Raw genomic sequence first — 137,261 nt, forward strand, 5'->3', positions numbered from 1 at the left:
TGAGAGGAACTTCTTTCTGCTGGCCTCCCTTACAGATATTAGCAATAAGGAATTTCCTAGCTACTTTATGAACGGGAGAAATCAGCAACGTGAGGAAAGATAGAACTCACTAGAGTGTCCAGTGAGAGGTTAATGGCAGACTCAGGAGTATCTGTCAGAGCTGGGGAGGGGCTTCGGGAGAGCCTCCCGCTCCACCACTGGTTTTACAGGCCAGGAGTCCCGAGGCCCAGGAGCTTTTGTGACCTCCCCAAGGTCACACAGCTTGATAACAATGTTCTTGGCTTCAGCCTCTTAACTTCCGGTCCCAGGTTTTCCCAGCACACCAGGAGGAAAAGAATGCAAAGAATAAAAACTCTGTGAAACTCTGTGTTAAAATTTGATTGGCATTGGGGTCCCTGGGTGGGTCATTTAGTTAAGTGTCAGACTCTTGGTCTGAAAGACCTCTTTCAGCTCAGGTCATGATCCCTGGGTCGTGAGATTGAGCCCGTCACTGGGCTCTGTACTCAGCGCAGAGTCTGCTTGTCCCTCTCCCTCCCACTCTGTTCCTCCCCCTGCTCCTGCTCTCCGTCTCTCTTTCTCTCTCAAATAAATAATTAAATCTTTAAAAAAAAAATTTTTATTGGTGAGACAAGATTTCACTTATATGTGGAATCTAAAAAAACAAAACTTTTTTTTTTGAGAGAGACAACATGAGCGGCAGATGAGGGACAGAGGGAGAGGGAGAGAAAGAATCCCAAGCAGGCTCCGTGCTCAGCTCAGAGCCTGACATGGGGCTCTACCTCATGACCCTGAGACCATGATCTGAGCCCAAATCAAGAGTCAGACACTTAACCGAATGAACCACCCAGGCGCCCCCCAAACAAATACAGAGAACAGATGGTTGCCGGAGGGGAGGTGCATGGGGGTGAAATAAAGGGGATTAGGAGGCATAAACTTCCAGTTACAAAATAAATAAGTCACGAGATGAAAAGAATAGCATAGGGAATATAGTCAATAATATTGTAATAATGTTGTTTGGTGACAGATGGTGACTACACATATGGTGAGCACTGAGTACTTTATAGAATTGTCGAATCACGATGTTGTATACCTACAACTAATATAACATTGTATGTCAATTATACTTCAATAATTAAGGGGGAAAAAAGAAAAACTGATGGGGAGGAAGGACACTGTCCTTTGAGAGCTCACTAAGACCTGCAAAAGAGAAGTCCCACAGAACATCTAGAATTGGTTGAGAAGCTCATAATTGCCAGAAAAATAAGGAGCGCTAGACCCAGTGTATTACTTTGTTAGGGCTGCTGTAACCAATACCACAGACTAGGTGTCTTAAACAACAGAAATTTAATTCCTCATGGTTCTAGAGGCTAGAAGTCTGAGACCAAAGTCCATGTGTGGAAAACAAATCATACGGATGGAAAATGTGGTCTTCTCATTTGTTAGTACTTAGCAGATGTACAACGAAAAGTGAGTGAATGAATGCTCCTGACTAGCTTGTCCCACCCCTCCCACTCCTCAGTGGGAAGGAGAAATGTCCATGGGGCCTTCGTTCCCTTGCAGCGGGGTTCCCAGTGGCCACTCCACAGACTGCCCAGGAAAGTGCAGGAAGTAAACACCCTATTTCTTGAATGTGTGTTTTTTCTGCTAGAAATAATTAATATCCACATTAGTTTAATGAAAAGGGTTTGGGGCGCCAAGGTGGCTCAGTCAGTTGAGCATCTGACTCTTGATTCCAGCTCAGGTCATGATCTCAGGGTTGTGAGATGGAGCCCTGCACTGGGCTTCACGCACATCGGGAGTCTGCTTGTCCCTCTCCCTCCGTTCCTCCCCTGCACTCACGCTCACTCACTCTCTCTCTTTCTCTCAAATAAACTTAAAATAAATAAATAAAGTAAAAAAGGGTTAGTTTTCCCCCATATAATCACAATAAAAGTTGATACCAAAGTAAAGAGAATCAAAAGTGCTCCAGTGTGTAAATGCAATTAGACATCCCCATGACACTCATGGCTTTCCTGGCAACAGAATGTTAATTATTCTGCAAAAAGAGAACAAGGCAGATAAGCACTCGTTTGTGGTGACAACACAGTTCATTTTCTTTATTCACTAAGGAAAGGCTGCCACGAGCCAAACCCTGATGTTGTTATTCTGATCAGGGAAAAAGTCCAGCCCTGACATACTACAGCCTTGAGGAAAGAGCAGGGCAGGATGAATCAACCCACCCACTAGGATAACAAATCGAAAAAGAGATCTGGGTGTAGGAGAGGTTTAAATGTAGCCTCCAGAGCCTGGATGAGATGGGAAGTCCCAGCCCTATAACTGGCTGGAGGCGGGTGAGGAGAACCTTCTACCAGGCCCCCACCTCCTGCTGTGCCCAGTGCCAGCCCAAACCTGCAGGGCATGCAGATGAGGTAGACAGCACAGCCCTGCCCTACCCTTGTGGAAATGACAGTCCTTCTGGGAAGAGGAGACTAATGCCCACAGAACTATCAGAAAACAATCCAGACCAGGTGTGAGGAAGTGCTGGGTTAGAGGCTCCAACCACACGGAAAAGGGAGAGATGGGTGGCCTGTGTTAGCCAGAGTAGGTTCTCAAAGGAGAAGGACTTAAACTGGTGTTTAGGGAGACAAATGAGGGAAAGCATCTGGAATGGGGGGGGAGAAAAAAAGAGGGGAGAAAGAGATTTCTTTATAAGATGGAGTTACATCTAAAGAGTTGGTGGGAGTTTTCTATGTAATGGGTTATTAAATATGGAAAACTCTTGAGAGCCTGGTTCATTCTCTCTCTCTCTCTCTCTCCTTTTCTCCCTCTCTCTCCCTATCTATTAGTGTGCATTTTGTCCAGTTATGAAACCAGAGGACATCATTCTGTAATCAGCACTTTCAGGAGAGTAGAGGCAGACCTCTGAGGTCTCAGAGTCATTTAAAATGGCTCAGAGTCATTTAAAAATTATCATTAGCAAATAAGGGTGACTCTCCACAACCCCCTGTAGGCAGGTAGATCAGGTAGGAGTGGGTTGTGATTCATTCTTCCTCACACCAGAAACCAGGCTCCCTGGTGGGGTAGGACACAGCCCCTTCCTTCTCCACAGCCATTGACAGAGACTTTCAGGTGGGTTGGATGAGCTTGCTCATGCCACCCTCTTCTGAAGGCTGCTGGGACTTACTGTTAAGGGCGCAGCTCAGGAAGGGAACACCTCATCAAATCTGGGGAACTCAAGAATGAGGCTTCAGAGCTGGAAGTCACTGCACACTTCACCCCCCTTCCACAGAACTTCTTTCTGTAAGTATCCCATAGGTTCAAAACATAGGTCCCAGAAGTTTGGCCACATGGATGGGCCTTACTGTACATCATTTACTTGTTTCACAAGCAAGGACATAAATCCTGAGGAGTCGGGTGATCTGCCCGAAGTCACAGAGCTAATGCTTATCAGACTGGAGGCCAGGCTTCCTGGCTCTGAGTCAGGACTCCTTCAACTGCACTTGGTAATATTAACAGGAGCAGGAATCAGCAAACTATTTCTATGAAGGACCAGAAACTGTTTTAAGCTAGGCAGCTATTGCAACTACTCAACTCCTCCTCAGCGCCCCTTGCAGGGGCTGAGCAGACACGGGCTGGCACGCCCTGGCCGCGCACCAGCAAGGCCCTGCTCTCCCTTGGGAGGCAGGACGCCTGGGCTTCCCACGGAGAGGGGCTGATAAGCCTTTATAGCTTGAAAGGAGTCATAGATGATGCGTGAACACAGGGATGTGGCTCCAGTAAAACTTTATTTATAATAACAGGAGACTGATTGGATTTGGCCCACTGTCTTCAGTTTGCTGACCTCTGAACAAGAATATTGATTATTTATCGATCCCTTATGACGTTCCAGATCCTGTGCCGAGCACTTTGCAGGCATTCTCTCAATTAATTCTCAACAGTCCTATGAAATCAGTGTTATTCCTACCCTTCCACAGATGTGAAAAGTGAGACTCAGAATGACAGATAACTGGCCCAAACCCTGGAAACTGTAACTGGCAGAGCTGAAAGGCTATCCTAGTTCTTAACCTCAGAGTCTTAACTAATCATTAATAGATGATAGTTCCTCCCAGATGCGTTAAAACCTTTGATTTCCGATGTTGAATGAAACGCCTTTGAAGATTGCTCCTGTCTAGACATACTGAGAGAGTGATTAACCATTCCAGTTTGCCTCGGACTGAGGGGCTTCCCAGGATGCAGGACTTTCCATGGTAAAACTGGGATACTCTCAAGCAAACCAGCATGGTTGGCCACCCTAAAATCAGGCATTTTGATGGTACATTTGTGGCCTATTCAACTGAACAAAATAAAGTAGACATTTGTGGCTACCTAAGGCAGGATTTGAACTGAGGCCCCTTGCCCTGAGTAGAGCAGAATGCCAGAGAACAAAGTCATATTACAGGCCAAGGGAAGAGGGTTGCTGGGAAGAGAATGATAACAGGATGAGTAATTTCTCTCAAGAAGTCAAGAGGAAGTCATATTTATGCTTCCTGGTTGATCTCAACCATTCTTTCTATTTCTCCTTTCTTAGACTTACTCAGCCCTCCAGGGTCCTCGTAGGACTCCCACTGGGGGTCTACACACTCCTATTTGCACACTAATCAAATAGGGAAGGAGAAATCACTGGATAATTGGCCCTGGTGGAGGGCCAGTTGGGGTTTTGTGTATCTGAAACACACTTGGGCCCCTTGCCTACTTTTCAAGATGTCCCAATCCAATCTGCTTTCATTGAGAATCTTTTTCCCTTTCCCCTTTCCTATGCTCCCATATCACTCTGTACATCCCTCCCATAAACTGTGTTGTTCTCATGAGGGTATAATTATCAGTTTGGCTTGTCTAGCTCCCTGGTTAGACTTTGAGCTAGGTGTTGGCCACTCCTGTTCAGCATCATATCCTGGATACCTAGAAAATATGTCAAAAAGAAGTTCTCAATAAGTGTCCACTGAAAAGGAAACATGTTAGCCCAAGAGGAGAAGAATGAAAAGAACACTCCCATTAGACTTTTAGGGCACCATGAATACTCCACATATGTTTTATTTTGTTTTCAATAAATAGATACAAATATGATCACCAAGTAGGATGCTGAGCATACAGTGGGTACACTTTCGAGTTTCTCTCCAGAGATTGGTCCAGTACGTTTTAGTCTTTCTGAACCCTTAAGACCATTCCTTAGGACAAAGGGTAAGAAAAAGGAATAAAAAGTATCCAGACTGAAAGGAAGAAGTAAAACTCTCTATTCACAGATGATATGATCTTGTATATTAAAAACCCTAAGAAATCCACTAAAAAATACTATTAGAACTAATAAACTAGGTCAGCAAGATTGCAGGATACAAGATCAAAATACAAAAAAATCAATTGTATTTCTCCACACTTGCAATGAATAATCCAAAAATCAAATTAAGGAAACAGATCAGGGACAGAATGGCCAATGGCCTGCAGAGCAACATGCCTAAGTTTTATTGTGATTACTGCGACACGTACCTCACCCATGACTCTCCATCTGTGAGAAAGCCACACTGCAGTGGTAGGAAGCACAAAGAGAATATGAAAGACTACTATCAGAAATGGACAGAAGAGGGGCGCCTGAGTGGCTCAGTCGTTAAGCGTCTGCCTTCGGCTCAGGTCATGATCCCAGGGTCCTGGGATCGAGCCCCGCAACGGGCTCCCTGCTCTGCGGGAAGCCTGCTTCTCCCTCTCCCACTCCCTCTGCTTATGTTCCCTCTTTCGCTGTGTCTCTCTCTGTCAAATAAATAAATAAAATCTTAAAAAAAAAAAAAAAGAAATGGACAGAAGAGCAGGCTCAGAGCCTGATCGACAAAATAACCACTGCATTTCAACAAGGAAAGATACCTCCTACTCCATTCTTTGATCCTTCTCCTGAAGGGGTAATGATCCCACCTCCCCCCCAGTCTCCCAGGTCCTTATTGCCCTGGTATGATGCCAGCACCCCATATGGAGGGGCCCTCCCATGATGCCTGTGTTGGGCCCTCCTCCTCCTGGGATGATGCCAGTGGGACCTGCTCCTGGCATGAGGCCACCTATGGGAGGCCACATGCCAATGATGCTTGCACCCCCTGTGATGAGACCTCCCGCCTGTCCCATGATGGTGGCCACTCAGCCAGGAATGTCTCAACCAGACAGATAAGGAGAGAGGGAACCTCTTGATATCCATTTTACATTACTTGTACTTCGCCAGGATATCATGGTGCTGTGAGCCTAGGTGTTTTCTAACAGGATAACCAGAAAGACTTGCTCCCCCTTCCTATCAAAGCAAGAATAGTTTTTGCAGGGGAGTAGTGGGACCAAAAAAAAAAAAAAAAAAGCAATTTTCATTTGTATTGTGAAAGGTGAAAATAAAATAGCCATCTGTTTTAGTTAACAAAAAAAAAAAGAAAGAATGAAATGAAAAATCCATTCACAATAGTATCAAAGAATAAAATATTTAGGAATAAACTTAATAAAAGAAGCGCAAAATTTATACTCTATTCTAAAAACTACAAAATGGTCTTGAAAGAAATTAAAGAATGTAAATAAGTGGAAAAACATCCCATGTTCATGGATCAGTAGACTTAACATTGGTAAGATGGCAAAACTCCCCAAACTGATCTAAAAACTCGACAAAAAACCTATCAGAATTCAGCTAACTACTGTATAGGAATGGATCAGACAATTGTAAAATTCATATGGAATTTCAAGGGACCAAAATAGCCAAAACAATCCTGAAAAAGAACAAAGTAAGGTTCACACCTCCCGATTTCAAAATTTACTACAAAACAAAAGTAATCGGGGCGCCTGGGTGGCTCAGTCGTTAAGCATCTGCCTTCGGCTCAGGTCATGATCCCAGGGTCCTGGGATCGAGCCCCACATTGGGCTCCCTGCTCAGCGGGGAGTCTGCTTCTCCCTCTCCCACTCCCCCTGCTTGTGTTCCTGCTCTCGCTATCTCTCTCTCTCTGTCAAATAAATAAATAAAATCTTAAAAAACAACAACAACAACAGTAATCAATACAGTGTGATACTGGCACAAGGATAGACCTATAAATCAATGGAGTAAAAATAAGAGTCCATAAATAAACCCATACATATATGGTCAAAAAGAACAACAGGGGTGCCCAAAGCATTCAATGGGGAAAAACACTGTTTTCAACAAATGATGCTGGATAGCCACTTGCAAAAGAACCAAGTGGGAACCTTATCCCATACCATATGCAAAAATTAGCTCAAAACTGGTCATTAAGGAAATGCAAATCAAAATCACAATGAGATACCACTTAATAACCACAAGAATAGCTACTACAATATTTTTTTTTTAAATAATAATAAGTTTTTGCAAGGACGTGGAGAAATTGGAATTCTTTTGCATTGCTGGTAATGCAAAAGGTAGAAACAACCCAAATGTCCATAAACTGATGAATGTATAAACAAAAAGCAGCATAACCATACAATAGAATATTATTCAACAATTAAAAGGAATGAAATATTGACACATGCTACAACATGGATGAACTTGGAAAACATAATGCCGATTGAAAGAAGCCAATTATAAAAGACCACATATTACAGGATTCCATTCATATGAAAGTCCAGAATAGGGGAATCTATAGCGGCAAAAAGTACGGCAAAAAGTACGTGGTTGTTTAGGCCTAGGGGTAGGGCGGGAAGTTGGGGGTGGGAGGGTTGCTAAAGGGCACAGGGTTTCTTTTGAAGTGATAAATATTCTAAAATGGACTTTAGTGATGGTTGCACAAATCTGTGTGTATACTACAGACCAGTGAATTGTACACCTTAAATGGGTAAATTGTATGGTATGGGAATTATATCTCAATCAAGCCGTTTTTTAAAAAAATGAAACTCTATTCCTGCCCCACACTTCCATACACCCACACAAAGCCATGCTGTTTCCAGATCTATGCCTGGAACTTTTTAAAAGTGGGTCAGCTCATTCCCTGACTTTAGGAAACTGATCCTTATTTGGGACTTCTGGGCCCTTTTGACAGTTTGAGATAATTGGCCATTTACGCACAGGGGCAAAGTGGTGCTTGGATAATTACTAAAGCCACAATCCTGAATCACGGGAGTTTGGAGTTTGGAAAAACACATCAACCAACCCAACAGCCAGGTTTCCATGAAAGGAGGCCTCAGCTCCTGATAACTCTCAAGTACGTTCCTTGCTCACTCCACCCTTCTCTAGCTCCTCCTTTCCCATTTTGGCAAATTTCCCTCTCCCTCCCCACTTCTCCCACCCCAACAAACTCTTGACTGAGGAAAAGCAAGAACATTCCTAACATCCCCTTTCCAACCGAACTCAACTGCCTCCAGCCCCCGGCTCACAGGCTCACACATAAAGGCCAACTGAACTCTCTGATCTGAGTTAAAAGCTTTGTGTTGTGTGTGCTAACAAGCTGGGGGGTTTTGCCTTTTTCCTCTAGCTTGGATTACCTAGTTTCCAAGTGGGCCAACTCTGGGAGAAACCCTCCCAATCAATGCCTTCAGTTGAGATCTAAATGTCCATGCCTCTTACTCCAGAGGAATAAGAAACAGACCAGAGGAAAAACACGTTGCAACACAATTACTGCATTATTTCTTTATAACCACCCGTCTCCAGGTGGGGGGTGGGGTGGGGGATGAAAGGTTTTCATACTTAATGAATAAATGCCTTGTAGTCCACTTGGCTTTTCTTTAAAGAACTCTGAATACATTGCAAATGCTCTCTCAGTCCTCTATATGCCACCACCTCATCAAGGAGGGAGCTGGAGAAATAAAACCCATTTCACAGATCCAGAAATGAAGGCAGCAAGTATCCTGATAACTTTACTGATCCCCAAACAAGTTCTCAGGCTACAACTTTCACCCTCAAATTTATTTCCCACCTTTCTTCAAATGTTCCTCCTAGATTCCCACTACTTGCTTTTCCAGTCCAAACCCCCTTCATCCATGATGTCCCTACCAAAACCCAATCCATGTTGATCCTTGCTTTTCTGGAACATGCAAAATAAAGTCACTAGTTATATTGTATCGCATTCTCTAGTCTTTCGCATATGTATGGACTGCCCTAGCAGAGTGGTGCCCTGTCAGAGATTAAATTCATCCGGGGAGAGGGGAGGGGGGCTTGGGTTGTTTGTTTGTTTCATCATTTTCTTTTTCATAAATGGAGAATTCCCTGCTTTTTAAAGGCATTGGCCATGACAGGAGGTAAAATAGCCTAGAAAATTTTTATATAAAAGAAACAAATATATAAGATTTTTAAGACATGACAAAGGAAGAACATCTGTTGAGCTAAAACAAAAGGAACTGAAACCCAATTCAATAGAAATGGAAAGGAATAACCAATATAGAGTGTTGGGATGGTTGGTTGGTTATTAATAAAATAAATCAATTTAGATCCTTACCTTACACCATATATCAAAATCAAGTCCAGAGCTAAATGGAAAAAAATCAAATCATACCTGGTGTGATGGTTAGTTTTATGTGTCACCTTGACTGGGGCACAGGATGCCCAGATATTTGGTCAAACATCATTCTGGTTGTTTCCGTGAGGATGTTTTTGGATGAGATTCGCATTTAAATTGATAGATTGAGTAAAGCAGATTGCCTTCATAACATATCTAGGCCCCAGAAAATGACTTCTTAAATGTTCCCGTATCAAGAAAGGAAAATGAGGGGTGCCTGGGTGGCTCAGTCATTAAGCATCTGCCTTCGGCTCTGGTCATGATCCCGGGGTCCTGGGATCAAGCCCCCTATCGGGCTCCTTGCTCAGCGGGAAGCCTGCTTCTCCCTCTCCCTCTGTCTGCTGCTCCCCCTGCTTGTGCTTTCTCTCTCTCTCTCTCTGTGTCAAATAAATAAATAAAATCTTAAAAAAAAAGAAAAAGAAAAGAAAGGAAAATAAGTCTCGCTTTGATCATAGGATAAAGTACTAAAAACCTCAGAGCCCCTCCATGATTTAACCCTGCAGCACCCCTCACCCCGGGGACCCTCACAGACTCCAACACTAGCCAGGCAGAGATCCTCTCGGCTCGTCCCACATGCCAAGCTCTCCCCTGTCTCCCCTCCTTCATCAGTTCTTCTCTGTCCCTGGAACCATCTCTCCACCCCCGGCTCCTACTTGTTCAAAATGGACCAGAAGCAAAGACACATCGCTACCTCTGTGGTAGAACGTAGAGAAAGTTTAAGCAGTGGTTCTTAGAAAACAGAACTTTGCGTGTCTAACTTCTACACATCTTTCAGCTCTCAGCCACTGGGAAGCTTACTCTGTCCTCTCTCCCTTACCCCTCAGAGCACCTTCTCTGAGGTATCACCCAGCGACTTCTCCGCACGCAAGGAAAGGAGCTCCTCCTACTACACCTGAAGTTTCCTGGGGGAAGTTGCATAGGCTCTTGTTTTCCTCTCAGTTATGAATACCTATATACTCTAACGTACATGTCAGGAGAGCCACGGAGGATGGTGGGGAAAGGCTGGGGCAGATGGAGGGAGCCACCTCACAGCCTTCTGGACGCTGCAGCAGAAACAGTGGTAAAGGCCCAGAGAAACCGATTGCCCATCCCACTGGTTCTCATGGATGCAGAGAAGTCGTTCCAAGGATGGAAGTGGCCCTGTGAAGGAAGAAGGAAGGACCTTTGGGTATCTGGTTACTGCCAGCCTCACTATGAAGCCCTTGGGTTCAGTGAGACAAAAAGCAACAGAAAGTAAGCGACAAGCTCTGATCACTAAAGGGACTCAAGACTCCATCAAGAATATTGTCTTCACTTTTTCTTTTTTTGACAATTTAGTTTTCTAAATTTTTCAAAAAATATTACTTTGGGGGAGGCTATTTATCTATCTTTGTTGTGGTAAAATACACATGACTTATAATTTACCATTTTAACCATTTCACATCATCCATCTCAGTGGCATTTAGTAAGTTCACAGTATTGTGCAACCATCACCACTATCTAGTTCCAAAACATTTTCATCACCCTGAAAGGAGACCTCGTACTTACTCAGCAGTCATTTCTCATTCACCCTTCCTACCAGCGCCCTGGCAGGCATTCATCTATTTTCTATCTCTGTGATTTTGCCTATTCTGTATTTGAATTTTGTATACATGGAATCACACAATATTTTTCCTTTTGTGTCCAGCTTCTCTCACTTGGCGTGTTTTCTAGGTTCATGGTGTAGCATGTATCAGTACTTCATTCCTTTTTATGGTCCAATAATATTCATCTTCATTTTATTTATCCAATTCATCAGGTGAGTTTCTTCTAACAAGTATGACTTTTGCAATCAGGAAAAAAAATAATACAGTTTCGGATTGGTGTTTGTTTTGTTCTATTTGGGTTACCAAATCCCTTCTATACATGAGGCAGGAGGAGGTTCATGTTCTAGTTCTTTCTCCAGCCACTGACCAAAGGCACATACGGTATTTTCTTAATTCTAAGGCTCCTGGTTTTGTTTGTTTCTTGGTTTCGATTTTTTTTTTAATGTTTCTGAAATGTGAATGCATCTTGTAACCTTTTTTTTTTAAGATTTTTTAAAATTTATTTATTTGACAGAGAGAGACACAGCGAGAGAGGGAACACAAGCAGGGGGAGTGGGAGAGGGAGAAGCAGGCTTCCTGCGGAGCAGGGAGCCCGATGTGGGGCTTGATCCCAGGACTCTAGGATCATGACCTGAGCCGAAGGCAGACGCTTAACAACTGAGCCACCCAGGTGCCCCTGCATCTTGTAATCAACTTACTTTTTCAGTGGTGTTTCTTTCTCCTGTCTGTAAAGCTATTACTCATTTCCTCAATTTGAAAACACCATGAGGGGCACCTGGGTGGCTCCGTCAGTTGAGTCGGTCTGCCTTCGGCTGGGGTCAGGGTCTATGATCCCAGAGTCCCTGGATCAAGCCCTAGGTCGGGCTTCCTGCTCAGTAGGGAATCTGCTTCTCCCTCTGCCTCTGCTCCTCCCTCCCTGTCCCTCCCCGCAGTGTGCTCTCTGTCTGTCTCTCTCTCAGATAAATAAATAATCTTTTAAAAATAAATAAATAAAAAATAAAAACACCATCAATGGTAAAAAGCACCATTATCTTATGTACTATGAAGAAAGCAAAAAGAATGGCAATTCTTTGCTACTCTGATAATGTATCCGAACTTATTAAAAGAGGGGTTCTTTTAAAGACTAACTGAAGTGGGTTTTTGTCTCATTTCATCGTTGGGCTTACATTTGAAAGGAAAAATAAGTGAAAACCATCAATTAAGATTTTCCTAAACTTTCTCCACATTCAGAGTCCAACCCTTCAGAATTGCTTTTCAGCTCTGAGTCCTCAATGTCCATACTGTCACGTACATATTCTCTTCTACGGTCCCTAGACTGTTGGTGATGCAATACTCCTTAAAAGAGAGTTTCATTATCTTCCAAGCCATTGCCACCCATTCTGCAAGGTTTAAGGCTGACCTTCCCGGAAGTTAACATAAGGTTTTCAGACAATAACCAAAGGTTCTTCTTCCTTCCTTAAGTGATTATCTAACTGAAAATCAAAGTAGAAGCTGTCCAGTCACACGCACATGCACAGTCCTTGAAGAGGAAAAAATAAAACATATTCTATACTCAAAACAAGACCTGAGACACTGAGAAACAGGTAGAACAGGGATTAGGAAACGAACAGCACCTGCAAGACAGTGAATGACCCAATGCTGCCATAGGGGGAATGGAGCTGGCACTTGGCCAAGAACCTGAAGGGCCTCTTGCATTTCGTGGATATTTTATTTTCCTTTTTTACAATGGAAATATGCATGGCACCATGTTTGCTCCTAAGAAAACAACTTCTAGACTAATCAGTATAAAATAAATAAAGATTTAAATTTAAATTATATGTATGGCCTGGAAAAACACCTACCCAACCTTTAATCTCCACCAAGATGCTCATTAGGCAGGTTAGTGAATGCTTATTACCTGTCCCTCTCAGAGACAGTACCAGGCCTTTTTACCTTTTTTTCTTTTTCCATTGGGATACTTACCAGAACCACATTCTGGACCCTTCCAGAATTACCTAAACCAGAAAAACGTTCCAAAACTTCGTGCTTCGCAAATGTCAGTCACTGGTACAAACAACACATGCCACGTAAAGATGAAGTTGAATGCTCAAATAAGGTAATGAGTTTGTTTAGACCCATTTTTAATAACAGTATTTCAGGTGCTTTTCTTAGGCCAAAGCTCAGCTCCCTCCCACTTCCCCACTTTCCCTAGGTCTGGTCTGGTCCCAGTTGTCACCACATGGAGAGAGAAGGAGAGAAGGCAACGGTAAAGGTGACCCTGTGAATTCACTGGTAGCTCAAGCACTCCATTTGCCCCCAGTCCCTCTGCCTCTAGGAAGGGAGAGGAGGTCAGCAATGGAATCCACTGTGATCCATCTGTGGACAATGAAAGTGACTCCTCCCCACTCTTGCCTGAGTAAAAATTAATTCACAGAGTGAAGGAGAGGATTCGAGGTGGGGAGTGCAGTAAGGAGGCTTGGGGAGCAAGGGATTTGCAAGAATGGGCAGCACAGAGTAATGCCCCTGGTTGCTGAGAGAAAGGGTTCATCCTATTTCCCATTTGGGGCTACGCTTGGGATATTCATGTTTATTATCTGCACCACCTGCTATGGACTAAATTGTGTCCCCCCAAAATTCATTATGTTGAAGCCCTAAGTGTGACTGTATGTAGAGATGGGGCCTTTAGGAGATAATTAAGGTTGAATGAGGTCATAAGAGTGGGGCCCTGATTCTACAGGATTGGTGTTCTTGTAGGAAAAGACACTGGAGATTGCACTTTCTCTCTCCTTGTAGTACTCAGAGGGAAGGCCTAGGAAGAAGAGAGCAGCCATCTACCAGCTGGGAAGAGAGGCCCCATCAGAAGCCCACCATGCTAGACCTTGATCTTGGAATTCTCAACCTCCAGAGCAGTGAGAAAATTAATTTCTGTTGTTTAAGTCATACCGTCTGTAGCATTTTGTTATGGCAGCCAGAGTAGACTAAGACCACCACCCCTCGTATTCTTAAAGAACCTGTAACTTTTACTTTAAAAATTGTACATCTATCCTTATTTCATTTAAAAACATTATATAGGTCCTTTAAAGAGAAAGAGTTTTGAATTATTTTATTTTACAAAATCAAATAAACTAAGACACTTTATTAAACACTTACCATGTGCCAGATACGTTATGCTAAGCTCTGAAGACGTAAAGATAAAGAAGACACAGCCTTTGGCCCAGGGAGCTTATTGTCTGGTGCTGGGAGGACCTGTTTTCTTTTTCCTCTTGCAAATTGAAGCTAAATTTATTTAAATAAGTTGCCCAACTACATTCTGCTAGTCTAAATCCAAATTTCTTAGACAAAATTTCCATGGTGTTTCTACTACCCTATACAGATTATCATCTAAAGACAGGGTTTATATGGCTTCTGGATCAAAACACATGATCAAATACAGATATTTCTTAACTTTTTTTTTTAAACAGTTTTAGGCATTTTCTTTTTCTTTCTTTTTTTTTTATTATGTTATGTTAGTCACCATACAGTACATCATTAGTTTTTGATATAGCGTTCCATGATTCATTGTTTGTGTATAACACCCAGTGCTCCATGCAATACGTGCCCTCCTTAATACCCATCACCAAGTTCACCCATCCCCCCACACCCCTCCCCTCTAAAACACTGTTTGGTTCCTGGAGTCCATAGTCTCTCATGGTTCATCTCCCCCTCTGATTTTCCCCCCTTCATTTTTCCCTTCCTTCTCCTAATGTCCTCCGTGCTATTCCTTATGTTCCACAAATAAGTGAAGCCATATGATAATTGACTTTCTCTGCTTGACTTATTTTACTTAGCATAATCTCCTCCAGTTCCGTCCATGTTGATGCAAAAGTTGAGTATTCATCCTTTCTGATGGCTGAGTAAAGTCCATTGTATATATGGACCGCATCTTCTTTATCCATTCATCTGTTGAAGGGCATCTCAGCTCTTTCCACAGTTTGGCTATTGCGGACACTGCTGCTATGAACATTGGGGTGCATGTGGCCCTTCTTTTCACTACATCTGTATCTTTGGGGTAAATACCCAGTAGCGTAATTGCTGAGGACCCATTTTCTTAAACAGGAGCTAATGCCTGAGCTAAGTCCTAGGCTGACCCAGCCAAAGTCTGGGGAGCTGCAGCTCAGCGAAGTGAGTCTTGATTTAGAATAGTTTGGGAACTCAGTTCCTGAGGATTCTGCCCCTAGCAATGTCACAGCAGCTCTGTGAGCCTCCATTGGTAGGTTTGGAAGATGTGGAGCCCAGGAACGGAGGAGAGGGCAATCGTGGCCATCAAAGATTTAGAAAACCTTTCTGCTTCTTACACATTCATCCACCCTGTGCAGGTGAGCAGGCCTGCCCACACTCTCACCCACCCAGCGCCTTCCTCCAGCTTCCTCCCTTCAACCCCCCCCAAGAAATCAGCTGTGCCCAGCAGCACCACACCATGGGATTTTTAAACCCAGTTTGCATTTCAAGAGGAAGTTAAGTTGCATTCCTCGATTGACTTTATATTTACCTCTTCCACTGGCTGGTACCAAGCTGCTGAAGCCCTCTGGACAATAAGCCTCTTCTCTTTGAAACAGGAAGTATCACTTGGCCCAGCCTAAAAGAGTGGTGCTTCTTGTAGCCTCCTGGAGGAGTGCCTCCCAGGATTGGCTCCTGTGCTTCCTTCTGCCCCCTCCTTGGGCTGAGGGGGCTGTAGGATGGGATCAAGCAGCCTCTGAGGAAGCAGGAGATGGGGTCCCAGGAGTGACCCTTACTTAAAGCTTCCCTGTAGCTAGAACTGGAAGAACTGGGTCATATTTGCTGGGGAAAGATCGGTGTCCTGGTCTCTACCACTTTTAATTGAAAATAAAGTGAATGATAAAATTACTGTAATATAATTCTAGATTGTCTGTTTCCCAAGCTGTGAGTTTTTCAAGGGTAGCAAGCAGGTCTTATCCATCTTTGAATCTCTGAGGACTTCTGAGTGCCCTGGAGAATGAATGTAGGAAGGCAGGAAGGAAAGATGGAAGGAAGGGAGGAAGGGAGGGAGGAAAGATTCAGTAGGGCAAGAACCCTCCATTATCTTCACTTCTATCCACGTCTCTAAATAATTTTAAGTTCTGATAGGTTAAGAATTTAGACATTCTTCTATCTGATCCTGGCTACACTATACCCTAGGACATACATGCAAAGTAACTTGGCTAAAGCACAGAATATTTGGGGGGCACCTGGGTGGCTCAGTCAGTTGAGCATCCGACTCTTAATTCTTGTTGTAGTGGTAAATGTTTAATAACCAGCTTGGGTAGGATGGCCTTTGGCATGTAAATTTTACTTATATAAGGAATGTCCAGTACATAATTTACAAACAATAATAAAATATACAATACTCTTTATTGTAAATACCATAGATCCAATTAATCAATAAGCCAAAGGCTTTCGCTGATTTTTGCCACCCTCTTGTATGGATAGACAACCTAAGGTCGCAATTGGCAAATGAGTATGGTTCTGACATGAATGTGGGTTGGTATTTCATTTATAGTAACAAGTGACTTGCTCATGATAATACTGGAAGAATATTTCCTCACTTTTGTGCTATTCCCAATATAACAGCTACAGATACAACACACTCATAAATTCAGTCTTCATTATTAATATTTTCTCCATCACCTCAAGCAAGTTCCAGTCATTGATTGTACTTGTATCTTCACTGAGAATCTGAGCTTTCCTCAGATATTCACATGGCCAGCTCCCTCACTTCCTTTACATCTTTACTCAAAAGTCACTTTTTGAAGGCACCTGGGTGGCTCAGTTAAGCGTCTGCCTTCAGCTCAGGTCATGATCCTGGGGTGCTGGGATCGAGCCCCACATCAGGCTCACTGCTCAGCAGGGAATCTGCTTCTCCCTCTCCCTCTGCCCTGCTCATGCTCTCTCTCACTCTCCCTCTCTCTCAAAGAAATAAATAAAATATATTTTTTTTAAAAGTCACTTTTTTAATATGGCTTTCACTGACCACCCTACTAAGATTGCAACATCCACACTCATGCCCACACATTCAATCCTCCTCCTACGCCTTATTGTTCTTCTTAGCATGTATCTTAGCATGTATCGTTTTCTAACATTCTGTGTATTTCACTTGCAATATTTGTTATTCTGTCTCCCTTCCTATAATATAAGCTCCCCAAGGGTAAGGATTTTTGTCTATTTTGTTCACTGTTGAATCCTCAGTGCCTTGAACAGTGCCCGGTACATAATAGGTCTCAGTAAATGTTTGCCGAGCAAATGGAGGAATTTATGAACTCCCACAGCTAATCAGTCTAATGAATCATCTGGCCCCACTGGTTCTGTCTTCTCATAGCATTCCTATTCATCCTCTGGTCTCTCTCTCGGTGCCCCCACACTCCTCCAGCAAGCTAGACGTGGAGATGCACCATGCACACCCCTCTCCAGGAAAGAACTTCTCTGGCTATCCGCTCCCATATTAACTGCAGAGAACCACTGTCCTATGGCAGCCCAAACCCAAAAGCTGATCGAGACACGGGTATAAATGCCTGGCCTTTCAGTGCTAATGAAGGATATCTGTCAGACCAAATACACTGCGGAGCGTCCAGTGGAGCTGGCCATGGCTTTGTCATGCCCGTAGAGGGGAGGAAAACTTTTCCCTTCTTCCCTTCTTCTGTCTTTGGCTGGTCTAATAATTAAATTGACAGAAGATTAACAGAAGAAAAAGAAATTTAATTTCCTAGGAACAGGAACCCCAGCGATATGAGGTTCAAAGATAGTGAGGCAGCGAGGCTTATATGCTATCCTGAGCTAAGGAGAAGGGGGTAGGGGTCTGGAACTTCAAAAAGGGTGGAAGGCAATTCACAGGAAGTTGGGAAGAACAAATGTTTGGTAAATAAATATTTGCCATACCAGGGCGATAAGTCTTTCTGATATAAAAAGTTATCTCTGGTATTAGCTCTCTTCCTGGTACAGGCCCCCTCCATCTAAATTCTTTTAGGCAATTAAGGGAGAGGTAAAAAAAAAAATTAAAAAACTCTTCCTGAGTCTGCTGGGCCTTGATAACCTTCAGCTCAAAATACCCACGTGCCACAGAGGCATATTTTGGGTCACGTATTTGCTCCCCTTCACCTGCATTGCAATTTGGCTTCTCTCCCTGCCCACTCCTGCTTTCCCCCCTCCCTTCCATAGGAAAGAATAAATGTCCTGCCCACCCAACTCCATCCCAGAGTTTGCTCCTGGGAACCCAAAAGGCAACAAGCAATTATCTCTCACCAGCGTTAGGCCATTAATTGCCTCTCTGGTCTCCCCAGTATTAATCCTCCCCTCCAACCTATCCCCCCAGTGCAGCCAAAGAGATCTTTCCTAAACCAAACTCAACCCCATGCTTAAAACCTTCAATAGTTTCCTGTCGCTCTCAGCACACAGAAACAAAACCTTCGACGTAACCCAGAGGGCCTAGTGTGGCCCAGCCCCTGCCTACCTTGTCTGCTGCAAGCCCCACCACTGCCCTGGCAGTTGGCGGTCCATCCAGAGAAGCCAATCTCTGATGTATCACAGCACTTCCCATTTCTGGGTTGTTGTTGTTGTTTGTTTTTGTTTGTTTGTTTTTGTTTTTTAAGATTTTATTTATCTGTCAGAGAGAGAGAGAGAGTGCACAAGCAAGGGGAGCCAGCAGGCAGAGGGAGAAGCAGGCTCCCAGCTGAGCAAGGAGCCTGATGAAGGACTCCATCCCAGGACCCTGGGATCATGACCTGATCCAAAGGCGGACGCTTAACCGACTGAGCCACCCAGGCGCCCCTCACTTCTGGGTTTTACTCACGTTATGAACCCTGCCCAGACCAAGGGTTTTCAACTCTGACTGCACATTAAATCCCTCGGGGAGTTTTGTCTGTCTTTAAATCTCAATGCCCAGGCCACATCCAAGACCAAGCAAATCAGAGTCTCTGGAAGTGGCATCCAGGCATCAGTATTTTTCAAACCTCCCAGATGATTTAAGAAAGCAGCCGTACCTGAGAACCACTGGCCTAGATCCTTGCTGTTCAAAGGCTGTCTGAGTTCCCTAGTAGAAGGTGAGTTTCATTAAGGCAGGCATCAGTTCCACTCTGTCCATTACTGTGCCCCCAGCATCAAGAAAGATGCCTGGGGCGCCTGGGTGGCTCAGTCGTTAAGCGTCTGCCTTCGGCTCAGGTCAAGATCCCAGCGTCCTGGGATCAAGCCCCGCATCGGGCTCCCTGCTCCGCGGGAAGCCTGATTCTCCCTCTCCCGCTCCCCCTGCTTGTGTTCCCTCTCTCGCTGTGTCTCTCTGTCAAATAAATAAAATCTTAAAAAAAAAAAAAAAAGAAAGAAAGAAAGATGCCTGACACATAGTAACTCTTTAGTAAATATTTGTTAAATCCTGGGGCTCAGTCGGTTAAGCATCTACCTTCGGCTCAGGTCATGATCTCAGGATCCTGGGATCGAGCCCCGCATCGGGCTCCCTGCTCAGCGGGGAGTCTGCGTCTCTCTCTCCAGTGCCCCCTGCTTGTGTTCTCTCTCTCTCTCTCTCTCTCTGTTAAATAAATAAATAAAATCTTTAAAAAATATATTTGTTAAACTTGAAGGGATTCCAAGTGGCCTGGAAACCTCCCAAGTATTGCCCACTGCGGAAGGAGCAGGTGAAGAGGTGGCAGGGATGAAAGCTTTGCTATGAATAGAGGTGTGCTGAGAGTGTGTGAGAAGCTACTAGGCAGCCCCTGGAGACTGAGAATCTCAATTATAAATAGGTTGGTGCCAGAGCCTGAAGGACACAGGAGCTGTAAAGGATGTAACGTGTCATCTGCATGAGGCAGAATAGAACTGGGTAAAAGAAGGGACACCTGGGTGGCTCAGTCAGGTTAAGCATCTGCTTCGACTCAGGTCATGATCCCCGGGTCCTGGGATCAAGCCCTGAGTAGTCATCATCCTTGGGCTCCCTGCTCAGCGGGGAGTCATCTTCTCCCTCTCCCTCTACCCCTCCCCCTACTCATGGGCTATCTTTCACTCGCTCTCTCTCTCAAATAAATAAATAAAATCTAAAAAAAAAAAAATGGGTAAAAGAGGAAAGAGATGAAATCTAGAATGGTGGAGGATCAAGGGTGTTCAGTGACTAAAAGTAGATGCAGCACAAATACTGGTAGATGTTAGACACACCAGACGACTCCTTCTCGGTAGATCTGGTGATCTCAGAGTTTGATTCCCAGACACACACACACACATCCTCTTGCACTGATAGCGTTCATCATCCTCATCTCTCTCGGGGTAGAAAGCTCTGGTTTTAGCAAAACTTCAGTCCAACTGCAGAAATGCCCCGAGCTGAGACAGGGAAGACCCTGTGTCATAGTGAAGAACTGTCATGGGGCATGCGCTGGTCTCAGGCATAGATGGAGGACTGAGCTCCCCAGCCTGGAGTCCCCAGCTCCTTGGATGTCAGCAGAGTGGTGGGTACAGGGAGTGAGCCAAAGGGGTCCCCTAGGCTATCAGTGGTGACCTTGAGAAGGTGATAATGGGCTCCAAATGAGCTTCTCTTCTCCAGTGAGGATTATTAGTTTGGAAAAGCTGAGATGTTGGCAGCATAGTTGGCTATATCAAGCAGGGCTTCCCAAAACCATGTCCAATGATCAGTTCATCTCACTCAAACTTCTAGGCAAGAGGCTGGAATCCCACAGCATAGTGGCCGCTGACTTCATCTCCCCCCTCCCAGTCACCCTCAGTTTAAAGATTCATTCATGATTCATTCACTTACTCAGCAAATATTTGCTCAGTGTCTATTATGCATACTATACTAAACTTTGATGGTACAGTGGTGAAATAAAGGATATTCCCCATTGTCTCAGAACTCAGAGTCTAAGGGAGATGGTTTTCAGACATTACTGAGAAGAGTCATCAACCACATCACTCATATATATATATATTCATATATTCATTCACATTATATATATATATATATAATGTTGGTTTGTTTTTATTTATATAGCTGTGATCATATGTACATATTGCCATATATACAAATATGCTTTTACACTTACTATTATTATATATTATAATATGCATATCCTTTGTTATTTTAAATTTTTATGAATGTCACTTTTATGACGCAATTTGCATACAATGGACATTTTATTTAGCCATCCTCTGAGTACAAGACATTGTGTCCATTTCAATTTATCAATATTATATATAACACCTATAAAATATCTTTGTGCATAAAACTTCACTTAAATGTCCAGATTTGGGTTGGGGGGGGCGTCAAAGGAGGTGGAAGAAAAAAGGGAACATTTGGGGGGAGCTCACGTTATTCTTACTTCTGCTTACATACTTTAGAAGACAGCACAATTCCTCAGATTTTAGAAGACCGCACCTTTGTAGGAGACACATTCCAATCCCTGACCTGCCCCTGGAGTTTCTGGAAGAATTGCCACACCCAAGGCGTGCCTGGGTGGCTCAGTCGGTTAAGTGTCTGCCTTTGGTTCAGGTCATGATCCCAGTGTCCTGGAATGGAGCCCCACATCGGGTTCCCGCTCAGCGGGGAGCCTGCTTCTCGGGGGCCCTCTCCCCCCCCCCCCCCCCCCCCCCCCCCCCCCCCCCCCCCGTGCACGCACACACTCTCCCACTCTCTGTCACGAAGGAAGGAAAGAAGGAATAAGAATTGCCACACCCATAGACACTGGAAGGGGCAGGTCTGTCCTTTACCTCAGGCAGTCTGATTGGATCAGGTTTGAACACATCACTCAAAATCAGCCAGTCCATTGGCTGGCCAGAAACCAATCATATTTTTTTCATTTTATTTTTTATTTTTTATTTATTTATTTGAGAGAGAGAGAAACAGCATGAGAGGGGATAGGGCCAGAGGAAGAAGCAGGCTCCCCGCTGAGCCGGGAGCCCGATGTGGGACTCGATCCCAGGACTCCGGGATCATGACCTGAGGCGAAGACAGTCGCTTAACCAACTGAGCCACCCAGGCGCCCAGAAACCAATCATATTTTTATCCTCATAAAAATTGAACTAGGAAACCCAGACCTCATGGGAAATAGATGGTGGATACTTAGAGAGAAAAGACATTAAATCAAAGTGAAGATGGCCAGCCTAGGCCATATGCAAGATATATGAGCAGAAGCACTTGGTCAGAATGAAAAGGGAAAAAAAGAGGGAGACGTGCCTAGGAAAACAGAGAGGATGAGAGAGAGAATGACCTTTGTTTCTGCCAGCATTCCAGTTATCCCATCCCAGCTCTATTTTCCACCTTGCATTCTGGAAGATACCCCCTGCTTTCCCCCTCCACCCCCAAATAAATCCCGCTTATCACTTGATCTAGCTTGAGTAGGTCTCTGTTCTTTTCAACCAAAAGATCATTGATTAAGCAAACAATGTCAGTACTTCTTGCAGTCAGAGAGTATCAGAACTGGAAAGGGTCATTGCACAATGAACAAAGCCCTCCTCTACTGAGCAGTAGTCATGAGGACTGTGGGATTGACCTAGTCCCCAGCTCCAGGAGCAGTCAGGAAGCCAGTCAGGGGAAGCCCACTTACCTTCTGGCAGTGGTAGATTCTTCTGTCTCCTAGCAGTGATGGGCTCAGAAATGGGCATTTGACTTCGGGTGATCCAACTAGAGCCAATAGTCCTCATCTATGTGCTTGGGGTTTCTTTAACAACGACAAGGAGGAGGAAGACTAAGAGAAGAAGAGAACTTCTTTCATATTACGAAAGTAGCAATGTTTCCTGAGGAAAAAATTAAACGCAGGAAAGGATGAAGAAATAAATAAAAATAGCCTCACTGGTAATCGGGGAAATGCCAAAAAAAACCAATGAGACATCACTTTTCATTCATCAGACCGGCAATTTTTTCCTTATGATCAAGTGTTGACAAAGTTGAGGGAAATGGATACTTTAATAGTGTAATGGGAATATCAATTATTACAGCTCCTATGAAGGGCAAGTTGCCCGTATCTATTGAAACTGAAATTCTTAGGACCCACTGTTCTTCATATCTGCCTTGAGGAGACCCTTGTACTGTGCCCAAGGAGTTGTGTTTAAGGATGTTGACCGAAGCATTGCTTACAAAAGTGAAAAGATTGGAAACAACCTACATGTCCATGAAAATGGGAATAGCTAAATCAATATAATAAAGCCATACTATTGACTAGCATGTGGGTAATTAAGAGGCAAGCAGATCAATGTGTCATAATACCCAAGACATGTTGACTGAAAAATACAAGTTGAGGAAAGAAATGTGCAGTCCGATGTCACTTACATTTTTAAATAAGCCACCCACACAAAACAATCTGATTCTCATCTGTGTGTTTCTATATATGTGTATGAATGCATAGAAAAAGTCCCAAAAGGAGCAATGACCAAAGGGGACTTAGTTTCCTCTTACCATAAAGTAGTAATTTTGTTCAAGAATGCAATAACATGTTAATTGTGTGATTTTACATTAATAAAATTAAGGTTTTAAAAATATATATGCATATATATATACATATATATATGTGTATATATATACACACACACACACACACACAAAAGAAAATCTGGAAAACACACAATGAACAAAGAAGCAAATAAAATCATCTCTAATCCCACTTGAACTGCTAACCCTCTGGAGCCCCTTTGGAAAGCGTCAGGCTCAGGGCCACTCAAAGCATGCCCAGCAGGCCATCAGCTGCCCTTCTGCCCACAAGGGAGTCTGGCACCCTTCAATCCAGACCTCCTAATCCAAATAGCATCCTAGCCTCTGCAAAGGTCACGGTGCCCACCCACCATTTGTGATTCAAATACATAACACTAAACAAAATTCTGAATTTTCTCATGACTACTTCAATGCTTTTCTTTTAAAGCAGTGAATATCAAGATCTCTCCTACCCCATGCTCTCCCCTCCCTTTCTTTGTTTGGCTATATGTTTTGTTGTGCTTTGTACTGTCAGGGGTCTTTGTGTCTCTGCTTCTTGGTGTCCTAAACCCCCACACAGTGGGCGCCGTTGACTAATCCCGCACTGCTTCTCTCCCCACCCCAAGAAGGCTGTGTTTGCAAAGACACACCCAGGTTGCCTGCCCCCACCCTGCCCCACATCTAGCCCTCCTGCCTCAGTCTTGCCATTGTGTCCCAGGCAAGTTGCAGAACAATGAAGTCTTAGCAGATGGTGATGTTGCCCTGTCTCCACGTTCTGAGCCAACCCCAGTTATGCCTGGCATCCGGGAGTCAGCATTTTGTAGGCTTCTGTGACATTTGAGAACTCACATCCCACTTCTTCCAGCATTTGGAGAAGAAAAGGAAGGACAGAGGGCTGCTCTTGTCACCACCAATGAGCTCATCCTTCTCAGAGAGGCAATATGAAAGCTAAATTTCACCCTATGAATCAGGAAGCTTGAACTCAGGAAAAAGTACACATTCCCCAGCTGCCTGACCCACCCAGCTGACCTTGCTATAAAAAGGAGCACTAGACAGAGGCCTCAACCCTAGAACGAGGTAAATGATTAAACAAAGACAGTTTTTAGTGAAACAAACCCTTCATGCCATCTACCTGAGTCCTTTGATTTCTGTGTTCCCTCCAACATCGTTCTTTGGCTTATGTGGCTCAAGCCACATATGTCTGGGACCCCTTCCAAACTTCAATGTTGAGGGCAGTCTAACCCTGTGCAAGTCACTTCAACACTTGGGGTTTCAGTTTCTCAGTCTGCAACTTTGTGATCCTAGGGCAAAATGCCCCTGGGCATCACCATCTCAAAATAGTGGCTCACCAACAAACTGGTAGATAAATGGTGCCAGGGGATTGGATTTGACCCCTCATTGATATTTGCTTCAGACTGAAGCCATTGAGCCACCATCCCCAGTCTTACAGGACAGTGGCCTGCTTCTCCTTCCTACCATAGTCTCCTCAGAACGCAGAAGTCTTGGTGATGTGAGCCATCTGGTCTTTCAAACTCAGCTCGCCATTACAAGCCTTCAGGTCAGCTGTCCTCCAGAACCTTTAACTATGGGGCCAGTCTGCCCTTGCTCTCTTTCTAAATTACTGCTTTACATTTGTTCAGGCATATCTCAGACTTCCCTTTTACTTTGCTCCGTGGGAATTTTGAAGGCTTTGGCATCAGTATCTACCGGTTCTTCTCTCTCCCTTGGCCCGCAGCCATGGCCCTCCCCTCTCTGCAAGGTGTCTGATTCATCTTTTGAGCCTCCAGTCTTTCCTGAGTCAGTCCTGAAGATTACGCACTGATTCAGGTGCTGAGTTTGGTCCGGGCTTCAAGTATGCACCCCCGAGTGCAGTAGCCTCTTTGCAGCTTTATAATAAATGGTCTGTGTTGTTGTAAAGCATGGCATTGGTACACACTAATTCTAAGTCATCCTTTGATTCTTCTATGGACTGGTGGTCGTTATTCTAGATCTCCTCTTTTATGGTACTAAAGTCACTAATGTTTAATAATTTTAGAGTATTCAGAAATCTCAGGAAATGAAAAGAAGGTTCTTGGGTTCTTTCTCTGCAATTGATCCCACTGATTTAAACCTTCTGGAAGGAGGGGCGCCTGGGTGGCTCAGTTGTTAAGCATGTGCCTTCGGCTCAGGTCATGATCCCAGGTTCCTGGGATCAAGCCCCGCATCAGGCTCCCTGCTCAGTGGAAAGCTGCTTCTCCCTTTGACACTCCCCCTGCTTGTGTTCTCTCTCTCTCTCTGTCAAATAAATAAATAAAATCTTTAAAAAAATAAATAAATAAAGCTTCTGGAAGGACAGGTAAAACTATGGAGACAATGAAAAGATCAGGGGTTGCCCAGGGTGTTGGAGGGGGCAGAGATGAACAAGCAGAGCAAAGAGAATGTTCAGGGCAGTGCAAATACTCTGTATGATAATATAATGCTGGATATACATCACTGTACATTTGTCCAAACCCTTCAAATGTCCAGCACCGAGAGTGAACCTTAATGTAAACTCTGGACTTTGAGTGATAATGATGAGTCAAAGTAGGCTCATCCTTGGTTAACAAATGTACTACTCTGGTGAGTGGTGTTGATAATGGAGGAGCTATGCCCGAGTGAGTGCAGTGATATATGGGAAATCGCTACATTCCTCTCAATTTTATTGTAAACCTAAAACTGCCCTAAAGAATTAAGTCTTAAAAAAAAAAAAAAGCTCTGGAAGGGATGTCTGTTGTCCTTCTTGCTTAGCTAAAGAGCTTCCAGGAGGCTGCTCAGAAGTACTCAAACTTCTAGAAGCCTGACCTCAGAGGCATTCGGCTTCATTCTCCATAAGGTCTTCATTTTGCTTCTTTTAATCCCCCTTTACTCTTCTTTGATTCCCTCCACCATTTTTTCTTTATCTGGGACCTGCTTTTCTCCTTTCTTTCTTTTTTCCTTCTTCTGTCCTTGTTTGTCATGAATGTTTTTGTCCTCAAAGAGGCTTAAATTGGGGTGCCTGGGTGGGTCAGTCAGTTAAGTGTCTGCTTTCAGCTCAGGTCTTGATCCCAGGGTCCTGGGATCAAGCCTGACATCAGGCTCCCTGCTCAGCAGAGAGTCTGTTTCTCCCTTTCTCTCTCCCTCTGCCTCTCCCCTGCTCATGCTCTCTCTCTCTCTCTCAAATAAATAAAAATCTTTAAAAAAAAAAAGGCTTAAATTATGTCCCAGCCTATATACTAGATTAGGATGGACCCTAGATCCAATAACAAGTATCCTCATGAGAAGAGGAGAGAACACACAGAGACACACGGAAGAGAAGGCCATGTGAACATGGAGGCAGACATTGGAGGGCTGCAGCCATGAGCCAAGGATACCAAGGACAGTTAGCAGCTACCAGAAGGTAGGAGAGATATATGGGACAGATTCTTCCTCGGGGCTTCCAGATGGAAACAACCCTGTCATCGCCTTGATTTCTGACTTCTAGCCTCTCTATAAAAGAATAGATTTCTGTTGTTTTTGAGCCCCCCCAAAAATCAAATAAAGTCAACAGTGATTGATTATGGTAATGGTTGCACAACTCTGTGAGCATACTAAAAAACATTGAAATGTATACTTCAAATGGGTGAATTATATGGTATGTGAATTATATCTCAAAGCTGGGCTTTTGGGGGGGGGTTGTTGTTGTTTTTAGCCAGTGGCCTCGTTTTCTCCCACTTTCAGGACCAGCGTCAGAGGCTTCTGTACACATTCCTCATAGACTCATGCTTCTTGGGCTTCTTGCCTACATGGATCCCAGTGCTGGGGCCTTCCCACCACACCCACCCAGCCCCCACCAGGGCCAGGCAGACAGAGAAAGAGAGAGGAGGAAGTGGTAGAGGAAACTGTTCAAACAAAGAGGAAGTAGAGAGAATAATATAGCACATACCCACTGAGGAACATTTAGCTTCCCACTTCTCCCCTCTACAAAGAAATGCAGTGGCCATTCTTGTGCACTAGTGTGAGTTTCTCTAGGGGATAGACTAGAGTGGAAACGCCGGGTTGTAAGGCATATATATATATATATATATTCAACTCCCCTAGACATTGACAAATTATTCTTCAAAACAGCTGAAATAACTTACATTCCTACCAGTAATATGTAAGAGTTCCCATTTACACCTATACTCATCGGCCCTGAGTAGATCAGATTTCTTTTTTTTTTTTTTTTCAGTTTGATGATTATAAAATGTTATCTTATTTTAGGGACACCTGGCTGACTCAGTCAGGTAGAGCATGTGACTCTTGATCTCAGGGTCATGAGTTCAAGCCCCACGTTGGGCATGGAGTCTACTTAAAAAAATTTTTTTTAATAAAATAAAATGTTAGCTTGTTCCAGTGGGTATTTCTCTGGTTAAGCATCTGTCCATAAGTTTGCAGATATTCAGGTTCTTTCTCTATGAGTCACCCATTGATATCCATTGCCAATTTTCTGCTGGATTATTTGTCTTTTACTTATTGATTTGCAATTCTGTATATATCCTGGGTACTAATTATTTGTCAGTTATATGCATTGCCAACATCTTCACTCAGTCTATAGCTTGTCTTTTTAACTTTGGTTATGAAATGTTATAGTATTTGCCAGGTTTAATCTTAATATTTGTCAGATTGGTTCATGAGAGTTTTTGGATTTATTTGAGATGTCTATCTCTACAAAAATATTCTTCAGTGTTTTATTTAAAAGTTTTACACTTTTCTACATTTGATCTTTAATCTATATGGGATTTTCATTGTATGTGCTATGAGAGAAGTATTTAATTTTATTTTTCTCTATGGAAAGCCATCATAGAGTTTCAGCATATTTATTGAATTATTCCCTATAATTCATAATGCCTCACCATTAAATTCAAGGTCCCATATACAAAGGGTGACCTCAGAAAATCATCCCTCTACAAAACTTGCAATTTTAATTTTTTTTTAAGAGAGAAAGAGAAAACGTGCCTGCATGCACATGAGCAGTGGCGGTGGGGGAGGGGGGCTGTGGCAGAGGGAGAGGGAGAGAATCTTAAGTCCAAAATCTGCAGGGCAGGCCAGCTGGAAATTCCAGCAGGAGTTAATGTTGCAGTCTTGAGTCCTAAGGCAGCCTAAGGACAGAATTCCTTCCTCCACTGGGGACCTCAGTCTCTTCTGTCTCTCTCTCTCTCTCTCTCTCTTTTTTTTTTTTTTTTATTTATTTGACAGAGAGAGAGAGAGACAGCTAGAGAGGGAACACAAGCAGCGGGAGTGGGAGAGGGAGAAGCAGGCTCCCGGCCGAGCAGAGAGCCTGATGCGGGACTCGATCCTGGGACTCCAGGATCATGACCTGAGCTGAAGGCAGTCGCTTAACCAACTGAGCCACCCAGGCGCCCCAGTACAATATATTTTGTGAGAGAGAGACCACATTCGTGCAACTTTTATTACAGTGCATTGTTAATAAGTGTTCTGTTTTATTATTAGTGTTGTTAATCTCTTACCCTAATTTGTACACAGAACTTTACAGAGTTTATGCGTAGCCGGCCTTACTGTCCGAGGATTGGGCATCCATTGGCGGTCTGGCATGTATCCCCCTAGTGATAAGGGGCCACTCTTGTAGTAGTGAGGCTAGGAAGTGAGTCCACTGGGGGACTGCACCTTCACCGCTGTGTTCGCCCTCAGCTTTGTTACCGGTTGAGGAACCTCATGCAGAGGAGGCTTGGGGGAGACAACCTGGCTCAGTCATGGATGCTGTTTGCTGATTGGCCAGATTTGCTCTGAATTTTCTTTTTTCTTTCTTTCTTTCTTTTTTTTTTTTTTAAAGATTTTATTTATTTATTTGACAGAGAGAGACACAGCAAGAGAGGGGAACACAAGCAGGGGGAGTGGGAGAGGGAGAAGCAGGCTCCCGGCCGACCAGAGAGCCCGATGCAGGGCTCGATCCCAGGACCCCGGGATCATGACCTGAGCTGAAGGCAGACGCTTAACAACTGAGCCACCCAGGCGCCCCTCTCTTTTTTTTTTAAGTAAGCTCTACACCCAAAGTGAGGCTTGAATTCATGACTCTGAGATTAAGAATTGCAGCTATGCTTTACTCAAAGTCTACCGATTTAAATGTTAATCTCATCTTAAAAACACCTTCGCAGCAATATCTAGACTGCTGTTTGGCCAAACAACTAGGTACCATAGTCTAGCCAAGTTGACACATAAAATTAACCATTTGGTATTTTATGCTCTCCATAAAGGTTTTGCGTATCTGCTTAAGCCTATTCCTGGATTCACAGTTTTTGTTGCTGTTGGAAATAGCATAAATGTCTTTTGAACCTTGAACTGAAGCACAGCATCCATATGATAGCAAGCACACACCATAATGTACAACTTGGTGAATCTTCACAAACTTAATACAGGTGTACAACTAGCAAACAGAGAACACAGAACTTTATCAGCATCCTAGAAGCCCCCTTGTGCCCTCTCCCAGGAGCTATCCACCCTCTCCCCACCACCATTCTGACTTCTTTTTTATTTTTTATTTAAGTATAATTAACATAGTATTAGTTTCAGGTATACAATATGATTCAACAATTCTATACATTACTCAGTGCTCATCACAACAAATACACTCTTTTTTTTATTATGTTATGTTAATCACCATACATCACATCATTAGTTTTTGATGTAGTGGTCCATGATTCATTGTTTGCATATAACACCCAACAGATGTACTCTTAATCCCCTTCACCCACCCCCCTACCCACCCTCCCTCTGGCAACCATCAGTGTGTTCTCTATATTTAAGAGTCTGGTTTTTTGGGAGGCACCTGGGTGGCTCAGTCGTTAAGTGTCTGCCTTCGGCTCAGGTCATGATCCCAGGGTCCTGGGATCGAGCCCCACATCGGGCTCCCTGCTCGGCGGGAAGCCTGCTTCTCCCTCTCCCAGTCCCCCTGCGTTCCCTCTCTCGCTGTGTCTCTCTCTGTCAAATAAATAAATAAATAATAAGATTAAAAATTAAAATTAAGAAGAGTTGGGGTTTTTTTGTCTCTTTTTTAATTTGTTCATTTTTTTAATGTAAATTCTATGCCCAACATTGGGCTTGAACTCACCACTCCAAGATCATGAATCACATACTCTACCAACTGAGTCAGCCAGCACCCCATTTTGTTTTTTAAATTCCATGTATGAATGAAATCATGTAGTGTTTGTCTTTCTTTGACTTATTTCACTTAACGTTATACCCTCTGGATCTTTCCAGGTTGTTACAAATGGCAAAATTTATTCTTTTTCTATGGCTGAGTAATATATAATTTTCTTTATCCGTTGATCTGTCAGTGGTCCAGTGTGCTGACTTATAACACCACAATTAGTTTTACCTGGTTTGAGGCTTTATCTAATCATATAACATATGCTTTTTTTGTAACTGATATCTTTATCTTAAAATTATATCCTATCGTGATTCTTGTTCTAAATGGCCTTGGGCCCTCAGAACAGACTGGAACACCTATTCATCACCTTCTCGGTCCAGAACATATCCCTAGGCTTCTTGAGGAAGACCCTCTAAAGACAGGGTTTTAGGGGTTGGAGTGGGGCGGGGGGGGGTGGAATAAGGGGCAAAGGGGGTAATAAGAGGGCTGCATAATTGCTTACAAAACCTTATTCTTCCAGTCTCATGTAACTAGGGAAGGACCTCAGGGAAGGAATTCTTGGAAAACCCAGTAACATCTGAGGGACCCTCCAGGACTCCTAAAGCTGAGCAAGATGTTTATGAAACTAAGACTGGGGCACTAAGGACTCAAGAGAAGAGTCTGAACTTAAAAGCAGGGGCACACCCAGCAGCATAAATGAGGAGAGTATAATAAAGAGATGAGTTACAATGATGTGAACAGATGTGGGAGTGCTGACAATACAGACTCCATCTTGGGCCCTCCATCTTGTTCATGTCCACAAAATGACCTCCCTCAGCGCTACATGTCCAGGCCCCATGGAGGTTAATGTATGCCCTGACCAGAACATACATTGTTCTGATCTTCCCTAAAGTGGCTCACAGAAGGCTCCATTTTAGATAACCAGTAAAGATGATTGGTGCACAGAGGGCCCCACTTTAGATAACTACCCCATGATTCCACCACCATGCCCCTTGCTCTATAAAAGCTGAGGCTTAAGATCCGGACTCGGTGGAGAATAGCTACGCACCATCTGAATTGCTTACCCCATCTCCCCCATCAGTAAGATAAAACTGTGTATATGGTATAGAGGAGCTTGCTTCGCTTTTCAGTCTTAAAGTGTCTTCTCAGCCTGGAGGATACTTTACTGACCCTCCTCTACCTTCTAACAGGAAGAAAGGAAAACAACAATCCTGTGCTGAACCCTGCAACTAGCAATCGTGGGAGCTGTTACTGTCTCTAGACCTGGTGGGGAACAGGAGGGAGTGGTTGCTGGAACCAGAGAGACCCACTGTCCAATGGGAGCCATGGCCTGCCGTAGAGAGAGGCACCCATGGCCAGCCCAAGGCCCAGCCAGTCCCATTAAGCATTTAGCATCCTGCTTCTTACAGCAGAGGTCCACTGATTGGGATAAACAAAGTAAAAATCACTAAGTGGCCCTCTACTCCTTGCCCTCATCCCTTGGCCCTAGGGTTGGTTGGGTACTTTTCACAGCCAGGGCAATCTGCGGGCTTATGTTCATAGGCCCATAGAGCTGCTTCGGTCGTTTATCCGGAGCAAGGCAAGGAAGAGCTGGACTGGGTCTGACCTTGGTGTTCCTGGATCAGATGAGAGAGGCCACCAAAATCTCCCCACCTGTCCCAACTCAAGCAGCTCCCGCCTGGTGAGTGATGCAGGTAAGGTGAGTATAGAGGGCTTCGTACTGTGATCAAGGTAAATGCAGGAGGGACAAGGAAACACAGAACCAAAGGATCAGGGCGGCCATCCAGCCTCCAGGCAGTGTAGGTGGCTCAGTGAAAGGAAGTGGCAAGGAAGCCTTCCCTTCGCATATGATCTACCATGAGTGGGAGAGTCCCCTCGCCTGAGTCCCCTCCCAGGCCTGCCTTTGAGCTGGGCGCCAACGCCCCTCCCAGATGCTGACGGTCCCCTTCCCGCCCATGGCAAGCCCTCTCCCTGCAGCTGAACCACACTAGCCTCTGGGTCTTCCCCCAGCTCTCCCAGTTCAAGTGGCGGAGTCAGATACTGTCTCCCCACCTCCCTTTTTTTTTTTTTAATTTTTTAATTTATTTATTTGACAGAGAGAGAGAGAGCGAGAAAGGGAACACAAGCCTGGGGAGTGGGAGAGGGAGAAGCAGGCTTCCCGCGGAGCAGGGAGCCCGATGTGGGGCTCGATCCCAGGACTCTGGGATCATGACCTGAGCGGAAGGCAGATGCTTAACGACTGAGCCACCCAGGCGCCCCCCACCTCCCTTTTTGTGTTATCCCCCAGAGATGAAGTACCCAGGAATCTCTGTTTTAAGAATTGTTAATCATGAGGCACCTGGGTGGCTCAGTCGTTAAGCATCTGCCTTCCGCTCAGGTCATGATCCCAGAGTCCTGGGATCGAGCCCCACATCGGGCTCCCTGCTCCGCGGGAAGCCTGCTTCTCCCTCTCCCACTCCCCAGGCTTGTGTTCCCTTTCTCGCTCTCTCTCTCTCTGTCAAATAAATAAGTAAAAAATCTTAAAAAAAAAAAAATTCCTAATCATTATGGGATAAGAGGGAATGTAAAAAAAGGATAAAATGGGTAGATGTTACAAATATTCGGACGTTTTACCACGTTCTTGCAGTCCTGGTGTTGAGACAGGAGCTCCTGACTGTCTCTGAGACAGTAAATGAAATAAAATAACAACATAGCAGCTCTGGGGTGGTTAGGATTTGCAGGTACTTTGCATTCCACAAATGCGTAGAGTCAGGAGAATTAACCCCTTCTGGTGGATGAAAAACCAGAGGCTCAGTGTTCTGTGCCTTGTTTAAGAGTACAAAGCTAGGAAGAACCGAGCAGAGGGGCCATGCTGCTTGTACACCCCGCCTGCCTCGGTGGACCTCGTCTTCCACATTTATTCCTTTTTTTTTTTAAGATTTTATTTATTTATTTGACAGAGAGACACAGAGAGAGAAAGAGCACAAGCAGGGGGAGTGGGGGAGGGAGAAGCAGGCTCCCCACCGAGCAGGGAGCCCGATGCGGGGCTCGATCCCAGGACCCTGGGATCATAACCCGAGCTGAAGGCAGACGCTTAACGACTGAGCCACCCAGGCGCCCCGCATGAGTGCTTTTTAAAGTATATATGTTGGAAGAAGGATGTATAGGGTAATCAAGTTAGTAGACTATAGTCTAACAATTCTAAATCATCTTACATAATTTAAACTATTCTTTGTCCTTTTTTCACAAAAAGCTCTCCTTTTTTTTTTTTTTAAACTTTATTTATTTATTTGACAGAGAGAGACGGAACACAAGCAGGGGGAGCAGGAGAGGGAGAAGCAGGCTTTCCACTGAGCAGGGAGCCTAATGCGGGGCTCGATCCCAGGACCCCGGGATCATGACCTGAGCCGAAGGCAGACGCTTAACCACTGAGCCACCCAGGTGCCCCTTCCACATTTATTCCTGAAGGCAGACTTCAACAGCTCCTCCTCTTCCCTTTACCTAGACCCTGAACAAATGTCCTAAGAACGCTTTCCTCCACACTCAAAACAGAAACAGGGTTGCTCTCTCTTGTCTCAAAGAGGCAGTCTGCCTCGCCAAGGGTCCCTGAGCTAGATGATACCCCTTCCGTGAGCTCTCGGACTGACCTGGAACAAGCACGCCGCTTGTATCCTCACAGCCATATTCTCTTCATGCGTAAGTGAAGCAAGGAACTCACCAAAGAAGAGCATAAAGCCTGCAAGTAGGGATGCTTTCTGTGTTACCATATTGTTGGAAGGATAAAGTAATTTCTGTGAAAACTCTTAGCACAGAGTGGGTCCTAAATATGTGTAAGTTGAAACTAAAGCTTTTCACTCATCTGACTGACTGAAAATTCCTCCAAGCCATCTACCCCTTCCTCACTGCTCACTCTGGAAACAGAAGCTGCTTGAACTAGTTCAGCCGACCACCCTTCCTTCTCCCTCAACCTTGACCTCTTTCCTGTTTTATTGGTTTCTCTCCTTCTCTCTCTCTCTCTCTCTCTCTCACTAGAAAGGGCCACCTTGCTCTTCCAAGGCTAAGCCTCCATTCTCCATCTGGACCTGGAACCCCATCCCCTCTGGGCCAGATATATCAATCAATCCTTTTTAGCCTGGTTTCTCCTCCCCTGTCTCCTTTCCCCACCTATGCACAAACTTTGTCTTGCCCAAGATTAAAAATAAATAAATAAATAAATAAAAACCTTGACCTTGTCTCCCTCTCAAATTTCTATGCTTTACTCCTCCCTCTCATGACCACTGAACTCCCAATAAGGTCCTGCCCACCTGGCTTCCTGCCAATGTCATCATAAAAGTCACCAAGAGTTGCCATGTTGCCAGATCTGATGGTCTCTTCTAAGTCTTGAGTTTGCTGCCACACTTGACCCTCAGTGCCACTCCCTCTTCCTAGAAAGCCTGTCCCAGCCCCTGTCACCATGCTCTCCAGTTCTCCTCCTGTCTCCCTTACCATCCTTCACCTTCTGAGTCTCCTTTGCCACCTCTTCTTCTCTTTAAATGCTTAAGTTGCTCAGTTTTCTCTCCTTGAGCCCTTTCTCTTCTCACTTTATACACTGTCCCTGGACAAGCTCACAATATTCTTCAATATTCTTCCAAATCATCATTTCTAGTCCCTGAGTACAAGAAGCATGGAGGCAGCCGTGCTTTCTTGGGAATCATGGGTTCCATGAGGGTGTTGGGACGCCACTGTCCTACCCATAGCTTGGACTTCTGCCTGGTGATATGCAGGCACTTTATACTTCACTGTCAAAGCAGACCATGTGCAAGGCCTTCTGCTAGGTCCTGGGGGAAATGCACATAGACCTAAAGCCTGCACGCAGGTCAGCAGCCCTCCTCCTCCTTTGCTGGGTTCCTTTCCCCTAGGGTATCCACAAAGCCATACGCACCCAGCCCAGCCATCACGTGTCCTATGCAACAGAAAGAATGATCCGTTCAAAAAGGATGAGCTGCTCCACTTTCGCCAATACTCAAATTCCTTTTCCTCTCTTCCCCACATCCTACCCATCACCCGGCCCCGTCCCCCAGAGAAATGGATCCAACGTCACATGACAACAGCGCCCTCTAGAGGAGTGTTTTTTAAATTGCAATGGTGCCAAGAAGAAGAAGAAGGTAGTGGGAGGGGAAGAATGAAGCGGGGGAGATCGGAGGGGTAGACGAACCATGAGAGACGATGGACTCTGAAAAACAAACAGGGTTCTAGAGGGGAGGGGGGTGGGAGGATGGGTTAGCCTGGTGGTGGGTATTGAGGAGGGCACATTCTGCATGGAGCACTGGGTGTTATGCACAAACAATGAATCATGGAACACTTCATCTAAAACTAATGATGTAATGTATGGGGATTAACATAAGAATTAAAAAAAAGGAAAAAGAAAAGTTTCAGGGGTACCTGAGACTTCGGCTCAGGTCATGATCCCGGGGTCCTTGGGATCCAGCCCCGCAATGGGCTCCCTGCTCAGCAGAGAGTCTGCTTCTCCCTTTCCCACTCTTCCTGCTTGTGTTCCCTCTCTTACTCTTTCTCTATCAACTAAATAAATAAAATCTTTAAAAAAAAGAAATAAAAGTTTTAAAAGAGAAAAAATAAAAAAATAAAAAATAAATTGCAATGGTGCCCTCTACGTGGGTTATGGCCTCATCAGTACCTGCCCTTACCCTGGCACTTCTTCCAATGCGACTTTGTCACTCCACCCATGGGAAGGCGGAGTTCCTGCACCAGCAGTTGGGGTGGGCTTGTGATGACGGAAGACGTGATGTTGTGTGACTAAGCTATCTTCTTCCTGGTTCTCAGCTCTGGAACCCTGAGCCACCTGTAATGTAATCAATCCAACTGCCCTGGGGCTGCCATACCGTGAGGAAGCCCACACGAGCCCACGGGGAGACTACGGGAGAGACAGCTGATTCCGCCCCACCCTGCCCCGGTCCAGTCACTAACTGACTACAACCGCTTAGAGACCGAAGTCCCAACAGCCCTGCCGAGCCCCTCCCAAACTCCTGTGCCGCAGAAAACATGAGGTAATAAAATTATTGGTGCTGTTTTAAGACACTCAGTTTTGGGGTGATCTGTTATGCAACGAGATAAACTAGAACAGTGGGTCATGAATTCAATCTAGTGTATCATGACCAGTATGTTTTTAACAACTAAGTAGAAGAGGGGTGCCTGGGTGGCTCAGTGGGTTAAGCTTCTGCCTTGCGCTCAGGTCATGATCCCAGGGCTCCCTGCTCAGCGGGGAGTCTGCTTGTCCCTCCCCCTCTGCCCCTCACCCCACCCCCTGATCGTTCTCTCTCTCTGCTTTCTCTCACTCTCAAATAAATAAATAAAATCTTTTTTAAAAATAAATTTTAAAAAAATTTTAAGGGGCGCCTGGGTGGCTCAGTCATTAAGCGTCTGCCTTCGGCTGGGGTCATGACCCAAGGGTCCTGGGATCGAGCCCCGCATCGGGCTCCCTGCTCTGAGGGGAGCCTGCTTCTCCCTCTGCCACTCCCCCTGCTTGTGTTCCCTCTCTCGCTGTGACTCTCTCTGTCAAATAAATAAAAAATCTTTTAAAAAAAATTTTTTTTAAATAAAAACTGAGTAGAACAGAATGGAAAATGTAATCATAAAGGCTTAAGTATTGAGAAACTTGTTTCAATAAATGTGTGTGTTTGTATGCTACACTGGATCAAGAAATAAAATGTGTTTGTTCCTGAGTCATATAAAATGTTTAAAGTTTTGAGAAGCCAGACTATTATTGCAATCCCAGAAGTTACGGGAAAAACAAAGCCAGCTGAAGCCAATATAATTGCAGTGAGTCAAGAACCTGGGAATTCTAGTACCTTGTGAACACCTTACAGGTGGGCCCACTTAGCTTTATCATCCAGACTAGAAAGAGGAGCAGAGAAGCCTTCTGCTTGTGAGAGCAAGAAAAAAAGGTGATTCCCAAGAAAGAGGTGTTCTAGGTGGTTCGTGCATGTTTTTTCTAGAACACTTAGTACCTTGATTCTCTCAGTAAACATTTTGTTACATTAATGGGATTTCTGAGACAGTTTGATGCCATGTTTCTCCATGAAACTCCTGCATCAGAATCACTTGAGGGCTTGTGAAATTGCAGATCCCTAGGCCTCTATTTCAACCTACTGTATCAGAGGCATGTGGCCCAACACTGCATCTCAACCCAGCCTCCCAGAGAATCATCTGCATACTAAAGTTTGAGAATTACTAAATCACTGGGAGGCTTGTCAGCACCATGTTTGAAATTCAAATTCCCCTAGAAAATGAATTCCTCTATCATGCAAAGGCATTTAAGCTAGTCAGAATACTGGGAGGTCTCCCTGCATCATGGATTACCTGGAAATAGCCCTGATTGTCAAGAAACCTCATGTAGGATTCCTTGAAAGTGGGGGCCAAGCCTGGAACACCTTCATCTTTTAAAAAAGAGATTGGTAAAAAAAAAAAAGAGAGAGAGAGATTGTATCTCTGAGGAAGAGTATATGTCTGTGTCTTTGTGTGACTCTCCGCATCTGGGTGTGTTCTGTAACATATATTACAATATGTTGCTCTTATATATGTTATATATATTACAGAACACACCCAGATATATTATAATAAATATTTTCAGTACATTATGTTTTGACATCTTTAAAAATCTTTCCTCCTGACGAGAGACTGCCCTTTCCTGTGGCCCAGCCAGGAGCATACCCTTGACACGCAAACGAAGCAATCAGAGCCTGGCCTCACCTCCTCGGTCTGACCTGGAAGCAATATTCCTGTGCCTTACTCATTCCAGAACCAGCCACCAAAAAAAAAGAAAAAAAATGTTCTCCCACCCTGAGTAAGAGCAGATTTGGATTGATAAACTTTGCAAGGGTCAGCTGGGCTTCACCTCAGAAGCCCAGGTCTTGCAAGCTTTACCAGACTGCCCAATCTGCCCCAGCAACTAGGGACCACCCCCTAGAGCTTAGAGCCCACTGAAATTATTCAGACTAGCCCATCCTAAACTGTTCACCCAGTTCTGCCTTGCCTTTCCCAAGGAAACCCCAATAAAGGCCATGGGCTAAGTGCTTCCCTTGCTCCTGCCTGCTGACCATGCTGCTTGCTGTCTTTCCCAGGTGGCCCCGTATGGAGTGCCATGCTTCCTAGGACCTAGAGTACAATAAATTTGTTTTCCTGAGCCTCCACTGTCTTCTCTTGTGGCTGCACCTAACTGACTGTATTCTTTTTTTTTTAGATTTTATTTATTCATTTGACACAGAGAAAGAGAGCACAAGCAGGGGGAGCGGCAGACAGAGAGAGGAGAAGCAGGCTCCCTACTGAGCAAGAAGCTCAACACAGGGCTTGATCCCAGGACCCCGGGATCACGACCCACGCCAAAGGCAGTCGCCCAACCGACTGAGCGACGCAGGCACCTCTAACTGTATTTTCATGAAAGAATAAAAAACAGTGTTTGTGTGTGTGTATGTGTATACATACACACATGATAGATCCCTAAGGCCCTACTGGATGGGGCCTCCTACCTTTTTTTCTTCTTTCCTTCCCAGAACTCCATCCCCATCAATGTAGATTCACAGGCCTAAAAGAAATTTAAAGGCCCTACAACCCAATGCTTTCTCAAAAACTTTAACAAACATTTTTTTTAATCATCATCCATCGACAGAATGTGAGCAAGGTCACTTGGCTTCAACGAAGCAGTCAAAATGATCTCACAGGGAAGTTAAATGCTACACAAAATGATTCAATTTATATTTATATGTTATTTTTATCTCATAATAGAGTGAAAATACTGACTCATTTTTCTTGCACAAAGAACAAAAAGCACAACTTCTGACAAAATTCTGTAATAGTGGGGGTTCCTGGGTGGCTCAGATGGTTAAGCATCCCCTTCGGCTCAGGTCATGATCCCAGAGTCCTGGGATCGAGCCCCACGTCTGGCTCCTGGCTCGGCAGGGAGCCTGCTTCTCCCTCTCCCTCTGCCTCTCCCCCTGCTTGTGCCCTCTCTCTGTATCTCTCTGTCTCAAATGAATAAATAAAATCTTGAAGAAAAAAAAAAATTCTGTAATAGTTACAAGAGGCCTGACAGGGCAGTGATCATCCAGGAGATGGCAGACCTCCACCCCCGCCTGTCTGCAGCCTACCCTCCACCTATTGTTCCCAGGCCTGCGTCACCACCCCCTCAAAGATAGCTTATTATAAAATAATAACCACAATGTGTGTGTGTGTTTCTATTTTATTGCATGTTTTTAAACACATTTAAGAAAAAAATACCTGTGTTGTTTTGAGAGTTTGGTTTTGGTTGATTTTAGGATTTGGAGGATCACCTCACAGAAGAGGAATTTATTACACTGATTTAACCTCATTTTTGGTTGGGAAAACTGAGTCCAAGAAGAGGAAATGATCTGCCCAAGTGGTAAGTTATTCTTTGTTTCAGACTCTTAAGAGGAAAAAAGATACAGAGAAGATTCACAGGCATGCTAAGGACCTCTTCTGGTCTCCGTCCTGAGAGGGGTCCGGGACCCCTGAGGGACTGGTGGGCTCCTGGCATTCATGGGGAGAAGCAGAAGAAATGGAGCTATTGCTGGAATTTTCAAGACGCTAAGTAGCTAAAACAGAGAGCTGGTCCTTGGGGCTTATTTGGATATTTTATTATTTTCTTTATATGTATAAACCATCTAGAGAGGTTATAAATAGCTGTCTCAAATAGATAAATCTGATTTGCCTGTGTGTCCTTAGTGTGTCCAGCATACTCCCACTCTCTGCTGACAATGCGGGCAGAAGCCACGATGGCATCAGATCCACTCATCTCCACTGTGTACAGTGGTGTCGTTATACAGACCCCATGGGGTAAACAACTGGCTCCAAGCTGCCCCAATTTCCCCTGAGTTCACACCAGGAAGCTGGTGAAAAGCTGCCACGTGGTTATAACTTTTCGTGTAGTGACCCCTGCTGCTGGGACCTGGAGATGCAACATGAAAACCATGGTGCCTACTTGGGGAGGAGCTCTGGACCTTCTGTTCTCCTTGTACCCAAAGGTCTTGCCCAAGCCCTCACCCACAGCAAAGCCCATGGATTGGAAGCAGGTGTTGATGCAGATTCCAGTTGTGGATTAGGAGGGGACACTGCAGAAAAACCTATGAAGCAAGGGATGGCTAGAAATGTATCAAAGTGAGCACAGGCACTCCAAGGAGCCTCCCCTGGCAGAGGGAGTGGTCTCAGACAGAGCAATCTAGAACAGTTGAAACTTGAAGAATGTATAGACTTCTTATGAGGAGGAAATTTCCAGGCTTAAGATTGTTGTTGCAGGGCGCCTGGGTGGCTCAGTCGCTAAGCGTCTGCCTTCGGCTCAGGTCATGATCCCAGGGTCCTGGGATCGAGTCCCGCATCGGGCTCCCTGCTTGGCGGGAAGCCTGCTTCTCCCTCTCCCACTCCCCCTGCTTGTGTTCCTGCTCCTGCTATCTCTCTCTCTGTCAAATAAATAAATAAAAATCTTTAATAAAAAAAAAAAGATTGTTGTTGCAGACTTGTCCACTAGCCTATCCAAGGTTGTAGTTAGAGAAAATGTTTCAATTTATAAGTTTAAAAAAAAAGGGGGGGTATGACTTAGTGCTGATGTGATGGTAAACAGAGATGCAAACATGGGTCCTGAAATCACATGGGAGCATCTATACAAAATTTGGTCATCCAGATAGTCTAAGACATGACTGTACCTTTTATAAGATTATCAACAAAATAGAAATAAGATCTTAAAAATTTGTATAGAATACTCTGAGGCTTCCAGTGGTTCATGGAAAAACATTGGGTAGACCGAGTTTGGACTGGGAGCGTTGGTTGTGATCAGGAGAATCAAGATGGGCATGCAGGGCTCAGAGAGCAGTTAGACTCTGGTTTAAAAAATTGTCCCCTCACCCCAAGAGCGAGCAGATTTGGATTGATCAACAATGCAGGAGTCTCTGGGCCTTACCTCTGAATGACTGGGCCCTGATAGTTTTACCAGATGGCCCAACCTACTCCATCAGTGATAAGGGGGCTGTCTAGAGCCAAGAGGAAGATACTGGGAAATGAGGAGGGGGCCCCTGGGCAGAAGAGCAGCTGCCCATCTTTGAGGGGACTCAGGAGGACGATGGTCAAGGCTGAGTTTGCCCTAAATAAGGCAGGAATGGGATGGGTCCTGCTGTCAGGGACACAAGCTGAAGCAAGACCCCAAAAAGTTACCATCCAAGTTGCAGCAGAGAGAAGATTGGGGGCCTAGTGATAATTAGACTAGCTACCCATTGACACAGTAACTGCTGATTGGCCAAAGACTAGTCAGTGCAAAATAAACAGAGACTTCCCCCACAAAACTCATTTAAATGTAGGTTATAGGGGTGCCTGGCTAGCTCAGTTGGTTAAGCGCCCGATTCTTGATTTTGGCTCAGGTCTGATTTCAGGGTTGTGAGATCAAGCCCTGTGTCGGGCTCCGCGCTCAGCATGGAGTCTGCTTGTGTTTCTCTCTCCTTCTCCCTCAGTCCCTCCCCTCTGCACTCTTTCTAAAATAAATAGATCTTTTAAAAAATTAATAAAAATAAGTGTAAATCATAGAAAATGGAAAGATTCCATAATCTTACATAATGTGGAATCCAAAGTCAAGAAAAGTACAAGTCAAAAAACTATATAGACCATTCTCATTTCTTTTTTTCAGTTTTTTAAATTTAGATATAATTGACATAGAACATTATGTTTCAGTTGTACAACATAATGATTCAGTATTTGCATTTTTTCAATGTTTGTATATTTTACAAAACAATCACCACACTAAGTCTAGTTAACATCCATCACCACACATTGTCACAAAATTGTTTTTCTTGTGATGAAACTTTTAAGATCTACTCAGCAACTTTCAAATATACAGTACAGTGTTATCAGCTATAGTCATCATGCTGTGCATTACATCCCCATAAGGCCATTCTCATTTATGAACAGTATTTTTTAATCCTAAATAAAACAACAGCAAGTTGAACACAGCAGATTTGAAAGGAATTACATACCACAACCAAGTATGATTTAGCTGAAGAATTTAAAGACAGTTCTACATTATAGATATTATTAATACAATTTATTAATAGGAAGAAAAGTCCTGTGCTCATCTTAATAAATGTAGAAAAATAATTTTGTAAAATTCAGTTCCCATTCTTGGGAATGGATCTTGCTAATCTTGTCAAACTAGGCAGAAAGCAAAGAGAAATTGGTCTGGGTGTGGGTGAGGGGCTGTGAGCTAGCAGGGGGCAGGGCAGGGCTAGCGACGGGCAACCTCTCAGGCGGTGACATGCTTGAGGAAAGGGTCTGCACACAGGGTGGAAGCTCAGACACCCCCGGGACCTCAGCCCTCAGCCCAGAGAGCTTTTCTGTTCAGGGTTCTCTTTTTTCTTACCACATTTATAAAAGCAGTACATGGTCCTTCCAGAAAATTTGGCCACAGGCTGAAAAAACTTAAATCATAAGGTTCCCCAGGTACCTCTGAGCTGCGTGGGGGAGCAGGCAGCAACGTGATCCTGGTACCTGGACAGCAGGGTGCAGAGGAGAGAGAACGCTCTGAGCCTCGTAAACCAAGTGCTAGAGGCCAAGGCAGGGCCTGCCCCAGGCCCAAGCTGCAGCCTCTAGGAATATGGATGTCTTACTCGAGATGTTCTCTGGTTGCCTAGCTCAGCACCCAAACCTTCTTAGGCACTAATGAACCTCCGTAGGCAGAGACCACTGCCTTGGGTGAGGCAAAGGATGATCTATTCTCGTTATTCACAAAGTTCTATAAATTTACCATGAGCGCTGAATTAGCAAATACTGAATTGCTCCGAGGGGAAATATAGGGAATACAGGAAAATGCAGGGTTCCTGCAAGCCTAGGGTCACATTTTTGTCAACTGATTAACACATAACCTTTGGTGAATAAATGAACTATTTACTACCAAATATGTGCCAGTCCTGATTACATGGTTATTTCATTTACTCCTCAGAACAACCCAAAAAGGCACCATTTTTGGAGAAATGAAACAAGTAACCCAAGGTCTTTGAACATGCTCTTTGGGAACCAAAGTTGTTATTAGAGTACCTGGCACATACCAGGTGTTCAGTAAATGTCACTTCTCTCTCCAATGGTCACTAAAGAACAAAAAATACAATGCAGGACCTACCTTCATTGAGAGGCTTAGGCTCCAGTCACAAATCTCTCCTTAAGAGGAAAAGCTACTCCCATGTCTGTCCTTACGCTTTTATTTCTACTTCATTGATATGCTCAAAAGAATCAAAGTGAAAAGTGAGCCCAGGGGTGCCTGGGTGGCTCAGTCAGTTAAGCGTCTGCCTTTGGCTCAGGTCATGATCCCAGGGTCCTGGGATCGAGCCCCACATCAGGTTCCTTGCTCAGCGGGAAGCCTGCTTCTCCCTCTCCCTCTGCTGTTCCCCTGCTTGTACTCTCTCTCTGTGTCAAATAAATAAATAAAAGCTTTAAAAAAATAAAATTAAATTTTTAAAAAGTGAGCCCAAAGCATCCCTGATAATAAGATAACAATTATAGGGCGCTTTATAGTTCTTTACATAGTTGTGTGTGTGTTCATGTGCATGTGTGCACACGTATCTATGGAGAGGTTAACAGCAGATCCTCATGATTCACTACTGTAAACACGTGACCAGGATACTTCTATCAGAAATATTTTGTGTACTCTGGCAATTCCATTAAACCTGCCACACACCAGGTCACCTGCCTTTCCAAAGTTACAGAGGAAAGAAAATTCTGTTAAACCTTAGAGGGATGTACATGGGCAGGACAGCAGGAGAAGTGAGTAGGAGGGTGTTTTCTTCAAGTTGAAGGAGCTGAGGAAAAAAAATAAAATAAAATCCCATGGTAGCAATCAGATCGTTGGTACCGAAGATCGAGTGAGTCAGGGCGGGTCCTTAGCAAGCAGGTACTAAGCTAGGATTGGCCACACCCTCAGGAATCAGAATAGCATTCTGTGATGCAAGGAGGAAGGAATGCGTCCGCTCAGGAAGCTGGGTGAGGCAAGGCTGTCATTATGGCAATCTGGGCACAGCTATAGTTACGGACAGGCCAACCTGTCGGCACGAAAACAGAAATCCGTAGCACTGGCTGCCATGTGGTGAGCTTTCCCATGCTAACCTTGTGTCCAAAGAGCATATCTGGGCAGTTACATGACCTTAAGTCTTTGTGGGGAAAGTACCTAATAATAAAAATAATTTTTTTTTTAAAGATGTTATTTAATTGACAGAGAGAGAGAGCACAAGCACAGGGAGCGGCAGGCAGAGGGAGAGGGAGAAACAGGCTTCCCGCCAAGCAGGGATCCCGATGCGGGGCTCGATCCCAGGACCCTGGGACCATGACCTGAACCGAAGGCAGATGCTCAACGACTGAGCCACCCAGGCGCCCCAAATATAATAATAATTTTAAAGTGTGCTGAGTGAGCTGCAGTATTACATGAGCTAATCAATCCTTGCTCTCTTGCTTATTGATTATGATGAAATGTTTTAACTTGAGAGAATTTTTTTTGAGAGAATTTTTATATAACCAAGAGAGACACATTAATTGCAGAGAATTTAGAAACTCCATGTAAATACTCAGAAGAAAATTATAATCCTTTATATCCCATCACCGATATATAACAGACCTTAACATTTTATTGTATAATTCTTCAAACTTTCATATGTATGTATAATCATGATGTACACTCCTTTGTCACTTGATTTCTTCCCCCAATCAAATGGAACATACATCTCTTCTTCATGTCAATGAAAATACTCCTACAGCATCATGCTTTGTACCTGCAGGGTACTCCATTGCATGGTACTTTTATTAATTATTTAATCAGTTTCCTGTTACACATTTACTTGCTTCCAAATATTGACTATTGTAAATGCCGTAGTAAACATACTTATTCATGTCTTTCCAAACATTATTTCCCTATGTTCCTCCTTTAAACGGAATTGTTGAGTCAAGGGGTTTTTATATATTTATGGCTTATATATATCGCCAATAGCCTTGCCCTACAGCTAAATCACCACCACCATTCACATCATTATATCATTACCTTGTATGAATGTTCTTTTCCCCTCTCATTCTCCTTTTTTAAGATGTATTTATTTGAGAGACCATGTGTGCGCACACGTGAGCATGTGGGGAGGGCAGGCAGAGGGAGAGAGAGTCTTAAGCAGACCCCCTGCTGAGCGTGGAACCCCACAAGGGGCTCAGTCTCAGGATCCTGAGCCGAAACCAAGAGTTGGACGCTCAACCAACTGTGCCAGCCAGGCGCCCCTTCTCTCATTCTTACCTACGATTGGTTTTAACCTGATATCTAACAAATTTAACGGTACTATAAAAAACACTGATGTTTTATTTTTTATTTCTTAAATTTTTAGTGATGCTGAATATTATTTCACATGTGCATTCATTTCCTAGGGCTACTGTAACAAAGCATAACAAATTGGGTGGCCTAAAACAACAGAAATGTCTCACAGTTCTGGAGGCCAGAAGTCCAAAGTCAAGGTGACAAGATTTGTCCAGGTCCAGCTCTGCCTCTCTACTTTCAGGCTCTGTGCTTCTCCCCACTGCTGAGAGATCATTAGGTAGCTTCTATCTTGGGCCAGGGGAAAGAGATATTCTCAGGCTTCCTGAGGCCCTCTCTACCTGGACCTACCATGCAGTCATCTCTCTGGATTCTGGTCACCATCCTAGGGTACTACAAAGTTATATGTGTCCCCTCAGTTCTTGGATTGCTTCACCATCTGGGGGTTTACCAGCCCCCATCCCAGGACTTACTCGAGTGTTTTCATTTGTATTATAATTTCAGTCTTCTCCCTAACATTGATCATTAGCCACATGCTACGTTTCCCTTTATTTGTACATAATGACATGAAAGTACTTATAATTTAAAAGCAAGATATCAAAGTATATATATTCTATTACTTCAGTGTTTAAAAAAAAAATCCACATAGGAAAAAGGACTGGAAAGAAAGAAATCAAGACCATGCAGAGGAGGGTGCAGAGCAACTAGAACTAGACTGGAGTCCTGGAGCTGCCACATGAGCTGAGCTTCAGCTGATTTATGAGAAATAAATGTTTACCATGTTCAATCCAAAAAATTTAAGAAAAATGCCAACAATGGCATTTAAAATAGTAGGGTAGTATTTATGGATTTAAAATTTTTAATTTCTCTATTATTGCTTTTGTCTGGTTTCCAAATATTTTTGATTAATTACTTCTATAATGAAATAAATTATTCATTCATTAGACAAACCTTTACTAATGGGTTAGTATACACCAGACACTAAGCGAAGAATTTAGGAAGAACAATGAAAAAGATAAATGTGGTCCTTGTCCTCGAAGAGGTTTTACTCTAGTAAAAAAAAAAAGAACACAGGACAAGTAATGAGCAGTAGTGATGAGCACTGTCACAGGTAAGTACGGGATGCTAAGGGAATGCATGACAGAGGAGCATATGGGGTGGGGAAGTAGGCAGTCAGAAAAGTCTTTGAGGTCCTAAAGCAAGTTTCAACAAATTTCAAGACAGAGTATGTTTGCTAACCGTAATGCAGTCGCCTCTCCAATTGATAGGAAAAGTTATCTTAGGGGCACCTGGGTGGCTCAGTCGTTGAGCATCTGCCTTCAGCTCAAGGTCATGGTCCCAGGGTCCTGGGATCAAGCCCAAATCAGGCTCCCTGCTCAGCGGGAAGCCTGCTTCTCCCTCTCCCACTCCCCCTGCTTGTGTTGCCTCTCTCACTGTGTCTCTCTCTGTCAAATAAATAAAAATCTTTAAAAAAAAATAATTATCTTGGGCGCCTGGGTGGCTCAGTTGGTTAAGCGACTGCCTTCAGCTCAGGTCATGATCCTGGAGTCCCGGGATCAAGTCCCGTGTCGGGCTCCCTGCTCAGCGGAGAGTCTGCTTCTCCCTCTGACCCTCCCCCCTCTCATGTGCTTTCTCTCATTCTCTCTCTCTCAAATAAATTTTAAAAATCTTAAAAAAATAATAATAATAATAATTATCTTAAAAATATCCGTATGCTTGGAAATTAAGAGATGCATTTCTAAATAATCCATGAATCAAAGAAGAATTTGTAATGGAAATTAGAAAATGTTTGAACAAACATACTATATTCAAAACTTGTGAGAGTAGCTAAAGCAGTGTAAGAGGGACACAACTTTAAAAACACATGTACAATTGACCCCTGAACAATATGGGTTTGAACTGCACCAGTCACTTAAATAGGGATTTTTTTCAATAAATACAGTACAGTAGTATAAATGTCTTTTCTTATGATTTTCTTAATATTTTCTTTTCTCCAGCTTACTTTATTATAAGAATGTAGTATATAATATATAAAACATGCAAAATATATCAATCTACTATTACCAGTAAGGCTTCTGGTCAACAGTAAGCTATTAGTTTAAGTTTGGGGGGATTCAAGAGTTATATGGGGAGCACCTGGGTGGCTCGGTCGTTAAGCATCTGCCTTCGGCTTAGGTCATGATCCCAGGGCTTCGGGCTCCCTGCTCAGCGGGAAGCCTGCTTCTCCCTCTCCCACTCCCCCTGCTTGTGTTCCCTCTCTCACTGTGTCTCTCTCTGTCATATAAATAAATAAAATCTTTAAAAAAAAAAAAGTTATGTGGGGATCTTCCACTGGGGGTGGGGGTCAGGGCCCCTAATCCCACATTAACCCCACATTGTCCAAGAGTCGACTGTACATACATATATGAAATTCCGGAGAAGGAAAATTTAATCTGTAGTAACAGAAAGCCGATCAGTGGTTGCCTGGGGTCAGGGTGGGGGAGTAGGGGGGAGAAAGGGTGGAGATTGACTACGAAAGGGCAGGGTTTGTTAAAACTCCTAGAGCTATATACCTAAGATCTGCGCTTTGATCTGGACGTTAATCATATTAAATATTTTTTAAGACTGAAAGACCCGGAAGGAGAGAGGAGAGGACGGAGACAGTGAGTCCCAGCGCCCCCTCCAGCCTCCCAGGGACTCAGGCTTAGCCGGGTGTGCGGGGCGGGGCCGGGAGGGGAGGAGGGGCAGACGCCTGCGAGCCCGATGGGGAGGCGGGGCGCGGGGCGCGGCGGGCGCGTGCAGTTCTTCCTCTCCGACGCCAGGCGGCGGCGTGGGCGGGGAAGCGTGGCGGTGACCCTGGCAGCCGCAGCAAGGGGGCGGGCCGAGCGCGGGACTCCATGCGGGCGCCGGCGCGGAGTGGGTGCAGCGCGGGGTCGCCATGGCGGAGGTGCAGCAGCTGCGGGTACAGGAGGCGGTGGACTCCATGGTGAAGAGTCTGGAGAGAGAGAACATCAGGAAGATGCAGGTAGCGGGCGGGGGTCATGGCGCGGAGTCCCGGCAGTCCGCGATTCCCTTCTCGCAGCCGCGGCGCGCCGCTGCCCGCCTCCCTGCAGACCCGAGTCGGGGCGTCCCTGGGGTCGCCACGGCCCCCTCGGAAGCACCTCTCAGCCTCAGAACTCCTGGAGCTTCCGCCGAGCGAATGAAATCTGTGCTCCCTCCCCACGCGCGAAGCCGTTTTCCCCCCAGGCCAGCTCCGGGGAGGGGCTGTCAGACCCTGGACCAGCGTTAGAAAGTCCCTAGTGTGAGGCGTTCGGCCTCCCCCGCCTTGCTGTCTTGTGCTGCCCCTTCCGCAGGTGAGCGGACCGAGGCCCAGAAAGGGCACGGCCAAGGTGAAACACCGGCAAGGCAAAAGCGCTTGGCTTCCTCAGTGGCCATGTCATGCCCGTTTTAGTGTCTGCTCCACACAGTGCTGCTTTATATGCCGTTGTGCTTTGATCCCCTAAATGGTATGTGGCTGTTGGTCCTGCCTCCCTTACCAAATTGTGGGGTTTCTGTTGTAGTGCTTCTTGGGTCATTGATAATGGATCGGTTGCCCCCTGGTGGAAAGTACATTACTAGGTTGCTGACCTCTGAACCCTGTGGAATAGGTACCTGGTTTTCAGAATTTGACTTCATCTGACCCACCTCCACCTTCTCCGTCCACCCCCAGCCTTCCATGCACCAAGTGCCAATGAGTTGGCAGCAAGAAGGCCGTGAAATCTTCTGCTAGGCTTCGGGGATAATTTTCCCATTTGTGGTTTTAGGTTCTTGGTGTCTGTTAGGAGAGGTGCAAATATAGATGCTCCTCTGTTGCACTCCATGGTTATCTCTGCCCCAGAGAGTTTCCTGCCTAACCTCTCTCTCTGCCTTCCCTCCCCAGGGCCTCATGTTCAGGTGCAGTGCCAGCTGCTGTGAGGACAGCCAGGCCTCCATGCAGCAGGTTCATCAGTGCATTGAACGCTGCCATGCGCCTCTGGCTCAAGCCCAGGCCTTGGTGACCAGTGAGTTGGAGAAGTTCCAGGTGAGAAATATCCCAAGCAGAGGATGTCAGGCCTTGATGTTGCTCTTCTGCAAGAGATGACAAACATTTGTTCAAAACTCTTGGCTCTAATGTCTTGGTTCTTTTAACATTTGTGACAGTCCTGTGGCCAGCCAGTCTTCACAGGGTTTGAAATTTGGGGGAAAACTCCTGGAGGTTGAGTGCTATAAGTATTCCCCATAGAAAAAATGATGTAAAAAGGAGTTCATGACCAAGGGCCTTTGTCACCCATAGACACGAAATAGATATACCATATAGTATAAAGCTTTCTAAGACACATATTAATTCATTCTTAAACTAGTAGAGTCCCCAGGAAAGTGGAGTAGGCTAGTCATAAAGAGGTGCAGATTAGAACAATATCCTGCTGTCATGTTGTGGACTTGCCCACCCAGAACCACCCCTGTTTGCTATACCTAGAGGGCAGCTCCTGTGTCACTAAAGGACAGTCATTTATATGAAGTATTACTAATGCTGACTCATTGATGTCTTCCTCACAAGCCCCTCTGAGGTCACTAAGAGCAAAAGGTACCCACCGGATCTCTTTCTGGAGAAAAGGGTAGCCACAACTTCATGTTATTCCCTTCCTATGACTGTACCTTCCTAGAGCTTGGAGAAAGCAGAGCCCACTTCTGAACCAGTTTTTCATAGCCTGAGATCCTGCTCACATGGGACAAATTGTATCTAATATACAATTTTTACATTCTGCTCTACCGAATTCTTCAAAATTACTGACACTGTGAAGGACAAACTTCTCCAAGATCCTGAACCCACAGAGGTTTCTTTGTGTTCATTTTTACAGCTAATTTTATTGATAGGGTCTTTGACATTTTGATTCTTGAATTGCTATATAACTTTCTCCTTCTGTTCACTTTTTAGTCCTCTCTAATTAGACTTACTCTTCCACTCCGCCAGAACTGCGCTGGCCACTCCCCTCCGTGGAGCTAAATCCAGTGGTCATTTCTCATCCCTCATCTTCCTCAACCTGTCTGCATCACTGACGCAGTGATCACTTGCCTCCTGAAACAGTTTGTTCAGTTGGGCACCAAGACACCTCACTCTGTGGTTTCCCATCTCTCTCCCTGGCCGTCTTTTCTTGGCCTCCTTTCCTGCTTTTCCCCTCCAGCCTGTGAGCATTGGAGTGCCTAGCATTGTCCTTGGACCTTTTTTCGATTTAATTCTCTAGTCTCATAGCTATAAATATCTGTAATAAACATCCTTTATAGGCTTACAACTCCTACATTCATTCGTATCTCTAGACCAGATTCACTCAGATTCATATATCTAACTGCTTCTTCAACATCTCCCCTCATTTTGTCTAACTCCCCTCATTGGAATGTAAGTTCTTTGAGGGCAAGAACTTTATGTTTTACTCATTGCTGTATTCCCCAGCATTAGAAGAGTACCTGACCCATAGTAGATACTCAATAAATATTTTTTGAGTGTTTTTCTGTAGCAAGGACAGACATTAAAGAATCCAAATGTTTATAAGTCTTAACTGTAGCTGACCAATGGTAGCCTCTAGTTACTTCCCACTTCTGCAGGGGGCTTCTGTATAATTTATTCTATCATTCATTGCTTTCTTGTCATGCTTTGGACCCTCCTGGTGCCACCCTCTATTTCAGTCAGGATAATCTTGATTAATTGCACTATAGTGTCCCTTTAATTGATCAAGATTATATATGTGAAGCCAAAATATGTAGAAAGGGGCATAGCACATGGTAAACACTTGGTAAATGGAGGCCAGCCTTTCAGCCTTCTCTACCCTCTTCCTTCTTGCCACAGGACCGCCTGGCCCGATGCACCATGCATTGCAATGACAAAGCCAAAGATTCAATAGATGCGGGAAGTAAAGAGCTTCAGGTGAAACGGCAGCTGGAGAGTTGTGTGACCAAGTGTGTGGATGACCACATGCACCTCATCCCGACCATGACCAAGAAGATGAAGGAGTCTCTCTTGTCCATTGGGAAATAGAAGTCTTCGCAATTGGCCATCAGGGCTGACAGCAGGAATCTACTTAAAAAGAAATGGGAGTTTTGGTCTTTTAAGTGAAGTTTATGAAGAAATTAAGGATGGCAGCAAGTGTGAGGCATGTGTCACTTGCCTCTGGATACTGGTTCCTTTATGTTTCAACCCTAGAAAGTGAAATGGAAAAAACTGGTGCTAAAATTTGGGTTAGAGACGGTCACAGGAAAGTTTTTGATAGCCTAAATTTCACGTGCTTGTCCTGGCTCTAGGGATTCCTTTGTACCAAGCCAGAGCCCTCCAAGATACCAGATTCTTCTCCATACACAGCTACCAGCAGGCTGGCAGTTTCCTCTAACCTCCCTATGATCTGGTGGTGTAAGCAGAGGTGTTTCTGTTTGTTGCCAACCTCCTGTTTACCAGAAGGATCATCAAATCGTTTCCTATAAGCTGTAAAACAAAATCCATGAGGTTACTAATTTAGAAGGGAAAAAAGGTTTCTAGGTCTTTGTTTTGCTTGGTTTTGTTTTATATACAAGGGCATGAAGTTGATTTAAGATGTGGAGTTGGGAGAGGTAGTCAGATAAGAACTTTGAACAGTTCTTGTGGATATCTGTTCCTGGCCATCAAGATGTGGATATACATTTCTTGAAATATATATTACATCTTTCAGCTAGGAGACCGTGTAAAAATATGACAAGCGATGTTACACTGGGTATGGGAAGCAGACTTTCCCTCTCACTGGCTGCCATGATGGGCCCTGAGGCTATCTGCAGAAGAGCAACAAGACAATCTCGGAAGTGACACTCTCCCTTGAAGGGAAAGGGGTTTTTTATTGCACTATATACCAGTATCCAGGAATGAACATTGAAGGAGGAACTGTTGTCTTCTTAATTACGAGAATTATTAAATACTGGATGTGGAAAAACCTGGTTTTTATAGAACAGAATGGAATGAAGGCCTAAACTCAGTATTGCTTATTTTGCCCCCTGAAATAACAGAGCCCTACTGAGACAATCCCTTGGCAACAGGAAGGTCAAAGGAGAAAAAGTAGGCAATCGGGTGAGCTGTGATTCCTTTAAAGGAAAAGAGGGGCAACCCCCCATTACCAAATACCACTTTTGCCTGGGACCTTTGCAGCAAGCAGTGTTCCTGCCCCAGTTCTAGCACCTTTTAATTTTGATAAGGACCTTACTGTCTTTTTACCAGCTTATTACTTGAAATGATAATATAGCCTGTGTTTGGTGTTTCAAGGCTGTGATATATTTTCCTAGTGGTTCAGTTTTAAAAAATAAAGGTTTAGTTTTTCCTCCACTATTATGTTTCTTAGTCTGGGTAGTGAATATATAACCTTCTTAGGATGCTTCTCTTTGTAGCGTGTGAAATAAGTTTCTTAAGAGGTCATGAAGAGTAAAAATTATTTATGAACTATGATTCAAATGCAGGACTGGTTCATTGTAAATGGGAAGAACTGAGGGCAGGCTACAGCGCTATGACTTAAAGTTCATTCATTTAAAAAAAAACTAAGGCTAAAAAAAATTTCAGTGTCCATTTCAGGACTCTCTAGCTTCAACTAAACACTGACGGCAAGAGGGAAAGGGTAATTAATGATCCCTCTTGAGAAAATGCAACGTCTAGGATTTTGAGTGTCAAGAGAGTATAAACTATGTGATGAGTTTAAGTCTTTACTATCATTAGTATTTAAATAGAGCCATTCCTGAACATTAGGAATGAATTGCATTGTGGAGACTCGTCCCCTACTTAGAATCACCAAGGCTTTACTATTTTGGCCTAAGTCTTCAATAATCCCAATTTGTATTTTATTCATACATATGTATTCGCCTCTTTTGGGTAACTTAAGTGGGAACAAGTCGGAGATCACTTTTTACACTTGGGTTGATTTTCAAGTCAAGAGTATCTCATATTAGAGATCGTTCACGTTTTTTATATAGGAGCAAGGCACATCAAGTAGGGTTCTGGAGGCAGTGTTACAAGAATTGGAGGACTGTCAATAGGTAATGCACTTCCGCGCTCTAGATTCAAATTCTTAGAAACTGAGGCCACATCACCCTACTTCTCTGGTGTCCAAAGGTCACTAATTGATGTTACTGGAACCCTAGGCTTAGCGTGACAATACGTGGGAATACATACCAAAGAACTATTAGAGGCCCACTACTCCAGAATCTATATTCACTTAGTATATATGAAGGAGACAACCAAAGCAGTGCACAAAGAGAGGGATAAACCGGTTTCGCCTAGAAGCTAGAGACCGAACCGCTACGTCAATTTTACAAACGAGGAAACGGAACTGAGAAGACGACTGGCCCCACCCCTAACCCTATCTAGGCCAATCGCTGGTGACGCAACCGGAAACACGAGGCCGATAAGTTCAGGCGCCCCCAAAGTATCGCGAGGTAGAATGTGAACTCAGCCGACATTTGATTGGCCGGGGGATCGGTGACGTCAGACGCGAAACGCTGGGCCTACCGGGGGAGCGTGAGGGACGCCACGAATTCCGTTTGGAGGCATCTTTGAGCTCGCGGAGCGGACACCATGAGCAAAGCTCACCCTCCCGAGTTGAAAAAGTAAGTATGTGAGAGGGCCGCGTCCAAGTGGCAGCTTCTTTGAGTGCTTTGAGTTCCTTAGATCCTCTCCATTTCCTGCAGTGTGCCTGGCGTGCGTGTTCCGGCACGAGGCCGCCGAGAACCCGACAGGGTCTCGCGCCTCGGCGCCGTAAAGCCCGCGCCGACGTCTCGTTTCGGCTTGGTTGATATGGCATGGTTACCAGTGACAGAAAAGGTGCCCCTATTCTGCTGTCTCGCCTTCTTGGGTGCATCTCCCGGCCCCACGTCTCCCAACGCGGTCCCTCTCGCTCTTTCTCCTTGCCTGGAAATCCTAGAATGCCATCCTTTGTTGAACTTCTTGAATAGCGTTAAGTTCTAAGTAAAGTGGCTGGAGAGTAATTCTATAAAGAACTAAGAAGATGGGCGGAATGGAAGTGTTTAATAGTAGATGAGGAGTCAAAAGCCACCTCTAAATGGGAATTTAGAAATCCCATTCTTTTGCTTTTTTGTGCTGAAGTTAAACTTGAATGTTACGTGATCTCTCGCTCTGTTAACAGAGCTGTGTGAGAACGTTCATTTTTCTGATCAGAGAAAACTAGGGATTTTTTTTTTCTGCACCCAGTAAAATCCACTCAAAACAGGATTTTCCTACTTTAAAGCTTTAACCTCCGCACTCTTGACTGAACTTAACATGTTCGATGCCTCCTAATTATTTGTCTATCTCGTTTATACCATGTAATGCCAGAATTCTGCACACAGTAGTTGAATAGCACAAAGTATGAAAAATTGATTTCAGGAATCGATTTGTGAAACAGCTGGCCTGTGTATAGTTCACTTATTACCAGCCTCATAGAAAAGTCAGACTTAAAGAAAAGGTCGTATTTAATAATTTTACATTTAGGGGCACTTAGGTGGCACACTTGGGTTCAGCTCAGGTCATGATCGCAAGGTGGTGAGATCAGCCCCATGTGGAGCTCTCAGCACAGTTTGGAGTCTTGCTTAGTGTTTGTCTCTCCCTCTGCCCCTCCCCACTGGTCTCGCTCTCAAAAAAATGAATCTTAAAAAAAAAATAAGTTTACATTTAAACGTACATCTGTATCAAAGCCATTTTTTATGCAAAAACTCCGTGTATGTTTTAGTTGGATCCCTTAAAGAATTATTAATCATCAGTCTAACATTAAGAAAAATAGAAATTATTTTGAAAATGCTGATCTAAAACTTATTCTTTTATTGACAAGCTGGTAAAATCTTAGAAGTATCCTCTGGATTCTTCAAGAACTGGTGAAATGCTGATTATTTTTTAACGAAAGAACGTTGTCTACTTGTAATCTTGGACTTCCTTTTTTGTTTCTTTTTTTTTTTTTTTTTTAAAGATTTTTATTTATTTATTTGAGACCGAGAGAATGAGAGACAGAGAGCATGAGAGGGAGGAGGGTCAGAGGGAGAAGCAGACTCCCTGCCGAGCAGGGAGCCCGATGCGGGACTCGATCCCGGGACTCCAGGATCATGACCTGAGCCGAAGGCAGTCGCTTAACCAACTGAGCCACCCAGGCGCCCTCCTTTTTTGTTTCTTAACAGATACTTTTTTTCTTTACAGATATTTGAGAATTTCAGAGAACGAACCTAGTTTTAATATTTTTCTCATCTCTAGATTTCATGTATTGTAAAATCCTTTGAGACCTGCCTCCAAAATGACCTTCACATTTTTTTTTCCTTTATTTTCTCAGATATTTTTTACTCTTTATATCCTCCTGGTTTAGCTTAACTCATGGTTATTAACTGGGAGGGAGGGAGTCTGGTTCTACTGGCAGGGATCTAGTAAGGAGAAGCTGGGGATACTGCTAAACATTGTAAGTGCACTGGACATCCTTCAACAAAGAATTATCTGACTCCAGATGTTAATATGCCAAGGTTGAGATACCTAAACCTACCCAGATTCTCCATCCCGCCTCTTAAAAATCACTGCCACAGTGGTCTTGCCAGTGACTGGACTTTGCCTTAATAATTTATGACTGACTGAATGATAAAGCCTAGGCTTCTTGACACAGGATTTGAGCTCTTCCATCTGAAATCTTACAAGTGCCAAATATTACACACACTAATGGAGTGCCCCCATTCTCCAGTCAAACCAAACCATTTGCATTTGCGCAAACTTTCTCACCACCTCTGTGACTTTGAACAATTTACTTAATCTTTTTGAGCCTCAGTTCTTCACCTATAAAATGGTGGTAATAACAATATTAACTTACAAAGTCATCATAAGGGTTAAATAAGTTCATGTGTGTTTTATTTGCTTGTTGTATATAATATATCCTATTAAAATGGATTATTTTATATATCATACTACATATTTTTGGTTTGTTTTTGTTGTTTTTTTTTTAAGATTTTATTTATTTTAGAGAGCTCACATGAGGGGAGAGGGAGAGAGACAGACTCCGTACTGAGCTCCGAGCCCTACTTGGGGCTCCATCTCACAACCCTGAGATCATGACCTGAGCCAAGCCAAGTCAGGTGCTCAACCGAGGTGCCACCCAGGTGCCCCAGGCCTGTGTCTTACTTACTTACCTCCGAATTCTCCCATTACATGTTATACATTAAAATTGCATGAAATTTCAGGGGCTCCTGGGTGACTCAGTTGGCTAAGCGTCCCACTCTTGGTTTCAGCTCAGGTCATGATCTCATGGGTGGTGAGATGGAGCCCCCTGTCGGTCGCCACGCTCAGCATAGAGTCTGCTTAATACTCTCTCCCTTTGCCCCTCCCCTACTTGTGCACGCACGCACGCTCTCAAATAAATAAACTTTTAAAAATTGCATGTAATTTCATATTTCCTAACCTGTAACTGGAAGGGGTAAAAACTGGTTTGGTTACATGGCTTAATATTTCCATAATACCCTGCTGAGATGGGATTTCCCTGTTTAATTCAGATTTTTTAAAGCTTCAAAATATGTATTTATTTTGCTAAAAAATACTTATGTGTTGAGAAATATCTTGAACACTTAAGTGTGATGCTTAATATTAAATAAAACAACACTCCTTATTGTCTCAAATATAAACTAGCTATTGAATTGGATATGGTTTGATTACCTTCTAATTTCCTCACAACTTCGGTTTTGGTAATAACCAAAATATAAACAAATCTTTGTTTTTCTGTTATGGCTCTAAAATCCAGTCATCAAGGGTGCCTGGCTGACTCAAGTCAGTGGAGCATATGACTCTTGATCTCAGGGTTGTGCGTTAGCCCCATGTTGGGTGTAGAGATTACTTAAAAATAATTTTAAAATCTTTTTTGAGAAAATAAAATCTAGGGACTCCTGGGTGGCTCAGTCAGTTAAATATCTGCCTTCTGCTCAGGTCATGATCCCAGGGCTCTGGGATTGAGTCCCCTATCGGGCTCCTTCCTTGGCAGGGAGTCTGCTTCTCCATCTGTCTGCCGATCCCCCTGCTTGTGCCCTCTCTCACTGTCAGAGAGACAGACAGCGAGAGAGGGAACACAAGCAGGGGGAGCTGGGAGAGGGAGAAGCAGGCTTGCCACCAGAGCAGGAAGCCCGACCGATGCAGGGCTTGATCCCAGGACCCTGGGATCATGACCTGAGCCGAAGGCAGATGTGTAACGACTGAACCACCCAGGCACCCCATTAAATAAAATCTTTAAAAAAAAAAAAGGCAAAATAATAAAATCTAGTCATCAAACATTAGGGCAGTATTGAACAACAAGAATGTTTTGGTAATTCACATCATATAAAGACTTAGTTTGATGTACATTAATATATTCTAAATCCATTCCATATTTATTTATTATGTTGCCCCTTCCCAAATTACATTGTGTAAGTGCTAAATGAGGTAGCCCATTATTCCCTGCTCTACAACAGTACAAGTTTTTTACTATTTTAAATTTCATTATTTTTATTGTGCAATTTTAGCAAATCATATTGACTGTACCTACTTTTGTGCTTATGCATAAAATTTTTAAATCATTTATATAATTTGTACCCCTTTTCACTTTTTCAGATTTATGGACAAGAAATTGTCATGTAAGTGTCTTGTGTTTTTTGTTTTGTTTTTAATTAGTTGCTTTCTACATGTGTCTTGGCGGTATATAATGTTTGGTGCAACTTCATAAAAATTTAAATCACACAGAACCTCTAATTCACACCCATTAATTAAGGAGGTTTATCAAAATCCTACCCAGACAATTCTATTTGCCTAATTTCTGATATTTAACAAATTGCACAGTACTTTGGACTTTTCATTATTTCCTTTAAGCCTTCCCTCACTTAGACAAAATTAATGGGATTTTCCTATTTTGTGATAGTTAAAAATGTATCAACATTTTTTCCTTTAAAAACAAAGGACTTGGACCAGGACTAAAAATCTGACCTATACAATGCTAGAAGGATATAGGGATTAAAGACCTGGGCTTCAGAGGCAAGCAGCCTTCCCTTTGAATCCAGGTTCTAGCCCACAGTACCTGTATAACCTTGAACCAGTTTTTTAAGCAGCTCTATACTTTAGTTCCCTCATGAAAAGTTAGAATAATTCTACTTGATAGGATTTTTGTAAGTATAATTTTGTATTTACTTTTTTTATTCCAAAATAGTTAACATGCAGTGTTGTATTAGTTTCAGGTGTACAATAAGTGATTCAACACGTCCATACAACACCTGGTGCTCATCACAAGTACACTCCTTAATCCCATCTATTTCACCCATCCCCCCACCTGGATTTTTGTAAGTTTAAATGTGGAAGTAAATGTGAAATGTTTAGCCCACTGCTTGACATATAGTAAGGGTAGAGGATTATATTTCTCAAGTACCTGGGTTTACTTGGTTTAATTCCTTAGGTACCTTAGGTTTAATTCCACCTAATTTTTAATGAATAGTTGATATTTATTGGTCAGTTTTATTAAACTGTTTTTTCCCTTTCTATAGTGAAATTAAATGGTGGCAGGCATGTCCAAGGAATATTGCGGGGGTTCGATCCGTTTATGAATCTTGTGATAGATGAATGTGTGGAGATGGCAACTAGTGGGCAACAGAACAATATTGGAATGGTGGTAAGTAAAGATAGAAGCTTTCTCCTAGAGATTTCATATTTTGAAATAAGGATTAACTTCCTTTCTATTAAAGTCTTGGATTAAATTGAAATTAGGCAAATAACAGCAAAGATTAGACTTTCCATTTTCCTTTTAGTTTAACATATGGCAGTCATTTAACTGTGATAGTATCCTAGTTACCTATAGGTTAGGTCTGACTCTTACGCAGAACCTCTGAGGTCCTTGGATTTGAAATAGCTGTAGGAAATCATTTTTGGGCTTTTTTTTTTTTTAGATTTTATTTATTTATTTGACAGAGACACAGCAAGAGAGGGAACACAAGCAGGGGGAGTGAGGGAGGGAGAAGCAGGCTTCCCACAGAGCAGGGAGCCCAATGCGGGGCTTGATCCCAGGACCCTGGGATCATGACCTGAGCCGAAGGCAGACGCTCAGCAACTGAGCCACCCAGGCGTCCCCATTTTTGAGCTTTATAATAGAGACCTATAGTCAGTCCTTCATTATGCTCAATTTTAACATGCTTATGAGTTCCCAGAAGATCTTACTAAAATGTAGATCCTATCTAACAAGTGTCCGTGTGATGCAAATCTGCTAGTCTACCATCATACTTTTTGATTTTAATTGTGCGTATAATTAACCCAGATTTTCTGGTTTATTGCACCCAAATTTAAAAATGGCCAAGGTAAAAGTTGCAAGGGATGATCACAGTGACAGCCATTCACATGAAAGAAAATAGGAAAAAAACACATTGAGTTAATTATAGAAGCAAACATTTCCACATTCATTAGTCCATGGTGGTATGACTACTGAAAAAGTTTTTGATGTTTGTCAGCAAGACCCAGGCTTTGAATCCCACTCTTTGTCCAGCACAGGACAATATACCCAGTAAGTTAGTAAGTCCCAAGTTTCTTGGGAAAAGTAAATTAAAAAGGACACCTTCGCTTTAGCAAATCACTGAGCATAAAGACCTCTAGAAGGTGGTAAGAGTTCCTAATTGTTAGCCTTGATTTTTTTTTTGCCTCACAATTTTTAATCACTTTTTCCAAGATGTATGTTATTGCTTCTTTCAAATGCATTTTCTTTTTTTTTTTTTTTTAATTTATTTACTTATTTGAGAGAGAGAGACAGAGCATGAGAGGGAGGAGGGTCAGAGGGAGAAGCAGACTCCCTGCCGAGCAGGGAGCCCGATGTGGGACTCGATCCCGGGACTCCAGGATCATGACCTGAGCCGAAGGCAGTCACTTAACCAACTGAGCCACCCAGGCGCCCAGAAAAAACATTCTTGCGTTTTCTTTAAAATGTCTTTTTTGGGGCGCCTGGGTGGCTCAGTTGGTTAAGCGACTGCCTTCGGCTCAGGTCATGATCCTGGAGTCCCGGGATCGAGTCCCACATCGGGCTCCCTGCTCGGCAGGGAGTCTGCTTCTCCCTCTGACCCTCCTCCCTCTCATGCTCTCTGTCTCTCATTCTCTCTCTCTCAAATAAATAAATAAAATCTTTAAAAAAAAAAAAAAAAAGAATGTTTTTTCTGAGGTTGGAAGAAAAATAGGTTACGGTTTTGTTTTCACAAGTTGTTTGGCACAGGAGACTTACATTGGCTTTGCTATTCCCTGGTCCAAGTCAGTGACCCACTGGGACCATTGAAATGACTTAATGCTGTTATGTTTAGAGTAGTATTAAGAATGTGTGTGTTCTGGGGTGCCTGGGAGGCGCAGTCAAAGTCTGGCTCTTGATTTTGGCTCAGGTTGTGATCTCAGGGTCATAAGATTGAGCCCTGCATGGGGTTCCATGCTCAGCAGAGAGTCTGCTTAAGACTCCCTCTCCTTCCACCTGTGCTCTCTAAAATAAATAAATCTTAAAAAAAAAAAAAATATGTGTTCTGAGGGGGAGATAGTTTGTATTAGGAATCTGTCAGCTGGATAATTACCTAATGATGTCTCAGCCTTTTCTGAAACATCCCCATAGTTGTCAGTGGCCTCACCTCTCTTACTCCTTTAAGATTTCATTTCACCCCAGAGCTCCCCTAAGAATGTAATAAAAATTCTATATTAAGATGCTATATAGGGCGCCTGGGTGGCTCAGTCGTTAAGCGTCTGCCTTCGGCTCAGGTCATGATCCCAGGGTCCTGGGATCGAGTCCCGCATCGGGCTCCCGGCTCGGCAGGAAGCCTGCTTCTCCCTCTCCCACTCCCCCTGCTTGTGTTCCTGCTCTCACTATCTCTCTGTCAAATAAATAAATAAAAGTCTTTAAAAATAAAAAATTTTTAAAAAAAGATGCTATATAGTTCAGGAGTTCTTACCAGCTTTGTGGTTCTGTAGTTCCATTTTAGGTTTGTATTTGTTATTAGATAGCTGTGCCCTTTCAAAAGACTAAAAGCCTGAACAGCATTTTGTAAAAACTAGCACTGAAGCACAAAAAGAGCACTATGGAATTCTGGACTTGATGGTTCCAGTTTGATTTGGAGAATTAGGCCTAAACACAATGAGAAAAGAGGAAGATTACCTTACTTCATGTATTATGTGAGAAGGCAAAGACGTGTGCGATACCTGTTTTAGAAAATGTTGATGAAAGTGACACAGTTGTATTTTGTTTTTTAATAATGCCCCAAAAAAGCCTCAGATCTGAAAATCTTAGTTATCTGAAATAACTTCTCTGCCACCGTCCCCTTTTTAGGGTCAGAAATGGACACATTTAAGGGAGAGATAGGAAAGAAGGCTAGTAGTTTTTCATGCTTCGATCAATGAGATTTGATGTTCACTGTGTTGCAAATAAGCGAGGAATTAAAACCCTGAGAACTAGATAAGCCTGTTGTTTAGCTTTCTTCATTTCCATCCCTAACTTAGAGAAAGAATAAAAGTCTGTAGGCTCCTTCAGTCCCCATCATCTTCAGGGTATTGTTTTCCTTTCATGCTGCTCTTCTTCACCACCCTCTCATCATACTCATTGCTGTTTGTCTCTGCCAGGCTCCAAGACACTGCCCTACCTGTCATATTCCTTTCCCTTCTGTCAGCTGCAGTAAACATGCAGGGTCATTTGTTTATTTAACAGGTGCTTACTGAGCCCTCTATGTGCCACCACTTTAGGCACTGGGGATATTACACCTGCCCTCATAAAAATGGCATTTGGGTGAGGAAGACTATGAATAAACAGTATATGTAATAAATAAGGGGAGAAAAATGTTTTGGTGTTTTGGTTTTGGGGTTTTTTTTTACTCCAGTTGCCTACAAGCATAGCTCTACTTTGAATCTTATTCAGAATGCCTCCATTTCTACTATTTCCTCTCATCACCCTCCTGTCCTTTCACCTTTTCTGCTCTACTTGACCTGATCTGTAGTATGACCTACATTCCACCGGGGGTTCCTTATGTTCCTTATGTTCACAGTCCCCTTGCCTTCTAGTTTAACTTAATTTTCTACCCATCTTAAACTCAGTTACCAGCCATTTCACCTGTGTTCATAAGGATCCTGCCTTATCTTCATTTATGGAATGGCTACTGTGTTAGGCACTGTGCTCCTAGGGCCTTTTCTTTATAACTTCTCTTCCTGCCCCTAAGCTCTCTCCCATTCTTACATTGCCAGAACAGTGGTTATTCCCTTGACTATGAAATTTTCATTGGCTTATTATTGGTTTCATGATGTCTTCCAAGTACCTTAACGTTGGTGTTTGAGGCCTTCTAAGATTGGCTGCAAACTCTGTTTCCTACTTCCCATAATAACCTTTTACTACATTCAAATTAGATTCTTTCCTTATCCCCTTACACTTTTTCATTTCAATTTTGTTTAGAGCTCTATCTTCCTGTCAAAATTCTACCCCATTTTCAAGACCAACTAAAATGGCATCTTCACAAAGCGTACTTTTAACAATTTCCATCCTGGTTTGTTCCCTAAGTGATCTTATACCCCTAAACTGACATTCTACTGTACATTTTTCCCATTGACTTATGGATCCCTTGGGACAGAGATGGGTATGTTATTTCAGTACTGCAGTTTAAAAGGTGAGAAATCAATCATTGGAGACTTAGCGTTCTCAAAAGGGTACTTGTTAGTCTTGTTAAATCTAGAAAGTACATCTTACTTAAAAAGGGCCTCCTGGCTTCTTGTCGTGATTAAGATTTAGTATCCAAAAAAGCCTCACAAACTGATCTTTAATACTGAAAACCCATTAATGAATTTGTGAAAATTCTTTCATTGATGTCTGTCAAATAAATTGTGTTCTTTTCAAATTTTCTTTTTAGGTAATACGAGGAAATAGTATCATCATGTTAGAAGCCTTGGAGCGAGTATAAACAATGGGTGTGTTCATCAGAAGAAATCAACTGCTTCCACATGTCCCCTCCATAGTACCTGTTTTACTACAATATAAAAATCAGGTCGTGTGCATTTTCATACTGAACTTTTTTGTTAAATAAACTTTTATAATAGTCAAAAATGCTTTCTCAGACATTCTGAACATAGAAAATTGAGTATTAGCTCTTATTCTAATTCTTTCTAACGTGAATTGTACCTGGTTGAGATTGATTTGTTCTGAAGCTTTTATGCGTTAATATAGAAGAATCTGATTAAATGTGAAGCATGGCAAGGATGCCTTTTTTCCATCTTCTAATGGAAAGAACCTGCATACCTGAGCGGGTTTCTTCTGAAACATTAACTGCAATTTTCGAAACTCTTGTAGTTTTGATGTACTGACTTTTTCCAAGTACATTTACATTCCAAGTATAGTGCAATTGAAGTAAAACACAGGAAGTAATGATACAGTTGTTTATTTTGAACATAAACAGGGAAAATTTTTTAATATAAGAATAGAACTCTAGAAAAAAAACATTCCAGTGTACTGTAGTTCTTTGTGGAGTATAGAGAACAGTTATAATCCTCCCCATATTCACCCAGGTCATAAATTTTATGGCACACAAACTCAGATGAAAGATAAATTGCAAATGGTGATATCATAAACCTATGTTCAAGAAACATATCAAGCAAATACTTAGGCCTGTACTTTTTGCGATCTTGTAAAAAGCCTACAAATCTTGAATCACTTTAAAACTGTAGAGAATGGGGTATACAGAGGTGACTAAGGTACTTGAAAAACAGAACACAATGGATGGCTTATATATATGTCTAAAACTTTATTTCCTCTTTATAGAAAATGTTTACAGCCAAAGAATAGCTAGAGGGATCAAACCAACTTAATCACAATAAGGAGAGTTGGTATCAAGTGCAGTACATTTTTATTCCCTTCTCCAACAGCTCTTTAATCTTCACTGATGTTGACAGGCATTTTTTTGCAACCACATAGAGCTAAATCACAGAACTGGTTCTCCTAAGTGCGGTTCCTAGACCAAGAGCATCACCTAGGAACTTAATAGAGATGCCTGTTTTCATCTACCACTCCAAACCCACTAAAACAAATTCTAGGGTGAGGCCCAGCAGTATTTTTAAGCAGCACTCCAGGTGATTCTGATGCATATTCAAGTTGGAGAACCACTGGAGTAGAACTGGCTTTCAGTCAACTGCTGCGTAATTCTTACCAGTCTCTTCTGTACAAAGACAAATCGAGTAGTCTACTGAAGTATAACAGGCTCTGATAGTATTTTTCTTCCAATAAAAAAAAAAATTCCTTATTTAATGCTGTTTGCATTAAAACTATTATGCCTGATACATTAATAATCTTTTGTTCTTGAAGGAAGCCGTTTCAGATGCCCTGTTGGAAAACTTAATCAGAGTAGGTCTGATACAATGGCAACATTTTACATTGGTATTCTTGTAAGTAAATAATATATCCCATTGCAAAACAAGTCTGTGAGTGAATTAACTATTTCATTACCAATTTTTATTTATCAATCTTTAGCACACATATAACACAATATTACATTCTCTACAATACTGTCTTCATTAAAACCACAAAAAGAAAAATGTGACTGCCTCTTAACATTCTTAAGAATAAAATTTTTAAAAAGCTGACCCTTTGACAAACTATAAATTTAATCCCTGCCTTTACATCAAATATATTTTGGCAGTTTTATCAGCATATTAATATTCACAATTGTAGAGACAAAAATCATTTTAATTAAGGATCAGTGTTTTCTTACACCATTTTGTGAAAGTAGCTGCTGCCATAATCTGATGGACTTTTTTTTCCCCAACAATACATGTTAAACTTTGTTATAGTTATTTTTAGAATTCACAAGCTTTTATTCATTCTGTCCTATTAGTGACTGTAAGGACAACCATTCATGATAATCTTTATACAGTAGATGTAGAACTGGTTCTTAAGTTTGGCTGCATATTAGAATCATTTGAGAAGCTTTAAAATCTTAAAGGTTATTCCAGTGTGCAGCCGAAGTTAAGAACTACTGCCTTAAAAACAAGGTTTCAGCAACCAGTTTCTAACCCCAAATGCTACAGTAGTTTTAGAAGCATTTAACAGTTCGAACATGTGCTGGATTTGATTAGGTGTGGTATCCTGAATATCCTACTCTAGTGTCAATGGCTCTGGAGTAATCTGAGTTGTCTCTGTTGTCAGACTGACAGTGCTTACTATCAAGATTACTACTAGAGTTCTTGTTGAGAGAAATCATTCTTCAAGAAATGAATCTGGTTTGATAATGCATTAGGTTTTCTGGGACTTTTAAGGCACTGAAAATCCTTTGGAGGCATCTTAAACCCCTACATCAGTGATTCTCAACCCAGGTTGCACCTTAGGAACTTTTTAGCTACAATGCTGAGATCCTATCCTCAATCAACTAAATCAGAATCTCTGGTTGCATGGGGGTCTAGCAATATTTTTTAGAGCTCCATAGGTGAGGATTTGATAATAGACTGCCAATTTCTTAAATCAATAGCCTGCATTTGCTTTCATTTTGCTTGAGATTTTTGTGTGACAAAGTTAAACTACTAAGGCTTCTGAATTTAACCCTAATAAAATCAAGACAGAAGCAGTCAAAAGAACATTCAGAAAGTCAAGGCTTCTGGCATGGGCACATCTACTTTGAAAAAGGATATAAATTAATAAAGCCAGACATTATGAAACCAGTTCCCATAGTAGTTATAACTATCTGACTGAAGGTCACTTCCAGCTGTGAAGCACAAGTGAACTAGTCCCCCACTAAAATTTGTCTTTAAACTCTTCCTCAAGTGCTCAGCTTAAAGTGCTCTAAAGTTTTGTTCAAAATCCAAGGCCCCCCCCCATCCCCTAGACCTAGTGTATCAGAATCTCCAGAGGAGCTAGAGAACCCACATGTTTAACAAACTCCACGTGATTCTATACTGTTGATGGATATTTAAAAGAAGAGTTAAATTTTGGAGATGGCATAAATGCAGTAGTTAACACTGTCACACTTAATTAGAAACTTGTATTTTCTCATAATTCACTGGGATTACTTTTTTAAACAATACTAATTCATGGCAAAATATCTGATTCAAAATCATCTCTGCTCAGATTGTGTTCTTTGCCAGTGATATTTCATTTGGAGCCAGAAGGGCGAAAAAAGTTATTTCATAGTTCAGTTTTAAGCTTCTCATATAAGTCCTCTTGGTCAATCATGTCTGTGTGCCCATTCCAGCGGTGATAAGCAAGAAGAGCAGCATTGTGGGCAGCAATGGCACTCATCTCCATGGCACTTGCTGCACACTCTATACCATTGAGGTAGTAAAGTCTATCGTGGAGTATGATGGAGGGGCATTTCTCTGGAGGCTTATAATGAGGATATGCAAGCCACGGCTGCTTCACAGCATAATCATAGGACAAAAAGAGCTTTAATATTTGTTCTTTAGTGAGAATTTCTTGGGAAAAGATCTTCCAAACATATCCCCTATCTGTTAATGGTTGAGGGTTATCACTTTCTGTTACAGAGGACACAATCCCAATGCTGTTAATGAACAAATTTGAATTATCAGTAGTTAAGATTGTACTGAGATCAAATTTGTCTAAGGCTCTAGAGCTAAAAAGAGTTGAATTCAACTGCCCCTTAACTAAAGTTGTCACTATATGTTGGTAGTACTGATGGAATTCCTCAATTGGAGGATCAAAGTTGAGGAAAGTTATATTGGACATTTTTCGATTCAATGGAGTGGCCACCAAGACGATGTCATAGAAGCCTGAACGGGTCTCCGATCCAATTTGGTAGATCACTTCATACATCTTTGTGGGATTTCCTAGAAGAAAGAAGCATACATTTTAGTGTTTCTAGCATACTCTACTATATACCTTCCAAAAATAATTTTATTACTGTAGCAGTTTATAAAGTATAAAATAGTTAAAAGAGAATTCTAAGGAATTAAAAAGTTTTACCCTTTAATATAACTGCCGAATTGAGGCAGTTTTCTACTGGAATAGAAATGATACTTTATCAGTAAGTACAAAATATGGAATTATACTTTTAAGAATAAGATTATTTTTAAATCCAAGGAGATGTGCCACTGTACTTGAGCACATCTGGGAATATTTCCATGTGGTGCAACATACACAATTTATAATTCCATCATTTGGAACTGAGAGATGACAGAAGAGTGGTTTTTCTCCCTGAGCAATTGTTTTCTTTTTTTTTTTTTTTTTAAGATTTTATTTATTTATTTGACAGAGAGCGACAGTGAGAGAGGGAACACAAGCAGGGGGAGTGGGAGAGGGAGAAGCAGGCTTCCTGCTGAGCAGGGAGCCCGATGCGGGGCTTGATCCCAGGACCCTGGGATCATGACCTGAGCCAAAGGCAGACGCTTAACGACTGAGCCACCCAGGCGTCCCGAGCAATTATTTTCTAGAGGGTAAATTAGGAACAATAGAATTTCAGGCTCACCTGTATGCTTGGTCCTTGTTTTCTCCTCTATGTACATTACTGAGCCAGATACAAGGTTGCTTTTGGATGCCTGAAGGAGCCCTGAGCAAACAAGTTTATTGCCACCTTCTACTGCCCAAAGGCCAGAATCAGCAGAGGACAATGATACTGCCCCTGTCAGTGGTAGGAAAAAATGTGTTTTAATTTTGACTCTGTAAAAGGCCCTCTACCCACTCTCTTCCCAATTTAGGTGAGTTTTGGCTCCAAGACATTGCCAAAAAGCCCCTGGGGGCAAAAATTGCAGTGAAAGCTAAGGACTCTCTCCCCACTAAAAATGCACAGATCTACTTATACACAATTTTGCCAACCATGTCTGAGGTTTCAGAGAAAGGTAAGTCTTCTCCAACTCATGGCCTAAAGTCTGGAGCCACCATAGCATCAGGTAAGCCCCTCTGTGAACTAATGTCTATAACTTCCAAGCCTTGGCTTACCCACGAAGCCATTGATGTTCATGCTTTGGCCATAATTGACCCTCATGACAGGTGCAACAATTTCACTGAGGAATTTCTCAGAGAAGCCTGCTTTCTGCAAAGTTTCAAGTAGTGTTCGGTTAAGCATTCCAAGGAATTCGTCCCCTCCTAGAGAATGCAGTAACTTTTCTACACTGCTGAAGGCGTAGTCGTGAGACTGGTAACGGTAGATCCTTTTGAAAAGAAGAGAGTGGCCATTAAACACCAAACAAGATAAGGGGAAGGGAATTAGCATATTTCCTTCTAATGATTTTCTACCTGTCACGTAAGATGCACCTCAGTCACCATCTTCCCCAGGTATCCCAGAAGCTCTTATCCCCACCCCTACCTCCTCAGGTAGTACGCTGTCCTCTGTATACTCTTCTGCATTAATATGGTCACTGGGAGCACCTTTAAAGAAGTGGGTATGTCCTAGGTCTTGTTCTCATTCACCTTTTTATCTTCCAGCAGCAGTTAGACAGGTCTAAAATTAATCTTTCCACCAGGCTTGATCCTCTCCACCCACTCCTATCCCAACCAAAATGTAGACTGGGATGTTAGTTCACTCCTAACATCGTACATGTTACCCTCAGTTCATTTAATTTCAAACTTAAATATTTTCACTTCTTTCTGCTTCTCCCACCCAAGAAGAAAACCTTACCAGTCTTCACAACATCTCTCTTGTTACTTCATTCTCATTTCCCTGATTTTAACTCGGGATTTATATTAAAACTAAGATGAGTAACTGATCTACCTGATTCCAGTTTCTTTTCTTTGAAACATTTATGAATCTTCCAGAAGTCCTAAAATACATCTTTAGTCATTATTTTTTTAATATTTTATTTATTTATTTGACAGAGCAGGAACACAAGCAGGGGGAGTGGGAGAGGGAGAAGCAGGCTTCCCACAGAGCAGGGAGGCCGATGCGGGGCTCAATCCCAGGACCCTGGGATCGTGACCTGAGCCGAAGGCAGACGCTTAATGACTGAGTCACCCAGGCGCCCCCATCTTTAGTCATTATTGACTTATCAAAAAACAACCCTGCTTACTAAATAAACTCCTGACCTTAAAAAAAGGAGTGAATTTTAGAGCCAAACTCATCAAGTCTAACTCTTTTGCTCTAACTGCAGATAGAGACACAAGTAAAAGGACTTGTCTAAAAGTCACATGAAAAGCAGAAGGTTCAAGCACAAGCTGCCCCCTCTGCCCTCAACCACACACACACACACCAACTCACACTTACATCCTCCACTTGAACACACCTGACCCATTCACTGATCTCTAAATATGCTCTGCATATTTCTCCCCAACACTGCACTAGCTCTTCCAACTAGAATACACTTTGGGCTTAACCCCACCTCCTCTGCAAAGTCTTGCTCAACTATTACTTAATTTTTAGAAAATACCACCTAACATTTTCTTGAACTTCACAGACGTCCACATAGTAATTCAAGATGTAATTTTTCAAGTTGTGATACAAAAATGAGAAAGATGATTCCTTTCCCTCAAGGAGCCTACAGTTGGGGACAGATACTAAGGCACATACATAGATAAGTATATGAAACAAAGGAAGAAATAAGTACCAAAGAAAGATCTCTATCTTATATCAACTTTCTTCTCTCAAATTGTAAATATTTTGAGCAGGAGACAATGTCCCATCCATTTCAATATTACCTACTCTCTAACAGTGTAGTATATAAAACACTGAATACATTTTTGTGGAAGAAATTGATATCCGTGCCTAAACAAAAACTAAAATAACTCCTTCCAACCTTATCAACTGGTTTCTAGTCCTAGGAAGTTGGAAAAGGTAGAGGATGAAAACACGGAGTTCTTTAGAAAATAGGCTATCTCATAAAATGAAGAATGACCTTTGGCTAACAGCAAGACAAAACAGTAGCCAATTAAATAACACATACAATATCATAAAGAAATTACTCCCTGCCGCCTCCTGCCTGGGACCCAACCCCACTCCATCAAGCCTCCAGTAAAGGCCTAGATGTGAGACAACAGAGACCATGTAATCATTGAACATGTAACTGTTTTACAATACTATTTGCATTAGAATACATATTTACTAAGAAGTTAGATGTATAATTTCTGCTTATCAGGCTGCTTTACAGCCTCTTTCTTTTTAAACATTTGTATAATCCTTAACATTTACTCATTCAATAAATATTTATGAAGCATTAACTTTGAGCCAGGTATTCTAGGTGCTAAAGATGCAGAGGTCAATACAACAGAGAAAAAATGTCTAATGGATCCTGTGTTCTACTTGGGGAAACAGGTAGTAAAAAAATTAATGTGAATAAATTATATAACAGTTTAGAGGATGATAAATGTTAAGGAGAAAGCAAATCAAAAAGGAAGACTGAGAAGGCTTAGAGTTGGTAGAGTTGCAACTCTAAATAAGATGGTCCCCCAAAATAAGTAGAGTGGTCAAGGAAAGCCTAAGAAGGTAACATCTGAGCAAAGACCTGAGGGAGGTGAGAATTGCAGCATCCAGGGGAGAAAATATTTTGATAAAAGAGTGGTGCAAAAGCCTCATGACAGAAGCATGCCTGGTGCGTGCAAAGAACAACGAGGCCAGTGCAGTTTAAACAGATCCAGGAGAGCAGGAAGAGGCATAGTCAGAAAAAAAAGTATTGGGTGGGGGCGCCTGGGTGGCTCAGTTGGTTGAGCAACTGCCTTCGGCTCAGGTCATGATCCTGAAGTCCCGGGATCGAGTCCCGCATCGGGCTCCCTGCTCAACAGGGAGTCTGCTGCTCCCTCTGACCCTCCCCCCTCTCATGCTCTCTATCTCATTCTCTCTCTCAAATAAATAAATAAAATATTGGGTGGGGGTTGGGGGGTGAGAGATGAAACACTTCTGGAAGGGTGGAGTAAGGACCTCAGAAAATCTACATAAAAGCAATGAGGGGGCGCCTGGGTGGCTCAGTCGTTAAGCGTCTGCCTTCAGTTCGGGTCATGATCTCAGGGTCCTGGGATCTAGCCCCACAGGACCTCCCTGCTCGGCGAGAAGCCTGCTTCTCCCTCTCCAACTCCCCCTGCCTGTGTTCCCTCTCTCGCTGTGCCTCTCTCTGTCAAATAAAATCCTTAAAAAAAGTTTTAAAAGCCCTATCTCCAAATATAGTCATTCTGAGCTACAGGGGCCTAGGGCTTCAACCTGTGAAGCGGGTAGGGCATAATTCTGCCCATAATAAACAGGAAATAAAAAATTAGGAGATAAGGGATGCCTGGGTGGCTCAGTCGGTTAAGCGTCTGCCTTCGGCTCGGGTCGTGATCCCAGGGTCCTGGGATCGAGTCCCGCATCGGGCTCCCCACTCCGTGGGGAGCCTGCTTCTCTCTCTGCCTCTGTCTCTCACGAATAAATAAATAAAATCTTTAAAAAAAAAAAATTAGGAGATAAGATTACCTATGTCAGGTCTTTAAAGCCATTGTACAGATTTTGGCTGTTAGTCTGCATGAAATAGCCACTGAAAGTTTGTATTTTTAATTTAAATTCAAGGTAGTTAACATATAGTATAGGGGCGCCTGGGTGGCTCAGTCGTTAAGCGTCTGCCTTCGGCTCAGGTCATGATCCCAGGGTCCTGGGATCGAGCCCCGCATCGGGCTCCCTGCTCGGCGGGAAACCTTCTCCCTCTCCCACTCCCCCTGCTTGTGTTCCCTCTCTCGCTGTGTCTCTGTCAAATAAATAAATAAAATCTTTAAAAAAAAAAACATAGTATTGGTTTCAGGAGTAGAATTTAGTGATTCATCACTTACATATAACACCCAGTGCTCATCCCAACAAGCCCTCCTTAATACCCACCCCCATTTAGCCCATCCCCCAACCCACCCCCCCCTCCAGCAACCCTCAGTCTGTCCTTTTGTTTTTTTAAGCTTTTATTTGTCAGAAAGAGAGCACAAGCAGGGGGTACAGCAGGCAGAGGGAGAAGCAGGCTCCCTGCTGAGCAAGAAGCCTGATGTGGTGGTACTCAATCCCCTCATGACCTGAGCCAAAAGCAGACACAACCGACTGAGCCACCCAGGCACCCCTCAGTTTGTTCTCTTAACTATAGTCTCTTATGGTTTGCCTCCCTCTCTGTTTTTATGTTATTTTGTTTTTCCTTCCTTTCCGCCATGTTTATCTGTTTTGTTTCTTAAATTACACATCAGTGGAATCATGGTATTTGTCTTTTCTCTATTTCACTTAGCATAATACACTCTGGTTCCATCCACATTGTTGCAAATGGCAATATTTCACTGTGTGTGTGTGTGTGTGTGTGTATCCACATCTTTGTCCATTCATCTGTTGATGGACATTTGGGCTCTTTCCATAATTTGGCTATTGTTGATAGTGCTGCTATAACTGGGTGCATGTGCCCCTTCGAATCAGGACTTTTGTATCCTTTTTTTTTTTAAGATTTTATTTATTTATTTGACAGAGAGAGAGACAGCGAGAGAGGGAACACAAGCAGAGGAAGTGGGAGAGGGAGAAGCAGGCTTCCTGCCGAGCAGGGAGCCCAATGTGGGGCTTGATCCCAGGACCCTGGGATCATGACCTGAGCCGAAGGCAGACGCTTAACTACTGAGCCACCCAGGGGCCCCTTGTATCCTTTAGATAAATACTAGTAGTGCAATTGCTGGGTCATAGGGTAGCTCTATTTTTGCCACTAAAGTTTCTGAGCAGAGAAGTAATATGATGACTCCTAGATTTTTAAAAATACCTCTTTGGCTGCTATGCTGAAAACAGATAGTGGTAGCACAAGGGCAAAAGCAAGGAGGTGAGTTAAGAGGTATATTAGTTTCCAGTTGCTACTGTAACAAATTACCACAAACTAAGTGGCTTAAACAAGACAAATTTATTATCTTACGGTTCTGCAGGTTAGAAATCCAAAAGTCAATTTCACTGGTCTAGAGAGTCAAGGTGTCAGCAAGGTTGGTTCCTTCTGGAAGCTCTGAGGGAAGAGTCCATTTTCTTGCTTTTTTCAGTTTCTGTAAGTCACCTGCATTCCTTGGCTCATGGCACCTTTCTGGCATCATTCCAACCTCTTACTTCCATCATCACATTTCCTACTACTCACTCTGATCCTCCTGCCTCCCTCTTATAAGGACTCTTGTGATTACACTGGGCCCACCTAAATAATTGGGAATAATCTTCCCATTTCAGGATCCCTAACTTAATCATATCAGCAAAGCCCCTTTTATCATGTAAGGTAACACATTCACAGGTTCCAGGGATTAGGGTGTAGACATCTTGCATGGGGAGAGAGGCATTTGATTCAGCCTACCACAGGGAGCTATTCCAACAACACAGATAATAGTGGCTTGCATCAAAGTGGCAGAAGCCATGGTGGTGAGAAGTGGTGAAATTCTGGATACATTTTAAAAACTGATAGGATTAAAGATAGACTAGATTTGGGAAAGGAGGAAGAGAAAAGAGTAAAATATGACTCAGTATATTTGTTAGGAGTAACTGGAAGGAAGAAAGGGTGTTTATAAAGCCTTTCACTGAATCCTATCAGTCTCAGATTAAGAAATGTTAAGGATCTAATATTTCCTCAGAAACACACTAAGTGCTAGAGACAAGAATGAGCTTTAACCTAGCCCAGAAACCAAGATATCGCAACAGAAAGCCATCACTGAACCAGAGGATTCAATTCAACAAACATCTGAGTATCTACTGTATTCTAATTATTGTACATACCATAGAACAACACAAGTGTGTGGGTGCTGTGCTCCATATAACACTTATGGGATGTTTGAAAAGAAATGAATGGCAACTAGAGATTTAGGGGAAGCCTTTGCTGAAAGGGCTGAGAAAAGAGATTGGACTCTGGAGTAAGGAATAGCATCCAACTAGAAGAACTGCATAAATAAATGCTCAGAACTGGAAATTAACCTGGAAAGTATGAACAGCAGGGGCTACAGGATTTCCACCCCAAGCAGCTCCACCAACAAGAAAATGAATGCATACTTGCACGGGTGTGGGGTGTTGCCTATCACCCTCTTTCAAATGTCATGGTTTACTACTGTCACATGGGCCTTCGCTCACACTGTGCACTCTGAAACGGAAGCACAAAAATGACAATGTACTTCTCCAAAGCTGGTCAGCAAATCCCCCAAAAGTTTTTCCAGAAGGGGACCCAAATGGATTTGTCATATACATTGAAAATAGGGAGAAAAAAATTTGAGCAAGGCCTTTAGGTTTCTATACTATTCAAAGAAAGAAAAAACTCAAGAATATTATCCAATTGCACATTTTAACCTAATATTTGCAACTTTGACTATAGGTAAGATTCACTTGAGGTACTTTTAAAAATACCAATCCCCGGGCGCCTGGGTGGCTCAGTCGTTAAGCGGCTGCCTTCGGCTCAGGTCATGATCCCTGGGTCCTGGGATTGAGCCCCACATCAGGCTCCTGCTCAGTGGGAAGCCTGCTTCTCCCTCTCCCACTCCCCCTGCTTGTGTTCCCCGCTCTCGCTGTCTCTGTCAAATAAATAAATAAAATCTTTAAAAAAAAAAAAAATACCAATGCCCATGGGCACCTCAGTTAAGTGTCTGCCTTCGGCTCAGGTCATGATCTCAGGGTCCTGGGGTTGAGCCCTGCATCAGGCTCCCTGCTCAGCGGGTGGCCTGCTTCTCCCTCTTCCTCTGCCGCTCTCCCTGCCTGTGCTCGCTTGCTCACTTTCTCTCAAATAAATAAATAAAATCTTAAAAAAAAAGAGGAGTGCCTGGGTGGCTCAGTCGTTGAGCATCTGCCTTCGGCTCAGGTCGTGATCCCGGGGTCCTGGGATCGAGCCCTACATCGGGCTCCCTGCTCTGTGGGAAGCCTGCTTCTCCCTCTCTCACTCCCTCTGCTTGTGTTCCCTCTCGCTGCGTCTGTCAAATAAATAAATAAAATCTTAAAAAAAAAAAAAAAGATTGATTCCAATGTGCAGCCAGGGTTGAGAACTACTGCTTCACTGAAATGCAGGGGAATCTGTTGTTCCAGATTACTCTTTGGCAACCTCTGTTGTTCCCAATTCTGATTTTTGCAATATCCCAGAGTATCTCCAGCATGGGGTGATATTACAAATACAGTTGACCCTTGAATAGCACAGGTTTGAACTGTGCAAGTACATTTATATATGGGTTTTGTTTTTTGTTATTTTTTTTTCCAGATATATACAGTGGGAGTACCATAAATATATTTTCTCTTCCTTGATTTTTTTTTTTAAGATTTTTATTTATTCATTTGAGAGAGGGAGAGGGTGCACAAGCAGGGGGAGAGGCAGAGGGAGAGGGAGAAGCAGGCTCCTTGCTGAGCCAGGAGCCCGATGTGGGGCTTGATCCCAGGACCTGGAGATCATGACCCGAGCCGAAGGCAGATAGATGCTCAACCATCTGAGCCACCCGGGCGCCCCTCCTTTTGATTTTCTTAACATTCTTTTCTCCAGCTTCCTTTATTGTAAGCATTAGACACAGCATATAAAATACGTATTCATTGACTGTTTATGTTCTTAGTAAGTCTTCCTGTCAACAGCAGGCTATTAGCAGTTAGGTTTTGGGGAAGTCAAAAGTTACACAGAGATTTTCAACTATGCAAGGGATTGGCACCCCAACCCCCCCAAATTATTCAAGGGTCATTTATTTAATAACTGGTACAGCATTCAACAGGAAGTAGACTGATGACAGCACTAGAACTGAGTCAAGATTCCCTGCTGGTGGCGGGGGGGAGGGGTTTGGAGAGGAGGCAGACAGGGAGGAGTAGGAACACAGAGGGCAACAGCTATGTCACTAGTCCAGCAGTATTTAACTACTTCAACAACTGGCACATGCTGGCTCAATACCAGCCTTCTCGCCAGCTTTCTCATAGGATATGATAAAATTACCAAAATAAAATTTTTCTGTTCCTGACTTATTGAAAGAAACAGAAATGTAGGGTGCATGGCCCTTTGAACAACATAAGAATCAGTGCTGTATAATCAAATATCAAAGACCAGAGGTAGGCAGTAATTCCATAAAGTAGGGGAACTGTTTTCTAAAATCAAAAAGAGAGATGCCTGGCTGACTCAGAAAAGCATGCGTCTCTTGATCTCAGGGTAATAAACTTTAAAATCAAAAATAGTATTATCCTGGGGCACCTGACAACTGGCTCAGTCCATACAGCGTGCGACTCTTAAATCTCTAAGGTCACGGGTTCAAGCCCCACATCGGGCAAAGAGTTTACTTCATCAAAAAAAAAAAGTATAATCTATCCCATCACTGCATTTATTTCACAGTTCTTTTTTTTTCAATAAAAAAAATTTTTTTAAGATTTTTATTTATTTATTTAACAGAGAGATACATAGCGAGAGAGGGAACACAAGCAGGGGGAGTGGGAGAGGGAGAAGCAGGCTTCCCGCCGAGCAGGGAGCCCGATGGGAGGCTGGATGCCAGGACCCTGGGATCACGACCTGAGCCGAAGGCAGACACTTAACGACTGAGCCACCCAGGCGTCCCTATTTCACAGTTCTATAATATCCAGAATTCACTTTAAAGGTGATTTCTTGATTTCTCACAGGGCAGTTCTCTACATGTCAAGTAAGCCATGGGTAAGAAAATTTACATAGAGGCTGTATCGTGATGCCATCTGAACTTGATTTTCCTGTTGAGCATGCAGCAACATGCTACCTTCCTTCTTTAGAAACTGGCTATCTCTACACAAATTCTATATATTTTCTTAGTTATGGTTTACTGCTTGTCTCTCTACTAGAATGTATATTCTTTGAGGACAGGGACATGTTCTATTCTACATCCTCCGGACCCAGAATAGTGCCTGGCACATAATAGGCAGTCAGTATTTGGTAAATGAATGAATGACTACTTTAAAACAATCTGCACTGTAGCTGACCTTAATGTGCCCACTGGAAAAGTGTTTGAGGAACTGACCTAACAACGATGTGAAGAAAGAGAAATCCCAGGGGCACCTGGGTGGCTCCGTCAGTTAAGTATCTGCCTTGGGCTCGGGTCATGATTCCAGGGTCCTGGGATCAAGTCCCACATCGGGCTCCTTGCTCAGGGGGGGGAGTCTGCTTCTCCCTCTCCCTCTGCTGCTCCCCCTGCTTGTGCTCACTCATGCACTCTCTGTCAGATAAATAAATAAAATCTTTAAAAAAAAAAAAAAAAAGAAATCCCAAACTACCATAAGTTACAAAAACTAGAGTATATTTATCCTACTCAATCCTTATATCTGTCCTTGTCAATACTGGGTCATATATGACATGTAATTTTACCTTATTAACAATTATTTTACTACACTGAAACTCATAGTAATGAAATATCAGCACTTACAAGTTAAATTTCTCTAGCATCTAAAATTGTAAACCAGCATAAAAATTAGCACACGCCGGGGCACCTGGGTGGCTCAGTCGTTGAGCGTCTGCCTTCAGCTCGGGTCATGATCCCAGAATCCTGGGATAGAGCCCCTCGTCAGGCTCCCTGCTCAGCAGGGAATCTGCTTCTTCCTCTCCCTCTGCTCACTCTCTTTCTTTTGCTATCTCAAATAAATAAATAAAATCTTAAAAAGCACGAGAGAGAGAACTCTGGAGCCAGAATACTTGGGTGGGAACTCCAGCTCCACCACTTACTAGGTTGGTGTTTTTTTTTTTTTTTTTTAAAGATTTTATTTATTTATTTGAGACAGAGAGAATGAGAGACAGCATGAGAGGGAGGAGGGTCAGAGGGAGAAGCAGACTCCCTGTCGAGCAGGGAGCCCGATGCGGGACTCGATCCCGGGACTCCAGGATCATGACCTGAGCCGAAGGCAGTCGCTTAACCAACTGAGCCACCCAGGCGCCCTAGGTTGGTGTTCTTGCACACTTGAAACCTCTATGCCTATACCTTCCACATCTGTAAGAAGCTAATAACAGTACCTGAGAGAGCTGTCATAAGAATTCAAGGAGTTAACATTTGTAGAGCATTTAAGTGTATGTGGCAAAACTAGGGGCGCCTGGGTGGCTCAGTCATTAAGCGTCTGCCTTCAGCTCGGGTCATGATCCCAGGGTCCTGGGATCGAGTGCCACATCGGGCTCCCTGCTCGGCAGGAAGCCTGCTTCTCCCTCTCCCACTCCCCCTGCTTGTGTTCCTGCTCTCACTATGTCTCTCTCTGTCAAATAAATAAAATATTAAAAAAAAAAAAAAAAACTAAGGGCGCCTGGGTGGCTCAGTCAGTTAAGCGGCTGCCTTCGGCTCAGGCCATGATCCTGGAGTCCCAGGATCAAGTCCCGCATCAGGCTCCCTGCTCAGCGGGGAGTCTGCTTCTCCCTCTGACTCTCCTCCCTCTCATGCTCTCTGTCTCTCATTCTCTCTCTCGCAAATAAATAAAATCTTAAAAAAAAAAAAAACAACTAAGCATTTGCAAAATACATTTTCTTTTTTCTTTTTTTTTTTTTTTTTACTTATTTATTTGACAGAGAGAGAGATAGCGAGAGCAGGAACACAAGCAGGGGGAATGGGAGAGGGAGAAGCAGACTTCCCGCCAAGCAGGGAGCCCGATGCGGGGCTCGATCCCAGGACCCAGGGATCATGACCCGAGCTGAAGGCAGACACTTAACGACTGAGCCACCCAGGCGCCCGCAAGATACATTTTCTTTTTTTTTTTTTTTTGAAGATTTTATTTATTTATTCATGAGAGAGAGAGAGGCAGAGGGAGAAGCAGGCTCCCAAGGAGCAGGGAGCCCGATGCGGGACTCAATCCCAGGACCCTGGGATCATGACCTGAGCCGAAGGCAGACGCTTAACCGTCTGAGCCACCCAGGCGCCCAGCAAAATACATTTTCAAAAGCAAAAATTACTCTTTCAATATTCAAGTGGATAAACGGTCTGCATATTTTATGCAAACCATTTACCTAACAATCTGACAAACAGGCCTTACAGTTAGGTAGAGAACTGTTTCAAGAAATAAAATTCCTAAAGATCATCTAACTAAAAGGTCTTAGGGTAAATGGAAGGGGAAAAAATTACCTCATAAACTTGTCCAATATGTCCTCTACCCACATGTGCATTCGGAGGGACTGAAATCCATAGTGCCAAATTAGTTTAATCATGTTAATTATAAACCAGCTGCTCTCCTCAAACACCAGAGTCTCTCCGTTATACACCCCCATTAGGCCACCAGAGCTCTGAATAGTAAAGAGACCTGCAAAAACAGAAAGGGTTAGCTAAACTCAGGGTTTCTATGTTGATCAAATGAAAGATCATCTGAAGCTAGGTGGACACTCTGAAGTGTGTGAATTCTGGGCTTCCCCCAGTTCTCAGAAAACATATTAAAGGAGCTCTATCTTTAGAACAGTGTGTAATACACTATTCATTCACTATACTGTCCTAAAGCAGATCTCTAAAGGAAGGGTCAGATGGTCATGCACATATATCAAAATCAGCCTGGCTATTTTTAGTTGAAAAAGACTAAAAAGTCAAAGGAAAATGTCAGAACACAAACTGAATTCAATTTAAAAACAGAAATGTTGGGCGCCTGGGTGGCTCAGTCAGTTAAGCATCTGCCTTCAGCTCAGGTCATGATCCTGGGGTCCCGGAATCAAGCCCTGCATCGGGCTGCCCGCTTAGCAGAGCGTCTGCTTCTCCCTTTGCCCTTCCTCCTGCCCATCCTCTCTCTCTCTCTCTCTCAAATAAATAAAATCTTTAAAAAAAAAAAAAAAAAAAAAACCAGAAACATCAGACATGAATATTTGCAGCATTAACTGCTCCTGACATATATTTGCCCTCATGGAGGAAAGCAGCTCAGGAAGCATCCACAGGAAATGTGGAAAGCAGCAAAGGGAAAGGAGACATCCCCATTCCTGTATGAATCCTATTTTGCATAACTGGCTATTTCAGATAGCAAAAATGACATAAGGCAAAAATTACACAATATTCTCTGAGCAAAGGGCCTGCAGAGGCCTGCCAGACTTCCCCCAACCTGTCCAGCTCCTCTGCTGGCAGGGAAGCAGTCAGATGTCCCAGGTTCTAGGCACATGTCTGGACCCATACCTGTGTGAGTGACTTTATGCTAGACACTGAAAGTCTCTGGGCCTCATTTTCCCAGCTGTAAATGAGTACAAAAGGTTTCTGCTAACTCAAACCATCCTTTGATTCTTTAACATGAACCCAGAGGTTTAAGAACTAAGAACAGCAACCATCCCCACCCGCCCCCCCAATGGCTGTAATTCCAGATAACTGAAGATACAGATAACTAGTGTCCCATTACGGGAAAGTGGCCCCTAACTAAGCTTGCACTAATTGCTAGCAGCAAAGTGAGGAAAACCGTTTTACCAACTTCTCTGTAAAAGACAACAAGGCGGAAGTTTCAGTTCCCTATCTGATAAACATATCCATGGATGGTCACACAGAAATCTGCTTAGCTCTAAGAACAAATTACATACCCAGGTCCTTGACAAAACGCTTCATGTGCAGATTTAAAGGATGGATGACAGAACCTCCTGCCTCATATTCTTGCCCTCGGACAGTCATTGTGGCCAGGCGGCCTCCCACCTCTCCCCTTTCAAACAGGTCAATCTTCACATCTTTCCCAAATTTCTGCCGCAGATAATAGGCTGCTGAAGTGCCACCAATTCCAGCTCCAATAATTGCTATGGATGGAAAAAAAAAAAGGAACAGTTTCTTTCCTTCTTACCCAGCTATGTGGGTTTTGTTTTTGAATAACAGATGTTAGTCAAGGCTATTATCACCAATTTAGGGAAGCTGGGGACCCGGAGGCAAGTGACAGTTGCTGAAGATAGAATTCTGAATCTGGACAGACACGGCCCTCGGACAAAAGTGATAGTACATTGATGTACAAATTGACATTGGATTGGGGGGGCAGATCCCCAAAGGTTCTCATAGTTCTTTGTTGAGACACCACTGGTTCTGCACAACCTTCTTCGTGCCCAAAGCATGGGAACAGAGGAGGTGGGCCTTCCCAGCATGCATTTTAAATAAAGTGGCCACCGTTTTTGCCAAGATTTGTTCTGTCTCATTAATATAAATGGGTTAGAGGCGCCTGGGTGGCTCAGTTGGTTAAGCAACTGCCTTCGGCTCAGGTCATGATCCTGGAGTCCCGGGATCAAGTCCCGCATCGGGCTCCCTGCTCGGCAGGGAGTCTGCTTCTCCCTCTGACCCTCCTCCCTCTCATGCTCTCGGTCTCTCATTCTCTCTCGCAAATAAAATCTTAAAAAAAAAAAAAAATAGATGGGTTAATGCCCCCACAAAACAAAGCTTTAAGGGGAATAAGAAAGGAACCAAACGCGGCAAAAACCAAGACTGAAACTTTAGAGTGGATTATTTCGGCTGTGTAGCAGTCCTAGGTAGAGAAATTGTGCAAGCTAGGGCCTCTGGCAGCAGGCCGACCTCAGCAAAGTGAAAGGGGGTAATGGGGTTCCAGTCCAGCCTATCAAGGGAAGCAGACGGGTCAGCTTGTTTGCACTGCTCTGCGTGCTGACCGCGTGCGCCTGTCATCCGCAGAGCGAGGCGGCCGGTCGCTCCAGAACCAGAAGACTGGCCGCCTAAAGGTGCAGCAAAGGAAGGAGGCGAGAGGGTCCTCGGCCTCCGCAGACCCCCAGGCCTCCGAGACAGGGGCACAAGGGGCGCTTGGCGGCCGCCCGCCCCAATACTCCCTCCACCGCCCATTCCCCTAATGGGCACATCGACAAGGTCCCAGGAAGACACGGTCCCTGGGGCACCGACAGCGACCCTAAGTCACGCACTGAGAAGACTTTGACCTGCGCGGAGGATTCGGCGCGCGCGGCCTGGTGGACGTCGCGGCCGCGGGGCCTGGTGCACTGCGTAGCGGCCGCCCGGCGCGGGGCGCGCTCCCGCACCCTTTCCGTGCCGTCCCCCGCCCCCGTCACCTACCGATCTTATCTGGCGGGGCCCGCAGCTCGGCGCTCCCGGGGCACCCCCGGCTGCACAGCAGCAGCCACAGCCCCAGAAGCGACGAGACGAGCTCCCCAGCCGCGAGCCCCATGGCTCCCGGAGCGCGGCAGTCCACAGGAGCGCCCTATAGTCCGCGGCTGCTATGAGTCTGCGCGCTCCGCACGCCCCGCCCCCGACCGGCCTCGCCCCTCCGAGCCCCGCCCTAGGAGCGGGGCGTCCCTTCAGGAGCTTCCAAGCATGGTCCGCTCGGTTCCCAAGCATGTCCCGCCCCTTCGAAACGCACCCTACTTCTGGGACACACCAGAGGCACCGGGGGCACCAGAGGCGGAGGCTCACTCCAGCTCGCCGCCTTACTCCCCTTCTATTCAGGTGGAGCATCACTTCTTCACTAGTGACCTCTTCTGTCTTTTCAGTCTCTGCCTGTCAGAGAATGCACAAAGCAAATCGCTGTCGGACCCATGGAGCAACAAATGCTTACTGAGTGACCACTATGTTCCGGGGACTGTTGGGCATAAGATGAATGGGTAAACAGTGATCGCTGAAAGGGAGAATGAGGGCGACCGGGGATGGGTGGTCCAAGGTGGAAAGTAATGGTAGATATGAATAAAAGTAAGTGCCCGTATCACACAGTAGAGCATTATGCAAGCATTAAAAAGAATGTAGGACCTATCCTGGTATTGTTAGGTGAGAAAAACTAGTGGCTGAGTGATGGGTATTATAAGATCCCATTTTCTAAGTAAAATACTCCACCTCCACTCTTCCCCCGCCCCGCCAAAAGAAAACAAAACAAAAAACCAGTATTTGAACATGAAGAACAGTGTGGATGGAAGGAACAGAAGTTGGATAAAAAGAAATATTAAACTTGGAAAAAGGGAGTATAAAACCCAGTGCAAAAAGCATTCATTCAGGGCGCCTGGGTGGCTTAGATGGTTAAGCGTCTGCCTTCGGCTCAGGTCAGGATCCCAGTTTCCTGGGATTGAGTCCCGCATCAGGCTCCCTGCTAGGCGGGGAGCCTGCTTCTTTCTCTGCCTCTGCCTCTCTCTCTCTGACTCTCGTGAATAAATAAATAAAACATTAAAAAAAAAGCATTCATTCATTGGACAAATATTTATTGAGTTCTTACTAAGTGGCAAGCAATGTTCTAGGTGCTTGAGAAAAATCAGTGAACAAAACAGATTTTTTTAAATATTTATTTTAATTGAGCTGATATTCTAGTGGAAGGAGATATGGTAATTAGAACAAATAAGTAAATGATGTATTATACAGAGTGGAGTAAGAAGAATGAGGAATGGGTTACAGTTTTAAAAAAGGTGGTTGGGGTAGGCCTCATTGAACAGGATAGCACCTAAGCAAAAGCTTGCAGGAAGTGAGGGAGTGGGTCAAGCATATATCTGGGGAAAGAGCTTTCTAGGTAAGGAAAATACCTGGCATGTTTAAAGAACAGCAAGGAGGCCAGTTAAGCAGAGAAAGAAAGGGGGAGTGAAGGTGGTGTTAATGAAACAAGATGCAAATCATACAAGGAATAAACACGCCTAGTTAAGAACATAAAAAGATGAAGAGTAAGCCCCATTTTTCACTATATCTAGAAATTACAAAGAAAGAACTAAACTCTCTGTGTCTTTTACTTTCCTTTTTCCAAACTACATTATCCTCACAACACAATTACCCATGCATTAAGCCTACTAGGCCCTCAAATGTTTGTTGGTTGATTAGAATGGACCATGTTAGTGACCTTGACACATGTGTCATCTTTGGAAGCTTTCACTGCTGCTGCTGAAACCTTGGGAAAGAGTTTACTGAAAGAACACTCAGTGCGCTCCTGGGTGGCTCAGATGGTTAAGCGTCTGCCTTCGGCTCAGGTCATGATCCCAGGGTCCTGGGATCGAGGCCCACATTGGGCTCCCTGCTCCTTGGGAGCCTGCTTCTCCCTCTGCCTCTCTCTCTGTCTCTCATGAATAAATAAATAAAATCTTTAATAAATGGATAAATAAAAAGAACACTCAGTGAAGAGACAGTGTAAAGGACTTGCAAAGTGGAAGGTGGGTCAGAGGCTTTCTCATTCCGCACTCTTGCCCTTTCAAAGTAACACTGCCACTTTAAAAACCAAAAGGTTTTTAAAAAGGTCATAGATGGGGCGCCTGGGTGGCTCAGTTGGTTAAGCGACTGCCTTCGGCTCAGGTCATGATCCTGGAGTCCCGGGATCGAGTCCCGGGATCGAGTCCCGCATCGAGTCCCGCATCGAGTCCCGGGATCGAGTCCCGCATCGAGTCCCGCATCGAGTCCCGGGATCGAGTCCCGGGATGGAGTCCCGCATCGGGCTCCCTGCTCGGCAGGGAGCCTGCTTCTGCCTCTGACCCTCCCCCCTCTCATGTGCTCTCTGTCTCTCATTCTTTCTGTCTCAAATAAATTAAAAAAAAAAAATCTTAAAAAGGTCATAGAGGGAAAATGTTACCATATATATGGAGAGTAATAATAAGGTAATATAGCAAACATTCATAAGAAGGAGTGCTGCTCAAAAAACAGACTCCCCTCTAGGAGACTAAACACTACTAAGGTTCTCTACTTGACCAAACTCCAGCCAGCCTCCTCTGAGCAATCTACTCCACTAGGCAGGCCTTAGTCTTAGCCTATTAAGACTTGAACAAAACACTAACAATTTCTAACAGTTCAAAGCTCTGTCCTTGGAATGACCCTAGCTACCTTTAAAGTGCCTGTCTGAGAAAACTCAAGGCTGCCAAGACTACTGTTTGTTCCAGCCAACACATCATGATAGAGCCCCTGTCTCATAGCCTCTGTGGGAGGGTAGGAGCCTAACAGAGAAGCACCAGTTACCACCCTTTCTCTCAAGTTTTGTAATCTTTCCCTTCCTGGACTCTACTGGGCCCCTGCTCATCCCCCTCCCTATACCTACATTCTCCTTTCAGAATGCCAGGTCACATCTGTACAAATTGAAGTTAAGTCCAGATTATGCTAGAATCTTCCCTATTGCAATAGTGTATTACCGATTAAGAGCTGGCTTTGCTTATCTTTGATAACACTTAAATCTATAATTCTGCCACTGCTCCATGTTTCTTTTTCTTTTCTGAAACTACCCTGAAAAAATTCCTTTTTGGGGCACCTGGGTGGCTCAGTCATTAAGCGTCTGCCTTCGGCTCAGGTCATGATCCCAGGGTCCTGGGTTCGAGCCCCGCATTGGGCACCCTGCTCGGCGGGAAGCCTGCTTCTCCCTCTCCCACTCCCCCTGCTTGTGTTCCCTCTCTCTCTATGTCTCTCTCTGTCAAATAAATAAAATCTTTAAAAAAAAAAAAAAAGAAAAAATTCCTTTTCATACCTTCTTACCGCCTTACATCTCACTTTTTTCATATTCTAAATAAACTAAATAAAATTTATTCCTTGTTAAGCAAGACAGGAAATTTAGAAACAATATAAGAAAATATAAACATATTTGACTACATAAAACTTAAACATTTTCAGATGGCAAAAGATAGAATTTTAAAAGTTTAAAAAAGTAATACGCCAGGGGCGCCTGGGTGGCTCAGATGGTTAAGCGTCTGCCTTCGGCTCAGGTCATGATCTCAGGGTCCTAGGATCGAGTCCCGCATCAGGTTCCCTGCTCGGTGCAGAGCCTGCTTCTCCCTCTCCCTCTGCCACTCCCTCTGCTTGTGCTCTTCTGTCTATCTGTCAAATAAATAAATAAAATCTTAAAAAATAATAATAATAATAATAATAATACGCCAGAAAAATATCTGCCACTAATATGGCAGGCAAGATTGCAGTATATGTTGCAAACATACAAAGAGCTCTGCAAATTGATAAGAGGTAAACAACTCAATATAAATACAGACTATATAAATAGGCAAGTCACAAAAGAGAAAACAAGTGCCAATGCTCAAAAAAACAAAACAAAACATACATGAATGGGAGCATTGGGTAAATGGGAAATCTCTACCTTCCTCTCAATTTTGTTGTAAACCTAAAACTGCTTTGAAAAAATAAAGTCTTTTAAAAATGAAATACACATGAAGAGATGCTCAATTCTAGTAGTAGTTTAAGCAAAAGTAAATTAAAGATATACCATTTTTCATCTTTCATATTAGCAAAAACTAATAAGACTGACAGCTTAATGCAGGAGAAAATGAGGTGGAATGGATGGGGATCTCTGGAACTGACTTTCAAACATTGTTGTGGGGTGTGAATGACTAAAAACTTTTTAAAAACAATTATCTATTAAGATAGATATATAGATAGATATACTGTCTAATCAAAAAATCCCACATTTGGGAATCTATTCTAAAGAAAAAAAGAATAAGGGTGCCTGGGTGGCTCAGTCGTTAAGCGTCTGCCTTTGACTCAGGTCATGATTCCAGGGTCCTGGGATCAAGCCCCGCCTCAGGCTCCCTGCTCCTCAGGAAGCCTGCTTCTCCCTCTCCCACTCCCCCAGCTGTGTTCCCTCTCTCACTGTGTCCCTCTCTGTCAAATAAATAAAAAAATCTTAAAAAAAGAAATAAAAGAATTAGTTATAAGGGTGTATGTACCCAGATGCTTATTGCAAAATTTTTTGTAGTGGAAAAACAAAACAAAAACAGGGGTAACCTAATGTCCATCAATACCATTTATGGTCGTTTATTCAATTTAACAAATACTGTGGCACTTTCATTTTATAGACTATTTTGCAGCTACCAAAAAAACAATAAATTAGATCTGTATTGGTTCAACTGGAAAATATCTATGATGAAGTTTAAGTGAGAAAAGAAAGTTGCAAAGTAATATCCATGGACTAACCACATTTTTTAAATAAAAATCCCAAGTATTCAATACATTTGCATTTGTATGATTGTAAAATAAGATGTGGAAGCCGACTGACTAATCTTTTTTTTCTAATTTTTTTTTAAAGATTTTATTTATTTGTCAGAGAGAGAGAGCACAAGCAGGGGGAGCGGCAGGCAGTGGGAGAAGCAGGCTTCCTGCCGATCAGGGAGCCCGATGTAGGTAGGACTCAATCCCAGGACCCCGGGATCATGACCTGAGCAGAAGGCAAACACTTAACCGACTGAGTCACCCAGGCGTCCCACCTACTGACTTATCTGTTAACATTAATTACGTCAAGAGGGGGAGAATGAAGGAATTAATCTTTTCCTTATTTATCTATATTGTTTCACCTTTTTTTTTTTTAAGGATTTTATTTATTTGTCATAGAGAGAGTGCACAAGCAGGGGGAGCAGCAGGCAGAGGGAGAAGCAGAAAGAGGGAGAAGCAGGCTCAATCCCAGGACCCTGGGACCACGACCAGAGCCAAAAGCAGATGCTTAACTGACTGAGCCACCCAGGTGTCCCTATATTGTTTCACTTGTGATAGTGAGTCTGTATTAGTTTTGTAACTTTAAAACTTCAATATATAACATATATGTTAACATATATCATATATATTACAATTATATATTTATATGTATTTTATATATTTATATTTAATATATGTTAATGTAAATAATATATTTATATGATATACAACTATAATATATACATATATTATAATGTAACATATATAACAATTTAAATCATATAACAAAATAAGAAAATTTTCATAAAGGTTTTAAAGCTTAAAAGATACTTGTGCTATATCCATACAATGGAGTTTTATTTGGCAAAAAAAAAGAATGAAATATTGATACATGCTACAACTTGTATGAACCATAAAAGCATAATGCTAAGTGAAAAAAGCCAGTCATAAAGAACCACATATTGTATGATTCCATTTATATGAAATCCCCAGAATAGGCAAATCTATAGAGACAGATGAATATGTAGGAAGTCAGGTGGGATGGGCAATAGAGAGTGACTGCTAATTGGTAAGAATTTCTTTTTTGGAATGATGAAAATGTTGTAAAATTGATTATAGTGATGGTGCAAATCTCTGTGAATAAACTAAAAACCACTGAACTGTACAGTGTATTTTGAAATAGCTTCAAAAAGCTATTTTTAAAAAATTTACCCACTATTAACACTATTAACACTTGTCTTATTCATCCTCCAAAGACTGATATTTGAAATCTTTGAATAAAATTGAAGAACGTGCCCCAGATTCTAAAGACAATTCCACAAATAGAAACCCTAAGGTGTAGTCTGAAGAAACTATTCTAAAGAGGACATCACGTTTTTGGATGTGTACATTCTCCTATGTTTAAAAATATTTCACATAAAAAAATAAAAATATTTGACATAATTTATAAAATGCAACACGAAATGCGTAATGATTACACCGAACCACATTTCAGAGCCCTAATTCTTCCACCCCCTTCGAAGAGGACTGAAATTTATATATCTTCTGACTCAATTAGTTTTAGGATTCTTTGACCGATTTGCATAACTATTTAAATAACTATTTCTTAAATATTTTCCAAAGTGCATTGAGTATACCAAGGAAATGAAAATATCTGAAAAGATTTTCCTGCCTCTCAAAAATCTGGTTACTAAAGACAAATTCTTCTTAATGAACATTAAAGAACAATAACGTAATGGAATAGGAATAGTCCTTCAACTGTATTGGGATGAGAGAAGATAACATCCTTTCTTATATTAATGAAAAATAGCAGATTACAGACTCTTAATAAACTTTATTTTTAAATGAATAAATCCTCACATAGGAACAATGTTTGCTTGCATTTAGTTCTAAAAGGTTTTAGCGAAAACGACAACCGCCAGCGCCGCTGGTGTAGTGGTATCATGCAAGATTCCCATTCTTGCGACCCGGGTTCGATTCCCGGGCGGCGCAGCTTCCTTTTCACTCCCGCCACCTATAAAACGAGGTGATCTGAACAGTTTTAATAAATCTTTCCTCCTCAGGAAACACTCAGAATTTTTAATTTCCGTGAAGATTTCTATTTCATTATAATTTACGGTTAAAACATTCGAATCTGGAGCTGGAAAAGAAAAAACTCCACGCAACTCCTCAAAGAGTTAATTCTTACGCCTGCGCAGTCTGACATATCCTTGGTGTCCGCTTGCAGAGCGGCTGCGCAACAAGTGAACCTATGGATTGAAGGAGGTTGAAAGTGCAGGATTATTCTGCGCCTGCGCGGCCCGGGTCACTTCGCCGGCTGCTCCTAAGCTCCCGGCTCGCCGCCATCTTGTATTGGGGCTTCATTGTTCGCGTTGCGCCGGGCTGTTTAGTGTAATTGCCGCGGAAGGAGGAGGCGGACTCCGGTCAGCCGAGAAACCCCGCTATTCCGCAGCCATAACCGCTCAAAAGATTTGGACGGTAGTAAAGGGTAGGGAGCTGGACCCCGAGGCGCCGGCGCGACAGCAGCAGCCATGGAGGACGAGATGCCCAAGACTCTGTGAGTCTGGGGCAGCGATGAGGGGGGCGGGATGGTGGTCGTCCCGGAGGGAGGCCTCGGCTCGGCGCGCTCCCCAGCCTATTGTTCTCTGTGGACGCCGCGATATCTTGGCTCTTCTCCTTAGCGCACACCTGGATGCTTAGGGACCGAACCCCGGACTGTGAGAGGACAGGTGGAGGGAGAGGGGGCTCAGCCCTCTGAATTAATCCCGTCACCTTAACTACACCATAGCGTGGCCTTTGGCCTCGCCACGGGCCCTCTGTGGTCGTAGGCCTGGAGAAAAGACTTTTTCATTCAAACCTCTTTTCAGAACTCGGTGAACCTTCTTTTTTGTACCATGCTTTCCTTCTGTGTTTTTTCCCGCTCCCCCCTTCTTGATTAATCTCTTTTTATCTTTATAGCCGTCTCTTTCATTTTACTTTGATTTGCTCCAGAAATTCTTCCTCTTTCTTTCAGTTTTCTTCTCGTTGATAGGAGCTTTTCTCTCGAGGCTGCTTGTGTTCCGTTTTCAGTGAGATAAACTTTATTCTCGCAGTTGCCAACTGGAAAAAAGCTAAATAGTTTTCTTTAACCTCTCTTTGGCTTTCCTTCTGTAGCACCCCTCCCCCCACCAAAACCCCGAAAACCCGACACCGTCAGGATTTTGAAACTGCCTTTTTTTTTTTTTAATGGAAATCTCACCCGGAGGTATATATAAATCTCTCAACCGAGGTGAAGTGGATTTAATACATTTTTATCATCGCTTGCTACTTTTGTGATTGACATGTTGCTGAACGAGCGGGCAGTTTTTATGAAGCAACAGTTGATAAATACCTAAACAGATTTAGTCACCTCTGAGAGTTGTTAGTGTTAAATGATCTCAGCTGGGGATTTTTTCTTTGTCGTGGAGCTTCCCCGACAGCATTCTCCTTTGTTTTTCAAAGTATTCTCAGAAGAGGTGATCTTGTCTTTGTTGCTTTTTTCGAAAAGAAGAAAAGGCCTGATGAGTTTTTGACCTTTTGTTTTTATTCTTAGCATACTGGCGATTTGAGAACTCCATGCGTTAAAAATACAATTTTAGGTTTCTTTCTGCAACTTTTTAGATGTTACAGTTGTTATGAAGAAAATGGAATCCATTATTTTTTCACTGAAAAGTGTTTCCGTTTTTAATCTGTGTGAGAAACATAGTCACACTTGTTTCTTAAGAGATTCGTAAATCTCTTTTTGCTAGTTTATCTGATAATCTGTTATCTTGAGTGTCTTTTTAATAGGATGCAAGAATTAGTGGGTGTCCCTTGTTTTTTGAAAGATTATAGATTAATATTCCCTAAAAAATTTAGCCTCATAGGCTTTATGGAAATTATTTTTTCCCCTTGCCTCTTTACTAGAAGTATGACAGCCAGCAGCATATTGGATTAAGCACTGATCATTTTTTATAATGTCTTTAAATTTAAGATTCTTACATGATTGTGAAATTTTTAATTTCAGAAACTGCCAGAAATATCTGGGAACTTAACCTTTTTATTACGTTGATTTGGGAATGTCAAATAATGAAGACAACCTCAGCTTTCTCAGGCCAGTCTACAAAAGCAGGTAGTTAAATTGTACTAGCTTGGGGACAGGGGACCAACCGTTGCAGGAGAAATAATGAAGGAAATTTTATTCACTTATTGAATGCTTATGATTGCCAGGTTCTGTGTTAAATGCTTTACATGCTTGTTTAATCTTCATCAGAACTCTGCAGTAAAGGGTCCATTCTGCAGCTCAGGAAAAGCTAAGCTTAAAAAGTTTAAATGACTCATCCAGGGTCATATACCTTTTTGTTCATCATCCTGCAGTTCTGCTGTCCTCAACTCTTTAACTCTTACCGCTAAATGTGCTTTGTATTCTTCACTAGAACACCCCATCCAAGAACTCTTCCCCAAAGTGTAGTCCATGTTCTAACTGCCTATTATCTTCCTTGCTTCTACCTTCCTCAACCAAAATTCCCCGTTCTTCCAGTGAAACCAGTCTTGATTAAACGTGAGTAGGTGTAAATCATTGTTTTACCAGTAATGTTTTGTTTTACCAGCAATGTTTTTACTTTTTATATAAAATATTTGTTTTAAAGACCTTGCAAGTCAGGGTCTTTCAATATGTTCTTAGCACAGTGTCTAGTCTACGGTAAGTGATCAATAAATTTGTTTTAAAAGCCGGTACAATTCCAAGCAATGATTCAAGATTTTATTCATTCTTGAGGAAAAGATAGTCTGAATCTCAGTATCACCTGTGTACGTAAATGGATCAGAGGAGATAACTTCATCTGCCACAGATGAGCATTCAGCATTAAATTAGAGATTGCCAGTGTTCAGTTCCTTGTCAGCAGGACTTTGGAGACATATTGTGAGAAGTGGTTTGATTTTGGGAATATTTTGAAAATAGAGCAAAAGGAATTACCTATAGACTGGATGTGGGGTGTGAGAATGAAGTCAATAATAAGTAGGTTTGCTTACAAGTGTGTAGTATCAGTCATCTAAAATGTTAGTTTGTTGGGTGGGGGGCTGGCTGGCTCAGTCAGTAGAACATGTGGACTCTTGATCTCCAGGTTGTAAGCTCAAGCCCCACTTTGGGTGTAAAGATTACTTAAAAATAAAATAAAAAGGTTATTGCAAAATATAAGTAAAAATGAGAACAGTCTTGAGAACATGGATGTCTTAGGATGTCGGGGCATAACATTACATACATTTGTTCAGGCTGGTTTATGTATATGGTCTGATCTCCAAGTGAAGGAGGTACCAGCTAATGAAATATGGCAGTTTCAGCTATCAGAAAAGTGACAGTTGTTACTAACAGTAAGGTTATGATGCTGGTGTACCATTTGCTGTTGTACATAATTTCATAATTAGTAAAAGAAATACACATTTACCCCTGAATTAGAGTAATTATTTATAGAATACTTAAAATGTTTGAGGCAGGGCTCTCAATACTAGATATATAGTATGAGTAAAAATGAAAATCTACCCCCCCCTTTTTTAAGAGTTTAAGTAATCTCTACACCCCACCTGGGTCTCGAACTCACGACCCCACGATCAAGAGTCACATGCTCCTCTGACTAAGCCAACCAGGCGCCCCACTGAAAATCTCTACCCTTAAGGAATTTGTCATTAGATAAAATCCTGTTTATGCTTTTCACTCATTTTCACAGAAGCTTCATATCAAATTCTGCATTTTTATACAATGACTGCAGCTCAAAACTCAATACAGCATTCTGCTTTGTAAATCCTTACTGTCAAATTTTCTAGAGCTATGCTAATAAAAATGAATATTTTAAATGTTTTGGATTCCAATTTTGTAACTATTTGAACTTATCACCTTCAAAAAAATGTATTAAATTGATGTGAAATCCTATCCCTGGCAGAACTATCAAGTGTTAACTGGTAGCATTGGTGACTTTTACATTGAATCTTCCCAGGTAGCTTTTTATTTTGAAAAATTAAAAACCAGAAAAGTAACAAAATACTATGTTGTGGACTTAGGTACCCTTTGTGTGCTAATACAAGTTGTGTGCTAATAACCAATTGCTAATAGCCGAATTTGCCTCATTTAGGTACATTCTTTTGATGAACCATTTGAAAAGATGTGACACTTCAGGCCTAAGTACTTTACCATATATTTCCTAAGAACAAGACCATTTTCTCTCTCTCTCTTTTTTTTTTTTTTTAAGATTTTTTTTTTTTTTTTAATTTATTTGAGACAGAATGAGAGAGAGAGAGCACATGAGAGGGGGGAGGGTCAGAGGGAGAAGCAGACTCCCTGCCGAGCAGGGAGCCCGGATGTGGGACTCGATCCTGGGACTCCAGGATCATGACCTGAGCCGAAGGCAGTCGCTTAACCAACTGAGCCACCCAGGCGCCCCTCTCTCTTTTTTTTAAGATTTTATTTATTTGACAGAGAGATAGAACGAGTAGGCTGAGCGGCAGGGAGAGGGAGAAGCAGGCTCTCCGCTGAGCAGGGAGCCCTATCCGGGGCTCTATCCCAGGGCCCTGGGATCATGATCTGAGCCGAAGGCAGCCGCTTTAACCGACTGAGCCACCCAGGTGCCCCAAGACCATTCTCTTATATAACCACAATAAAATTGTGGTATTAAGGAGACTACATTGATACAATATGGTTAGCTAATGTACAGTCTGTATTCATATTTATCCAGTTACCCAAGGAAGACATTTTATAGTCCATGGAAGTCTATTTGTTTCAACAGTTAATTCTCTTGTACTCCTCTCTTTACTTTGCAGTTCTGCACAAGATTGGTACATAATCTCAGTGGTGATATAATAAATACCAACATGGGGTACTTTAATCCGTGCTGTTAACAAGAAGTCCATGGAACAGCCAAAAAGGGATATTTTAATTTTTTTTTAAAGCATTTTGAAAAGTTTAAACTTGCATAAATGTAAGAAAATTACATTTTTGTTTAGTGGTCCAATATACATGACCGGGAACCTTGGCTTGCTTCTGCTCCAGTATCGGTTTTTTTTATCAGTTGGGATTTTTTTTTTTTTTTTTTTTAGATTTTATTTATTTGACCAGAGAGAGACACAGCGAGAGAGAGAATACAAGCAGAGGGAGTGGGAGAGGGAGAAGCAGGCTCCCCACCAAGCAGGGAGTCGGATGTGGGACTGGATCCCAGGACCCTGGTATCATGACCTGAGCTGAAGGCAGATGCTTAAAGACTGAGCCACCAGGCGCCCCGGTTGGCATTTCTTTTAATGCAAGGAACAAAAAAATTTAAGCATAAAACCTATTTATAAAAAGATATTGGACACTCCCACATTTGCAGGAAGGTTATGGAACCTGGCTTAGAAAATGTTCAGGAAAATGAGACAGCTGTCAGGCCCACAGTCCTTATCAAGCCACAGACTATCCCAGAAAGGGTATTACTACCACATCCACTGAGGACCAGATACCACCACAGCTTCCACTTTCACTGGACATGGGACTCCACTGCTGTTTGCCACAAAACTGTATTTTCTTCAGTCTCTTGCTCCTTTAAGCCCTCTCTTTGTCTTCTGTGTTCAGGTCCAGTTTCTCTAATCAACCTAACCTAGATCACATGTAAGGGAGACTACAAAACCATATCAAGCCTTTTCAGCTTCTGTAGAGAAGTGAGCCTCTGCCATAGAGTGAGGATTTCTCTAAAAATAAGATGCTTGGCAGCACCCCCCAAAAAATCCACTACACCTGTAACAAATCTGTGCTGTTAATAGGAAATCCTTTAGCTTCAAAAATAGAATGTAACAAAGTATGGAACAGCTAAAGAAACATATATACATAAAGATGAGAATTAACTTTGTATAGTGCATTCTACAAACTGTAAGAAACTTGTTTATTTTTCCATTGAAAGTATGGTGAGGGTGCGCCTGGGTGGCTCAGTCATTAAGCCTCTGCCTTTGGCTTAGGTCATGATCCCAGGGTCCTGGGATTGAGCCCTGCATTGGGCTCCCTGCTCAGCAGGAAACCTGCTTCTCCCTCTCCCACTCCCCCTGCTTGTGTTCCCTCTCTCGCTGTATCTCTGTCAAATAAATAAATAAAAATCTTTAAAAAAGAAAGTATGATGAGTATAAAAAGAATCTGCAGTTTTCAAATTTGGGCTCTCCGTTTCAGATTAATATTTATTTAGCAGATAGATTTGGAAAGTAGTAACATAAAGTTGCTTCTAAAAATGTGACATAGGTATTAATGATTAACTTACTGGTAAAAAGCAAAATTCTAATGGATTGCTTTTATTTGCATGAGGAGGGAAAAGAGATTTTGTCATTTGATTTCTTTGATATAAAAATGTTCTATGTATTACTTGTAGTTTATTGTAATGGTGTTGAAGGTTGAGAGCAACTTGTTTGTGAAACTTCCCCTGAAGAGCTTTTCTCTAAACAGGTATATGTAGAGTTAATTTATAGAGGCTCCTGGAGCTTACAATATACATAACAGGTCACATTAAATAAATAATTGTAAAGTAATACAAATCCTAGTGCTTTTTAATGTAGCTTTTTTAAATTACATATCTTCAAGTTGGTAATATCACTCAAAATATTTCTCAGAAAATTAGACAATTTTGCGAAGAGTAAAAGAATTTCCATTCCCTAAATACTGACCACTTGTCACTAGATTATCTAGCTTTAGTGAAGTAGATGTTAGAAAGAGCCATTTTTTGGGGTGCCTGGGTGGCTCAGTCGTTAAGCGTCTGCCTTTGGCTCAGGTCATGATCCCAGGATCCTGGGATCGAGTCCCACATAGGGCTTCTTGCTCAGCCAGGAGCCTGCTTCTCCCTCTGCCTGCTGCTCTACCTGCTTGTGCTCTCTCTCTCTCTCAAATAAAATCTTAATAAAAAAAAAAGCCATTTTTTTCATTTAGACATATGTAATTCTGAGATTTTCTTATAGGTCTAAGAGTCAGGTGAAAATAGACATGGAAGAGTTGCAGAGATAGTACAGAGTTCTCATATAACCTTCACTCAGGTTCCCTTAATGTTGACATCTTACATAACCACGGTATACTTATCAAAAGTAAGAAATTGGGCACCTGGGTGGCTCAGTTGGTTAGGCAACTGCCTTCGGCTCAGGTCATGATCCTGGAGTCCCGGGGTCGAGCCCTGCGTCGGGCTCCCTGTTCAGGGGGGAGTCTGCTTCTCCCTCTGACCCTCCCCCCTCTCATGTGTTCTCTTTCTCTCTCAAATAAATAAATAAAAATCTTAAAAAAAAAAAGTAAGAAATTGACATTGTACGATACTATTAACTACAGGTTTATTCCAATTTCCCCCGTTTTTCTGCTGATGTCCTTTTTCTATCCTGGGATCCAATCCAAGATACTACGTTGCATTTCGTTGTCTTATCTCTTTACTCTCCTTTAATATGTGAGGGAATGCCTTTCATGACTGTGGCACTCTCTTGAGAGGGTAGTGTTTCTTCACTGTACAGTGACTTTTTTTTCTTCAACACTGTTAATTAGAATTGAGTCACTAAGACTAACCTACACTCAAGAAAATGTAAATTAAGTTTCACTTCATAGAGGGAGGTTTGGACATATGTTAAAAAAACCAATTCATTGGTTAAAACCAATCATTAAATATTTTAGTGGAGGTACTCTGAGGCTCTGCACATATCCTATTTCTCGTTAAAATTTGCACCAACTAAAAGATCCACGGGTGGATCTCACCAGTAGAAGTTCTTATTGTGCTGGCTTAATGGTGATTTCATTCCTTCTACATTTATTGATTAGAGTTCTCCAAGAAAAAGTTAACTCCTCTCCCCAAATCTAGGTTATAGTCAAGGATTAATCATTGCATTTGGTTGTCAGTGTCTTTCAGATTTCTTTTAATCAAGAACAATCCTCTCTTGGGGTGCCTGGGTGGCTCAGTCGTTGGGTGTCTGCCTTCAGCTCAGGTCATGATCCCAGGGTCCTGGGATCGAGCCCCGCATTGGGCTCCCTGCTCCATGGGGAGCCTGCTTCTCCAATTTCCACTGCTTGTGTTCCCTCTCGCTGTGTCTCTGTCAAATAAATAAATAAAATCTTTAAAAAAAAACCAGCCCTCTCTTTTTAAAAATTTTTAGGGGGCGCCTGGGTGGCTCAGTCATTAAGCGTCTGCCTTCGGCTCAGGTCATGATCCCAGGGTCCTGGGATCGAGACCTGCATTGGGCTCCCTGCTCCGCGGGAAGCCTGCTTCTCCCTCTCCTGCTCCCCCTGCTTGTGTTCCCTCTCCCGCTGTGTCTCTCTCTGTCAAATAATTTAAAATCTTTAAAAAAATAAAAAATAAAAATATTTAGGACAATTTTAATTTTTTTTTTAAGATTTTATTTATTTGCGAGAGAGAGAATGAGAGACAGCATGAGAGGGAGGAGGGACAGAGCGAGAAGCAGACTCCCTGCTGAGCAGGGAGCCCGATGCAGGACTCGATCCCAGGACTCCAGGGTCATGACCTGAGCCGGAGGCAGTTGCTTAACCAACTGAGCCACCCAGACGCCCTAAGACAGTTTTTTTAAGAGATCAAGTTGTCTTACATAATATTCCACATCTGAATTTGTATAATTGTTTGTTTTTTTTTTTTAAGATTTTATTTATTTATTTGCCAGAGACACAGCAAGAGAGGGAACACAAGCAGGGGGAGTGAGAGAAGGAGAAGCAGGCTTCCTGTTGAGCAGAGAGCCCAATGCAGGGCTCGATCCCAGAACCCTGGGATCATGACCCGAGCTGAAGGCAGTTGCCTAACAACTGAGCCACCTACGTGCCCCTGTATAATTGTTTTATATACCCGATATTCTATAAACTTTTTTTTAAGATTTTATTTATTAGAGAGGGAGAAGCAGGCTCCCCACTGAGCAAGGAGCCCGATGTGGGACTCGATCCCAAGATCCTGGGATCAATACCTGAGCTGAAGGCAGACACTTAACCAGCTAAACCACTCAGGCATCCCCCAATATTCTGTAAGCTTAGGTTTAAATTTAAGCTTGATTAGATTCAAGTTAGACCTTTTTTATTTGAACAGTTCATAGGTGATGTTGTATAATCTATATTGTACACGCAAATGTCCATCCATAAAATGATTTAAAGTTTGATCACTTGCTCACAGAGGAGAAACAGCCAAAGCTTTCTCTTTTAAGGTAGAATTTTCTCTTTGCGGTGTTCAGTAGTCTGTGTAATAACTTTGGCACCTTGCAAATAACCATGTTCACACCAATGATTCTTGCCTGAATTAATCATTTCAGTAGGGCTTATGCATTGTTTACTAATTTAATTCTCTCTACACTTATTGACTAGCATTTATCTGTAAGTTCCCTCATTAGAGTTATTAGTTTATACTACACTGGGGACTCCTGTGTGACTCAGTGGGTTAAGTGTCTGCCTTTGGCTCCAGTCATGATCCCAGGGTCCTGGGATTGAGTCCCGCATCGGGCTCCCTGCTCAGCAGGGAGTCTGCTGCTCCCTCTGACCCTGCTCCTGTGCTCACTCTCTCTCTCTCTCTCTGACAAATAAAATCTCTAAAAAAAACAAAAAAACTATGCTATCCCTTAAAAAAAAAAAAATTATACTGCACCGGAGTTTCTACTCAAAGCAAGATAAATGCTTAATTCTTTCCCTTTAATTACAGATACTCAGAATAAGGACATGATGTAATAATAGCCTCCAATACTAGAAAAATTGTTGGGTATTTAGATGTTGCAGTTCATTTTTGAGTATCATTACTCTACCAGATCTTTAAATTATTCTACCATGATCTATGTATCATTACTCTACCTATTCATTGTTCTTAAGACTCATCCCTTCTCCCTTTGCTATTTTAACCTGTTCCAATGCCTTCATAGTAAGCACTCAGTATATGTCTCTTGAATGGGTAAGTGGAAGGGAGGAATTGGATCCATACTTTCAGGCGTGTGTGGATGTTTATTTTTCTGGGGAGAAAGTCTACCTCTACTATTCCCCCCGTTTGTGCTCTCTCCCTCTCTCTGTCAAATAAATAAATAAAATCTTAATATATATATGTGTGTGTGTGTGTATATGTATATATACATATATAGTGTAAGCCAAAGTATACCTAAATTGGATAGTGTAAGGGGAATTGTGTGGATTAAAAATTGAGGAAATTTTAGTGTTCTCAGTAATACTGTAGAAGTAGAAATAATTGCAAAGCTTCCTAGGATTGATTGTACAAAATGTTCTATACATCTAATGATTTCATTTGAGATTTTAAAAAAATTTTTTAAAGATTTTATTTTTGTGAGAGAGCGAGAGAGAGCACATGGAAGGGGGGGGGCAGGATGGGCAGAGGGAGAAGCAGACTCCCCGCTGAGCACGGAGCCTGATGTAGGGCTCCATCCATCCCAGGACCCTGGGATCATGACCTGAGTCAAAGGCAGACGCTTAACTAACTGAGCCACCCAGGCACCCTCATTTGAGATTTTTTTTAAAGCACATCTTCCTAAGGTGAGCCTGCAGACTTAGAAACATCAGGTTTAATTTGCAAAACCTTGACTAAACACACACACACACACACAAGATTCCCCTTTACTAGTGATGTCAATGTAATTACAAGTAGCGTGTCATACATCTGCTTTGAAATAAATTTTGAAGTTTTGGCAAACTTTTAGAATCTGTTCCCAGTGGTGTGTAGTTTAAGGCAGAGATCTGCCTGTTACCAAAATTTCTTTTTCAGTAAGCAGCTTTAGAAACTGATGCAAAAGAAGCAAATTTAAAATGGTAAGTTGTTTTTCTTTGTGTTTCAGATATGTCGGCAACCTTTCCAGAGATGTGACAGAAGCTCTAATTCTCCAGCTCTTTAGCCAGATTGGACCTTGTAAAAACTGCAAAATGATTATGGATGTAAGGGTATTTTACTTAGTTAACTTTCTTCTTTTTTAATAGATTAGTTAAATCCATTACTTCCAGGAACTCCCTCTATTTTTTTAAAGAATAGTTTTTTTAAGTATGCTCTATGCTCAGCATGGGGTTCAAACTCATGATCCTGAGGTCAAGGGTCGCATGCTCTACCAACTGAACCAGCCAGGGGTCCCTCTTCCAGAAACTCTTAAATTAGTTTATACAGGGGTGCCTAAATGGCTCAGTAGGAACAGCACGGGGCTTTTGATCTTGGGGTCATGAGTTCGAGCCCCACGTTGGGTGAAGAGATTACTAAAAAAAAAATTAAACTTAAAAACTGCAGGGTCATTCATTTAAAAAAAAAGTAGTTTAGGGGGCACCTGGGTGACTCAGACGTTGAGCGTCTGTCTTCGGCTCGGGTCATGATCATGGGGTCCTGGGATCGAGCCCCACATCGGGCTCCCTGCTCGGCGGGAAGCCTGCTTCTCCCTCTCTCACTCCCTCTGCTTGTGTTCCTGCTCTCGCTGTCTGTCTCTCTCTCGAGTAAATAAGTAAAATCTTTAAAAAAAAAAAAAAGTATACAGTCTAAATTCCTAGTAATTTTAGTGAATTTAAGTCAGTCTTAGCCACTGAGTTTAACTTACTTTACTAATAAATAAAGGAGGAAGAGAAGAGAACTAATTATTTTTAGAGCAAATAAGAACTATATGTAGGCTCTTGTTTTAAGGTGCATTGAGGTATCAGAATTGTTTTATATGTGCTATCAGTTGATTGGCTAAGTTACTACAATTACATTAGGAAATTGGGTTAAAAATAATATACTGTGAAAGTGTTTGTGTGTGTTGAAAGCGTTTTTAACTTTTAAATGTTATGATTCAAGCTTTTCTTGCATTGTGGCAATTCCCATTCATCTGTAATTGCTGTTAACCCTGAATCATAGCATGTATAAAAAGACAAGTCTAAATTCCAGTCTATTCATACTGTTGGACTGATGTTCTTAGTTACGAATTTTATACTCTCTGGAGTATAAAGGCTGATAGTGTGAATGCTTAGATCTTTTTATCAAAGAAGTGCAGTCTTTTCCGAGTACAAATTAAGTAAAATTAAGACTTTTTCATTTGATTATGCTGAAGTGTAAGTTACTTTGTGTAACATTAATGCCTGCCAACACTCACCTTTGTAATAGAATTACCATTAAGTGTAGCATTAGTTTGAATTATGCAGGTTTTTTTTAACACTTTTATATTCTTTAATTTTTTTTAAGATTTTTAAAAATTTATTTAATTTATAGAGCAAGTGTGAGAGAGAGGGAGAGAGCGCAGAGCCCACCATGGGGTTGATCCCAGGACACCAAGATCATGACACGAGTAGGTTGCTTAACCGACTAAGCCACCCAGGTGCCCCTCTTTAATGTTTTTAAAATAAAATGATTGTCTCAATATTATAAATTTTGTGGTTGCCTCCTTACTCTAACATTCTTAAAAATCATTGCCAGTGACTTCTTTAAACAATTAATTGTCCTTGAAACAAAATAGTAATTTCTTTATTCTAGTGTCATTGTAGTCTTTTGAATTAGTTTCCTATTTTAACAATTCTGCTTAGGAGTTTATGGAAAGAATTAAAAAATGGACTCAGGGGCGCCTAGGTGTCTCAGTCGTTAAGCGTCTGTCTTCGGCTCAGGTTATGATCCCAGGGTCCTGGGATTGAGCCCCACATCAGGCTCTCTGCTCCATGCAAAGCCTGCTTCTCCCTCTCCCACTCCCCCCGCTTGTGTTCCATCTCTTGCTGTGTGTCTTTCTCTGTCCAATAAATAAATAAAATCTTTAAAAAAATGGACTCAAAAGTCATTTTGTATTTTGCAGATAGGTGTAAAATATGGGGTGTTTTTTCTGCTGCTTTAATTTACAATAAAGCATCCAAGCTGCACTTACCAGACCTCAACTACTTGGAACACCAGAAAAGAGGAGAATTTTTAAAAGACTATAGGCAAGGGCGCCTGAGTGGCTCAGTTGGTTAAGCAACTGCCTTCGGCTCAGGTCATGATCCTGGAGTCCCGGGATCGAGTCCTGCATCGGGCTCCCTGCTCGGCGGGGAGTCTGCTTTTCCCTCTGACCCTCCCGACCCTCCCCCCTCTCATGCTCTCTCTCTGTCTCTCTCTCTCAAATAAATAAATAAAATCTTTAAAAAAAAAAAAAAAAAAGACTAAAGGCAAAAAATTGATGTCTGAAAGGCCACATTCTAAAACCTATTCTAAAAACTTTGTTTACCAGAAAACCTCTTCAGTTTTCAGAGCCTGAAATAGGTTTAAGAAAGTTGGCTGGAACAAACAATGAATCATGGAACACTTCATCTAAAACTAATGATGTAATGTATGGGGATTAACATAAGAATAAAAAATTAAAAAAAAAAAAAAGAAAGTTGGCTGGTATTTTCACCTACTTAGCAAGTTAGAAGCAGCAAGGATATGTGTACATTTATAGCAGTAAAAGGTAACATTTAACAGGGAAGGGAGAGGAAAGATCATTAAAAGCCAGTACTGTGACTTGAGAGCATAAGAGTCTAGGCAAACTTAATTAACAACCGTAGCGTAAAGAAATGATTATATGATGAGGAATGTGTGTGTAGTTTCTATATGCATCCATCCATAATTAGGATACTTAATCATTAATACAAGATTAAATTATATGTAGTATTATAGTATAACTTGTTGATAGTATTCTTTAAAAACTGCATTTTTTTTTTAAGTGTTTACTTCCTTATCTAAAGATTTACTTGTGGAATGGACCCCTTCATTTTCCTTGGCCTGATATTTGAGATATATAAAACTTCACATAATTTTAAGATAATGGGAGTATACAACTTAAATTTGGCTTTTGTGTTTTCTTCAACAGACAGCTGGAAATGATCCATACTGTTTTGTGGAATTTTATGAGCATCGTCATGCAGCTGCAGCACTAGCTGCTATGAATGGGCGGAAGATAATGGGTAAGGTAAGCTGTCATATTTAAAGAAGGTGACTTGAAATTTTTAAGTTGTATACAATTTTGTTTACTATTTATTTATTTATTTATTGAGAGAACACACAAGCGGGGGTGGCGGGGATGGCAGAGGGAGAGAATCCCAAGCAGGCTCCACGCTCAGTGCAGAGCCCAACATGATCTCACAGCCCTGAGATCATGACCTGAGCCAAAATCAAGAATCGGACACTTAACCAACTGAGCCACCCAGATGCCCCCAATTTGATTACCTTTCAGAAGCATTATATCACTTTATAGCAGGTCACATTTAATATTTAAAAGATTGAATAAAGCTTTTTAGAGGGCATGTTTATGTTGGTATTCTTCAGGATGCCTCACACATGGTAAATACTAAAATATTTGTTGAATTACTCAAGCTTGGATGAAACCTCTAGAACTTGGGATACTAATGGGGAAGAATAAAAAGAAAAATGATTTTTACTTTAGATAAGAAAGGTTAGTTGAATGTTAACACAGAAGTATGATTAGGATTTGCCAGTATTTGAGAAAGTGTAGGTTAACCTAAAGAAAAAAAAAGAAACCTTTAAAAAAAAAAAAAAATGTAGGTTACAAGGTAAGTATTGAAACTTTGACCAGAACTGTTATCCTCTTGAATGTTTCATCTCCAACATATGCCTTCCTGTGTGTTTATAGATGCAAATCTTGTAATATCTGATTTTGAACTTTATTTTTATGGAGTATAAATGTAGAAACATTTTTTTAGGAAGTCAAAGTGAATTGGGCAACAACCCCCAGCAGTCAAAAGAAAGATACAAGCAGTAAGTATATTTTATACTCTTTGAACATTTGTTTTTATTGTACACAGTAGTTTTATTGTAAAGCATATAAACATCGTACATGTTTGCAGTAATGTTTTGATCGTTATCCTAAGATATGATTGAATGTGTTTGTGTTAATAAATTTAAGAACAAATCTAATCTTTGTCATCAGGTAGTACCGTTGTCAGCACACAGCGTTCACAAGGTAATTGTATCTTCTTAAACATAAAATGAAATCTCTTGAAAGGGTATTCACTAACCACTTGAAGTTTTTTTGTTTGATATTGGGGGGAGGTGGGAGGGAGGGGGTCGTATTTCCATTTGTCTCTCTGGCAATATTTTTCCCCCTTCTTCCCAGTGTTGACCAAATGTGGCTTGTCCGCTACTTTGGTGCTATTTCAAGCTCTCTGACCCCCATGGTAGCAGCTGATGCCTTTGAAATACTTTCACCAACTAAAGGGCAAGATACCCTGCTTCCTTGAGGTCACGATCTGTGCTTCAAACCAGATCTTCTGATTGCTTGAGTTGCTCCTGAAACTCTGTTTCCCAAATGGCAACCCAATATGTTGCTTAAGGCCTGCCAAATGGGGGTAACTTTTCTTTCCAAATATACTTTGTCAAAGTTGATGTATGTGTTCCTTTTAAAGTGTTGATCCAACTATTTTGTATTTTTAAAGTGTTTCTTTTTTTGAACGTTGTCTTTTTTAAAAAAAACTTCACATATGGGATCGTTATTTCTCTCCAATGCTTTTTTAATGGCTCTGATATAAAGTGAAGGGATTACTGTTTTCATTCTGTTGCCTTCAGTCTTAGTTCACTTGCACATGGATTCACATAAACTGAATGGTGTAATGTCTGGGCAACCAAAACTGTTGGCTTTTGAGAAAACTGTCAAATACTTTAACATCAAACTGTTGCAATGCAAGGTATTTCTTTGATTGTTCTTCAAAAAATATGGTTAAACCAAGTATATCATGTAGCTAGCTTCAGTCAGTTGTCTTACTGAGGCAAATCTAGTCTACATAACTCACAGTACCACTATTTTATTTTAATTTTAAAACCTTAATGTAGTGGTAAACTGGATAAATGTAAATAATCACTATTAAAATGGTAATTAAGTCATTAATTTTTTTTGCAAAGCTTGTTAAATATTATTTATTTTCTTAGGCCAGTATAATAATTGGCTGTAAGTAGAAATATAACTGTCAGTTTCCAGTTAGATATATCAGTCTTTAAGAGAGTCTTTCCTATATTATCACCTTCATTCATTATGTGTAAAATTGATAAGATCTGTATAGATATAGGATAGTGTTTTACTTATACTTAATCCATAAATTAAGATTATTTTATTGAATAGATTTTAGTATATTTTAAATTCTAAAATTTTATTTTTCTTTTCAATCCCCCTTCCTTCCCCTTATAAGATCATTTCCATGTCTTTGTTGGTGATCTCAGTCCAGAAATTACAACTGAAGATATAAAAGCTGCTTTTGCACCATTTGGAAGAATATCGTAAGTAACAGAGGATAAATTTAAACTGATTTTAATTAGAAACAGGCTTATGTAGAAGTAATTTGAAAATCTGTTATGAATTTTAACCCTTCAATATAATTCATTATGTTGTTTAGAGACTATTTAAGCCATTAACAGCCAGAGATTGTTTTCCCATTGATAAATCTTTGGTCTTCAATTATTTTAAAATCCTTTTTCAGTTAGCATTAGCTCCTAAAAGACAAATTTGCTATTGTACATATTTCTTATGTAAGTGTCTTGCTTAGCTTGGTCATAATCTTTAGTAATCTTTTGCTGTGACTAAGGAATTTAGACCCTTGGGACACTTCTATGATACCATGCATTTTGTGTTAATATATTTTAACAAAAAGAAACCTTAACAATTCAACCTAAAAAGCACAGTTGTTAAATATTAATCCCCAGGTATCTACCCTTTTGTTGTTGTTGTTACTATTAATAATAATGCCTTTTAGTATTTTGTGGAGCACTGTCTTGCTTGCATTTGTTATTAATCATATAGTTTAGGCCCTTTGTAAGTAGCTCGCTCAAGGTAGTGTTCATCAAAAGAATTTTAATATTTTGAAAAGCATGCCATAATAGAGTAAGAATAAGTTGATTATAGTATTTTCTTAGAAGTACTTGTTGAATTTAGAAAACAGAATTTTTGGGTTTCTGGTTGCTTTTTTAATGTTGTTCCAGCTAGAAGAGTAGTAAAAAGGAAACTTTAGCTTTGGTTTGGTTTGAGGAACAGAACAACAGCAGAGATGAGAAGGTGAGGAGACTGGAAAGTAAATGCCAATAGTATTGGTGGTAAATTTGGGGAGTTTTTATTTGAAGAGTTGTGGTTCATTGGTAGGAGGACAAAAATGAACAGTGACCAAGGAATGGCCCTAAGTAGAGGCTAACTTTAAAGGCAGTCAAAAGATTAGGGTTTATAAATGGACTCTCTTGTTGGGCAACATTTTTCTTTGTCTGTGAGAACCAATTAGGAAAATAAAGTTCTAGTTTCTTGATTGTTCCTTTTAATCTTAGGGTTTTGATGATGGTTAGCTTGCTTTCAAATACCTAGACAGGAAGGTGTTAACCTTTGGCCTCTCAAAAGCTCTATAAATCTCTGTGTACAGAATTTTGTGTTTGTTTTCATTTTGGTGTGGAGTATCTTTGTAAGTTTTATCCTATTTTCAGAGTAGTCACAGGACCATAAAAGGATTAAAGAAGGATAAAAGAACCCTGATCTAGATCTTTGCTGCTTCTTCCTTAGAGAATCCTTTCAGAAATAAGTAAGACTTAAATATATTTCAAGGCTAACATATCCTGAAACTTAACTTTAAGAAGAAAAAAATTTTCTAACATTTTAATAGATTCAATAGCTATTTTATTAAATGCTTTGATTTTGACTGAAGTAGCTTTTCTGAAAACATGGGGATTTTAGTTTGGGATTAGATAAAGATTGTTTAACAATCAGTGAGTTTAAGTTAAATGATATTCCAATTTTAATAATGACTTTTTAATCATGGATCAGTAATTTCTTTTTGTTAAATATGTTGGTATCATAATTATAGCCTAGATTTTTCTTATGATCAACCATGATTATAGGTGTATATATATATTTTTTGGTAAGGCCTTTATAATTTATGGATTATAATTTTCAGTGGAGGTAATGTATATAATGTCTAAGTTTTCGGCTACCCAAGGAGTTAGTGTTTCTAAATTTAAAAGAATGATTTTCAGTTGGTAGCATCATTTCCTGATTTTTTTGTTAAAGGAGATAAATTGATAAATATATATTGAAAGGTTCTCATGATAGCCAGATATTCTCTGTAGAGATCCTCCAACAGTACTTAATTTATAGATGGTGTGCAGTAAGTGGTGGCCTATTAAAATATTTAGTAGAAAAGATATAGTACTTTCCTGCCCTAATTTATACAGTTTATACTCTATTCCTTGAGTTTAGGGTAGTCTAACAAATTTTGGTATAGAAGTGAATCAGCTACCAAATTAAATGCATGTGTACCATACCGATAATAAGTATTTTTTCGTATTGAGAAGTGACTTGCATTAGTTGTCCCTTTTCACTACCACCTCTTTGTCATTTTGACCCTAAACACTTAATAAATCACTCCTAAATTAATCGAAATATGCTTATGTATACTTTAATATAAAATTATATTGCATGGCTTTCTGACTTGGGTTTTTGTTGTGAAAGTGCCTGTTTTGTTCATGTGTCCTGAGAGAACAAGCATTGTGACATACCTGGCTAACTTAAAAGCAGATTGCCTGTGAAGCACAATTTGAGTCCAATTTTTTGAGGTATGGAGTTTTAGCTATCATGGCTGGGTTTTTTTACTCAATCTCAAATAATAGGGCTCTGGTTATTTTGCAGAGTATCTCTGAAGAATGGACAGAATTGCCCTGGCTAACTACAAGCTACGGTTCACAGTGGATAAATGTTGGCGTGCTTTTTTACTTTCTGACTTTTTAAAATTTTGCTTTTATATCTTGTAGTTTCCAATCAATCTTATATGATTGTTATTTTAAAATTCAGTATAAAATCTTTTCTTATATAGTTTAAAACTAAAGTGTGTGTCTAGTGTTTTTCTTCAATGATTTAGCATTTCTGAAAACATCAAGTTCTCAATTTACCCATAGTCCAAAAGGGGGGTGTCGATTGATCTGAGAAAACAAAATAATTAATTTAGGAAATATACAGCTTCTCATTCTTTTAGTTTCCAGTTTTCTATTTTAATTTTTTTAATGATTAGGTAGTATATGGTGTCAAATAGAAAATTATCAGTTGCATGGTTCAAGAAAGCCATTCATCTAATGTGCCTGTGAACCCTATAAATGATTAAGTAATTTCATATGAATAGCTGCTTTTACCATGCTTAATATTTAAAAGTTTAAAAACTTTCTGAAATGGGAGGCAGTTTTTGTACAATATATACATATGTATTTAAGAAGTTACTGATTTGCATGTTTATTAAGCCTCATTTGCTAATACATGATAAATTTTATAGAATAAAAGGTGAATATGCATTAAAGGTTCATTTTAATGAAGATGAAACATAAAAATGAGTTGTGTGTGACATTCTCACTTGATATCCAGAGGAGACTTTGCAAACCTAAACTTCTGATTATTTCTGATTTCAGAGATGCCAGAGTGGTAAAAGACATGGCAACAGGAAAGTCTAAAGGATATGGCTTTGTCTCCTTTTTCAACAAATGGGTGAGCTCAGTTCAAAAGTGCGTGTGTGGTGCTTTAAGAGTAAAGACCAAAGATACTCATTTTGGGGCGCCTGGGTAGCTCAGTTGGTTAAGCCCTGCCTTCAGCTCAGGTCATGGTCTCAGGGTCCTGGGATCGAGTCCCTCATCAGGCTCCCTGCTCAGCGGGGAGTCTGCTTCTCCCTCTGACCCTCCCCCCTCTCATGTTCTCTCTATCTCATTCTCTCTCTCAAGTAAATCTTAAAAATAAAAAAATAATAAAAAAAATAAAGATACTCATTTTGTTTTAATAATTATCTTTCATCTGCCACTTGCTTATTTCACTGATAATTAACACCTTCACAAGAGGATACCTACAGAGATTACTAAAAAAATAAATAATCTTAAAAAAAATAAAAACAATAAAATGCTCCAATGGGTGGGGACTTTTTAGAAGTTATATACTAATGTATTTGAAAATGTCTTCTCATTTCTTTCATTTAACAATCATTTATTGAATACCAATTTGCATGGACTTGAAATTTCTGTGTTTTGTGGAGAAAAGGATAGTACAGTTTGTCAAATGAGAGGTGAGAATAGGGTATATACAGAAGGAAAAGCTTCATCTTCAGTATGTCAGTGGGATGAAATCTTTGGCATATCCTCCATACAATGTAATCATGTACTGTTGTTTTAAAAAATAAATATATACCATAGAAATCTTTCCATAGCTAGTACTTACGGAACAATAAAAGGAGTCTATAAATACTGATTATAGAAATATTTCTGTGGTAAATGAATTGAAAAGGCTCATTTGTGTAAAAAAGGGAGTGTGTATTTTTTGGGTATGTGTGTTCCTCTCACAGGGATAAACAAAAAACTTGCTGTGGAGTTTCCTGTTTGGGAGTTGGAAGTGAGCGGCAAATGGGGGACAGAGTTGGAAGCTTCTCACAGTATTGTACTGTTTGAAGTTTGAACCTTGTAAATGTATTATAAGTTCAAATAAATGATTTACCTCTTTTAGTGTGATAACTAAGGTTCAAAACAATTAAATGTCAGGGATGCCACACTTCAAAAATACAGGAGTGAAAGTGGGAGAATATATATATGCCTTGGAATATATACTAAGGTTTCGTTAACCTTAGATTTTAGTGTATTGCTTCTATGTTAGGACTGCCATTTGCCAAAGATAAGTTACAGAAACACTGCTGTACTTTCTGTGTAAGAATACCTTAGAGGGTAAAAAAAAGAATGCCTTAAAAAATGAGCCATTAGGAGAGCCTGACTGGCTCAGGATTGGAGTTCAAGACCCATGTTAGGCACAGAGAAATTTTTTAAGGGAAAAAAAAAAGTTTAAAGAAAATGAGCTATTAAAAGTTTTTGATAGTATGGGGGCACCTGGGTGGCTCAGTCGTTGGGCATCTGCCTTAGGCTCGGGTTGTGATCCTGGGGTCCTGGGATCGAGCGCCACATCGGGCTTCTTGTTCGGCGGGGAGTCTGCTTCTCCCTCTCCTACTCCCCCTGCTTGTGTTCCCCCCGCCCCGTCAAATAAATAAATAAAATCTTTAAAGAAAAAAGTTTTTGATAGTATGAAATGTATTTTAGAAAGGTTTTCTTTAATAAACAAGATATTTGAAATAGATACTGTATCCTTTCTTAATGGCTTTAGGTGAAGTTTATGACCATTGGTTATTGTGCCAGTTCCTTCTGACTTTTTTAAAAAATATATGTTTGCAGTTAACACCAAATATCATCAGACTTTTTTTTACTAGTTCATGTGTCTACTTACATTGGAACTGTGTGGTTATTCCTTATATGAACTCTTACTATTACTATCCAGATACTTGCTATAACAGCTTGCAACCATTTTGCCCAAAGTTTATTTTCCAAATAAGAAATTTGCCTTAAAAATGTTTACATGGCTTGCAAGTTTGGGTAAGAGAATGTAGAGTGCACTGCAATTATATCTCAGCTGTTCGCATAGTAACATGGTATCTTGGGATCTAATTGTTTATTTTGTTGTTTATTTATTTGAGAGAGCGTGGATGGAGGGGAAGGGCAGAGAGAGAGGGAGAAGCAGACTCCCCGCTGAGCAAGGAGCCTGACTTGAGGCTCAATCCCAGGACCCTGAGATCATGACCTGAGCTGAAGTCAGACACTTGACTGACTGAGCCACCCAGGCGCCCTGGGATCTAATTGTTTAAATGTGTTGTACAGGGGCACCTCCCTAAACCATTCTCTTCCTAGTGCTAAGAATGGCCTTGTTAAAACATAGATCATGATAATCTCTTAAAATCTTTTAGTTTTTTCCTCTGGCACCCTTTTTAGCTCACTAGATTCCACTGAAACTAGTTGTCTTTAACATGGCCTTTTTTTTTTTTTAAGATTTTATATATCACTTGAGAGAGCGAGAACACGCACAAGCAGGGTGAGGGGCAGAGGGAGAAGCAGGCTCCCCACTGAGCAGGGAGCCCGATACAGGGCTTGATCCCGGGACTCTGGGATTTTACCTGAGCTGAAGGCAGACCATTAACCGACTGAGCCACCCAGGTGCCCCAACATGCTTTTTTCAGATACATCCCAAACTCTTTCCTGCTGGAACACACTTCACAATGCTTTTCTCTTCACAAGGGCTTTGTTCCCTGGAGTTTTGACTTGGCTAGCTCCTGTTCCTCTCAGTGTCAGCATACATGATATATTTTAGAGAGAGCTTCCTTAATCATGCTGTCTGAAGTAGATCCCAAAGCCCATATTCTGTAGGTCATCCTTTTGTATTATTTAATTTTATTTTTTTAAAAGACTTTATTCATTTGATACAGAGGGAGAGCACAGGTAGGCAGAGGGAGAGGGAGAAGCAGGCTCCCCATTGAGCAGGGAGCCCAACGCGGGACTCGATCCCAGGACTCCGGGATCGTGACCTGAGCCGAAGGCAGATGCTTAACCGACGGAGCCATCCAGGCACCCCCCTTTTGTGTTTTTTTAATTTTTTTTTAATTTTTTATTTTTTAATGTATTTGAGAGAGAGAGTGCACAAGCAGGGGGATTGGCTGGCAGAGAGAGAAGCAGGCTCCCAGCTGAGCAGAGAGCCTGACATGGGGCTCCATCCCAGGACCCTGGGATCATGACCTGAGCCAAAGGCAGATGCTTAACCAACTGAGCCAGACAGGTCCTCCCATCCTTTTGCTTCTGTCATGGCATTTACCACAATTTGTGATAAGTTTGTGGCCCCAAAAGAATGTCAGCTCTGTGGCAGCCAAGACCATGTCTGTCTCATTAACCGGTGAATCCCTAGCACTTAATCTGCTGCCTAGAACATTGTAGCTGTTCACTTTTTGCTTGTTGGATGAATGAGAAACCAAATATTGTCACAAGTTTGTTGGATTGTATAAAGTGAGATTTTCATAATAGTCTGAGTTATTACATGAACTTTATAATAGCTATCTCATAAGGGCTTTGGGGCTCTGAACTTTTTCAGGTAATTAACATTCCCAAAGTCTGATATCCAAATAAAAGAGATAATTTAAAAGCACCATTGCATTTTAGGAAACATATTGTATATTGTGTATTTTATAAAACATTTTCATTCAGTAGACATTTGTGAAAAGCAACTGAATTTTCTCTACTGCTAATGGTCTTTCAACATCAACTAATGGTGGCTTCTTTGTCATTTCTAATGTTGTGCGGAACAGGATGCTGAAAACGCCATTCAACAGATGGGTGGCCAGTGGCTTGGTGGAAGACAAATCAGAACTAACTGGGCAACCCGAAAGCCTCCAGCTCCAAAGAGTACATATGAGTGTAGGTGTATTGGAGAAGAAAAGGAAATGTGGAATTTTGGAGAAAAATACACTAGATTTTAAATGTTAGAGCTGTTCCCGGAGACTTATTGCAGAAATAGATGAGAAGCAAATCAAGACTACTGTTCAAAATGTACTTAGTTTTCATTTTTGTAATTTTAAATAATAAATGATATTGTCTTTAATGTCAAGTCTCCTATTAAATAGAGAATATTGAGTAATTTTTTAGACGTTCTTGGGGGAGGTTTAATCCTCAATCAAATGTATTATGTATTATGCATTTTGGTCAAGGTAAAAATTACCATTATAGTAGGGTAGTTGATACTGCTTTTTTCTTTCTGAACATTTTATTTAATGAATTTAAAATATTAAACTTTTCCCTCCCCAGCAAACACCAAACAGCTATCATATGATGAGGTTGTAAATCAGTCTAGTCCAAGCAACTGTACTGTATACTGTGGAGGTGTCACTTCCGGGCTGACAGGTATGGGAGCCTTACCTGTGTGGCATTTTGAGGTTAATTTTTTAACTGAAAAGCTTAATGTCTGTAGGATTTTATATAACTTGGTGTGGTTTATTTTTGTTTTTTATCTAACAGAACAACTAATGCGTCAGACTTTTTCACCATTTGGACAAATAATGGAAATTCGAGTCTTTCCAGATAAAGGATATTCATTTGTTCGGTATGGGTGGTTTTTTTTTTAAAAAAAACTTTTTCCCCAAAAATCATTTTGAATATTTAACTTAGTAGTTTTCTTAAAAATGTACCTTGGTTGTAAAGAAATAGAAATTTCTCTAGCATTTAGCAGTATTTGCCACTGTGTTTTAGTGGCTCCTTCCTTGTAACCACAAGATCAATAAAACATTCTCTGTTAAAAGAAGTTTCTTCAGAACTACAGGATTTTTGGGAAAATATACCAAAGAAAATATACCATCTTACGGGCGCCTGAGTGGCTCAGTTGGTTAAGCGACTGCCTTCGGCTCAGGTCATGATCCTGGAGTCCCAGGATCGAGTCCCGCATCGGGCTCCCTGCTCGGCGGGGAACCTGCTTCTCCCTCTGACCCTCCCCCCTCTCATGTGCTCTCTGTCTCTCTCATTCTCTCTGTCTCAAATAAATAAATAAAATCTTTAAAAAAAAAATATATATATATATATATATATATATATATATACACCATCTTACTCTTTTGTGTGAAGTGCCTCTTATACCTCAGGCTCAGCTTGATTTTTAAAAATGGGTTTTATTCATAAGTACCTTAAACAGTTTATATTGGTGATTCTTAATATTCTTTTCAATAGGTTCAATTCCCATGAAAGTGCAGCACATGCAATCGTTTCTGTTAATGGAACTACCATTGAAGGTCATGTCGTGAAATGCTATTGGGGCAAAGAAACTCTTGATATGATAAACCCTGTGCAACAGGTGAGAGGATTCTTGACTTTGTAGAGTAATTGCTGGGCTAATAATAGGTTATTTTAAAATGAAATTATTGATAATCCTTGTTAATAGGTTCTAGCTAAATATATAAGGGCTCTTCCTGTATGTGTTATAGTTCTAGAGTGGTAGTTTACCTAACAGGGTGTTCAGGCTTTTTTCTTAACACTTGGTAGATTTATTCACATACTATTTGGAGAACTCACAAGCATGTTTGACTCAGTTGGAACAAAAGCTATAAATATATTTAGAACCTTGGCATTTTTTCTATATTTTGCTGCTTACGTTTTTCCAGGCAGCTTTAATGGTTCAGATGTGATCCCATAAAGATTTCTGTGAGGGGGCACCTGGGATGACTCAATCAGTTAAGCATCTGACTCTTGATTTCGGTTCAGGTCATGATCCCAGGGTCGTGAAATCAAGACCCGCATCAGCTCTGTGCTGTGCGTGGAGCCTGCTTAATATCCGCTGTCTTGCATGCTCTTGCACTCTCTCTCTTTAAGAAAAAAAAAAAAAAAGTTTTCTGTGAACAAATTGTAAATGGAGCACCAAGAAAGGAATAAGAAAATCCTAAACTATATAAGCTATATAAGTTTTTTAGGTAAACTGAATATAGGAATAAGTAATCTTTTCTATTTTCCCTATCTAGTTTAATTTACAAAACACTTAAACATGTACTGAGTTCGATATTTATTATTGGAACATTACCTACTGCCTTACAAAGAGCGTGCCATTTAGAGCATGAGGAAGAGTTACAGCAGTATAACCTCACTCTTTTTTTTTTTTAACGCATTTATCTCATAAACTCTTGTTTATCCTTTTATTTTAATTGCAATGATGGCCCTATGTGTTATGGCTATATATTTGTGGTGCATTAGGAGTGAATGTGTACATATAACTTCAAATAATACTAAATTACTTGTTGTAATTTTACTTAATAGCAGAATCAAATTGGGTATCCACAAGCTTATGGCCAGTGGGGCCAGTGGTATGGAAATGCACAACAAATTGGCCAGTATATGCCTAATGGTTGGCAGGTACCTGCATATGGAATGTATGGCCAGGCGTGGAGTCAGCAGGGATTTAAGTAAGCATATTTTCTTTTCTCCTTTATTATTAGTCTTTGAAAAAGTTAAGAACTTAGGAAGAGATTTTAAGTAATTAGTAGGTAATGTGGTCCTCTGTCTAAAGCAAGTTTTAGCCTTTGAAGGACTTAGTTTAGAGCTGTTTTTAATTTATAGTTTTAAGTGTATTTCTTTAAAAATTTCTCTGGAAATGTGCTGCTCTGAGGCATAACCAGTGTTAAAAGAATTTTAGTAATGCTTGGTAATGAATCAACTCATATTAAAGTAAGAAAATGAGAGCTTAATAATGCTAAGCTTTTTATTTGAGTAATGATCATTTAGCCATTCTTGGATACAGTTATTTTGATGCTAGTTGTTTTATTCGTTATGCTTTTTTTTTCTGCACTATAGGGTTTATTACATATTGTTATATGAATGCTGCTTTATACACCTTGAATTATGAAATTTCACTTAAATTTTTGAAAAAGAAACTAAAAATACTTTGCATTTTTTATTTTAAAAGAATCTTGTATTTGTGGGGTGCCTGGCTGGCTCAGCCATTAGAGCATGAGACTTTTGGTTTTGGGGTTGTAAGTTTGCGCCCTGTGTTGGATGTAGCTTACTTAAAAATAAAATCTTTTAAAAAATAAAAGAACCTTATATTTGTAATGTTGAAAAATATTATGAGCTTACATATGCTAATAATTGTTTTAATGGTTTTTTTGGGAGTAATATAAGTGGTAGTCTCTATTGTGCCAAATGATCGAGTTTCTTTCAGGTAGTGGTTTGTTCAATTTATGTCTAACCCAGGTGCACAGTTTTCCTTTCTGAGATTAGAAATGACTTTTTTCTGAATTCAAAGGAGAGAAATGTTTACAGGTAAAGGGTATTTTTTTTTTTTTTTTAGCTATATTAAACTAACAAAATTAAACTGCACAAATTAAACACTATGAGGATGCTTGTTTTTAAGAGAAAAAACTTTTGCCTTTGCTTGGCATAACCATTATTCTTATATTTGGGCTTAAGTAAAAGTATTTTTTCTATGTATATGTTATTTTTTCTCGGCATTACATTTTATTTTAATCAGTGGATTTCCCCTCCTCTCTGCTTCTTTCACATTTTCTACCAGTCAGACACAGTCTTCTGCACCATGGATGGGACCAAATTATGGAGTGCAGCCACCTCCAGGACAGAATGGCAGCATGTTGCCTAATCAGCCTGCAGGGTATCGAGTGGCAGGGTATGAAACCCAGTGAAAAAGGACTCCATAATCTAAAGCCAGTGGCTTGAGGCTACAGGGAGTGTAGTAAAGCCGTTGTTTACTTAAAGATTTATCAAATCAGTCAGTGCAAATGTCAGATACAATGTATTTATTTAAAAGATTCATTTTTAATCATGAAATTACTTATCATCCACATTGTTTTAAAAAGAAACAAGATGCTGGATGTCTGCCAATTTTTGCCTTCATTACCTTTTTTGATAAAGTTTCTCAGATCCTTGTTTCAAATACAAATGCAGGGATTGCTGCCACTTTTTTAAAATTAAGAGGCAGAAAATTGCACAATGTTGAACTTTTTTCCACTAAAGTAGTGTGCAGTTCTAGTTTGCATTCCTGATATGATTTAAAACATGTAATATAAAGATGTTAAAAAAAAAATGAAGTACCAAAACTGTGCAAAGTCTAGAAGTTCTTTGTAATCTTCAGCTTGTGCACAATTCTGTTTTAGGGTTTTTTGTTTTTTGTTTTTTGTTTTTTTAAAAGCATTGTTTGAACTGTCCCATCTCCACTGTTTTCCCTTTGGGGTTTTAAAATATAAATTATAAGTTTACATCATTTTTGTAACTACATTTTTCACAAATTTGTCTTGCCTTATTAAATTTCTGTAAAATATACTTAAATGGGGAAAAAAATGATGTTCACTTAGATTGAAAACTTTTCTCAGATGGATTGATAATTGCATTCATTTTGTGTTTTATATGAGAAGGTGCCTCAAGAATTCCCTCTTGGATTTGTTTAAAGGATTTTTATCTTCTGTGATAAACTTTGCTGTGTACCAGGAAATATAAAAGCAAAAACTTGCTACTAAAGAAAATCTCTGAAATGTGAGACGTTCTTATGAGCCTGTGTTAATTTCATGTGTCAACTTCTACATTTATGTGTATTGTTTCATTCTGTAAAATGTTTTAGCAATTTAATATTTTGCACAGTTAGCAAGCTTTGTATGTCATTTCCTTCTTAAAGGCATCATGCAGAGTTGACAGGAGATTTCTAAGGTTTTAAGTTGTTTGCATGTGAATATCAAATACACACTTCGGTAGTCTTTGAATACAAAGTCATCTGCTCTTGTTTTTCAAGAATTTTGAGACACAAAGTTGTATGTAAAGGAATATATTAATTTGCCATTTTCTAGTTATATTTACTCAAAAAGAGTAAATTAACTTAATTTTAATACGTACAAATGATAGCTGTGAAACTGTAGAATATCCTATATCAGGCTTGGAGTTCGTTGTGCACTTCAAAATCAGCCTGAAGGACCAGCCGGGCAAAGCATTTTTTAAATGTTCAGAGGCCAAAAGATAAACAAAACAAAACAAAACAAAAACCTTAAAATCCTACCTCCTTAAACAGCCTTCAAAGAGGAGAATCCTCAGTGCAATCATTATTTTGATTCTTTTGGTACCTGTTTTCCTGGAGTTCCCAATTTTATTATTTTGGGGTGGCTCCGAGCATTAGGTTTAATCTTTGATGGCATTGTTCTAGTTTTGAAATTTCTAGTACATTTCAGAGTCTCTTAGAAGAGTTGTGGGAGATTTTTGTTTTGTTTTCAGTGAAAGTCACAAACTCTCTTCTTCCTTTACTCACAAGGGGGAAGAGTCCTCAGTATACATATTTGGATGGTTTGTTGTTTTTAAGACCTTCAGAGAGCTCCTAGCATTTAGCAACAGAAAAGGCCTGTGAAATCTTAAGTTTCCTGGCCTTGTCTCTTCCAGGTAGGAGCAAATGAAGCTGGTCTCTAAAGCCAATATTCATGTAAACCAGAGCCCAGGAAAGACAGCTCATAAGTGTTTAATTCTCTGGAGCTCAATTCTATGCAGTTGTACTGATGTTTCATTACGTACGTCACTGTGTATTTTTAAGTGTTGATACATTAAAAGTTGCTTTATGGAAGATGAGTAAATTTTTTAAATACTTGGGAATTTTATTTCCTTTTTAACGTCTACAGATCAGGACATGGGACCAGAAGCAGCTTAAATGAAATACTCAAAAAGTAAAATATCAGGAAGCTATTTTTAGATTCTTCTGGTTTATGTTTCTATTTTAAGACCCTTATTATTTTTCTTACTCAAAAATATTTTATTTCCTGTACATCTGTGGACTGCAGGGTAAATTATTTGGGCATAAGTAATTTAAGCAAAAGTATAGTTTTTCTTTCATTTTGACTTTCTCAAGTAACACTTTTTATTAGCCAGTATATTTTCTTATTGCACAAATTTTAAAGTGTACATTAACTACTTTTTGAGAAGAAACTGGTATTTCTCAAAAAAGTTACTACTGAACAAATTGACATTTCAGGAACATTGCTAACTTTGGTTTAAATCTTACTCCTAGTGTTAAAATCATTAAAAGATTTTTTAGTCTAAAAATAATACTGGTATTAGTATCAGGTAAGGAAATTAAAGTTTTAAAAATGGTTTCGTTCTCTGCAATATGCATTCAGATTTTACTATAAAATACATCTGGTACTGTAAAGAACCTGAAGTGATTCACACTTAATGGGTCGTTAATCCAGTATTCTTTGCCCTGACTGTTTGGATATTAAAGTTCCTTTATGTTTTCTATAACCTGTGGGATCTTCTTGCAGTGATTATTGTGTGTGAAAGATTTTTCTTTTTGGTCTAACCATATTGTTATATTCACTCAGGTATTTGTTAGATTTTTTTTTTTAACCTTATTCCAGAAACCATGGTTTGCATTGGATTACTATTTAATACCACAAAGAATTGGCATTCTGTAGATTTAACTCATTATAAAACTAGGATCTCATTTTCCTTGTTGATACTATCTCCCTGTTGAAAATTAGTTCCACATTGTAGTTTTATTTTCCTGGTTTGTCCCTGTGCTTGCTCGTCTTCCTTTTTTATGTGTGTTAGAGTTCAGTTGACATACGAGAAGGTGGTTGGTAGGGACTAGATTATATACACAAAGAGTTAGGTTTGCTGTGGGGTGCTCTTGAGGTTGAAAATTGGAAAGTAAAGTGTGTTTGTAGGAATTAAAAAGCAAACCCTTTAGAGGCACCTGGCTGGCTCAGTTGGTAGAAAACATCCAACACTTGATGGTGGGGTTGTGAGCTCAAGTCCCACGTTGGGTGTAGAGACTACTTTAAAACAAACAAAAAACTTCTTTCAATGAAAAATAGTTCTAAAGACAAAATCGTTTTTTTGTGGGAGGTTTTTCCATTTTTTCCTGTCACTGCAATTTTGACTGTTGTGTTTAGAACTGCAAGAACCTACCTTCAAAACAACACATTTTATTTTATTTTATTTTTAAAGATTTTATTTATTTGTCAGAGAGAGAGAAGGAGAGAAAGCACGAGCAGGGGGAGTGGCAGGCAGAGGGAAAAGCAGGCTTCCTGCTGAGCAAGGAACCCGATGCGGGACTCAATCCCAGGACCCTGAGATCATGACCTGAGCTGAAGGCAGATGCTTAAACAACTGAGCCACCCAGGCGTCCCAAAAACAACACATTTTAATTTAGGAGGCTTAATAAAACATACATGAATGTGTCTAACTTGAATAGGATTTTATATTATGGCCTCTGATGTTGGAAGCAGCTGAAGTTCTGATGGTAATTCGACTAAAAAAGGAAAAAGTAGACATCCGTCTCAGGATTACTAGGCTAGGAATAGGGATTTAGTACAATTTTACTAATACCAGGGAAGTTAGATTCCTAGCTCCTTATCCTTGTCCAGTTCTAGGATTTGGAGGATGCTTACATGGAAAAAATAAACAACTTTAGAAAGAAAAGACAGATGCTGACATTTGAGGGTCCCCACCAAAAAGCCAGCTGGCCACCAATCCTCTTACAGTGGAGAATGCCAATCAGTAAGCCCTGTCCATGTACACAAGTCTTCCAAACAGGTGTTCAGTGCTTCACTTTTAAATAAAGACAGCTAAAGATCACCAGAAATTGGGCACCTGGGTGGCTCAGTTGGTTAAGCGTCTTCCTTCGGCTCAGGTCATGATCCCAGAGTCATGGGATCAAGCCCCACATCGGGCTCCCTGCTCAGTGGGAACCTTGCTTCTCCCTCTGCCCCTCCCCCTGCTCATGCTTTCTCTCTCAAATAAATAAAATCTTTAAAAAGAAAATCACCAGAAATTGAGGGTAATTGTGAAAGATCTAAACAAAAAGCAATTCTCAAGAATCCAACAAACTTCTAAGCATTGTAATATCCTCAGATATAAGAAGATACTCTAAGAAATTAGAACAGGATACTAATAAAATGTTAGAAGAAATTAAAATATGAATACATTCAGTGAGAATATTAAAAGACAAGGAAATGTTCTAGAACAGAAATCCAAAATGGAGGGGGAGGGGCACCTGGGTGGCTCAGTCGTTAAGCGTCTGCCTTCGGCTCAGGTCATGATCACAGGGTCCTGGGATCGAGCCCCGCATCGGGCTCCCTGCTCAGCGGGAAGCCTGCTTCTCTCTCCCACTCTCCCTGCTTGCTCGCTCGCTCTCTCTCAAATAAAATCTTAAAAAAAAAAAAAAAATGGAGGGGGAAAATAAATTGGAATCAATTCAGGAGGTTTAAATACAACCAATAGGAGTTCCAGGAAGAGAACAGAGAAAATAAAGCAGTGGTTGAAATTTATTAGAAAATAAAATTTCCTTGATAAACTTGAGTCTCAAGATTGAAAAAAAGCTATTATTGAATTAGCACAATAAATATTAAAGACCCATGGAAAGGCACATCACCATGAAATTTTAGGACACCAGACATGAAGAGAATAAAATTTACCAGAGAGCAAAAGAATTGAGAATAATACTCAACAGCAACACTAGAAACTAGGGATCCGTGCGTGGGGTAGTGTCTTCAAAAGTTTGAATTATATATCCAATGATATTTTATACACACACATGCACTGCCATGGGTGAACATTGAATAAAGACATTTTTGGATGTGCAAATTCTCTTCCCTGAATTCACTGGTTCTCAGTTACTGGATAAGCTCCATAAAAATGAGAGCAAATCAAAAAATGTGTCTAGGAATGGGGTCCAACATGGGAGTCCTGGATAACAGTTGTGAAGCAACTTGGCAGCCAGTCTAGATTGATGGTCAGAGGGCTCAACTTGATCATCTGACAGGTTGGGCTATGTAGATAATTACAGAATGAGCCATTTTACAGGAGGGCGGACGATGTAAGAAGACTTTAATGTTGGAAGAAAATCAGGCAAGTGAGAAGAGGCAATTGTCGCGAAAAACATCCTAACGAAAAGGAAACATTCCCTTCCTGGGCCAAGTACATGTACTAAGGTATTTAAGAAGTTTTTTTGAATTACATTCGTAAATATTTGTAGTATTCCCCTGCTTAGAATATTGTTGGATATCCTCTGCCTATCATGTTTCTATCATTTGTTCTTAGTTCTTTTTATCTTTTTGTTTGCTTGTTCTCATTTCTAATCTCTGTTCTGTAACATGCTTCCTACGGTTTCCAGATTCACTTGTGCTCCTTTTAATTTAGTCTTTTTTTTTTCTAAGATCTGTTTCTTTTAGGGGCGCCTGGGTGGGCTCCGTTGGTTAAAAGGCTGCCTTCAGCTCAGGTCATGGTTCCAGGGTCTTGGGATCGAGCCCTGCATTGGGCTCCTTGCTTGGCGGGAAACCTGCTTCTCCCTCTCCCACTCCCCCTGCTTGTGTTCCCTTTCTCGCTGTTTCTCTTTCTCTGTCAATGAAATAAATAAAATCTTAAAAAAAAAAAAAGATTTATTTATTTTAGAGATCAAGAGTGAATGAATGAGGGGAGGGGCAGAGGGAGAGAGAATCCACAAGCAGACTTCCCACTGAGCATGGACCCTGATGTGGGGCTCCATCTCAGACCCTGAGATCATGACCTGAGCAGAAACCAGGAGTCGCCTGCTCAACTGACTGAGCCACTCAGGTGTCCCTGGTCTTCATTCATGAAATGGGTTTTGTCATTTTCTGTTTCCTAAGTTATTACCAATTTCTGTTTCACTTCAGGGACAAATCTTCCCTGAGTTCTTGTTTTTTTGTTTTTTTTTTTTAATTTTAATTCCAGTAGAGTTAGTATACAGTGTTGTATTAGTTCTAGGTGTACAATATAGTGATTCCACAGTTCTATGCATTACTAAGTGCTGATCAAGATAAGTTACTCTTAATCCCCATCACCTGTTTTCACCCATCAACCCACCCACCTCCCCTCTGGCAACCATCAGTTTGTTCTCTGTAGTTAAGAGTTTTTTTGGTTTGTCTTTTTATTTCTTCATTTGTTTTGTTTCTTAAATTCCACATATAAGTGAAATCACATATAAGTCAAATCATTTGTCTCTGACTTATTTCACTTAGTATTATACCCCAGATCCATCCATGTTTTTGCAAGTGGCAATATTTTATTCTTTTTCATGGCTGAGTAATAGTGTGTGTGTGTGTGTGTGTGTGTGTAAACCCCACATCTTTATCCATTCATCTGTTAATGGGCACTTGGGCTGTTGCCGTAATTTGGCTATTGCAGTTAATGTTGCAATAAACCTAGGAGGGCATATATATATATTTGGGAAAATATTTAGTAGTGAGATTACTGGATCATACGGTAATTCTATTTTTAATTTTTTGAGGAACCTCCATACTGTTTTCCACAGTGGCTGCACCAGTTTGCATTCCCACCAGCAGCGCATGAGGATTCCTTTTTTCTCCGCCTTCTCACCAACCCTTGTTTCCTGTGTTTTTTTATTTTTGCCATCCTGAGAGGTGTGAGGAATTCTTGTATTTCTTAGCTGCATTTGCTTCATTAGGTTGGTTTGATTCACATTAGAATGTTGGTGTATTATCCGCAGCTGCTTTGTGGGAACATTTTTCTTGTGTGTTTTCTCCAGGGAAACTCTAGGTAGTTTTGCTATTTCATATTTTTAGAGTATCTACACAGGTGTTGTGTTAATTCCTTTCTATTTATTTGTATTTGAAACCGTTAGGAGAATGAAGGAGAGGAACCCCATCCAGTTTTCTTACCTCCCTCCTCTGGCTACAATGAATTCTCTCTCTTGGGATGTGACTTTTTTTTTAAGATTTTATTTATTTGAGAGAGAGAGAACAGGGAATAGGACTGGTGGTGCGAACAGCAAAGGGAGAGAGAGAAGCAGGCTCCCTGCTGAGCAGGGAGCCTGACATGGGGCTCGATCCCAGAACCCCAGGATCATGACCTGAGCTGAAGGCAGACGCTTAACCGACTGAGCCACCCAGGCGCCCCAGGATGTGACCTTGCTCAGAAGTTCTATGTGGACTCTCATCTCCCTGGGTTCCTTCATCTGCTACATTAAGAGACCTAATTCCTGCCTTTCAAGGAGATCCCCTAACTTGCTTTCTGAAAGACCTCTGGAATCCCAGGCACTACACACCTCTTTCTTCCTTCCCTACCACTCCCAGCACTCACTTGTTCAGTCCTCACAGCAGGCTCCACGCAGAGTGTGGCTCTTCTCAGAATGAATATTAGCAGAGTGGGATCTGCCACCACCAGCCCACTCACCCCATTCTTCCCACAGTACACTCTGTTGGCCTCCCATCCAGTACCACTCAATGTGGAATTTGTAAGTTTTCTCTGCCTCCTTAGTGTCACCTAAGATAGTGTTTGTGGGGTCAGTGGTCATTATGTTTTCCTTGTTGCGCTCTATGGTTTCTAGGAGTGAAAAGATCCAGAACCAGGCTGCTAACATGTTTCTACAGAATCAGAACCCCAAAAGAATCTTTTAAACAAGTAAATCCAGGGGCGCCTCGGTGGCTCAGTCATTAAACGTCTGCCTTCGGTTCAGGTCATGATCCCAGGGTCCTGGCATCAAGCCCCGCATCGGGCTCCCTGCTCCGCAGGAAGCCTGCTTCTCCCTCTCCCACTCCCCCTGCTTGTGTTCCCTCTCTCGCTGTGTCTCTCTCTGTCAAATAAATAAATAAAATCTTTAAAAAACCAAAAAAAAGTAAATCCAATTGTGACCCACACACACCCTGTCGCTTGAAAGTTTGCTTCAAATTGCATTTAAGATGTAATCTAAAATCTTTAGTAAGGGGGGTGCCTGGCTGGCTCAGTGAATAGAACATGAGACTTTTGATCTTGGGGTTGAGTTCAAGCCCATGTTGGGTATGGAGATTACTTAAAAATAAAATCTTTAAAAATAAATAATATGGTCTGCAATGCCTTCTGTGCAATATGAACTTTCCAACTTCATAGCAAACCATTCTCCACTCTCCCATAAGCCTTTCTGCTCCACATTCATCTTTAAGTTTCTTTTTATTTTTTTATATTTTATTTATTTATTTGACAGCACAAGCAGGGGGAACAGAAGGCAGAGGCAGAGGGAGAAGCAGACTCCCTGCTGAGCAGGGAGCCCGATATGGGGCTCGATCCCAGGACCCTGGGATCATGACCTGAGCCGAAGGCAGACACTTAACGACTGAGCCACCCAGGTGCCCCTGTATGATTATATTTTTTAAAACTTCTTCAAAATAAAAAAGGGGCGCCTGGGTGGCTCAGTCGTTAAGTGTCTGCCTTCGGCTCAGGTCATGATCCCAGGGTCCTGGGATCGAGCCCCGCATTAGGCTTCCTGCTCCAAGGGAAGCCTGCTTCCCCCTCTCCCACTCCCCCTACTTGTGTTCCCTCTCTCGCTGTCGCTCTCTCTGTCAAATAAATAAATAAAATCTTAAAAAAAAAAAATCTTGTGTTCTTCACTAAAGCAAAGCTGGCAGCCGTTTTCTTCAATACGGTATATGTCCAGTACCTGCTAAATAATAGGTCCTTAATACATGTTTGTTAAATTTAGTCAATTAAACTTTTATCTTGTACAATCTGATTTTGACCAAATGGCTTTTCTACCATGTGCTGATGGTACTATCAACTAGAGTACTAGGTGTGAGGTGGTAAGAGCTAAAACTAAAAGACCAACTCAGGGCTAATTCTTTATGCCATGTCAAGTAATCTGAACTTTTTTTTATCCTGAAGGTCCAAAGGATCCATTGATCTAGTTTGTGTTTAGTCAAGATATCTCCCAGGCTCCTGGCTTGAAAAAGCAGATGGATGGTGGGGCTAGTTACTGGGGTGGGAAAAGGCAAAGGTGCAGTTTGAGGGCAAGTAAAGCTAGAAGCTAGTTAGAGGACAGGAAAGGAGAGCTAATGAGATCCAGCCTTCAACATGCAGCTTGGACATGTGTGACAATCAGAAATAACCAGTAGGTAATGATACGGAATTTAGAAGGGAGATTCAGGCTGAATATTAGAGATGGGAGTCATCTGCATTTAGGTGATAGTTCGAAATCCATGGAATGGAAATCACCCAGAGAAATGCTAAAGTGAGAAAACTCTTCGGTCCATCATGTTTAAGGGGGCAGAGGCAGAGAAGCTTGCAAAGGAGATTGAGAAAGAGCTGCTTGATGGGTGGGAGAAATACAGGGGGGTCCTTGATGTTGCAGAAATCAAGGTGGAAAAACTTGAAGGAAATAGTAGTAGTCAAGTGTGTCAAATACTGCAGGAAGGAACAATACAAGTGTGAAAAAAAAAAACTCCACTGGGTTTAGCAATAAGGAAGTACCTTTAAAGTGAGCATTTTCAGTGAGGTAGTGGGTGCAGAATGTGGACTGCAGTGGGTTAAGGAGTGGGAGGTGAGAACAGTTTAGTTAGTGCAGATTGGCTTCCTGTTCATTTGGCTATAGAGAGAAGGAAGGAGAGAAAGAGGAGATGGGTTTAAGAAAGCAATATACATCAATACAATAAATTACAAAATTAAATGAATATTGAATGAATAAATACAATTACAAAATTACAAAATTAATGACCACAAAAAAAAACAACCCCACCATTCAACCATCTGGAAGTATAGAACAAAAAACATTCACGTCCTTTTTATATAAAAAGTTGGAACTATCATTAAAGAATGTGTTTTTGTGAGGGTGTATACTGTTTCTCTAAGATACACAGAAATTGAAGGTTGGGGGACGCCTGGGTGGCTCAGTCGGTTAAGCGTCTGCCTTCATGATCCCAGAGACCTAGAATCAAGTCCTGCATTGGGCTCTTTGCTCAGCGGGGAGCCTGCTTCTCCCTCTGCCTGCCCCTCCCCCCTGCTTGTGCTCTCATACACTCTCTCTCTGGCAAATAAATAAATAAAACCTTAAAAAAAATTTGAAGGATGGGTTAAAGAAACATGAATTGTAAAAATTGTATTGTGTTAAGTTGCCCTCCTAAAAGACTGTACCGTTTTACACTCTAAAAAATGATGTCAGAAAGTACTTATTTACCCCCACCTTTACCAACTGCTGATTGTTAAGCTTTTTTTTTTTTTTTAAAGATTTTATTTATTCAAGACACAGAGATACAGAGAGAGCGCACATGTAGGGGGAGAGGCAGAGGGAGAGGGAGAAGCAAGCAGGCTTCCCACAGAGAAGGGAGCCCGACATGGGGCTTGATCCCAGGACCCCGGGATCATGACCTGAGCCGAAGGCAGACGCTTAACGACTGAGCCATCCAGGAGCCCCTGCTGATCGTTGAGCTTTTATTTTTGCAACAACTTGATGCATGTAAAATGATCTCTTTAATTGTATTACACCAGTCCAAGTAAAGTTAATCAGTTTTTCCATGATAATTGGATATTTGTATTTCTTTTCTGTGACATAATTGTTCATATTCTCTTGATTAGATTTTTATTTTTATTTATTTTTAAAATATTTTATTTATTTATTTGACAGAGAGAGACACAGCGAGAGGGGAATACAAGCAGGGGGAGTGGGAGAGGGAGAAGCAGTCTTCCCGCCGAGCAGGGAGCCCGATGCGGGGCTCTATCCCAAGACTCTGGGATCATGACCTGAGCGGAAGGCAGACGCTTGACGACTGAGCCACCCAGGAATCCTGTATGTAGTCTGGATACTCACAAATCCTTTCTGGAAGAGTGTATCCCATACCCAGGCCCCTCAGGATTAACTCAGATTAAAATCATCAATGAGGGGGTGCCTGGGTGGCTCAGATGGTTAAGCGTCTGCCTTCAGTTCAGGTCATGATCCCAGGGTCCTAGGATCAAGTCCCACATCAGGCTCCCTGCTCAGTGCAGAGCCTGCTTCTCCCTCTTCCTCTGCCATTTCCTCTGCTTGTGCTCTCTGGCTCTATCTCTCTGTCAAATGAATAAATAAAATCTTAAAAAAAAAAAAAAACTTTTCTTTAAAAACAGTAAACAAATTAAAATAATCAGGAGCTCACAATCAAAAACTATCAAACATATGAAGAAACAAGACCCAGGAGGGATTCAACAGAAACAAAGAACAGCAGAATTTGACCTCCAAGGACTTTAGCCATTATAGTAATCATATATTGAATATGTAATAACTATATTTCATATGTCTTTAAAAATAAAGGCTGCGATAAAAATATGAGCAAGGAAGAAGTAACTATCAAATGATTAGCAGAATTTTAAAAGAAACTGATAAACCCTCTAGAAATTAAAAATACAATAGCTAAAATTAAAAATTCAGTGGACTGACTAACCCAATTTAGACAGAGATGAAGAAATCTGTACATTGGAACAGTACAGAGGCAAAGGAATAGAATATAGGGGAAGAGCATGGAAAATAAAATGAGAAATCTAAAATACATTTTCAAAAAAGATTTTAAGTAATCTCTACACCCAACATGGGGCTCGAACCCACAACCCCAATATCAAGAGTCCCATGCTCTACTGATTAAGCCAGCCAGACGCCCCTAAAATACATTTAAACTGGAGTTCCACAAAATAAAACAATTTGGGATAGACAATATCTGAAGAGATAATGACTGAATTTTCCAGAATTGTAGAAAGCTAGGAATTCTCAGATCCAAGAATCACAATAAATCCTAAGAGGGATAAATAAAATGAAGTCCATACTAACATACATAGTCAAGTTGCAGATTGTCAACTGCAGATCTTAAACAATCAGATCTTAAAGCAGCAGAGGGGCAAAAAAAGTCACTATTATTTTCACATCCTGCTTTGCCACAAGTTGGAACTTTTACAATATCACTTCTCTAATGTTTTCCTTTCCTTGTATAATAATTGTACTATTACAGTATATCTTGATGCCATGGAGGATCACTGTGAATGAATAGCTTGACTCAGGCATCACAACAAAAATCTACCTCAAGGCTGAAAAAATGATGTTCAGAGAACAGGGAAAGAAGGGCTACTGTGTCATATGAATGAGTATTGTACAATTCTGAGAATTCTGTTTATGAGAAGAAGGCTGAGAAAGGACTTCTATGATGGTATTGCTTCTTCAAAGCCCCTTCTTTGAAGGAGGAATAGAAGAACCCTGTGTGTTTGGCTTGGAAGGAAATCCCCTCTTCTAGAATGGGGCTCTTTGATAGCTTCTTTCCTGACTGGAACATATAACGTGTCTAAACAGAAAACCCACAAATCTCTTAGGACACATTTGGGCAAATCCAGTGAAAAAAATTTAAACACTCTCTCTAAAACAGGGTTTAGGAGTGCGGACACTACTGACTCCATCTTTGTCCCGTTCCCCCCCCACACCCCCCACCCCTGCCTTATCCATGTCCCTGCAATGATCTCCCCCTGGGGCTACATGTTCCAGGTCCCCTAGATGTTAATGTATGCCATGACCAGAATGTGGTGAAGCTTGCTCTTGCCTTCTCTAAATTTGTTTAGGTAATTCCTAGAGATAACAATCCCCCCCCCCACCTCCCCGATGCACAGAGGGCGCCTGAGGTCTGTTAAATGTTAGCTATCAATTAAATGTATGCAGACCTTTGACCTCACTACAGTGCCCTCCTGAGCATCCCTTCGTTCTATAAAATCTGTAGACTAAGGTCTGGATTTTGCAGAGAATAGCTGCACAGCTGCCTGGATCATCACCCTCTGAACACTTTCTGTCAGTAAGTTAATAAAATTCTATAAACTGTAGGGAGGTTGACTGCTTAATTTTTTGGCCTCAAAGTGCCTTCTCAATTTGGAGGATACTTTATAGTATCCTCCCCACTTTCTAACACAGGGCCTCTCAATTTTGGCACTATTGACATTTTGGGTCAGATAATTCTTTGTTGAGAGGACTGTCCTGTGTATTGCAGGATCTTTTTTCCTTTCTTTTTTAAAAAGATTTTAAGTAATCTCTACACCCAACCTGGGGCTCCAAACGACAACCCCTGAGGTCGAGAGTCGCAGGCTCTAGTGACTGAGTCAGTGCCCCTTAGGATCTTTAATAACATCCATGGCATCTATACAGCGCTCCTGTTGAACAACTTCTTTAGAGAATCATTTGGCATCAATACAATCATAAACACAACCAGGCATTGAAATCCTATACAGTATTACTAGGTTTTCCTCCAGATGACCCAGGATATACTGAGCATCATTTTAAAAACTTATAATCAAAATGGAAACACAAAATTGGAAGAATTTTGTGGAAAAGTGTGCCCTTTTACACCCCCCCCCCCCCCCCCCCCAGTTTGAGAAACAATATAGCAAACCAGAGTCCCGGAAAGGACCATTTTTCTTATTAATAGATGATAAGATTAATGTTTTTAGGCAACCTGCCCACAGTGTCACCCCTAGTAAGTAACAGAATCAAGGCCAAAGCTGCAGGAAATCTCATTCCAGAATTTTCCAACAGACAAGGGCCTCATCCTTAACACATTGAACTCAGAAGTTACCTTCAACCATGAACAAAGAGTACTGAGATTTATTGTTTGATTCAAGGACCAGAACTAAAACACAGGAAGCCGATTTCAGTTCATTATAAAGGTAAACGTTCAAGTAGTATGTCAGAATGTAGTTAAGGTAGAAAAAGATAACCTGACATAAACACACAAGTTTTACAAACAGCGAATACTTTGGTGGACAAGACTTCCCTTGACAAAACGCTAAATCACAGTCAACATCTGCTAATAATGCAGATAATTTATGACAATTTTTGCTTCGATAACCAATGAATTCTATGCAGAAACAGTGCTCTCTCGGGTCTGAAACAGTCATGATCAGCTCTAGAACCCTATCGGTGCCTTCTGTCCCAGCACGGTCGTCCAGAAGCACTCCGGCCCCACCGAAGAAGCTGCGCATTACAGCCGCCGGGTTAGCGCAGACTCCACCCCGGCATTCCGCCGCAATTCTTAGCCGCCTACAGGAGGAAACTACAACTCCCATCAGACAAGGTGAGCCGAGTGGGCGGGTATTCGCCGCGCGTGGGCGGCCCTGGCCAATAACGACGGTCGTTACAGCGAACAGTTTGGCCGCGTTTGTAAAAGGCCGCGGCAGGCGAAGAGAGAGGAGGTGAGGGCGGTCATCAGCTTGGGGCCCCGGGGCCGCGGTGAGGGGAGGGCGCGCAGAGCAGGCAAGGGGGCCGTGTTGACAGAAGGCGGGGACAGCAGTGCGACGAGGGCGTAGAGCCGGGAATCCCGGCGGAGAGCGTGGCCAAGGAGCAGAGTCCCGGCCAGGTGATGCTTCTGCTTGGGCCTACTTAGAACCGGAAGTGAGCCGTCGCGCGGGGAGGATGCCGGGAAGCAGGTCCCAGAACGGTGCTTCTGGGGGTGGGCCGGGTCCCGGAAGCCAGGCGGGAGGTGCGCATCCTGCAGGCGGGGTTCCCAAACACGCGTCCGCAAGGCCGGAGCGGCCTTTCTCCGCTATTCCGAGACGGCGCAGGGCTAATGAAAACCTGGGAATCGGGAGGCCCGGCTTCTAGGCATCTCCCTTCCTTTTACTTGTTGTTTGACAAGGAATCCTGTAGATTACAAACTCATGTTAGATTATCTGGTTGCTGGCTGTGAGACATTCATCAAATCATTACTCTCTTTGAGCCAATTTTTTCAACTCTAAAATAGTAAATAGTACCCACTTTACTGGATTATGGTGAGCAATACCGGAGTAAATGCATGGGAAGGGCTTCTACTCAGTAAAAGGTAGCAGGGTTTATGTTTTATTCATGATAATCATTCGTTCTCTTCAGTTACCGTTGCTTCACAAGCATTAAACAGCATCCACCAAACTGTACAGCTCTACAGCTGAACAGTACCTTGATTAAAACGCACCACTTCCAGGGAGCATTCCTGGGTTGGCTCTTCCAGTATCAGTCCCTTTACACCATCTTGCTGAGGAGGCAGTTTTGTAAACTTGTTTAGAAGAGACCTTTTTTTAGGCAGGATTCAAATACAGGTTCTTTTCTTACCCTTTTTTTTTTTTAAGTTGAAGTAAAATTGACGTGTAACATACTAGTTTCAGGTGTACCACCTAATTCGATATTTGTATACACTGTGACATCATGGCCACAATAAGTCGTTACCAGTCACCATACAAAGTTACAAAAAAATTTTTTTTTTCCTTGTGATGAGAACTTTTAGGATTTATTCTCTTGGCAGCTTTCAAATATGCAATATGATATTATCTACTATAGTCATCTTGCAGTACATTACATTCCCATGACTTATTTTATATCTGGAAGTTTGTACCTTCTGACTCCCTTCACCCATTTCTCCTACCCTGCTATACCCCCTCCCCTCTGGCAGCCACCGATCTGTTTTCTGTATGTATGAGTTTTGTTTTGTTTCATTTTTTAGATTCCACATGCAAGTGAAATCATATGGTATTTGTCTTTCTCTGTCTTTCTTTGTCTTATTTCACTTAGCATAATACCTTTGAGGTCCATCCACATTGTTGCAAATGGCAAGATTTCCTTCTCTTTTATGTCTGAGTAGTATTCCATGGTGTATTCCAGTATAGTATTCCATTTTATAGGCGCACATACAAACCAAATGTTTATCCATTCATCCATCTTAGGTTGTTTCCATATCTTGTCTATTGTAAATAATACTGCAGTGAATACAGGGGTGCATATATCTTTTCAAATTAGTGTTTTCATTTTCTTTGACAAATACAGGTTCTTTACAGGTTGTGTTACTTGTTTGTATATGCTTGCAATATAGAATCTATAATAAGTGATCTGAGTCCATGTTTAAAATTCAGATAGTATAAAACAGTGATATGGGGCGCCTGGGTGGCTCAGATGGTTAAGCGTCTGCCTTCAGCTCAGGTCATGATCCCAGGGTCCTGGAATCGAGTCCCGCATCGGGCTCCCTGCTCAGCGGGGAGCCTGCTTCTCCCTCTGCCTCTCTCTCTCTGTCTCTTATGAATAAATAAATAAAATCTTAAAAAAAAAACCAAAACAGTGATATGTAAGCCTCCCTCCTACTATTTCCCAAGTCCTAAGTCACTTCTGAGACCATAGACATGTGTGTGTATATCCCTTCTTTTTTCTTTTTTTTTTCTTTTTATTTTTTATTTATTTGAGACAGAGAGAACGAGAGAGAGAGCACATGAGAGGGGGGAGGGTCAGAGGGAGAAGCAGGTTCCTTGCTGAGCAGGGAGCCCGATGCGGGACTCGATCCAGGAACTCCAGGATCATGACCTGAGCCGAAGGCAGTTGCTTAACCAACTGAGCCACCCAGGCGCCCTCTTTTTTCTTTTTTAAACCAAGAGTATCCTACATGAAGTGCCTTTTTTCATCCCATGGTATATCTTAATATGTCTTCCTTATCAGTACATATAGATCTATCTGATTCTTTTTAATGGCTTTACAGTAGCATATTGTTTTGTTTTGTTTTGTTTTAAAGATTTTATTTATTTATTTGAGACAGAATGAGAGACAGAGAGCATGAGAGGGAGGAGGGTCAGAGGGAGAAGCAGACTCCCTGCCGAGCAGGGAGCCCGATGCGGGACTTGATCCCGGGACTCCAGGATCATGACCTGAGCCGAAGGCAGTCGCTTAACCAACTGAGCCACCCAGGTGCCCATACAGTAGCATATTGTATGCCTGCACCATAATTTTTTTCGTCAGCTCTTAGACTGTTTCCATTCTTTGCAGTTCTGGACAACTTTGCATGGGGTACCCTTGTACATACTTTGTGTACATGTGACAGGAGAACTCATGAAGTCTTAGAAGTAGAATTGCTAAGTTAAAGTATATGTTGTACATTTATTTTATTTACGTCCTTTAAAGAGGATGTTGCAGTTTACATCCCCACCAACCATGTGCAGTGACTGTTTCTCCACATCTTAACACAATGATAATGTTTATCTTTTCTGTCATTTTGCCAAAGTATTATCTTGTTTTAATTTGCTTCTTGTTTATTGTAAGATAGAATTTTGGATGTTTAAAATCATTTTTGTTTTTTATTTTTCACAAGCTGTCTTTTCATGCTCTTTGCTCATTTTTCTAGTGGGTTTGTTTTTCTTATTGATTTGTAAAAAAACTCCTATTTTAGAAAATTAGCTCTTTAGCATTTGCATTCCAAATATTTTCCCTCTATTTTTAATGATACCTTTTTTTAAATTTTATTTTTTAAAGTAATCTCTATGCCCAGTGTGGGGCTCAAACTCACAACCCCAATATCAAAAGTCACAAGCTCCACCAACTGCACCAGCCAGGCACCCCTTTTAATGACAGCTTTATTAGGATTGCCTGGGTGGCCCAGTCAGTCGTGTCCAACTCCTGGTTTCGGCTCAGGTCATGATCTCTGAGTTGTGGGGTGGGGCCCAGTGTTGGGTTCCGCACTCAGCATGGAGTCTGCTTGTCCCCTCCCTCCCCTCTGCCCCTCCCCTCTCTCTCAAAAATAAATACATAAATACATAAATAAATCTTTTTAAAAAAGCTTTATTGAAATATGATTCACATAACATAAAATTCACTCCTTTAAAGTGTTGTGATTCAGTGATTTTTTTATATATTCACAGAGTTTTGCAGCCTTTCTTCACTCCAAAAAGAAACCTCATACTCACCAGCAGGCACTCTTGTTTCCTCTTTTTCCCTCTGCTCTTAGCAACCACCAATCTACTTTCTGTCTCTATGCATTTGCCTATTCTTCATATTTCATTTAAATGGAATCATACAGTGTGTAGCTTTTTTGTGTCTGGCTTTTTTCACTTAGCATAATACTTCAAGGTTCGTATAGCATGTATCAGAATTTCATTCCCTTTTAGGGCCAAATTATATTCCATTGTGTGGGTATATCACATTTTGTTTATTCATTCATCAGTTGATGGACATTGGGATTGATTCCACTTTCTGGCTATTATGAATACTACTACTATGAACATATATGTACAAATTTTTGTATGTTTTCAGTTGTCTTGGGTATATATTCTTTTGTGAGTCATATGGTAACTCAGTTTAACATTTTGAGGAACCATCAACCATCAGTTTTCCGAAGTGGCTCTGCCATTTTACAGTACCATCAATAATGTATGAGCGTTCTAGTTTTTCAATATCCATGACAACACTCGTTATTTTTTGCCTTTTTTAGTCATCATAGTGGCTGTGAAATGGCATCACATTGTGGTTTTGATTTATAATTTACATGATGTTGAACATTTTTTCATATGTTTATTGGCTGTTTATGTTCTTTGGAGAAATATCCATTCAAATCCTTTGTCCATTTTTAAATTGGGTTATGTCTCTTTGTTTTTTAAAAGATTTTATTTATTTATTTATTAGAGGGAGAGTGCACACACAAGCAGGGGGAGGGGCAGAGGGAAAGGGAGAAGCAGGCTCCCTGCTGAGCAGGGAGCCCAACATGGCTCGATCCCAGGACCCTGGGACCATGACCTGAGCCGAAGGCAGACGCTTAACGACTGAGCCACCCAGGTGCCCCTCAGTCTTAATTTTAAAATGGGTGAAATATTTGAATAGTATTTCTCTAAGGAGACAGATATGTCTAAATAAGCATGTAGTATGTTGCTGAACATCATTATTCAATAGAGAAATGCAAGTTAAAAGCACAATGAGGTACCTACCACTTTACACCTACTCTAATCCAATGGCTATAATAAAGAAGACAATAACACATGTTGGCCAGGAAGGAGAGAAACAGGAACCCACCCTCCTACATTGCTGGTATGAATATAAAAACATTTTAGAGAACAGTTTGGTGGTTTCTTAAAAAGTTAAAAGTAAACCGTATGACCCTGCAATTCCACTTTTAGGTACATAGATACCTCAGAGAAATGAAGAGAAATGCATGTTAATGTTCTCAGCAGCATGTTCATAATAGCCGAAAATTGGAAACAGAACAGTTATCTGCTGGTGAATGGATAAACAAAATGATATATCCATTGGATGGAACGCTTTTCAGCAATTTAGACAATGAAATACTGATACAGGTTACAATGTGGTTGAACCTAGAAAACAGCATGTTGTGTGAAAGAAGCAAATATAAAATACCATATATTATGTGATTCCATCTATATGAAATGTCCAGAAAAGTTAAATCTGTAGAGACAAGAAAACAGGTTAGTGATTGCCTGGGGATGGGAATGGTAATTGACTGTGAACGGCCAGAGGGATCTTTTTAGTGTGATAGACATGTTCTCAAAATGGATTATAGTGGCAGATACCTAACTCTACAAATGTAATGACTATCATTGAATCATATACATAAAATGGGTGAATTTTATGGTCTGTAAAATATACCTCAATAAAGAGGTTTCTTTTTTTGTTCTTAAGATTTTATTTATTTATTTGAGAGAGACAGTACAACCGGGGGTAGGAGTGGGGTGGGGGGAGGGAGAAGCAGGCTCCCCGCTGAGCAGGGAGCCCGATGTGGGGCTCTATCCCTGGACCCTGGGATCATGACCTGAGCCGAAGGCAGATGCTCAGCAACTGAGCCACCCAGGCGCCCCTCTGTGACCAAGTTTAACTTCTGAGCTTCAGGTTGTTTTTCAATTGCAAAATAGAAAAAAAAAAAAAAATATATATATATATATATATATGTATGTATATGAAATACATATATATGGAAGAGCTTAACAAAAATTAATTTTAAAAATTCATTGATGATCACTTAACATATCATTAAAGTAGAAAAAAACAACTTTGCTCATTAAGGTAGGAACTGGTTTGCCAATTATCATGGTGAAACCTTAAGGTGCTCTATATAGTTTTAGCATCATCATAGGAATTCCACTTTTTCCTCTTATTTTTTCTTTTACTTTTTTGATTATTCTCTGTAGAGGGAAATTTGTTAGTATCTTTCAAAATTACAAATGTACATTTCTTTTAAAAACTTTTAATTTGGGGATAATTTTATTTATTTTTTAGGATTTTATTTTGATTTATTTATTTATTTATTTTTATTTATTCAAGACACAGAGATACAGAGAGAGAGAGCATGAGCGGGGGAGAAGCAGAGGGAGGGCGAGAAGCAGACTCCCCGCCGAGCAGGGAGCCCAATGCGGGGCTCAATCCCAGGACCCTGGGATCATGACCTGAGCTGAAGACAGACGCTTAATCATCTGAGCCATGCAGGTGCCCAATTTTGGGATAATTTTAGATTTATAGAAAAGATAAAAAATTATACAGACATTCTTGTATACCCTCACCCAGCCTTCCCAAATGTTAACATTTTACCTAACCATGAGACATTTGTCAAAACTAAGGTTTTAACACTGGTACAATACTACTAACTCTACTACATACAGACTTTATTTGGGTTTCAGCAGTTTTCCCACTAATGGCACTTTTTTTTTTTTAAGAATAAACTTTTTCTTAAAAGATTTTATTTAATAGAGAGTGAGAGCGTGCAAGAGAGCACAAGTGTGGGGGGGGTGACAGAGAGAGAAGCAGACTCCTTGCCGAGCAGGGAGCCCGATGCAGGCGATCCTAGGACCCTGGGATCATGACCTGAGCCGAAGGCAGACGCTTAACGCCTGAGCCACCCAGGCACCCCAAGAATAAACTTTTTTTTTTTTAAGATTTTATTTATTTATTTATTTATTTATTTATTTATTTATTTGAGAGAGAGAATGAGACAGAGAGAGAGAACATGAGAGGGGGGAGGGTCAGAGGGAGAAGCTGACTCCCTGCTGAGCAGGGAGTCCAATGCGGGACTTGATCCTGAGACTCCAGGATCATGACCTGAGCCGAAGGCAGTCGCTTAACCAACTGAGCCACCC

The 137,261-nt window shown here is 41.5% G+C and overlaps 5 protein-coding genes, 1 non-coding gene and 1 pseudogene across 23 annotated transcripts in view; 6 read left to right on the top strand and 1 right to left on the bottom strand.

Moving 5' to 3' along the window:
- Positions 1–5,463: 5,463 nt before the first annotated feature.
- On the top strand, positions 5,464–6,163 carry LOC118007449 (annotated as a pseudogene).
- A 42,495-nt stretch (positions 6,164–48,658) lies between these two features.
- FAM136A (family with sequence similarity 136 member A) lies at positions 48,659–53,168 on the top strand. The gene is made up of 3 exons (XM_035001356.1): positions 48,659–48,839; positions 49,734–49,874; positions 51,675–53,168. Exons 1-3 carry the CDS (start codon positions 48,753–48,755, stop codon positions 51,861–51,863), a joined length of 417 nt encoding a protein of 138 aa, XP_034857247.1. The 5' UTR covers positions 48,659–48,752; the 3' UTR covers positions 51,864–53,168.
- A 1,114-nt stretch (positions 53,169–54,282) lies between these two features.
- SNRPG (small nuclear ribonucleoprotein polypeptide G) lies at positions 54,283–63,894 on the top strand. Its single transcript, XM_035001357.1, has 4 exons — positions 54,283–54,439; positions 58,428–58,450; positions 59,348–59,472; positions 63,701–63,894. Exons 1-4 carry the CDS (start codon positions 54,408–54,410, stop codon positions 63,749–63,751), a joined length of 231 nt encoding a protein of 76 aa, XP_034857248.1. The 5' UTR covers positions 54,283–54,407; the 3' UTR covers positions 63,752–63,894.
- Positions 63,895–64,212: 318 nt separating this feature from the next.
- PCYOX1 (prenylcysteine oxidase 1) lies at positions 64,213–82,771 on the bottom strand. The gene is made up of 6 exons (XM_035001355.1): positions 82,594–82,771; positions 81,126–81,332; positions 79,711–79,885; positions 68,725–68,936; positions 68,255–68,407; positions 64,213–67,616 (listed from the first exon to the last, which is right to left on the bottom strand). The coding sequence occupies exons 1-6, from the start codon at positions 82,703–82,705 to the stop codon at positions 66,958–66,960; spliced, it is 1,518 nt and encodes a 505-aa protein (XP_034857246.1). The 5' UTR covers positions 82,706–82,771; the 3' UTR covers positions 64,213–66,957.
- Positions 82,772–89,311: 6,540 nt separating this feature from the next.
- Positions 89,312–89,382, top strand: TRNAG-CCC. The gene has a single exon. It is a non-coding gene; the product is annotated as a tRNA-Gly (tRNA).
- Positions 89,383–89,683: 301 nt separating this feature from the next.
- Positions 89,684–118,919, top strand: TIA1 (TIA1 cytotoxic granule associated RNA binding protein). Of its 18 annotated transcripts, none has more exons than XR_004678533.1 (14): positions 89,686–89,947; positions 91,415–91,519; positions 100,177–100,273; positions 103,162–103,260; positions 104,012–104,066; positions 104,239–104,271; positions 105,491–105,578; positions 108,729–108,804; positions 112,469–112,709; positions 112,965–113,060; positions 113,175–113,259; positions 113,877–114,000; positions 114,954–115,099; positions 116,206–118,919. XR_004678533.1 is itself a non-coding variant. In XM_035001360.1 (14 exons), exons 2-14 carry the CDS (start codon positions 91,467–91,469, stop codon positions 116,330–116,332), a joined length of 1,185 nt encoding a protein of 394 aa, XP_034857251.1. In that variant the 5' UTR covers positions 89,692–89,947; positions 91,415–91,466; the 3' UTR covers positions 116,333–118,919. The 18 variants fall into 18 exon arrangements, 16 of the variants coding, with proteins under 16 accessions (XP_034857263.1, XP_034857265.1, XP_034857264.1 ...); XM_035001360.1 differs by having other exon boundaries at positions 89,692–89,947; positions 112,469–112,577; positions 114,957–115,099; XM_035001358.1 differs by having other exon boundaries at positions 89,696–89,947; positions 112,469–112,577.
- Positions 118,920–130,139: 11,220 nt separating this feature from the next.
- CUNH2orf42 (chromosome unknown C2orf42 homolog) overlaps positions 130,140–137,261 on the top strand; it is a 27,524-nt gene continuing 20,402 nt past the window's right edge. The window contains exon 1 of the mRNA XM_035001375.1: positions 130,140–130,756. The gene's annotated coding sequence lies outside the window, so the exon portion shown is untranslated. The remainder of the gene's footprint in view (positions 130,757–137,261) is intronic.

Source organism: Mirounga leonina, unplaced genomic scaffold (genome assembly GCF_011800145.1).
Source record: "Mirounga leonina isolate KUSES-001 unplaced genomic scaffold, KU_Mleo_1.0 Mir_125, whole genome shotgun sequence".
In the NCBI taxonomy this organism is placed as follows: domain Eukaryota; kingdom Metazoa; phylum Chordata; class Mammalia; order Carnivora; family Phocidae; genus Mirounga; species Mirounga leonina.

Coding starts and splice junctions, on each gene's coding strand:
- FAM136A (XM_035001356.1), top strand. CDS start 48,753: ATGGCGGAGGTGCAGCAGCTGCGGGTACAGGAGGCGGTGGACTCCATG. Junction 48,840..49,733: donor AGAACATCAGGAAGATGCAG/GTAGCGGGCGGG, acceptor TTCCCTCCCCAG/GGCCTCATGTTCAGGTGCAG. Junction 49,875..51,674: donor GTGAGTTGGAGAAGTTCCAG/GTGAGAAATATC, acceptor TTCTTGCCACAG/GACCGCCTGGCCCGATGCAC.
- SNRPG (XM_035001357.1), top strand. CDS start 54,408: ATGAGCAAAGCTCACCCTCCCGAGTTGAAAAA. Junction 54,440..58,427: donor CACCCTCCCGAGTTGAAAAA/GTAAGTATGTGA, acceptor TCACTTTTTCAG/ATTTATGGACAAGAAATTGT. Junction 58,451..59,347: donor TATGGACAAGAAATTGTCAT/GTAAGTGTCTTG, acceptor CCCTTTCTATAG/TGAAATTAAATGGTGGCAGG.
- PCYOX1 (XM_035001355.1), bottom strand. CDS start 82,705: ATGGGGCTCGCGGCTGGGGAGCTCGTCTCGTCGCTTCTGGGGCTGTGG. Junction 68,408..68,724: donor GAACATCAATGGCTTCGTGG/GTAAGCCAAGGC, acceptor TACCACTGACAG/GGGCAGTATCATTGTCCTCT. Junction 67,617..68,254: donor AACAAGGACCAAGCATACAG/GTGAGCCTGAAA, acceptor TCTTTCTTCTAG/GAAATCCCACAAAGATGTAT.
- TIA1 (XM_035001358.1), top strand. CDS start 91,467: ATGTCAAATAATGAAGACAACCTCAGCTTTCTCAGGCCAGTCTACAAA. Junction 100,274..103,161: donor ACTGCAAAATGATTATGGAT/GTAAGGGTATTT, acceptor TTTCTTCAACAG/ACAGCTGGAAATGATCCATA. Junction 113,061..113,174: donor TGTCACTTCCGGGCTGACAG/GTATGGGAGCCT, acceptor TTTATCTAACAG/AACAACTAATGCGTCAGACT.